Source organism: Mercurialis annua, linkage group LG2 (genome assembly GCF_937616625.2).
Source record: "Mercurialis annua linkage group LG2, ddMerAnnu1.2, whole genome shotgun sequence".
NCBI classification, from domain to species: domain Eukaryota; kingdom Viridiplantae; phylum Streptophyta; class Magnoliopsida; order Malpighiales; family Euphorbiaceae; genus Mercurialis; species Mercurialis annua.
This window is the reverse complement of record NC_065571.1, coordinates 26,253,417-26,397,595: the sequence shown is the minus strand read 5'-3', so window position 1 is coordinate 26,397,595 and position 144,179 is coordinate 26,253,417.

Here is a 144,179-nt window from a genome sequence, read left to right as displayed (position 1 = left end):
AGTTCCGTTTATTCCCCGTGATAGTAGACTCGCTCCTCTTCGATTCTACACTTTTCATTCGCCAAACGGTACGTAGATTATCTCGTTTTTAATCGTCGTCGTCTTATCGCTTTATGTTTGTTCTTAACTGTTAAGGTTTTAGTATGTCACTACCGAATTCATTCTTTTTGTTCTGGACTATGATTTTGGTTATAATCTCTAGGTTGTTATTTTTTTAAGCTCTTAGTAAGATTGTTAGAGCGTTTCAAGTTGTTCTTCGTCGTTCTCGAAACGATTAAAATCCGATGATGTTCATGAGTTGTTGATGACGTTGATGTCAAATCTTGTGTTGATTGTGTTGGTGTTAATTTCTGGATTGATGTTGTTGTTAGTATGAGCTAGAAAATCTTTGTTTCCATGTTTGGTTTTATGACTTAAGTTCCTGGTTGCTATTGATTAAGAATGGCGGGTGTAAATTGGAGTTTAGGATTTGAAAATTAAGAAGAGGGTGATGTGTCTATGTTTGATTGGCTTGGTTTAATTCTTATTGGTTTAAGGGTCTTTTAGGCCACTAGTTTTGTTGATGTTAATTTGTTTAATCCCTTAAAGTACCTTATTAACTGTTATATATTGATTTTAATATTAATCTACGAAATTGGTTTCGACTTATATTTTAGCAATTTACATAATATTATTATTTATAATTTGAAATTTACTTTGGGCATGAATATTTTAAATTTAAATTAATATTAAATTTATTATAGTTTATATATGATTTTATATGTGACTATACTAAATGAGAATTGGGGATTTCATTTAAATTTGAAAGTTGTTAAATTAGTTATATTATTTTTAAGACCTAAAAATAATATTTGTGTTATTTAAAAAAAAATTAATAATTATTAGTAATTATTATTTAATTGATAATTTGAATTTTTGGCTTAGAATGCCTTTGTGATTAAAGTTATATTTTACCTTTATTTGGTTATTTAAATATTCGAGATATTTTTGCCGATAATTATGATTACTTGGGTTTCAAGCTATTGAATTAATTTTGATATTTAATATATATTGTTTTATTAAATTATAATTATAAACTTGGTTTATAATTCTGGAATATCAATTGTGTCGGTTTTGACTTGGGTCACCGACATGTGGTTTTATCTTGGTCGTTTAATGAAACTCGACTAACCCACTATTTGAGGAATATATTTTATTTATTAATTAAATATTATTTAATTAATATTTTCAAAGTGGATCTTAAAAATATGAACTCAATAGGTTTGATTATTTTCGGCATTATAATTTATTTAAGAATTGTGTTTCTCTGTGATTTATCTGGTTATTTAATTGTGCTAGTCCTACGTAGTGTCTAGTAATCTTAGAGTTAGGGGTCGTTCGGATATTAACCTATTTATTATTTTAGACCCGTCGACTGCTCGTGTTTCGGAGTCTACGCATGGTTAGCTGTTTGCCAAGATCACGTGGATAAGCAAGCAGTGAGTTTGTAGTGCTATTTACCGCTTTATTAAGTACCGCATTATATTTTAATATTATATATGCTTTTGAACTGTTTTTACGGATTATGGATCTGGATTGAAACGAGCTGCTCAATTGGCTTGTATCGAGACTGTGTGCACCGGTAAGTACTCTGGGAAACGGCAGACTAATGTCTTGCATACGCTGGTATATATATATGACGAGGATTTGTTCCCGTCCGCTCTGTGTTTATCAGTATGCTATGTCATACTTACGCTGGGATCATTTCAATATTGTTTTCCATAATCATACTATATTAGTATAAACTGTTTTGATTTTAGGGTTTTAAACTTAATAAATGTAAATAGTATTGCGAACTCATCTCAGTATATCTGACCCCGTTGTTTTCCCAAATTTTCCTGGTTTATGATTTGAAAGCTGGTCCACTCCGATTCTTTTTGATTCCTCGGAGGTTTTTATGTTATTTAAACTAGTTACTGTTTTTGAACTCTTAGACCGCAGTAGAACTAGTTTATATATTACTTTTGTTATTACACTTTGAGATTGTCGATTTGATCGATCGTTTATTATTGGCATGTTTACTCTAAAATGTTTTATTATTATATTTAAGGCATGTTGTTGAGCATTTCAGATATTTAAGTTATTTATATTAGAACTGTAATATAAATTGCTACACTTAGGTTGGAGTCTCGGTTACCCCCGAGCAGTTTTCTGAAGGATTAAATATTTATTTGTTTTCCGCAAGGCTTGCTACGGGTTTTGGTACGACCATACCCATACCCTAGCGCCGGTCACGATTCATGAAATTGGGTCGTGACAAAGTTGGTATCAGAACTTTAGTTTCGAACTAACGCCAAAAGATGAAACACTTGGATTTATTTCGTAATGTTTGTAAACGTTTGGCTTAAATCACTAAAAAGGTGAAAAGTTTGCATTTGTTTCGTAATGTTTATAAACGTTTGGCGTAAATTTCTAAAAAGGTCAAACGCTTGGATTTGTTTCGTAACGTTTGTAAACGTTTGGCTTAATTTGCTAAAAAGATGAAACGCTTTGTTTTGTTTCATAACATTTGTAAAGGTTTGGCTTAAATTGCTAAAAATGTGAAACGTTTGGATTTGTTTCGTAACGTTTTAAACGTTTGGTTTTGTTTCATAACATTGTAAGCATTTGGCTTAAATCGCTAAACAGTGGAAACGTTTGGATTTGTTTTGTAACGTTTGGCTTAAATCGCTAAAAAGGTGAAACGTTTGGATTTGTTTCGTAACGTATGTAAACGTTTGGCTTAAATCGCTAAAAAGTTGAAACGTTTGGAATTGTTTCGTAATGTTTGTATACTTTTGGCTTAAATCGCTAAATATGTGAAACGTTTGAATTTGTTTTCTAACGTTTTAAACATTTGGCTGAAATCGCAAAAAAGGTAAAACGTTTGGATTTGTTTCGTAACGTTTATAAACGTTTGGCTTAAATTGCTATAAAGCTGACACGTTTGGATTTGTTTCATAACGTTTGTAAACGTTTGTCTTAAATCGCTAAAAAGGTGAAACGATTGGATTTGTTTCGTAACGTTTGCAAACGTTTTGCTTAAATCGATAAATAGGTGAAACATTTGGATTTGTTTTGTAACGTGTGTAAACGTTTGGCTTAAAGCGCTAAATAGGTGAAAGTGTTTGGATTTCTTTCATAACGTCTGCAAACGTTTGGCTTAAATCGCTAAAAAGGTGAAATAATTGGTTTTATTTCGTAACGTTTGTAAACGTTTTGCTTAAACCGCTAAAAAGGTGAAACTTTTGGATTTGTTTTTTAACGTTTGTAAACGTTTGTTTTAAACCGCTAAAAAGGTGAAATGTTTGGATTTGTTTCGTAATGTGTGTAAATGTTTGGCTTAAATCGCTAAAGAGGTGAAACATTTGGATTTAAATTGCTAAAAAGGTGAAACGCTTGGATTTGTTTCGTAGCGTTTGTAAAAATTTTGCTTAAATCACTAAAAAGGTGAAACATTTGGATTTGTTTCGTAACGTTTGTAAAGGTTCGGCTTAAATAGCTAAAAAGGTGAAACGTTTGGTTTTGTTTCGTAACGTTTGTAAATGTTAGACTTAAATTGCTAAAAAGGTGAAACGTTTGGATTTGTTTAATAGCGTTTGTAAAACGATTGGTTTTGTTTCGTAATATTTGCAAACCTTTGGCTTAAATCGCTAAAAATATGAAACATTTAAATTTGTTTTTTAACGTTTTAACATTTTGGTTTTGTTTCATAATGTTTGTAAGCGTTTGCCTTAAATCGCTAAAAAGGTGAAACGATTGGATTTGTTTCGTAACATTTGTAAACGTTTTGCTTAAATAGTAAATAGGTGAAACATTTGGATTTGTTTCGTAACCTTTGCAAACGTTTGGCTTCAATCGCTAAAAAGGTGAAACGTTTGGATTTTTTTCGTAACGTTTGTAAACGTTTGGCTTAAATCGCTAATAAGGTGAAACGCTTGGATTTGTTTTGTAGCGTTTGTAAACTTTTGGCTTAAATCGCTAAAAAGGTGAAACGTTTGGATTTGTTTCGTAACGTTTGTAAACGTTTGGCTTAAAGCGCTAAATAGGTGAAACGTTTGGATTTGTTTCGTAACGTCTGTAAACGTTTGGCTTAAAGCGCTAAAAAGTTAAAACGCTTGTATTTGTTTCGTAACGTTTGTAAACGTTTGGCTTAAATTGCTAAAAAGGTGAAATGCTTAGATTTGTTTCGTAACGTTTGTATACAATTGGCATAAATTGCTAAGAAGTTGAAACATTTGGATTTGTTTCATAACCTTTGTAAATGTTTGGCTTAAATCGCTAAAAAGGTAAAACTTTTGGATTTGTTTCGTAATGTTTGTAAACGTTTGTCTTAAATCCCTAAAATGGTTTGGCTTAAATTGGTAAAAAGGTGAAACGCTTGGATTTGTTTCGCAACGTTTGTAAACGTTTGGCTGAAATTGCTAAAAAGGGGAAACATTTGGTTTTGTTTCGTAACATTTGAAAATGTTTGGCTTATATCGCTAAATATGTGAAACGTTTGAATTTGTTTCCTAACGTTTTAGATGTTTGGCTGAAATCGCGAAAAAGGCGAAACGTCTTGGTTCTGTTTCATAATGTTTGTAAGGGTTTGCCTTAAATTGCTAAAAAGGTGAAACAATTGGATTTTTTTCATAACGTTTGTAAACGTTTTGCTTAAATTGCTAAAAAGGTGAAACATTTGGATTTGTTTCGTAACCTTTGTAAACGTTCGGCTTAAATCACTAAATAGGTGAAACGTTTGGATTTCTTTCGTAACGTTTGTAAACTTTTGGCTTAAATCGCTAAAAAGGTGAAACGTTTGGATTTCTTTCGTATCGTTTGTAAACATTTGGCTTCAATCGCTAAAAGGTGAAACGTTTGGATTTGGTACGAAACGTTTATACACGTTGGGCATAAATCGCAAAAAAGGTGAAATGTTTGGATTTATTTCGTAACGTTTTACACGTTTGGCTTAAATCACTAAAATGGGGAAACGTTTGGATTTGTTTCGTAACGTTTGTAAATGTTTCGCTTATATTGCTAGAAAGGTGAAATGTTTGGTTTTGTTTCATAACGTGTGTAAACGCTCGGCATAAATTGCTAAAGAGGTAAAACGTTTGGATTTCTTTCGTAACGTTTGTAAACGTTTGGCTTAAATTGCTAAAAAGGTGAAACGCTTGGATTTGTTTCGGAACGTTTGTAAACGTTCGGCTTAAATTACTCAAAAATGTGAAACGCTTGGATTTGTTTCGGAACGTTTATAAACGTTTGGCTTAAATTGCTAAAAAGGCGAAACGCTTGGATTTGTTTCGTAACATTTGTAAACGTTTGGCTTAAATTGCGAAAAAGATGAAATGCTTGGTTTTGTTTTGTAACGTTTGTAAAGGTTTGGCATAAATCGCTAAAAATGTGAAACGTTTGGATTTGTTTCGTAACGGTTTAATGTTTGGTTTTATTTCGTATCGTTTGTAAGCTTTTGGCATAAATCGCTAACAAGGTGAAACGTTGGATTTGTTTCGTAATGTTTGTAAACGTTTGGCTTAAATCTGTAAAAAGGCGGAATGTTATGATTTTTTTCGTAACGTTTGTACACGTTTGGATTAAATTGTTAAAAAGGTGAAAAGTTTGGATTTATTTCGTAATGTTTGTAAACGTTTGGCATAAATAGATAAAAAGGTGAAACATTTGGATTTGTTTCGTATTGTTTGTAAACGTTTGGCTTAGATCGCTAAAAAGGTGAAACGTTTAGATTTGTTTCGTAACCTTTGTAGACATTTGGCTTAAATTGCTAAAAAGGTGAAACGCTTCTATTTATTTTGTAGCGTTTATAAACGTTGGCTTATATTGCTAATAAGGAGAAACGCTTGCATTTGTTTCATAACATTTGTAAACGTTTGGTTTAAATTGCTAAAAAGGTGAAACTTTTGGATTTATTTCGTAGCGTTTATAAACGTTTGGCTTAAATCGATAAAAAGGAGAAACGTTTGGATTTGTTTTGGTAACCTTTGTAAACGTTTGGTTTAAATCACTAAAAAGGTGAAACCTTTGGATTTGTTTCGTAACGTTTGTAAACGTTTGGATTAAATTGCTAAAAAGGTGAAACGCTTGGATTTTTTTTGGAATTTTTATAAACGTTTGGCATAAATTGCTAAAAATGTGAAACGCTTGGATTTGTTTCGTAACGTTTGGCTTAAATTGCTAAAAAGGTGAAACGCTTGGTTTTGTTTCGTAACGTATGTAAAGGTTTGGAATAAATCGCTAAAAATGGGAAACGTTTGGATTTGTTTCGTAACGTTTGTAAAGGTTCGGCTTAAATCCCTAAAAATGTGAAACTTGGATTTGTTTCGTAACGTTTTAAATATTTGGTTTTATTTCGTAACATTTGTAAACGTTTGGCTTAAAGCGCTAAAATGGGAAAACGTTTGGATTTTTGTCGTAACGTTTGTAAACGTTTGGCTTAAATTGCTAAAAAGGTGAAACGCTTGGATTTCTTTAGTAACGTTTGTAAACATTTGGCTTAATTTACTAATAAGGTGAAACGCTTGGATTTGTTTCGTAACGTTTTAATAGTTTGGTTGATTTTGTAACGTTTGTAGACGTTTGGCTTATATCGCTAAAAAGGGGAAACGTTTGGATTTGTTTCATAATCTCTGTAAACGTTTGGCTTAAATTGCTAAAAAGGTGAAACACTTAGATTTGTTTGGTAACGTTTGTAAGCGTTTGGCTTAATTTACTATAAAGGTGAAACGCTTGGATTTGTTTCGTAACGTTTGTAAACGTTTGGCTTAAATTGCTAAAAAGGTAAAACGCTTGGATTTGTTTCGTAACGTTTGTAAACATTTGGCTTGAATTGCTAAAAAGGTGAAACCTTTGGATTTGTTACATAGCCTTTGTTAACGTTTGCCTTAAATCGCTAAAAAGGTGAAACATTTGGATTTTTTGCGTAAAGTTTGTAAACGTTTGGCTTCAATCGCTAATAAGGTCAAACATTTGGATTTGTTTCGTAACGTTTGTAAACATTTGGCAGAAATCGCTAAAAAGGTGAAATTTTTGGATTTGTTTGATAACGTTTTAAACATTTGGCTTAAATCGATAAAAAGAGGAAATGTTTGGGTTTCTTACGTAACGTTTGTAAACGTTTGGCATAAATTGCTAAAAAGGTGAAATGTTTGGTTTTGTTTCGTAACATTTGTAAACGTTCGTCTTAAATCGCTAAAAAGAATAACATTTGGATTTGTTTCGTAACGTTTGTAAACGTTTGGTTTAAATTGCTAAAAAGGTGAAACGCTTGAATTTGTTTCGTAACGTTTGTAAACGTTTGGTTTAAATTGCTAAAAAGGAGAAACGTTTGGATTTGTTTCGTAACGTTTGGCTTAAATTTCTAAAAAGGTGAAACGCTTGGATTTGTTTCGGAACGTTTGTTTGGCGTAAATTGCAAAAAAGATGAAACGTTTGGTTTTCGTTTCGTAACGTTTGTAAACATTTGGCTTAAATTGTTAAAAAGGTGAAACATTTGGATTTGTTTCATAACCTTTGTAAACTTTTGGCTTAAATCTCTAAAAAGGTGAACATTTTGGATTTGTTTTGTAACGTTTTAAACGTTTGGTTTTGTTTCGTAACGTTTGTAAAGATTTGGCTTAAATCGCTAAAATGTGAAACTTGGAGTTGTTTCGTAACGTTTTAAACATTTGGTTTTATTTCGTAGCATTTGTAAACGTTTGGCATAAATCACTAAAATGGGGAAACGTTTGGATTTGTGTCGTAACGTTTGTAAAAGTTTGGTTTAAATTGCTAAAAAGGTGAAACGTTTGGATTTGTTTAGTAACGTTTGTAAACGTTTGGCTTAATTTACTAATAAGGTGAAACGCTTGAATTTGTTTCGTAATGTTTTAATCGTTTGGTTTTATTTCGTAACGTTTGTAAACGTTTGGCTTAAATTGCTAAAAAGGTGAAACACTTGGATTTGTTTGGTAATGTTTGTAAGCGTTTGGCTTAATTTATTAAAAAGGTGAAACGCTTGGATTTGTTTCGTAACGTTTGTAAAGGTTTGGCTTAAATTGCTAAAAAGATGAAACCTTTGGATTTGTTTCTTAACCTTTGTAAATGTTTGCCTTATATCGCTTAAAAGGTGAAACGTTTGGATTTGTTTCGTAAAGTTTGTAAACGTTTGGCTTAAATCAACAAAAAGGTTAATCATTTGGATTTGTTTCGTAACGTTTGTAAATGTTTGGCAAAAATCGCTAAAAAGGTGAAATGTTTGGATTTGTTTGATAACGTTTTAAACGTTTGGTTGAAATCGATAAAATGGGGAAATGTTTGGATTTGTTACGTAACGTCTGTAAACGTTTGGTATAAATTGCTAAAAAGGTTAAATGTTTGGTTTTGTTTCGTAACGTTTGTAAACGTTCGACTTAAATTGCTAAAAAGGTGAAACGCTTGGATTTGTTTCGTAACGTTTGTAAACGTTCGGCTTAAATTACTCAAAAATGTGAAACGCTTGGATTTGTTTCGGAACGTTTATAAACGTTTGGCTTAAATTGCTAAAAAGGCGAAACGCTTGGATTTGTTTCGTAACATTTGTAAACGTTTGGCTTAAATTGCGAAAAAGATGAAATGGTTGGTTTTGTTTTGTAACGTTTGTAAAGGTTTGGCATATATCGCTAAAAATGTGAAACGTTTGGATTTGTTTCGTAACGGTTTAATGTTTGGTTTTATTTCGTATCGTTTGTAAGCTTTTGGCATAAATCGCTAACAAGGTGAAACGTTGGATTTGTTTCGTAATGTTTGTAAACGTTTGGCTTAAATCTGTAAAAAGGCGGAATGTTATGATTTTTTTCGTAACGTTTGTACACGTTTGGATTAAATTGTTAAAAAGGTGAAAAGTTTGGATTTATTTCGTAATGTTTGTAAACGTTTGGCATAAATAGATAAAAAGGTGAAACATTTGGATTTGTTTCGTATTGTTTGTAAACGTTTGGCTTAGATCGCTAAAAAGGTGAAACGTTTAGATTTGTTTCGTAACCTTTGTAGACATTTGGCTTAAATTGCTAAAAAGGTGAAACGCTTCTATTTGTTTTGTAGCGTTTATAAACGTTGGCTTATATTGCTAATAAGGAGAAACGCTTGCATTTGTTTCATAACATTTGTAAACGTTTGGTTTAAATTGCTAAAAAGGTGAAACTTTTGGATTTATTTCGTAGCGTTTATAAACGTTTGGCTTAAATCGATAAAAAGGAGAAACGTTTGGATTTGTTTTGGTAACCTTTGTAAACGTTTGGTTTAAATCACTAAAAAGGTGAAACCTTTGGATTTGTTTCGTAACGTTTGTAAACGTTTGGATTAAATTGCTAAAAAGGTGAAACGCTTGGATTTTTTTTGGAATTTTTATAAACGTTTGGCATAAATTGCTAAAAATGTGAAACGCTTGGATTTGTTTCGTAACGTTTGGCTTAAATTGCTAAAAAGGTGAAACGTTTGGTTTTGTTTCGTAACGTATGTAAAGGTTTGGCATAAATCGCTAAAAATGGGAAACGTTTGGATTTGTTTCGTAACGTTTGTAAAGGTTCGGCTTAAATCCCTAAAAATGTGAAACTTGGATTTGTTTCGTAACGTTTTAAATATTTGGTTTTATTTCGTAACATTTGTAAACGTTTGGCTTAAAGCGCTAAAATGGGAAAACGTTTGGATTTTTGTCGTAACGTTTGTAAACGTTTGGCTTAAATTGCTAAAAAGGTGAAACGCTTGGATTTCTTTAGTAACGTTTGTAAACATTTGGCTTAATTTACTAATAAGGTGAAACGCTTGGATTTGTTTCGTAACGTTTTAATAGTTTGGTTGATTTTGTAACGTTTGTAGACGTTTGGCTTATATCGCTAAAAAGGGGAAATGTTTGGATTTGTTTCATAATCTCTGTAAACGTTTGGCTTAAATTGCTAAAAAGGTGAAACACTTAGATTTGTTTGGTAACGTTTGTAAGCGTTTGGCTTAATTTACTATAAAGGTGAAACTCTTGGATTTGTTTCGTAACGTTTGTAAACGTTTGGCTTAAATTGCTAAAAAGGTAAAACGCTTGGATTTGTTTCGTAACGTTTGTAAACATTTGGCTTGAATTGCTAAAAAGGTGAAACCTTTGGATTTGTTACATAGCCTTTGTTAACGTTTGCCTTAAATCGCTAAAAAGGTGAAACATTTGGATTTTTTGCGTAAAGTTTGTAAACGTTTGGCTTCAATCGCTAATAAGGTGAAACATTTGGATTTGTTTCGTAACGTTTGTAAACATTTGGCAGAAATCGCTAAAAAGGTGAAATTTTTGGATTTGTTTGATAACGTTTTAAACATTTGGCTTAAATCGATAAAAAGAGGAAATGTTTGGGTTTGTTACGTAACGTTTGTAAACGTTTGGCATAAATTGCTAAAAAGGTGAAATGTTTGGTTTTGTTTCGTAACGTTTGTAAACGTTCGTCTTAAATCGCTAAAAAGAATAACATTTGGATTTGTTTCGTAACGTTTGTAAACGTTTGGTTTAAATTGCTAAAAAGGTGAAACGCTTGAATTTGTTTCGTAACGTTTGTAAACGTTTGGTTTAAATTGCTAAAAAGGAGAATCGTTTGGATTTGTTTCGTAACGTTTGTAAATGTTTGGCTTAAATTGCTAAAAAGGTGAAACGCTTGGATTTGTTTCAGAACGTTTGTTTGGCGTAAATTGCAAAAAAGATGAAACGTTTGGTTTTCGTTTCGTAACGTTTGTAAACATTTGGCTTAAATTGTTAAAAAGGTGAAACATTTGGATTTGTTTCATAACCTTTGTAAACTTTTGGCTTAAATCTCTAAAAAGGTGAACATTTTGGATTTGTTTTGTAACGTTTTAAACGTTTGGTTTTGTTTCGTAACGTTTGTAAAGATTTGGCTTAAATCGCTAAAATGTGAAACTTGGAGTTGTTTCGTAACGTTTTAAACATTTGGTTTTATTTCGTAGCATTTGTAAACGTTTGGCATACATCACTAAAATGGGGAAACATTTGGATTTGTGTCGTAACGTTTGTAAAAGTTTGGTTTAAATTGCTAAAAAGGTGAAACGTTTGGATTTGTTTAGTAACGTTTGTAAACGTTTGGCTTAATTTACTAATAAGGTGAAACGCTTGAATTTGTTTCGTAATGTTTTAATCGTTTGGTTTTATTTCGTAACGTTTGTAAACGTTTGGCTTAAATTGCTAAAAAGGTGAAACACTTGGATTTGTTTGGTAATGTTTGTAAGCGTTTGGCTTAATTTATTAAAAAGGTGAAACGCTTGGATTTGTTTCGTAACGTTTGTAAAGGTTTGGCTTAAATTGCTAAAAAGATGAAACCTTTGGATTTGTTTCTTAACCTTTGTAAATGTTTGCCTTATATCGCTAAAAAGGTGAAACGTTTGGATTTGTTTCGTAAAGTTTGTAAACGTTTGGCTTAAATCAACAAAAAGGTTAATCATTTGGATTTGTTTCGTAACGTTTGTAAATGTTTGGCAGAAATCGCTAAAAAGGTGAAATGTTTGGATTTGTTTGATAACGTTTTAAACGTTTGGTTGAAATCGATAAAATGGGGAAATGTTTGGATTTGTTACGTAACGTCTGTAAACGTTTGGTATAAATTGCTAAAAAGGTTAAATGTTTGGTTTTGTTTCGTAACGTTTGTAAACGTTCGACTTAAATTGCTAAAAAGGTGAAACGCTTGGATTTGTTTCATAAAGTTTGTAAACGTTTGGCTTAAATTGCTAAAAAGGTGAAACGCTTGGATTTGTTTTGTAACGTTTGTAAACGTTTGGCTTAAATTGCTAAAAAGGTGAAACGCTTGGATTTGTTTTGGAATGTTTGTTAACGTTTGGCGTAAATTGCAAAAAAGGTGAAACATTTGGTTTTGTTTCGTAAGTTTGTAAACATTTGGCTTAAATTGCTAAAAATGTGAAACGTTTAGATTTGACTCATAACCTTTGTAAACGTTTGGCTTAAATCTCTAAAAAGGTGAAAAGTTTGGATTTTTCATAACGTTTGTAAAGGTTTGGCTTAAATTGCTAAAGCGGTGAAACGCTTTCTTTTGTTTCGGAACGTTTGTAAACGTTTGTCTTAAATTGCTAAAAAGGTGAAACGCTTGATTGGTTTCGTAACGTTTGTAAACGTTTGGCTTAAATTGCTAAAAAGGGGAAATGCTTGGTTTTGTTTCGTAATGTTTGTAAAGGTTTGGCTTAAATTGCTAAAAAGGGGAAACGTTTGGATTTGTTTCGTAACATTTGTAAACGTATGGCTTAAGTCAGTATAAAGGCGAAACATTTGGATATATTTCGTATCGTTTGTAAACATTTGGCTTAAATCGCTAAAAAAGTGAAACGTTTGGATTTGCTTCTTAACATTTGTAAACATTTGGCATAAATCGCTAAAAAAGGTAAAACGTTTGGATTTATTTCGTATCGTTTGTAAAAATTTGGCTTAAATCGCTAAAAAGGTGAAACGTTTAGATTTGTTTCGTATTGTTTGTAAACGTTTGCTTTAAATCGCAAAAAGGGTGAAACATTGGATTTGTTTCGTAGCTTCTGTAAACGTTTGTCGTACATTGCTAATAAGGAGAAACACTTGGATTTGTTTCGTACCGTTTCTAAACTTTTGGCCTATATTTTTAAAATGGTGAAACGTTTTGATTTGTTTCGTAGCGTTTGGCTTAAATGGCTAAAAAAAGGTGAAACGTTTGGATTTTTTTGTAGCGTTTGTAAACGTTTTTCTTAAATCGCAAAAAAGGTGAAATATTTGGATTTGTTTCGTAGCATTTGTAAACGTTTGGCTTAAATTCCTAATAAGGGGAAACGCTTGGATTTGTTTCATAACGTTTGTAAACGTTTGGCTTAAATTTCCAAAAAGGTGAAACGTTTGGATTTGTTTCGTATCGTTTATAAACGTTTGGCTTAAATCGCTAAAAAGGAGAAACGTTTGGATTTGTTTCGTAATGTTTGTAAACATTTGGTTTAAATCGCTAAAAAGGGTAAACGTTTGGATTTGTTTCGTAACGTTTGTAAACGTTTGGCTTAAATTGCTAAAAAGGTGAAACACTTGGATTTCTTTCGGAACATTTGTAAACGTTTGGCTTAAATTGCTAAAAAAGTGAAACGCTTGGATTTGTTTCGTAACGCTTGTAAACGTTTGGCTTAAATTGCTAAAAAGGTGAAACACTTGGTTTTATTTCGTAACGTTTGTAAAGGTTTGGCACAAATTGCTAAAAATGCGAAACATTTTTATTTGTTTCGTAACGTTTGTAAAGGTTTGGCTTAAATCGCTAAAAATATTTAACTTGGATTATTTTCGTAATGTTTTAAACATTTGTTTTTATTTCGTAACATTTGTAAATGTTTGGCTTAAATCGCTAAAATGGGGAAACGTTTGGATTTGTGTCGTAACGTTTGTAAACGTTTGGCTTAAATTGCGAAAAAGGTGAAATGCTTGGATTTGTTTAGAAACGTTTGTAAATGTTTGGCTTAATTTACTAATAAGGTTAAACGCTTGGATTTGTTTCGTAACATTTTAATTGTTTTGTTTTATTTCGTAACGTTTGTAAATATTTGGCTTATATTGTTAAAAAGGGGAAACTTTTGGATTCGTTTCATAACCTTTGTAAACGTTTGGCTTAAATTGCTAAAAAGGTGAAACACTTGGATTTGTTTCGTAACGTTTGTAAACATTTCGCTTAATTTACTAAAAAGGTGAAACGCTTGGATTTGTTTCGTAACATTTGTAAATGTTTGACTTAAATTGAGAAAAAGGTAAAACGCTTGGATTTGTTTCGTAACGTTTGTAAACGTTTGGCTTAAATTGCTAAAAAGGTGAAATCTTTGGATTTGTTTCATAACCTTTGTAAACGTTCAGCTTAAATCGCTAATGTCACGACCAATTTTTATGAATCGTGACCGGCGCTAGGATATGGGTAATGTAGTACCAACACCCGTAGCAAGCCTTTCTTATATCATACAATTCGATTAAACTTGCAGAAAACCAATGCTTGGGGGCAACCGAGACTTCAGCCTAATTCTAACAGTTATTATATTCAACAGTTAATATAACATACTTATTCAATTCCGAGTCTAAAATAGATATAGCATAAACCAATGTAAATAATGTGTCATGCCAAAGCAATATATCCAGTCGAACAAATCCGACAAACAACTATAATAAACATAAAGACGTCTACTCAACTACTGCGGTCTAAGAATAAAATAGTTTGATAGTTCTACTAAAATAAATGGAACCTCCGTGGAAAAGTAAATGCGGAGATCACCAGACTCTCTCAGATCATAACCCTGGGAAAAATTGGGAAAACAACGGGGTCAAATATACTTAGATGAGTTTATACTACTATCTACATTTATTAAGCGGAAAACCTTTAAAACCTTTAAAACATTTAATAACGATATTAGGAATAATAGTTGGAACCCTAATCCACAATTCTAAATAAATAACATAATCCAATAGGTCTGGTCCCGAGAGCTGAGCTACACCGAGTTACCACTGACCACACTTTTTCCATATCCAGAGTCCCGAGAGCTGTGCTACACCGAGTTACTCTATTTGGTCCCGAGAGCAATGCTCACACCGAGTTACCACATTTCCATATATACATTATTACCGGTGCGCACGCAGTCCTAATGATGCCCATTAGGTAGCATGTTCCAACTAGAAGCCATAATATAAAAACGGTTCGCAATATACGTACAGTATACATATTTATTATTAAAATAACAATTTACTTAATAAAGCGGTAAATAGTAAGTACAAACTCATTGCTTGCTAATCCACGTGATAACCGGCAAGCAACTAATCCTGGTTCGCCTCTGTAGCACGAACAGTGGACGGATCTAGACAAATAAAATAATTATTAAAAACAGACCCTAACTCTAGAGAGTACTAGACACCACATAGGACTAGCACAAATAACACGTCGGAATAAAACAAGTCAGAACACACAAAAATGCCCAATAGGTAATAAAGCCCAATTAATAAAAGTTTATTGAGTTCTCGCTTAAAATCCGATTTACAAATATTATTTAATAATCTTTAAATAATAATTAATTTCCAAATAGTGGGTTAGCCGAGTTACCAATAACTACCAAGCTAACCTTACTTGTCGGGTGATCCAAGTCTAACCTGACTCAAAACGTTTATCAAATATAAACCCGAGTTTATATTTATAAAATAATTCGATAAAATAATAATCTATTTTAAAAGCAGAATTCAATAACTTCGATTGCAAGTAACCCAAGTTACAACCCAAAAACCTAACCATTTTAAGTTTATAAAAGTTTAGGGACTAAACTGTACTTTAGCCAATTAGGGACTAAACTGTACTTTAGCCAATTAGGGACTAAATTGTACTTTAGCCAATTTGATATTTGAAATCAAATTAATTACTTTTGTTTATAATTAAAACAAAATATAAAGTTACTAACCAAAAACTTAATTAAATAAGTTTTAAAACGTTTAAGAACTAAATTGTAATTTAGCCAATTTATACCAAATCGAAATTCGAAATTAAATATAATTACCCGAGTAATTATATTAGCTTAATTTATAAATAACTATCGTTTTAAATATTTTAATTATAAATCAAAATAAAATCCAAGTTATTAGTTAAAGTTTAACATTAAGGATTTATTTGATTTGAGCTAAACATTTAGGTGATCAAAATTAGCAATTAACCATCTTCTCTATTTCAAAACCCAACAACCCGCCTAACACAACAATTCACCAACCACCATTTTTGTTACTAAACCTAATCTTAAACAAAAACAACTTAAAATCACAAACCACTTAGAGCGTGATCATATGGCATAGATACAACCCATAAACTCAACTGAGGCAAACCACCAAACATTAAAAATGTTAACAGCAATAAGAATTTAGAATCGGCAATAACGAATCAAGGACCGGAACGATGGTACAAACTCAATCCGTAAGCTTTAGCTATTAACCACTACTCATACCAATGGATTCATAGCCATTAAACAAGAAACATCATGGACAAAAGAAAAAGAAATAATCGGCAGTAACTCAAAGAAACGAAACAGAGTATATATATCAACTCAAAACGATAACCATACGGCGATTGAAACGGGATCGATAGTGTACCGTTTAGCGTAAACGGGATAGGAGAAAGTAGGGAATTGGGTCTAGAACGTCTGAGATCAAGCGGAATCAATTTCCATCTAGAAACGAGAGAGAACGATCAAAAATACGGAATGCCGCTCAAAACCAAAACTGAAATCTGAATACAAACTTACCGATGATTTTCCTTGAACTTTGAGAGGGATTTTGATCAACGAATTCTCAGCGAAAACGGAAAAGAATGATTGCTATGGTTTCTTTGTTGAATGGAGAGTGAATTAGGGTTGTGATTTTGGTATTTAAGTAGGTCGATTAGGTTAAAAACGAAAAACAAAACTGCCCCCTCCCTCGGTGTATTAATTCTCGAACGAGACCAGCAAATTTGAGGTCGGGTCTCATACGAGACCTTGAAGTCTCGTACGAGACTTCACCATTTCGAATCAGGTCTCTTTTGAGACCTGATTCGAAAGGTGTGGTTCAACCCTTTTGGTTGAACCACAACCCGAACCGAAGTATCTTTAATTCAAAATAGTCACGAATCGAACCACAAAACCGGAAAAATTACCGGAAAGATTAAAAATAATAATTTAAAATTTTACGGGATATTACATAAAAAGGTGAAACGTTTGGATTTGTTTCGTAACGTTTGTAAACGTCTGGCTTCAATCGCTAAAAAGGTTAAACGTTTGGATTTGTTTGTAAACGTTTAGCAGAAATCGCTAAAAAGGTGAAATGTTTGGATTTGTTTGATAACGTTTTAAACGTTGGGCTTAAATCGATAACATGGAAAAATGTTTGGATTTGTTACGTAACGTTTGCAAATGTTTGGCATAAATTGCTAAAAAGGTGAAATGTTTTGTTTTATTTTGTAACGTCTGTAAACGTTTGGCTTAATTCGCTAAAAAGGAGAAACATTTTGATTTGTTTTGTAACGTTTGTAAACGTTTAACTTAAATTGTTAAAAAGGTGAAACACTTGGATTTGTTTCGTAACGTTTGTAAACGTTTGGCTTAAATTGCTAAAAAGGTGAAACGCTTGGATTTGTTTTGTAACGTTTGTAAACGTTTGGCTTAAATTGCTAAAAAGGGGAAACGCTTGGATTTGTTTTGGAACGTTTGTTAACGTTTGGCGTAAATTGCAAACAAGGTGAAACGTTTGGTTTGTTTCGTAACGTTTGTTAACATTTCGCCTAAATTGCTAAAAAAGGTGAAACGTTTGGATTTGTTTCATAACCTTTGTAAACCTTTGGCTTAAATCTCTAAAAAGGTGAAAAGTTTGGATTTTTTCATAACGTTTGTAAACGTTTGGCTTAAATTGCTAAAAAGGTGAAACGCTTGATTGGTTTCGCAACGTTTGTAAACGTTTGGCTTAAATTGCTAAAAAGGTGAAACGCTTGATTGGATTCGTAACGTTTGTAAACGTTTGGCTTAAACTGCTAAAAAGGGGAAATGCTTGGTTTTGTTTCGTAACGTTTGTAAAGGTTTGTCTTAAATCGCTAAAAAGGTGAAACGTTTGGATTTGTTTCGTAACGTTTTAAACATTTGGTTTTGTTTCGTAACGTTTGTAAACTTTTGGTTTAAATCGCTAAAAAGGGGAAACATTTGCATTTATTTTGTAACGTTTGTAAACGATTTGGATTTGTTTTGTTACTTTTGTAAACGTTTGGCTTAAATCGCTAAAAAGGGAAAACGTTTGGATTTGTTTCGTAATGTTTGTAAACGTTTGGCATAAATCGCTAAAAAGGGGAAACGTTTGGATTTGTTTCGTATCGTTTGGAAACTTTTGGCTTAAATCGCTAAAAATGCGAAACGTTTTGATTTGTTTCGTATCGTTTGTAAACGTTTGGCTTAGATCGCAAAAAAGGTAAACATTTGGATTTGTTTCGTAGCGTTTGTAAACGTTTGGCTTAAATTGCTAATAAGGAGAAACGATTGGATTTGTTTCATAACGTTTGTAAACGTTTGGCTTAAATTGCTAAAAAGGGAGAACGTTTAGATTTGTTTCGTAGCGTTTGTAAACGTTTGGCTTAAATGGCTAAAAAGATTAAACTTTTGGATTTGTTTTCTACTGTTTGTAAACGTTTGGCTTAAAACTCTAAAAAGGTGAAACATTTGGATTTGTTTCGTAACGTTTGTAAACGTTCTGCTTAAATTACTAAAAAGGTGAAACGCTTGGATTTGTTTTGGAATGTTTGTAAACGTTTGGCTTAAATTGGTAAAAAGGTGAAACGCTTGGATTTATTTCGTAATGTTTGTAAACATTTGGCTTATATAGCAAAAAAGGTGAAACGCTTTGTTTTGTTTCGTAACGTTTTTAAAGAATTGGCTTAAATAGCTAAAATGTGAAATGTTTGGATTTGTTTTGTAGCATTTTAAAAGTTTGGTGTTGTTTTGTAACATTTGCAAACGTTTGGCTTAAATCGCTAAAAAGGGGTAACGTTTGGATTTGTTTCGTAACGTTTGTAAACGTTTGGCTTTGTAATATCCCGTATAATTTTACATTTATTTTTCGATAATTTCCGACAATTTTCCGGTTGTTTTGAAGTAACTTTGATGATAGCGGTTTGATTCGAGTTGGTTCGGGATTGGGGTTGATCTAGGTTCAACCATTTTAATTTTTATTTTTAAAAAACAAAAAAAAATAATGGAAGACAAATTCTCGTTCGAAAATTTTATGATTCTCGAACGAAAATCTTGTTGGGGGCCTGGTCTCGAACTTGAACGGGAATCAGGCCTGAAAGGCTATTCCCGTTCGAAACTTCTTCCACCCTTGCGTGGGGGCAGTTTCGTCACTTATTCTAACCTACTCCGACCTACTTAAATACGTAACTTTTAACATAATCTCTTCTCCATTCTACAAACAAACCCTAGCCCCCATTCCCTTACTCATTCTCTGAAAAACGAAGCTGCAATCTTCATTCAAAGTGGCTGTCCCGGTAAGCTTCCATAACTCCATTAATTTCAGTTTTTGGTTTTGAGCGACATTCCGTATTTTTGATCGTTCTCTTTCGTTTCTAGATCGAAATTGATTCCGTTCGATCCCAGAGATTCTAGACTCGCGTACCTTCGATCCCCCACCTCGTTTTCGCAAAACGGTACGTGAACGATCTCTTTCTAATCGCCGTACGGTGTACCGTTTTAAGATGCTATACACTGTTCTTGAATAATCATGGTTGCTGCCGAATCATTTCCTCTTTTGCCATGTTTTGTTGATTGAGTTAAGGATATAATCTCTTAGTATGTTAGTCGTATATCGTTTCGAGCTATTGGTTGCGGTTTGAATCCGTTATTTCGGACCCATCAACATTTGGCTATTCTCGGTTTCGTTTGCTAATTACTGTGTTTGTAATGCTAGAGTATATGGATTTAATCTTGATTAATAATTGTTTGATAAGGGTTGTGAGGATTCAAATTGTAAGATTGGTGTTGCATGCTTCTAAGTTAATTTGAATCCTTGATTTGGAGTTCCTGCAAATTGGTTGAATGGCTTGGGCGGGGAGTGTTCATTGTTTTGAAATGGAGATGATGGTTAAATGTCCTTTTTGGTTACCTAATTGTTTTGTTTAAATCAAACAAATCCTTAATGTTAAACTTTAACTTATAGCTTGGAATTTATTTTGATTTAAAAATTAATTATTTAAAACGATAATTATTTATAAATTAAGCTAATATAATTACTCGAGTAATTATATTTAATTTCAAAATTCGATTTGGTATAAATTGGCTAAATTACAATTTAATCCCTAAACGTTTTAAAACTTAGTTAATTAAGTTTTTGATTAGTAACGTTATATTTTGTATTAATTATAAACAAAAGTAATTAATTTTTTTCTAAATATCAAAGATGGCTAAAGTACAGTTTAGACCCTAATTGGCTAAATTACAGTTTAGTCCCTAATTGGCTAAAGTATAATTTAGTCCCTAAACTTTTATAAGATTTATTTAATTAAATTTTTTGGGTTGTAACTTGGGTTACTTGAAATTGAAGTTATTGAGTTCCGCTTTTAAAATGGATTATTATTTATTGAATTGTTTTCTAAATATAAACTCGGATTTATATTGATAAATTTTTTGAGTCGGGTTAGACTTGGGTCACCCGACAAGTGAGGTTAGCTTGGTAGTTATTGGTAACTCGGCTAACCCACTATTTGAAAATTAATTATTATTTAAAGAATATTAAATAATATTTATTAATTGGATTTTAAAGCGAGAACTCAATAAACTTGTACTAATTGGGCGTATGTACCTGTTGGGTATTTTTGTGTTAATTTGGTTTATTTAATTCCGACGTGTTAATTGTGCTAGTCCTATGTGGTGTCTAGTACTCTCTAGAGTCAGGGTCTGTTTTTAATAATTATTTTATTTGTCTAGACCCGTCTATTGTTCGTGCTCCATAGACGAACCAGGATTAGTTGCTTAACGGTATTCACGTGGATTAGCAAGCAGTGAGTTTGTACTTACTATTTACCGTTTTATTAAGTAAATTGTTATTTTAATATTAAATATTTATACTGTACGTATATTTCGAACCGTTTTTATATTATGGCTTCTAGTTAGAACATGCTACCTAATGGGCATCATTAGGACTGCGTGCGCACCGGTAATGATATGGGTAAGGTAATTATGGTAATGTGGTAACTCGGTGTGAGCATAACTCTCGGGACCAAGTAGAGTAACTCGGTGTAGCTCAGCTCTCGGGACTCTGGTATAAGTGTGGTCAGTGGTAACTCGGTGTAGCTCAGCTCTCGGGACTCTAGTATAAGTGTGGTCAGTGGTAACTCGGTGTAGCTCAGCTCTCGGGACCCGACCTATTGGATTATGTTTATTATTTAGAATTGTGGATTAGGGTTCCAGCTATTATTCGTAATATCGTTATTAAATGTTTTAAACAGTTTTAAAGGTTTTCCACTTAATAAATGTAGATAGTGGTATAAACTCATCTCAGTATATCTGACCCCGTTGTTTTCCCAATTTTTCCCAGGGTTATGATCTGAGAGAGTCTGGTGATCTCCGCATTTACTTTTCCTCGGAGGTTCCATTTATTTTTGATAAACTGTCAAACTATTTTATTCTTAGACCGCAGTAGTTGACTAGACGTCTTTATTTTATTTTAGTTGTTGTCGGATTTGTCCGACTGGATTATTATTGCTTTGGCCTGTTATAATACTATTCAGAATTATTTATGTTAAACCGAATTAATATTATTATTGGAAAGCATGTTATTTTAATTGTTGAATATTATAACTGCTAGATTTAGGCTGAAGTCTCGGTTTCCCCTGAGCATTGGTTTTCTGCAGGTTTACGTCATTATATGTTAATTGAAAGGCTAGCTACGGGTTTTGGTACTACATTACCCATACCCTAGCGCCGGTCGCGATTCATGAAAATGGGTCGTGACAAACTTGGTATCATAGCTTTGGTTTCAAACCAAGGCCATTTGCTTGCTATGTGTTTACTCTGTTAAGTAAGGTTGTGTCTTAGGAACTACTGCAGATATAGGTTTCTGTCATGTCTTTAAAAACGTCATCTTTTGATTTTTAAAATATTCTGCCTACACCAATAGGATTGCGTCGAGTCAGTCATTATATGTTGATTTGATGTTGTTAAATGTTAATTTTATTTCACTTGGGTGAATGCTTTATTGCTGTTGATTTCTCGGGAAATCCTAATTTGTTACTTGTTTTGTTTCATACTTGGGTATGAATTACGTGTATCTAAATTGTTGTTGTTCAATCTTAGAATATGGACAACGTTGTTCGTACTCGTGCTCGTGCTGCGGCAGAGCAAGAAGCTGTGGCTGATGATGCGATTTCCATGGAAGCCGATTAGAACGTACCACCAGTTCCGGCCAATGCTGGACGTGGTAGAGGTAGAGGTGCTGGCAGAGGTAGAGGTAGAGGCAGAGGAGCTGGTGCTGGTAGAGGTGGAGCTAGAGGACGTGGTGCAGCAGGTGTTCAGGCACCGAATGTGCAGCAGGCACCAGGGGTGCAACATGCACCGAATATGCAAGCGTTCGACTTTACTACTTTCTTGGCTGGCATTGTCGAAATGCAGAACAACCAAGCTCTTCTGCAGAATCAGTGTACTGTACTGGGTCAGTTAGCGCAGCAACAACAACCTCAGGCTGGTGCTGTAGCTGGTATGGGTGGACTTGCTGGTGTTGGTCACATTCCGACAGACAAAGAGATGGTGATGACCTACACGAAGTTGAATCTGACTTCCTTTGATGGTACTGGGGATGCTCTTGACTTTTTGGAAGAGTTTGAGTACAATAGTCAGAAAATTCAAGCTACTGATCGTCAATCAGTGATGGTTGTCGAGATGTCGTTGAAGGGTCCAGCTAAGGACTGGTTTCGCGATAACATCAGGCCAGAGATGGCTACATTGTCTTGGGCTGGTTTTGTGACAAGGTTCAGAGGTTATTATCTACCCTTCTCTGTTACTGAGAATTTCAGAGAAAAGCTGCTAAGTTTGAAGAAAAGGGATAGATCAGTGACAGACTACACTACAGAGTTTGTCCGTTTGGGGCGGTTTGCTACAGATCTACAGGGTGATCGTGGGCGAGTGAACGACCGCTATATCAGTGGTTTAGGCTCGGAATTTCTTCCTTTGCTAATAGGGGCAGACATGGAGTTTGCTCGGGTAGTGGATAGTGCTCGACGGATGGAGAATTCGTTGATTCAGTTTGGGACGATCTCTGACCCTTTCCAGAATCAGAAGGGAAAGAGTGATACTCCTAGTGGGGGGCAACAAGCCCCAGTGCAGCATGGTAGTGGGAATTACTACAATGGCTCTTCTCAGGCCAATAAGGGGAGTCGTCGTACTCATAACAAAGCGAGGCATAGTGCTAGGAGTGCTCCGTACAGTTCTAGTAGCAGTGGGAGTAACCGTGGTTCAGGACGCGGGTACAGTGGTGGATCGAACATTCTGTTCTGCCAGAATTGCAGACCCAGGCACTATGGTCAGTGTCAGTTAGCTCCTGCATGTTGTTTCTCTTGTGGCCAGCCGGGTCATTTGTCCAGGGAGTGTCCGACATCTGCGCAGCAGATGTCTAACTCCAGTGTGGCGCAGTCGTCTTACCAGCAGCAGAGACCTGCGTTTACACAGCCTATAGGGTACTCTCAACCTGCAGCATTTTTGGTGGCCAGCGGGGCCGTTGTTCTGGTGGCAGAGGTTTTGGTGGCCGTGGTAACGGTGGTAGAGGTTCCAACAGATATGGTACTGGGCAGAGTTCGCAGCAGCAGCCGCAGGGTCAGGCCAGAGTGTTTGCTCTTACTCCTCAGGATGCGCGTGCATCAAATGCTGTGGTGCAAGGTACCATTCCAATTTCTTTTACTGATGCTTTGGTATTATTTGATGCGGGTGCAACCCATTCGTTTGTGTCTACATGTTTTGCTAGGAAATTGGGTATGGAACCATCTGTTTTGAGTGAACCTCTAGCTGTGTCTACACCTATGTCTGAAGGTGTAGTAGTGGATATCGTTTATCCTTCTTGTCCACTGGTTATTCAGGGTAGAGAATTATGTGCTGATTTGATTGTGCTTGACGTTCTTTCTTTTGATGTCATCTTGGGGATGGATTGGCTGTCGCGCCATTATGCTTCTATTGACTGTCGAGGGAAGTCAGTCGAGTTCGGGATTCCAGGTGATCTACCTTTCTCCTTTCAAGGAGAGAAGGCGGAGACACCTAAGAATCCGATTTCCGCCATCAAGGCGAAGCAGATGTTAGGAAAGGGTTGCCAGGGTTTTCTTGCTGTGGTTCGTGATTTGTAGACTAGTAGTGGTGATATGCATAGTGTTCCGATAGTGAATGAGTTCACTGATGTGTTTCCAGAGGAATTGCCTGGATTACCACCTGATCGTGATTTCGAGTTTTGCATTGATGTGGTTTCTGGTACAACTCCGATTTCGATACCGCCGTATCGAATGGCTCCTACAGAGCTGAAGGAGTTGAAGGACCAGTTACAAGAATTGTTGGATAGCGGGTTCATCAAACCGAGTACTTCTCCATGGGGTGCTCCAGTTCTGTTTGTGAAAAAGAAAGACGGTTCCTTTCGACTGTGTATCGACTACAGACAGTTGAACAAGGCTACTGTCAAGAACAGATATCCTCTTCCTCGCATCGATGATTTGTTTGACCAGTTGCAGGGTGCAAAGTGTTTTTCCAAGATTGATTTGAGGTCTGGGTATCATCAACTTCGGATCCGTGATGTAGATGTGCCTAAGACTGCTTTTCGGACTCGTTATGGACATTTTGAGTTTCTGGTTATGTCCTTTGGTCTGACTAACGCACCAGCAGCGTTAATAGATATGATGAACAGAGTGTTCAAGCCGTTTTTGGATCAATTTGTTATCGTCTTCATTGATGACATTTTGATCTATTCTCAGAGTGAGGAGGAGCATGCTTACCATTTGAGGACTATACTACAGACGTTGCGTGAGCATCAGTTGTATGCTAAGTTCTCAAAATGTGAGTTCTGGTTGAATCAGGTTACCTTTCTAGGACACGTGGTGTCGAAAGATGGGATCAAGGTTGATCCGAAGAAGATTGAGGCGGTTATGGATTGGCAGAGGCTGAGGTCAGTTACCGAGATCAGAAGTTTTCTGGGTTTAGCTGGCTACTATTGTCGGTTCGTGCAAGATTTCTCCAGAATATCTGCACCGTTGACTAAACTGACACAGAAGGGTGTTAAGTTTGAGTGGACTGACAAGTGCGAGGCGAGCTTTGAGAAGCTCAAGGAGATTTTAACTACAGCTTCGGTTTTGGCATTGTCTTCTGGCATTGATGGTTTCACAGTGTATTGTGATGCGTCTCAGATTGGTTTGGGCTGCGTTCTGATGCAACATGGACAGGTGATTGCCTATGCTTCCAGACAGTTGAAGAAGCATGAGGTGAATTACCCTACTCATGATTTGGAGTTGGCAGCTGTGGTTTTTGCGCTGCAAAATCTGGAGACATTATTTGTATGGTGCTACTTGTGAGATTTTCACTGATCACAAAAGTTTGAAGTATATCTTTGATCAGAGAGAGTTGAACTTGAGACAGAGGAGGTGGTTAGAGTTGGTGAAAGACTACGACTGTACTATTCAGTACCATCCTGGTAAGGCTAATGTGGTAGCCGATGCGTTGAGTCGCAAGTCTTCGGGCAACTTGGCTCATATTTCTGAGATTGGGCGTAGACCCATGGTTAGAGAGTGGCACAGTTTGATAGCTTCAGGCTATGGTTTTCAGGTTTCTCAGGCCGGTTGTTTGTTGGCACAGTTACAAGTGCAACCTGTTTTGATTGAACGGATCAAAGCTTTACAAGCTGAGGATCCACAGTTGAAACAGATTATTGAGGAGATTCAGCAGGACGGTAATTCTGAGTTTACTTTTGTGGATGGTGTTCTGAGACATGGTTCGAGATTGTGTGTTCCGGATTCAGATGGTTTGAGGGACCAGATTCTGAAAGAAGCGCACAAATCTGCTTATAGTGTTCATCCGGGTTCTAGTAAGATGTACCATGATCTTAAGGGTACCTACTGGTGGAGCGGGATGAAGAAGGATGTCGCGGAGTATGTTTCTAAGTGTCTGACGTGCCAGCAGTTGAAGCTGGAGCATCAGAGACCTTTTGGCTATCTGCAGCCACTACCTATTCCAGAGTGGAAGTGGGAGCGGATTGCCATGGATTTTGTGGTTGGTTTACCACGTACTCGACAGGGGTACGATTCCATCTGGGTTATAGTTGACCGTATGACCAAGTCAGCTCATTTCCTTCCGATTAAGGTTTCGTATACTGCTTCGAGGTTGGCTTAGTTGTACATCGACAGGATTGTCAGTTTGCATGGTGTACCGGTTTCTATTGTTTCAGACAGAGATTCTGTGTTTACTTCGAGGTTCTGGAAAGCGTTACAGGAATCCTTGGGTTCTCGGTTGGATTTCAGTACATCTTTTCATCCTCAAACTAACGGTCAGTCTGAGAGGACTATTCCGACGTTGGAGGATATGCTCAGGATGTGTGTTCTTGATTTTCAGGGTAGCTGGGATACTCATTTGCCGTTGATTGAGTTTTCTTATAACAACAGTTACCACGCGAGTATCGAGATGGCGCCGTATGAGGCTTTGTACGGGCGCAAGTGTAGATCTCCTATCTGTTGGGAGGAGGTTGGAGAGCGTAAATTCTCGGGAGCGGAGATTATTCAGATTACCTCAAAGAAGGTACCGTTGATCAAACGGAGGTTAGAGACTGCTTTTAGTCGGCATAAGAGTTATGCTGATCCGAAGAGGAAAGACATTGAGTTTCACGTTGGTGATTTCGTGTTTCTTCTGGTTTCGACTATGAAAGGCGTGGTTTTTTTTGGTGTCAAGGGAAAGTTGGCACCGAGGTATATTGGTCCTTATGAGATTTCAGAGAGGATTGGAGCTGTGGCTTATCGTCTGGTTTTTCCGCCAGACATGTCGTTAGTACATCCTGTGTTTCATGTTTCTATGTTGAGGAAGTGCATTTCTAATCCTTAGCACGTGATTGTGCCTCAGAGTGTTGAGATTGACCAAGAGCTGGCCTATGAGGAACAGCCAGTTGAGATTGTTGATGCGCAAGTGCGTAAATTGCGGAACAAGGAGATTCCGATGGTCAAAGTTCTCTGGCGCAATCATTCTGTAGAGGAGTGTACTTGGGAGACCGAGTCGGATATGCGGAATCGCTATCCTTTCCTTTTTCCGTGAGGTACGATATCTTGATTTTTGTGACTTTTATAATTTTTACTTGTGTTACGTGTTGTTCTGGTGGTAATTGCTTATCGTGTTAAATTCGAGGACGAATTTTTAATTAGTTGGGAATAATGTAATATCCCGTAAAATTTTACATTTATTTTTCGATAATTTCCGACAATTTTTCGGTCGTTTTGAAGTAACTTCGATGATAGCGGTTTGATTCGAGTTGTTTCGGGATTGGGGTTGATCTAGGTTCAACCATTTTAATTTTTATTTTAAAAAAACAAAAAAAAAATAATGGAAGACAAATTCCCGTTCGAGAATTTTATGATTCTCGAACGAGAATCTTGTTGGGGGCATGGTCTCGTTCGAGACCAGGCCATTTTCGAACGGGAATCAGGCCTGAAAGGCTATTCCCGTTCGAAACTTCTTCCACCCTTGCGTGGGGGTAGTTTCGTCACTTATTCTAACCTACTCCGACCTACTTAAATACGTAACTTTTAACATAATCTCTTCTCCATTCTACAAACAAACCCTAGCCCCCATTCCCTTACTCATTCTCTGAAAAACGAAGCTGCAATCTTCATTCAAAGTGGCTGTCCCGGTAAGCTTCCATAACTCCATTAATTTCAGTTTTTGGTTTTTAGCGACATTCCGTATTTTTGATCGCTCTATTTCGTTTTTAGATCGAAATTGATTCTGTTCGATCTCGGAAATTCTAGACTCGCGTACCTTCGATCCCCCACCTCGTTTTCATAAAACGGTACGTACACGATCTCTTTCTAATCGCCGTACGGTGTACCGTTTTAAGATGCTATACACTGTTCTTGAATAATCATGGTTGCTGCCGAATCATTTCCTCTTTTGCCATGTTTTGTTGATTGATTTAAGGATATAATCTCTTAGTATGTTAGTCGTATATCGTTTCGAGCTATTGATTGCGGTTTGAATCCATTATTTCGGACCCATCAACATTTGGCTATTCTCGGTTTCGTTTGCTAATTACTGTGTTTGTAATGCTAGAGTATATTGATTTAATCTTGATTAATAATGGTTTGATAAGGGTTGTGAGGATTCAAATTATAAGATAGGTGTTGCATGCTTCTAAGTTAATTTGAATCCTTGATTCGTAACGTTTTAAACGTTTTGTTTTGTTTCATAACGTTTGTAAACTTTTGGCTTAAAACCTAAAAAGGGGAAACGTTTGGATTTGTTTCGTAACGTTTGTACACGTTTGGCTTAAATCGGTATAAAGGCGAAACGTTTGGATATGTTTCGTACTGTTTGTAAACGTTTGGCTTAAATAGCTAAAAAGATGAAACGTTTGGATTTGTTTCGTAACGTTTGTAAACGTTGGGCATACATCGCTAAGAAGGGGAAACGTTTGGATTTGTTTCGTATCATTTGTAAACGTTTGGCCTAAATCGCTAAAAACGTGAAACGTTTGGATTTGTTTCGTATCGTTTGTAAATATTTGGCTTAAATCGCAAAAAAGGTGATCGTTTATAAACGTTTGGCTTAAATCGTAAAAAAGGTGAAACCTTTGGATTTGTTTCGTAGCGTTTGTAAACATTTGGCTTAAATTGATAATAAGGAGAAACGCTTGGATTTGTTTTGTAACGTTTGTAAACGTTTGGCTTAAATTGCTAAAAAGGCGAAACGTTTTGATTTGTTTCGTAGCGTTTATAAACGTTTGCCTTAAATGGCTAAAAAGGGGAAACGTTTGGATTTTCTTTGTACCGTTTGTAAACGTTTGGCTTATATCGCTAAAAAGGTGAAACGTTTGGATTTGTTTTGTAACGTTTGTAAAAGTTTGGCTTAAATTGCTAAAAGGTTGAAACGCTTGGATTTGTTTTGGAACGTTTGTAAACGTTTGACTTAAATTTGTAAAAAGGTGAAACGCTTGGATTTGTTTCGTAACGTTTGTAAACGTTTGGCTTATATTGCAAAAAAGGTGAATACCTTGGTTTTGTTTCGTAACATTTTTAAAGAATTGGCTTAAATAGCTAAAATGTGAAATGTTTGGATTTGTTTTGTAACGTCTGTAAACGTTTGGCCTAAATCGTTAAAAAGGGGTAACGTTTGGATTTGTTTCATAACGTTTGTATACGTTTGGCTTGAATCGTTAAAAAAGCAAAATGTTTGGATTTGTTTCGTAACGGTTGTAAGAGTTTAGCTTAAATCGCTAAAAAGGTGAAATATTTGGATTTGTTTCGTAACGGTTGTAAGCGTTTGACTTATATTCCTAAAAAAGGGGAAACGTTTGGATTTGTTTCGCAACGTTTTTAAATGTTTGGCTTAAATTGCTAAAAAGGAGAAACGCCTGGATTTGCTTCGTAACATTTGTAAACGTTTGGCTTAAATTGCAAAAAAGGAGAAACGTTTGAATTTGTTTCGTAATGTTTTTAAACGTTTGTCTTAAATTGCTAAAAAATGAAACGCTTGGATTTGTTTCGTAACGTTTGTAAACGTTTGTCTTAAATTGTAAAAAGGTGAAATGCTTGGTTTTGTTTCGTAAAGTTTGTAAAGATTTTGGCTTAAATAGGTAAAAATGTGGAATGTTTGGATTTGTTTCGTAACGTTTTAAACGTTTGGTTTTGTTTTGTAACGTTTGTAAACGTTTGGCTTAAATCGCTAAAAAGGTGAAACGTTTGGATTTGTTTCGTAACGGTTGTAAACGTTTAGCTTAAATCCTAAAAAGATGAAATGTTTGGATTTGTTTCGTGTCGTTTGTACACGTTTGGCTTGAATTGCTAAAAAGGTGAAACACTTTGATTTGTTTCATAACGTTTGTAAATGTTTGGCTTAAATTGCTTAATAGGGAAACGTTTGGATTAGTTTCGTATCGTTTGTAAGCGTTTGGCTTATATCGCTAAAAAGGGGAAACGCTTAGATTTGTTTCGTAACCTTTGTAAACATTTGGCTTAAATTGCTAAAAAGGTGAAATGCTTCTATTTCTTTCTAGCGTTTGTAAACGTTGGCTTAAATTGCTAATAAGAAAAAACGATTGGATTTGTTTCGTAAAGTTTGTAAACGTTTGGCTTAAATTGCTAAAAAGGTGAAACGTTTGGATTTGTTTCGTAGCGTTTATAAACGTTTGGCTTAAATCGCTAAAAAGGAGAAACATTTGGATTTGTTTCATAATGTTTGTAAATGTTTGGGTGAAATCGATAAAAAGGTGAAACGCTTGGATTTGTTTCGGAACGTTTGTAAACATTTAGCTTAAATTGCTAAAAAGGTGAAACGCTTGGATTTGTTTTGAAACGCTTGGATTTGTTTTGAAACGTTTGTAAACGTTTGGCTTAAATTGCTAAAAAGGTGAAACGCTTGATTTTGTTTCGCAACGTTTGTAAAGGTTTGGCATAAATCGCTAAAAATGTGAAACGTTTGGATTTAATTCGTAACGTTTTAAACGTTTGGTTTTTTTCGTAGCGTTTGTAAAGGTTTGACTTAAATCGCTACAAATGTGAAACTTGGATTTGTTTCGTAACGTTTTAAACATTTAGTTTTTTTTCGTAACATTTGTAAACGTTTGGCTCAAATCGCTAAAATGGGGAAACGGTTGGATTTGCGTCGTAACGTTTGTAAACGTTTGGCTTAAATTGCTAAAAAGGTGAAACGCTTGGATTTGTTTAGTAACATTTGTAAACGTTTGGCTTAATTTACTAATAAGGTGAAACGGTTGGAATCATTTTGTTTTATTTTGTAACGTTTGTAAACGTTTGGCTAATATCGCTAAAAAGGGGAAACGTTTGAATTTGTTTCATAACCTTTGTAAACGTTTGGCTTAAATTGCTAAAAAGGTGAAACACTTGGATTTGTTTGGTAACGTTTGTAAACGTTTCGCTTAATTTACAAAAAAGGTGAAATGCTTGGATTTGTTTCGTAATGTTTGTAAACGTTTGGTTTAAATTGCTAAAAAGGTAAAACACGTGGATTTGTTTCGTAACGTTTGTAAACGTTTGGCTTAAATTGCTAAAAAGGTGAAACCTTTGGATTTGTTTCATAACCTTCGTAAACGTTTGGCTTAAATCGCTAAAAAGGTGAAACGTTTGGATTTGTTTAGTAATATTTGTAAACATTTGGCTTCAATCACTAAAAAGGTTAAACATTCGGATTTGTTTCGTAACGTTTGTAAACGTTTGGCAGAAATCGCTAAAAAGGTGAAATGTTTTGATTTGTTTGATAATTTTTTAAAAGTTTGGCTTAAATCGATAAAATGGGGAAATGTTTGGGTTTGTTACGTAAGGTTTGTAAACGTTTGACATAAATTGCTAAAAAGGTGAAATGTTTGGTTTTGTTTTGTAACGTTTGTAAACGTTCGGTTTAAATTGCAAAAAAGGAGAAACGTTTGAATTTTTTTCGTAATGTTTTTAAACGTTTGTCTTAAATTGCTAAAAAATGAAACGCTTGGATTTGTTTCGTAACGTTTGTAAACGTTTGTCTTAAATTGTAAAAAGGTGAAATGCTTGGTTTTGTTTCGTAAAGTTTGTAAAGATTTTGGCTTAAATAGGTAAAAATGTGGAATGTTTGGATTTGTTTCGTAACGTTTTAAACGTTTGGTTTTGTTTTGTAACGTTTGTAAACGTTTGGCTTAAATCGCTAAAAGGCAAAACGTTTGGATTTGTTTCGTAACGTTTGTAAACGTTTGAATTAAGTCGCTAAAAAGGTGAAACGTTTGGATTTGTTTCGTAACGGTTGTAAACGTTTAGCTTAAATCCTAAAAAGATGAAATGTTTGGATTTGTTTCGTGTCGTTTGTACACGTTTGGCTTGAATTGCTAAAAAGGTGAAACACTTTGATTTGTTTCATAACGTTTGTAAATGTTTGGCTTAAATTGCTTAATAGGGAAACGTTTGGATTAGTTTCGTATCGTTTGTAAGCGTTTGGCTTATATCGCTAAAAAGGGGAAACGCTTAGATTTGTTTCGTAACCTTTGTAAACATTTGGCTTAAATTGCTAAAAAGGTGAAATGCTTCTATTTCTTTCTAGCGTTTGTAAACATTGGCTTAAATTGCTAATAAGAAAAAACGATTGGATTTGTTTCGTAAAGTTTGTAAACGTTTGGCTTAAATTGCTAAAAAGGTGAAACGTTTGGATTTGTTTCGTAGCGTTTATAAACGTTTGGCTTAAATCGCTAAAAAGGAGAAACATTTGGATTTGTTTCATAATGTTTGTAAATGTTTGGGTGAAATCGATAAAAAGGTGAAACGCTTGGATTTGTTTCGGAACGTTTGTAAACGTTAAGCTTAAATTGCTAAAAAGGTGAAACGCTTGGATTTGTTTTGAAACGCTTGGATTTGTTTTGAAACGTTTGTAAACATTTGGCTTAAATTGCTAAAAAGGTGAAACGCTTGATTTTGTTTCGCAACGTTTGTAAAGGTTTGGCATAAATCGCTAAAAATGTGAAACGTTTGGATTTAATTCGTAACGTTTTAAACGTTTGGTTTTTTTCGTAGCGTTTGTAAAGGTTTGACTTAAATCGCTACAAATGTGAAACTTGGATTTGTTTCGTAACGTTTTAAACATTTAGTTTTTTTTCGTAACATTTGTAAACGTTTGGCTCAAATCGCTAAAATGGGGAAACGGTTGGATTTGCGTCGTAACGTTTGTAAACGTTTGGCTTAAATTGCTAAAAAGGTGAAACGCTTGGATTTGTTTAGTAACATTTGTAAACGTTTGGCTTAATTTACTAATAAGGTGAAACGCTTGGAATCGTTTTGTTTTATTTTGTAACGTTTGTAAACGTTTGGCTAATATCGCTAAAAAGGGGAAACGTTTTAATTTGTTTCATAACCTTTGTAAACGTTTGGCTTAAATTGCTAAAAAGGTGAAACACTTGGATTTGTTTGGTAACGTTTGTAAACGTTTCGCTTAATTTACAAAAAAGGTGAAATGCTTGGATTTGTTTCGTAATGTTTGTAAACGTTTGGTTTAAATTGCTAAAAAGGTAAAACACGTGGATTTGTTTCGTAACGTTTGTAAGCGTTTGGCTTAAATTGCTAAAAAGGTGAAACCTTTGGATTTGTTTCATAACCTTCGTAAACGTTTGGCTTAAATCGCTAAAAAGGTGAAACGTTTGGATTTGTTTAGTAATATTTGTAAACATTTGGCTTCAATCACTAAAAAGGTTAAACATTCGGATTTGTTTCGTAACGTTTGTAAACGTTTGGCAGAAATCGCTAAAAAGGTGAAATGTTTTGATTTGTTTGATAATTTTTTAAAAGTTCGGCTTAAATCGATAAAATGGGGAAATGTTTGGGTTTGTTACGTAAGGTTTGTAAACGTTTGACATAAATTGCTAAAAAGGTGAAATGTTTGGTTTTGTTTTGTAACGTTTGTAAACGTTCGGTTTAAATCGCTAAAAAGGTGAAACATTTGGATCTGTTTTGTAAAGTTTGTAAACGTTTGGTTTAAATTGCTAAAAAGGTGAAACGCTTGGATTTGTTTCGTAACGTTTGTATACGTTTGGCTTAAATTGCTAAAAAGGTGAAACGCTTGGATTTGTTTCGTAACGTTTGGAAACGTTTGGCTTAAGTTGCTAAAAAGGTGAAACACTTGGATTTGTTTCGCACCGTTTTCTAACGTTTGGCGTAAATTGCTAAAAAGGTGAAACGCTTGGATTTGTTTTGTAACGTTTGTAAACGTTCGGCTTAAATTGCTAAAAAGGTGAAACACTTGGATTTGTTTCGCAACGTTTGCTAACGTTTGGCGTAAATTGTAAAAAAGGTGAAACGTTAGGTTTTGTTTCGTAACGTTTGTAAACATTTTGCTTAAATTTCTAAAAAGGTGAAATATTTGAATTTGTTTCATAACCTTTGTAAACGTTTGGCTTATATCTCTAAAAAGGTGAAAAGTTTGGATTTTTTTCGTAACGTTTGTAAACGTTTGGCTTAAATTGCTAAAGCGGTGAAACGCTTGCATTTGTTTCAGAACATTTGTAAACGTTGGGCTTAAATTGCTAAAAAGGTGAAACGCTTGGATTAGTTTAATAACGTTTGCAAACGTTTGGCTTAAGTTGCTAAAAAGGTGAAATGCTTGGTTTTGTTTCGTAACGTTTGTAAAGGTTTGGCTTAAATCGCTAAAAATGTGAAACGTTTGTATTTGTTTCGTAACGTTTTAAACTTTTTGTTTTGTTTCAAAACATTTATAAACTTTTGGCTTAAATCGCTAAAAAGGGGACACGTTTGGATTTGCTTCGTGACGTTTGTAAACGTTTGGTTTGAATCGGTATAAAGGCGAAACGTTTGGATATGTTTCGTAATGTTTGTAAACGTTTGTCTTAAATCGCTAAAAAGGTGAAACGTTTGGATTTGTTTCGTAACATTCGTAAACGTTTGGCATAAATCGCTAAGAAGGAGAAACATTTGGATTTTGTTTCGTATCATTTGTAAACGTTTGGCTTAAATCGCTAAAAACGTGAAACGTTTTGATTTGTTTCGTATGGTTTGTTAACGTTTGGCTTAAATCGCAAAAAAGGTGATCGTTTGTTAACGTTTGGCTTAAATCGCAAAAAAGGTGAAACCTTTGGATTTGTTTCGTAGCGTTTGTAAACGTTTGGCTTAAATTGCTAATAAGGAGAAACGCTTGGATTTTTTTTGTAACGTTTGTAAACGTTTGGCTAAAATTGCTAAAAAGGCGAAAAGTTTTGATTTTTTCGTAGCGTTTATAAACGTTTGGCTTAAATAGCTAAAAAGGGGAAACGTTTGGATTTGCTTTGTACCGTTTGTAAACGTTTGGCTTAAATCGCTAAAAAGGTGAAACGTTTGGATTTGTTTTGTAACGTTTGTAAAAGTTTGGCTTAAATTGCTAAAAAGGTGAAACGCTTGGATTTGTTCTGGAACGTTTGTAAACGTTTGGCTTAAATTGCTAAAAAGGTGAAACAGTTTTATTTGTTTCGTAACGTTTGTAAACGTTTGGCTTCAATTGCTATAAAGGAGAAACGGTTGGATTTGTTTCGTAACGTTTCTAAACGTTTGGCTTAAATTGCTAAAAAGGAGAAACAGTTGGATTTGTTTGTAATGTTTTTAAAAGTTTGGCTTAAATTGCTAAAAAAGTGAAACGGTTGGATTTGTTTCGTAACGTTTGTATACGTTTGGCTTAAATAGTAAAAAAGGTGAAACGCTTGGTTTTGTTTTGTAACATTTGTAAAGATTTGTCTTAAATAGCTAAAAATGTGAAATGTTTGGATTTGTTTCGTAACGTTTTAAACGTTTGGTTTTTTTGTGTAACGTTTGTAAACGGTTGGCTTAATTCGCTAAAAAGACAAAACGTTTGGATTTGTTTCGTAACGTTTGTAAATGTTTGGCTTAAATCGCTAAAAAGGGGAAACGTTTAAATTTGTTTCGTAACGGTTGTAAACGTTTGGCTTAAATCCTAAAAAGGTTAAATGTTTGGATTTGTTTCGTGTCGTTTGTAAACGTTTGGCTTATATTGCTAGAAAGGTGAACCGCTTTGATTTGTTTTGTAACGTTTGTAAACGTTTAGCTTAAATTGCTAAAGAGGTGAAACGTTTGGATTTGTTTCGTAGCATTTATAAACGTTTGGCTTAAATCGCTAAAAAGGGGAAACATTTGGATTTGTTTCGTACAATTTGTAAACGTTTGGCTTAAATCGCTAAAAAGGTGAAATATTTGGATTTGTTTCGTAATGATTTTAAATGTTTGGCTTAAATCGCTAAAAAGGGGAAACACTTGGATTTGTTTCGTAACGTTTGTAAACATTTGGCTTAAATTTCTAAAAAGGTGAAAAGCTTAGATTTGTTTCATTACGTTTGTAAACGTTTGGCTTAAATTGCTATAAAGGAGAAAAGCTTGGATTTGTTTCGTATCGTTTGTAAATGTTTGGCTTAAATTGCTAAAAAGGTGAAATGTTTGGATTTGTTTCGTGTCGTTTGTAAACGTTTGGCTTAAATTGTTAAAAAGGTGAAACACTTTGATTTGTTTTGTAACTTTTGTAAATGTTTGGGTTAAATTGCTAAAGAGGTCAAACGTTTGGATTTGTTTCGTAGCATTTATAAATGTTTGGCTTAAATCGCTAAAAAGGGGAAACATTTGGATTTGTTTCGTACAATTTGTAAATGTTTGGCTTAAATCGCTAAAAAGGTGAAATATTTGTTTCGTATCGTTTGTAAACGTTTGGCTTAAATTGCTAAAAAGGAGAAACGTTTGGATTTGTTTCGTAATGTTTTTAAACGTTTGGCTTAAATTGCTAAAAAAGTGAAAATCTTGGATTTGTTTCGTAACGTTTGTAAACGTTTGGCTTAAATTGTAAAAAAGGTGAAACGTTTGATTTTGTTTTGTAACATTTGTAAAGATTTGGCTTAAATAGCTAAAAATGTGAAATGTTTGGATTTGTTTGATAACGTTTTAAACGTTTGGTTTTGTTTTGTAACGTATGTAAACGTTTGGCTTAAATCGCTAAAAAGACAAAACGTTTGGATTTGTTTCGTAACGTTTGTAAATGTTTGGCTTAAATCGCTAAAAAGGGGAAACGTTTAAATTTGTTTCGTAATGGTTGTAAACGTTTGGCTTAAATCCTAAAAAGGTGAAATGTTTGGATTTGTTTTGTGTCGTTTGTAAACGTTTGGCTTAAATTGCTAAAAGGGTGAAATGCTTTGATTTGTTTCGTAACGTTTGTAAACGTTTGGCTTAAATTGATAAAGAGGTGAAACGTTTGGATTTGTTTCGTAGCATTTATAAATGTTTGGCTTAAATCGCTAAAAAGGGGAAACACTTGGATTTGTTTCGTAACGTTTGTAAACATTTGGCTTAAATTTCTAAAAAGGTGAAAAGCTTGGATTTGTTTCATTACGTTTGTAAACGTTTGGCTTGAATTGCTAAAAAGGTGAAACACTTGGTTTTGTTTCGTAACGTTTGTAAAGGTTTGGCTTAAATCCCTTAAAATGTGAAACGTTTGGATTAGTTTCGTAACTTTTGTAAACGTTTGGCTTCAATCGCTAAAAAGGTGAAACATTTGGATTTGTTTCGTAACGTTTGTAAACATTTGGCCTAAATCGCTAAAATGGAGAAACGTTTGGATTTGTTTCGTAACGTTTATAAACGTTTGGCTGAAATAGCTAAAAAGGTGAAACATTTGAATTTATTTCGTTACGTTTGTAAATGTTTTGCTGAAATCGCTAAAAAGGTGAAACATTTGAATTCATTTCATAACGTTTGTAAACGTTTTGCTTAAATCGCTAAAAAGTTGAAACGTTTGGATTTGTTTCATAACTTTTTTAAACGTTCTACTTAAATTACTAAAAAGTTGAAACACTTGGATTTTTTTCGTAACGTTTTTAACGTTTGGCTTAAATTGCTAAAAAGGTGAAACACTTGGATTTGTTTTGTAATGTTTGTAAACGTTTGACTTAAATTGCTAAAAAGGTGATACGTTTGGATTTGTTACGTAACGTTTGGAAACGTTTGGCTTAAATTGCTAAAAAGGTGAAACATTTGGATTTGTTTCATAGAATTTGTAATAGTTTAGCTTAAATCGCTTAAACGGTGAAACGTCTGGATTTGTTTCATAACGTTTATAAAGTTTGGCTTAAATTGCTAAAAAGTTATACGCTTGGATTTATTTCGTAATGTTTGTAAACGTTTGGTTTATTTTTGTAACGTTTGTAAACGTTCGGCTTAAATCGCTGAAAAGGTGAAACGTTAGATTTTGTTTCGTATCGTTTGTGAACGTTTGGCCTAAATTGCTAAAAAGGGGAAACGTTTGGTTTTGTTTCGTAACGTTTGTAAAGTTTAGCTTAAATCGCTAAAAAGGTGAAACGTTTGGTTTTATTTCGTAACGTTTGTAAATGTTTGGCTTAAATTGCTAAAAAGGTGAACCTTTTGTTTTTGTTTCGTAACGTTTGTAAATGTTTGGCTTGAATTACTAAAAATATGAAACGTTTGGTTTTGTTCCGTAAAGTTTGTAAATGTTTGGCTTAAATTGCTAAAAAGGTTAAACGCTTTGATTTTTTTCGTAACGCTTGTAAACGTTTGGTTTTGTGTAACGTTTGTAATCGTTTGGCTTAAATATCTAAAAAGGTGACACGTTTGGTTTTGTTTCGTAACGTTTGTAAACGTTTGGCTTGAATCGCTAAAAAGGTGAAATATTTGGATTTGTTTCGTATCGTTTGTAAACATATGTCATAAATTGTTAAACAGGTGAAACGCTTGGATTTATTTCGCAACGTTTGTAAACGTTTGGCTTATATCGCTAAAAAAGTGTAATGTTTGGATTTGTTTCGAAACGTTTGTAAATGTTTGGCTTAAATCGCTAAAAAGGTGAAACGTTTGGTTTTATTTCGTAACGTTTATTAACATTTGGCTTAAATCGCTAAAATTGTGAAACGTTTGTTTTTTGTTCCGTTTACAAACATATAGAAAACAAAACCAAACGTTACGAAAGACTCAAAGATAAGCGAAACAAATCCAAACGTTTGGATTTGTTTCGTAACATTTGAAACGTTTGGTTTGTTTCGTAAATTAGTAAATATTTGGCCTAAATCGCTATAAAGGTAAACGTTTGGCTTCAATTTACATGTTTGGCTTAAATTGCTAAAAAGGTAAAACAGTTGGATTTGTTTCGTAACGTGTGTAAACGTTTGACTTAAATCGCTAAAATGGTGAAACGTTTGGATTGGTTTCGTAACGTTTGTAAACATTTGATTTCAATAGCTACAAAGGTGAAGCATTTGGATTTGTTTCATAACGTTTGTAAACGTTTTGCTTAAATCGCTAAAAAGTTGAAACGTTTGGATTTGTTTCGTAACTTTTTTAAACGTTCTACTTAAATTGCTAAAAAGTTGAAACACTTGGATTTGTTTCGTAACGTTTTTAACGTTTGGCTTAAATTGCTAAAAAGGTGAAACACTTGGATTTGTTTTGTAATGTTTGTAAATGTTTGACTTAAATTGCTAAAAAGGTGATACGTTTGGATTTGTTACGTAACGTTTGGAAACGTTTGGCTTAAATTGCTAAAAAGGTGAAACATTTGGATTTGTTTCATAGAATTTGTAATAGTTTAGCTTAAATCGCTTAAACGGTGAAACGTCTGGATTTGTTTCGTAACGTTTATAAAAGTTTGGCTTAAATTTCTAAAAAGTTATACGCTTGGATTTATTTCGTAATGTTTGTAAACGTTTGGTTTATTTTTGTAACGTTTGTAAACGTTCGGCTTAAATCGCTGAAAAGGTGAAACGTTAGATTTTGTTTCGTATCGTTTGTGAACGTTTGGCCTAAATTGCTAAAAAGGGGAAACGTTTGGTTTTGTTCCGTAACGTTTGTAAAGTTTAGCTTAAATCGCTAAAAAGGTGAAACGTTTGGTTTTATTTCGTAACGTTTGTAAATGTTTGGCTTAAATTGCTAAAAAGGTGAACCTTTTGTTTTTGTTTCGTAACGTTTGTAAATGTTTGGCTTGAATTGCTAAAAATATGAAACGTTTGGTTTTGTTCCGTAAAGTTTGTAAATGTTTGGCTTAAATTGCTAAAAAGGTTAAACACTTTGATTTTTTTCGTAACGCTTTTAAACGTTTGGTTTTGTGTAACGTTTGTAATCGTTTGGCTTAAATATCTAAAAAGGTGACACGTTTGGTTTTGTTTCGTAATGTTTGTAAACGTTTGGCTTGAATCGTTAAAAAGGTGACACGTTTGGTTTTGTTTCGTAACGTTTGTAAGCGTTTGGCTTGAATCGCTAAAAAGGTGAAATATTTGGATTTGTTTCGTATCGTTTGTAAACATATGTCATAAATTGTTAAACAGGTGAAACGCTTGGATTTATTTCGTAACGTTTGTAAACGTTTGGCTTATATCGCTAAAAAAGTGTAATGTTTGGATTTGTTTCGAAACGTTTGGCTTAAATCGCTAAAAAGGTGAAACGTTTGGTTTTGTTTCGTAGCGTTTATTAACATTTGGCTTAAATCGCTAAAATTGTGAAACGTTTGTTTTTGTTCCGTTTACAAACATATAGAAAAAAAACCAAACGTTACGAAAGACTCAAAGATTAGCGAAACAAATCCAAACGTTTGGATTTGTTTCGTAACATTTGAAACGTTTGGTTTGTTTCGTAAATTAGTAAATATTTGGCTTAAATCGCTATAAAGGTAAACGTTTGGCTTCAATTTACATGTTTGGCTTAAATTGCTAAAAAGGTAAAACAGTTGGATTTGTTTCGTAACGTGTGTAAAAGTTTGACTTAAATCGCTAAAATGGTGAAACGTTTGGATTGGTTTCGTAACGTTTGTAAACATTTGATTTCAATAGCTACAAAGGTGAAGCATTTGGATTTGTTTCATAACGTTTGTAAACGTTTGGCTTGGATTTGTTTCGTAACGTTTGTAAACGTTTGGCTTAAATCGCTAAGAAGGAAAAACGTTTGGATTTGTTTCGTAACGTTTTAAACGTTTGGCTTAAATCGCTAAAATGGAGAAACTTATTAGATTTGTTTCGTAACGTTTGTAAACAATTGGCTTAAATCGCTAAAAAGGTGAAATGTTTGGTTTTCTTTCGTAACGTTTGTAAAGGTTTGGATTTGTTTCATAACGTTTGTAAACGTTTGGCTTCAATCACCAGAAAGGGGAAACGTTTGGATTTGTTTCGTAATGTTTATGAACTTTTGGCTTAAATTTTTAAAAAGGGGAAACGCTTGGATTTGTTTCGTAACCTTTGTAAACGTTTGGCTTAAATTGCTAAAAAGGAGAAACGTTTGGATTTGTTTCGTAATGTTTATAAACATTTGGTTTTGTTTCTTAACGTTTGTAAACGTTTCGAAATAAATCCAAGCGTTTCACCTTTTAAGCAATTGAATTTGAATGTTTAATAAATGTTACAAAACAAATCCAAACGTTTCACATTTTTGGCGATTTAAGCCAAACAAACACGTTACGAAAAAAATCCAAACGTTTCCCCATTTTAGCGATTTAAGCCAAACGTTTACAAAGGTTATGAAACAAAACAAAACATTCCCCCTGTTTAGCGATTTAAGCCAAACGTTTACAAACATTACGATACAAAACCAAACGTTTCACATTTTTAGCGATTTAAGCCAAACGTTTCAAAACGTTACGAAACAAATCCGAATGTTTCACCTTTTTAGCGATTTAAGCCAAACATTTACAAACTTTACGAAACAAATCCAAACGTTTTACCTTTTTAGAGATTTCAGCCAAACGTATACAAACGTTACGAAACAAATCCAAACGTTTCACCTTTTTAGCGATTGAAGCCAAACGTTTACAAACGTTAGGAAACAAATCCGAACGTTTCTCCTTTTTGGCAATTGATGCCAAACGTTTCCAAACGTTACGAAAGAAATCGAAACGTTTTGTCTTTTTAGCAATTTAAGCAAAACGTTTAGAAACGTTACAAAACAAATCTAAATGTTTCCCATTTTTAGCGATTCAAGCCAAACATTTAAAATGTTTCACATTTTTAGCGATTTAGATTAATTTAGTTTATTTTAGTTTAGTTAATTTTAATAACTAGTTAATTATAATTAATTTACGTTTACGAAAAGGTGAATCAAAACCAAACGTTTCACATTTTTAGCGATTTAAGCCAAACATTTACAAACGTTAGGAAACAAATCCAAACGTTTCACCTTTTTAGCGATTTAAGCCAAACGTTTACAAACGTTATGAAATAAATTTACGAAACAAATCCAAACGTTTCACCTTTTTACCAATTTAAGCCAAGTGTTTTCAAACGTTACGAAACAAATTCAAATGTTTTACCTTTATAGAGATTTATGTCAAACGTTTACAAACATTACGTTACAAATCGAAACGTTTCACCTTTTTAGTGATTGAAGCCAAGCGTTTCACCGTTTTAGCTATTTAAGTCAAACACGTTTACAAAAGTTTCGAAACAAATCCAAACGTTTCACCTTTTTAGCGATTTAAGCCAAACGTTTACAAACGTTACAAAACAAAACCAAATGTATACAAACGTTACGAAACAAATCCAAGTGTTTCACCTTTTTAGCGATTTATGCCAAACATTTATAAACGTTACGAAACAAATCCAAACTTTTCACCTTTTTTGTGATTTAAGCCAAACATTTAAAAACATTACGAAACAAAACCAAACGTTTATCCTTTTTAGCGATTTAAGGCAAACGTTTACAAACGTTACAAAACAAATCCAAACATTTCCCTTTTTTAGCAATTTAAGCCAAACATTTTCCCTTTTTAGCGATTTAAGCCAAACGTTTACAAATGTTACGAAACAAATCCAAATGTTTATAACGTTATGAAACAAATCCAATCGTTTCACCTTTTTAGTAATATAAGCCAAACGTTTACAAACGTTACGAAACAAATCGAAACGTTTCACATTTTTATCGATTTAAGCCAAAAGTTTACAAACGTAATGAAACAAAACCAAACGTTTCACCTTTTTAGCGATATAAGCCTAACATTTGGTTTTGTTTCTTAACGTTTGTAAACGTTCGACATAAATCGCTAAAAAGGTGAAACTTTTGGATTTGTTTGGTAATGTTTGTAAACGTTTGGCTTAAATCGCTAAAAAGGTGAAACGTTTGGATTTTTTTCGTAATGTTTGTAAACGTTTTGCGTAAATCGATTTAAGCCAAACATTTACAAACGTTTGGATTTGTTTCATAACAGTTGTAAACGTTTGGCTTAAATCGCTAAAAAGGTGAAACGTTTGGATTTGTTTCGTATCGTTTGTAAACGTTTGGCTTATATCGCTAAAAACGTTTGGATTTGTTTCGTAACGTTTTTAAACGTTTGGCTTAAATTGCTAAAAAGGAAAACAGTTTAATTTGTTCTGTAACGTTTGTAAACGTTTTGCTTAAATTGCTAAAAAGGAGAAACGCTTGGATTTGTTTCCTTACGTTTGTAAATGTTTGGCATAAATTGCTAAAAAGGTGAAACGCTTGGTTTTGTTTCGTAATATTTGTAAAGGTTTGGCTTAAATCGCTAAAAATGTGAAACGTTTGGATTTGTTTCGTAACTTTTGTAAACGTTTGGCTTCAATCGCTAAAAAGGTGAAACATTTGGATTTGTTTCGTAACGTTTGCAAACGTTTGGATTAAATCGCTAGAATGGGGAAACGTTTGGATTTATTTCGTAACGTTTGTAAATGTTTGGCTGAAATCGCTAAAAAGGTGAAACATTTGGATTTATTTCGTAAAGTTTGTAAACGTTTTGCTTAAATCGCTAAAAAGGTGAAACGTTTGGATTTGTTTCATAACTTTTTAAAACGTTTGGCTTAAATTTTTAAAAAGGTGAAACACTTGGATTTGTTTCGTAACGTTTGTAAACGTTTGGCTTAAATTGCTAAAAAGGTGAAACACTTTGATTTGTTTTGTAACGTTTGTAAACGTTTGACTTAAATTGCTAAAAAGGTGAAACGTTTGGAATTGTTTCGAAACGTTTGGAAACGTTTGTCTTAAATTGCTAAAAAGAAAAAACATTTGGATTTTTTTCGTAGCGTTTGTAAACGTTTGATTTAAACCGCTAAAAAGGTGAAACGTTTGGATTTGTTTCGTAATGATTGTAAACGTTTGGCCTAAATTGCTAAAAAGGTTAAACGCTTTGATTTCTTTCGTAACGTTTGTAAACGTTTGGCTTAAATTGCTAAAAAGGTAAAACGTTTGGATTTGTTTCGTATCATTTATAAATGTTTAGCTTAAATCGCTAAAATGGGGACACATTTGGATTTTTTTCGTACAATTTGTAAACGATTGGCTTAAATCACTAAATAAGTGAAATATTTTGATTTGTTTCGTAATGTTTTTAAACGTTTGGCTGAAATTTCTAAAAAGGTGAAACACTTGGATTTGTTTCGTAACGTTTGTATACGTATGGCTTAAATTGCTAAAAAGGTGAAAAGCTTGGATTTGTTTCCTTACGTTTGCAAACGTTTGGCATTAATTGCTAAAAAGGTGAAACGCTTGGTTTTGTTTCGTAAAGTTTGTAAAGGTTTGGCTTAAATCGCTAAAAATGTGAAACGTTTGGATTTGTTTCGTAACTTTTGTAAACGTTTGGCTTCAATCGCTAAAAAGGTGAAACATTTGGATTTGTTTCGTAACGTTTGTAAACGTTTGGCTTAAATCGCTAAAATGGGGAAACGTTTGGATTTATTTCGTAACGTTTGTAAACGTTTGGCTGAAATCGCTAAAAAGGTGAAACATTTGGATTTATTTCGTAACGTTTGTAAACGTTTTGCTTAAATCGCTAAAAAGGTGAAACGTTTGGATTTGTTTCGTAACTTTTTAAAACGTTTGGCTTAAATTTTAAAAAAGGTGAAACACTTGCATTTGTTTCATAATGTTTGGCTTAAATTGCTAAAAAGGTGAAACACTTTGATTTGTTTTGTAACGTTTGTAAACGTTTGACTTAAATTGCTAAAAAGGTGAAACGTTTGGATTTGTTTCGTAACGTTTGGAAACGTTTGGCTTAAATTGCTAAAAAGGAAAAACGTTAGGATTTGTTTCGTAGCGTTTGTAAACGTTTGGCTTAAATCGCTAAAAAGGCGAAACGTTTCGATTTGTTTCGTAACGATTGTAAACGTTTGGCTTAAATAGTTAAAAAGGGGAAACGTTTGGATTTGTTTCGTATCGTTTTTAAACGTTTAGCTTATATCGCTAAAAAGGTGAAACATATGGATTTGTTTCGTAACGTTTTTAAACGTTTGGCTTAAATTGCTAAAAAGGTGAAACATTTTTATTTTTTTCATAACGTTTGTAAACATTTGGCTTAAATTGCTAAAAAGGAGAAAGGCTTGGATTTGCTTCGTATCGTTTGTAAACGTTTGGCTTAAATTGCTAAAAAGAAGAAACGTTTGGATTTGTTTCGTAACATTTTAAACGTTTGGATTTGTTTGTAAACGTTTGGCATAAATTGCTAAAAAAGTGAAACTCTTGGTTTTGATTCGTAATGTTTGTAAACGTTTGGCTTAAATTGTAAAAAATATGAAACGCTTGGTTTTGTTTCGTAACATTTGTAAAGATTTGGCTTAAATAGCTAAAAATGTGAAATGTTTGGATTTATTTCGTAACATTTTAAACGTTTGGTTTTATTTTGAAATGTTTGTAAACGTTTGGCTTAAATCACTAAAAAGACAAAACGTTTGGATTTGTTTCGTAACTTTTATAAACATTTGGCTTAAATCGCTAAAAAGGGGAAACGTTTGGATTTGTTTCGTAACGGTTGTAAACGTTTGGCTTAAATCCTAAAAAGGTAAAATGTTTGGATTTGTTTCGTGTTGTTTGTAAACATTTCGCTTAAATTGCTAAAAAAAGTGAAACGCTTTGATTTGTTTCGTAACGTTTGTAAACGTTTGGCTTAAATTGCTAAAAAGGGGAAACATTTGGATTTATTTCGTAACATTTATAAACGTTTTGCTTAAATCGCTAAAAAGGTGAAACATTTGGATTTGTTTCATAACTTTTTTAAACGTTTGGGTTAAATTTTTAAAAAGGTGAAACACTTGGATTTGTTTTGTAACGTTTGTAAACATTTGGCTTAAATTGCTAAAAAGGTGAAACATTTGGATTTGTTTTGTAAAGTTTGTAACCGTTTGACTTAAATTGCTAAAAATATGAAACATTTGGATTTGTTTTGAAACGTTTGGAAACGTTTAGCTTAAATTGCTAAAAAGGTGAAATGTTTGGATTTGTTTCGTAAAGTTTGTAAGCGTTTGGCTTAAATCGCTAAAAGGGTTAAACGCTTGGATTTTTTTCGTAACGTTTGTATACGTTTGGTTTTGTTTTGTTACATTTGTAAACGTTTGGCTTAAATATCTAAATAGGTGACATATTTGGTTTTGCTTCGTAACGTTTGTAAACGTTAGGTGAAATGTTTGGATTTGTTTCGTAACGTTTGTAAACGTTTGCCTTATATTGCTAAAAAGGCGAAACGTTTGTCTTTGTTTCTTAACGTTCGTAAATGTTTGGCTTAAATCGCTAAAAAGGAGAAACGTTTGGATTTGTTTCGTAACGTCTGTAAACGTTTGGCTTAAATCAATAAAAATGTGAAACGATTGGATTTTTTCCGTAACGTTTGTAAAAGTTTGGTCTTGTTTTGTAATGTTTGTAAACATTTGCCTTAATTCGCTAAAAAAGTGAAACGTTTGGTTTTTTTCGTAACGTTTTAAACGTTTTGTTTTATTTCGTAACGTTTGTAAACGTTCGGCTTAAATCGTTAAAAAGGTTAAACGTTTGGATTTGTTTTGTAACGTTTGTAAACGCTTGGCTTAAATCGCTAAAAAGGTGAAACGTTTGGATTTGTTTCATAACGTTTGTAAACATTTGGCTTAAATCGCTAAAAAGATGAAACGTTTGGTTTTGTTTCGTAACATTTGTAAACGTTTCGCTTAAATCGCTCGCTTAATAGGTGAAACATTTGGATTTTCTTTTGTAACGTTTTTAAACGTTTGGCTTAAATCACTAAAAACGTAAAACTTTTGAATTTGTTTCGCAACGTTTGGCTTAAATTGCTAAAATGGCAAAACGCTTTGATTTTTTTCGTAACGTTTATAAACGTTTGGTTTTATTTTGAAACTTTTGTTAACGATTGGCTTAAATCGCTAAAAAGGTGAACCGTTTGGTTTTGTTTCGTAACGTTTGTAAGCATTTGGCTTAAATCTTGAAAATTGTGAAACATCTGGATTTGTTTTGTAACGTTTGTAAACGTTTGGCTTAAATCGCTAAAAAGGTGAAATGTTTGGATTTGTTTCGTATTGTTTGTAACGTTTGGCTTAAATTGCTAAAAAGGTGAAACATTTGAATTCGTTTCGTAACGTGTGTAAACGTTTGGCTTAAATCGCTAAAAAGGTGAAACGTTATGATTTGTTTCGTAACGTCTGTAATCATTTGGCTTAAATTGCTAAAAATGTGAAATAATTGGATTTATTTCGTAACGTTTGTAAACATTTGGCTTAAATTGCTAAAAAGGTCAAACGTTTGGATTTGTTTCGTATCGTTTGTAGACGTTTGGCTTAAATTGCTAAAAAGATGAAACGTTTGAATTTGTTTCGTAACGTTTGTAAATGTTTAACTTAAATTGCTAAAAAGGTTAAATGTTTGGTCTTGTTTTGTAATTTTTGTAAACGTTTGGCTTAAATCGCTAAAAAGGTGAAACGTTTATTTTTTTATATTAACGTTTTAAACGTTTGGTTTTGTTTTGTAACGTTTTAAACAGTTGTTTTTGTTTCGGATTGTTTGTAAACATTTGGTTTTGTTTCGTAACGTTTGTAGACGTTTGGCTTAAATTGCTTAAAAGGTGAAATGTTTGGTTTTGTTTCGTAACGTTTGGCTTAAATTGCTAAAAAGATGAAACATTTTGATTTGTTTCGTAGCGTTTGTTAATGTTTAGATATTCATAAATATTTGTAAACGTTTGACTTAAATTACTTAAAAGGTGAAACGTTTGGTTTTATTTCGTAACGTTTGTAAACGTTTGGCTTAAATCGCTAAAAAGATGAAACACTTGGCTTCAATCGCTAAAAAGGTAAAATGTTTGGATTTTTTCCGTAACATTTGTAAACGTTTGGCTTAAATTGCTAAAAAGATGAAACGTTTGGATTTCTAACGTAATATTTGTAAACGTTTGACTTAAATCGCTATAAAGGTGAAACATTAGGATTTTTTTCGTAACGTTTATAAATGTTTGGCTTAAATTGCTAAGAAGGTGAAATGTTTGGTTTTGTTTCGTAAAGTTTGTAAACATTTGGCTTAAATTGCTAAAAAGATGAAACGTTTGGATTGGTTTCGTAATTTTGTAAATGTTTGGCTTAAATTGCTAAAAAGGTGAAACATTTGGATTTGTTTCGTAATGTTTGCAAACGTTTGGCTTAAATTTCTAAAATGGTGAAACATTTGGATTTGTTTCGTAGCGTTTGTAAACATTTGGCTTAAATTACTAAAAAGGTGAAACGTTTGGTTTTGTTTCGTAGCGCTTGTAAATGTTCGGCTTAAATCACAAAAAACGTTACGAAACAAAACCAAACATAATGAAAGACTCAAAGATAAGCAAAACAAATCCAAACGTTTGGATTTGTTTCGTAACGTTTGAAACGTTTGGTTTTGTTTCATAAATTTGTAAAAGTTTGGCTTAAATCGCTATAAAGGTAAACGTTTGGCTTCAATTTAAACGTTTGGCTTAAATTTCTAAAAAAGGTGAAATGTTTGGATTTATTTCGGTACGTTTGTAAATGTTTGGCTTTAATAGCTAAAATGGTGAAACGTTTGGATTGGTTTCATATCGTTTATAAACGTTTGGCTTCAATCGCTAAAAGGGTGAAACGTTTGGATTTGTTTCGTAACGTTTGTAAACGTCTGGCTTGGATTTAATCGTAAAGTTTGTAAACTGCCACGACCCAAATTCCACCCTAATCCATGTCACGACCGGCGCTAGGGAATGGGGAATGGTTGTTCCAAAACCCGCAGCAAGCCTAGAACATCTAGAAATTTTTCGCAAATATTATTAAAAGATTGCACCTCGCGTACGATCCGTTTTCGGAAAATACCGTTAAAAAGTTTCTATTTTAACGCAAACACATTTCCTAAAACACACATATAAGCGAAATCTGGTTTTCACAAGTACTGGTTGGATAACCACGTTATCTTAACCCTCACTTCCTTCTGAAAACCTAGCGTGGTAGGTACTAGAAACCAGGGACTTAAAACCCGCTTACCTTAACATGTAGGCATCCCCGTTCCAAACCACACGCCACAGTTAATATGTTTAATAAAATAAGGCGGACACCAATGCATCACGCAAAGATGGTATTGAACATATTAAAATACACAGCAGACCGGTTACACATAGTCGGCGTATATAAAACATACTGTTTTTGACCCTCTCAAAAACACACGAGGCTAACTCAGTAACTATATACAATATGCCACTAAGAAGCCACCCAAAGGTACACACATGCACTAGATCCTATCAGAGAATCTAAACAAAGTATTAATGGCATGGCTCCTGGCATATTACTTATACTATTACAGCATTGTAAGAGTACAAGACTTATGTACAATACCCAAGAACAAGAGCTCCCCTGAATTAGGAACGTGGAAGCTCGAATGACATCAAAACTCATTTACAGATAAATATTTCTGAGTGAGTACAAAGTTTACAGATAAATACAAAAATCGCATAATATATATAAAACAGTTATATATATATATATATAATATGACCAATCTGTCGATCCATATGAAACCCTAATTCACAACTATCCTAACACACATACTCTTATCACGAGCTTATAGATAACATAATAAGGATCGTGAACTGAATCACTGCCGTCTAATTCTGTATCCTTGGTACCTGGACCGTAATCATTAAACTGCCATCGCGGTTTATCCTGCGACCGTAAATGTATTACTCCCGTCTCAGGGTTTATCCGTGAAGTCAGGGCATTTACTTTCCCAATGACTTAACACGACAGACATACCTCTATTCCTCGACAGAAGTATATATAGAAATCGGTGTTGGTGATCACGCAACCCTATTACCGCCCAATAGGTAGCTCGTTCCAATGGATCTTCCTTGGCTAGTTTATACTATTGCGATTATGGGTTTAAAACAGTTGAATAGTAATATTCAAAATTAAACATGTAAACTTATAGTACTGCTAAGTCACTACTTAGCACCGCCGTATGTATGATAGACTCTTTGGAGTCCTGGTCTGACTGCTAGACAGCTAGTCGAATCAAATATATAAAATACATAAAACAAACACATCAATTCCTATTTCTGATATAAACTTCTAGGTCCCGAAACTTAGGTTTAGCCTAACATGTAACACATAACATGTATGGTCATTTTCTTATTAAAAACCATTTGCATCACGTTCATCTCGAGAAAACGTTTAGACTTTACTCTTGAACTCCTTTTAGGTATAGCAATACCTAAATAAAATCATTTACTAGTATCGACTTGATTGCCAAAACAATTCACAGTCGAATACTAATTATTTAACAACATCGTTTGCTCAATCTTTTAAACCGGTTAAACGTCGACTTTAACGCTTTTAAAGTCCTTTTTAAACGTTTAACTTTACATTTAAAATCTCATTTTAAAAGTCTTTAGCTTAGCTTTAAAAACTCTTTTCACTTTCATTCAAAAGAAGTTATCGTTTTTAAACGTTTTTCTTCTACGAAACTACGTCAAACGGAGAGGGCAAAAAGCCTCATAAGAATCACCCCTCCTTCGGTGTCAGACTGGTTCACTTTCGTGCACCTTGGGTGCACGTTCGTGCACCTCTGGCTAGTGCACGATGGTGCACCATTTTCCACGGTCATGCACCCTGGATGGTGCACATTCGTGCACCCTGGATGGTGCATGTTCGTGCACCCTATGTGCACGTCCGTGCACCAACATGCACAGCCCCTGGGAAACTCAATTCCCAGTGCATTCCGACGTGTTCCAACCTCGTTTTTCCGCTCCTAACACGTATACACAATCTAATATATCAAAATTCACATTCGAAACGTACAAAAAATACGTATATGTTCGATTCGATACAGTAACCGTTTATAAACGAATATATATATTCGAAATATATTAAAATAAACGTTTAATATAGGTTTAATAGCTCGATTACTTGAGTAATCATCGAAGAAACGGAGTTAGAATCGAAAAACAGACGAATCGCCGCGAAACCTAATTTGTCGTCGCTGCAGAGAGCTAAGCAGCTCTAACTCATTTGCTTAAATAAGCAAATGAGTTTCTGCGTCATAAATCTCACCCTAAATAACATATATATATATATATATATATATATATATATATATATATATAAATGGGCAAAGTGTGTTTTAGTACTAGCTCAATCATGCACTTTAAACCAACTTCTAAACTAGTCCTCCGTAGCCCCAACGAAAACGACTTTCACATTTCGTGAAAATTTATCCAAAAATCAAGTAAAATCTAAAAAGAACATCCGACTTATATTTTATTGGCAGAAGGTACAAAAAGGCCCTCGAGTTTTTCTGTAATAAGCAAATGAGTTTCTGGGTCATAAATCTCACCCTGAATAACATATATATATATATATATATATATATATATATATATATATATATATATATATATATATATATATATATATATATTAAACTAGTCGTCCGTAGCCCAAATGGAAACGACTTTCAAATTTCGTGAAAATGTACCCAAAAATCAAATAAAATATAAAAAGAATAAAAATATAATTTTTATTCTCATCCGACTTATATTTTATTTATAATAAATCATTTTCGATTTATTAGGCCTATATTGGCCGCGCTTGATAAAATTTCTACTCCCAACTTTTATCAAATTTTCATGATAACATTTTTAAATTATTTCGCTAATATTAACACCAAAAATATTCGCACAGGACTTATGACTTATTCTGCACCCAATTCATAAGTTTATATTATCCCCGTTAACTATAAAAATTACCAAATTTAATTTTCTAAAATTTAAATTTGAAATCATATTGACACAATATACTTTTTGGGATGCTTATAAAGTAAGTTTATTTTTAAATTTAATTGACCTACTCCCGTCTAATAAAATATTAGACACGTGGCAATATTTTATCCCTTAAAATTACGGGATATTACATTCTCTCCCCCTTATATTAATTCGTCCTCGAATTTACTTATACTTCTTCTTTTACTTATATAACCAAAGAATACTCTTTCTAAATCATTTTTGATGCTTTCATAGCACAAACATTACCGCTGTTTTCTGTTGCACAGCATAAACATTACTGCTGTCATTTATGGAATAACTGTTGTCATCTATGGTACAGTTGTACACAACTTACTGACTACCTTTCGTCTATCAACTTTTATACTTCTGCTTTACTTGTCCTTATAGACAGTATACTTTCCTTTACCAATGTACGAATGCTTATATTAGCATCTTGCAGTTCTCCTCTAAATGTGTCTTATATCTCTCAATCACTTTTTATCTCATCCAACTACACTTTCACTTATAGGTTCTCAACCTATGACCTTGACTTCTGTTATCATAAATCTTGGTGCTCCTTTACCTCGGGTTATTCACTTATGTTACTTCTCTCCGAGCCTACTTCGGCTATCCGGATCGCTTATCCCGAAGCGTCCGTTTACCAAATAAATTTGGTATTCTGATAGTCGGCAATGCGTTGTACAACTTCCGTTTAGACTTCGAGTTGAGGTTCTATCTCGAAGGTATTGAAAATCGACCTCAAAATTGCCTCTTCGAGCTAATTTTGGAAGACTGCGAAACTGCCGTCATAGCTGTTTTCAAAGCCAATGAACCAAGCATTTAAAGCAGTTTTTTTCCAAATATTATTTCATATTCTTATATTTTGACATCCAATCTACAACTTCCGTGAAAAGTCGAACTCAATCCGACCTCTTTTTTGTTTCTAAAATCATCGTTGAAGTTGGATGCTAGCCATACTTGTATTCTTTACGGACAATACAAACTTTGAACTCATATCTGGGATATCAACTTATTACTAAGTCTTATGATATCACCTTTGAATTCACTTTTATTTTGCTCCTTGAACTTTCTAGTTCAATGTTTATTATTGGTTGTACCTTTTATAATTAAGAATTTTTTTTAATCTTATTATAAATTTTTTATATCTTTTAATCGTTTTAGGGTAATATTGGTTAAGTATTTTAATCTTCGACCTTACCCTCTTCATCTATTTGAATTTCTTGTTCACTAACAGACTACTCATCCTTCACCTTCAACATGAATCTTTACCTTGTATAGAATGTCTGTTACTCCTTATCAATCTGTAGTAACTTCATGTTACAGATTGAATTACTGGTTTCCTCTACACTAATGGTGTTGTCGTAGAGGTGTAGGTGTAGGTGTAGGTTATAACCTAATTATCTCACCGTGAAACACCTTCTCACTTACTCCACAATCACCACAAAACTATACTTCCGACACTAGTTTTCGGTACCTCCAAGGTTAATTATAATCCTTTTCACACACACATACTCTCCTTGTTCACAGCTAATCGCTATCATAACTGTACTATAGCTGTTACTATCATATTTAATTAACTGACTACCAACTCTAGCTCCATTTTCAAAACATTTCACTTTGAAAACAAAATGTTCATTAAACATTTTCCACTTTTGGCCAGCCATACTTTACACATTTCTGGCCTGACATTTAAAATACATGTACACTACATGTATATTCCGTTACCAACCAGCCAAGACCCCACAGTCATAAGACTCGGTTCTCGAATTTGCATCATTTGAAACTACTGTCTTAACAAAGTTTTTAAATTCATTTATATACATATATGGAGCTTATGTTGATAATTCCAAGTTAATCAAAGTTTACACTTCTTATCGTTGTCACTTGCACTTTTGGCTTACTGCCAAAATTCAAGCAAGTTCACAACAATACCTTCATCATCGAGCATCTTCTAACGCTCCGTTCGACGATCGAAAAGGATAAATCTTAGATAACCGTCTTGAGACTATCATATCCCAATATCAAACCGATCTAACGGTTCAATCACAAGTTATTAGTGTTTTACTATACCCTGTCAGTTTACAGACAACATGTAAAACTCACTTGTCCAATTCACTATGTCCATCTGCGTTACACCTTGATAACATTTTCATCTAATGTTGGTTCAAGGTTTGATATACTTTTTAAGTATATTATTTATTTGTTTTATGATTTGTTAATCATTTTATTAATGAATATCTGTTAACACGACTTAACCTACTCGGTTCTGAGAAAACTCACACATCTTTCACCATCTTTCTTTTAGATGTTTCATTGTTGTTTATCATTTGAGTGCTGAGGTTTACACCTCTCAGACTTATGAATTTTGGTTTATCTAACAACTCGTGTGGACTTAAGAGATATGTCCAAAATTGACATCTGCTCTGTCTGTAAGACTGATCTCCAATCCATTTAATTAAACACGTATGTATGACATTGTTCACATATAGTTACTTGAAGTCAAACAAACTGAGTCGTGTTTAATTAGATCCTACTCTCTTATCTTAATCGCGACAATTTATATTATCTACTCTCGAACTTTAATTCACTATAAAAGTTCATCACTAGACTTATATCAATATATACCTGAGTAAGAATATAGATTCTCACTTCCTCTACTCTTCCCATGCTTTCATTAATCTCTAATGTCTCGGTATGAAACGTTAGAATTTGGGTCTTTATTATTTATTCTAATGATACCTATTATTCTTTATTCCTTTTTCTCATCTACCTTGTCACTATCGCAGAGTTTTCATTTGAACAAATACAGTTTTGTCTTGCGTACACTTACGCTTAACAATACAAATCAGTTTGTCATACAAATACAATTTATCTTATCTAAGACAATTATAATTTGTCTTGCCTACAGGCCTTTTTAATAACACTTTTCAAACAAATTGTGAATTCACAATTCACGGTTCAAAATATTCTTTGTACAATTGTGCTTCAGGGTGATGACATCTTTCATCCCAAAGGAGTTGCTATTTCAATTAACTTTTCTTTGATATACTGATATATCAAGATATAAGATGCATGCTCTAGTAAAAATCAGTTTATGTATATATATGTAATATATATAAAATTCAGGTATGCTTCTTCTATAGTGATTTTCGCAACATGAACCTTTGATGCATTTGAGCACAATTATATGTTCAAACTGTAAAACAAAACTTTAACAAATTTCTTTTCAAACTACTTCTCTGTGTCATTTCAAAATTTTCCTAATCCTCACATTAGGATTTGTTGTTCTTTATTTATCATTTATATTATTATTCATCGTCAGGCTGTTTATGAACAGTTATTGTTCATTAGTATGTGTGTTCTTGTTTAAGGATATATTCTTTATTTGTACTTTATGCTTTCTAGTTTTAGTATCTCATACTAAAACATAAACGTACCTACTTAAACGTAAGACACATATCTAAATGATACCTGAGGATGATTGTCGAGGCAGTAGTGCCTCTCGAATCATCAGACCTTTTTCTTGTTTGCATCGGAGTTTAACTATCCCTTTATGGATACTTCTCATATGGTTCACCTCTCCTAAAAACTGCTCCAGCCCGAACCCTGTATAAGTTGATGCAACAGTAGATTCAGACACTGAATCATAACTATCGTAAATAACATCTATGTCTCCCATTGATCTCTCCAGATCCTCTAATCTGATAACATCAATCTAATTATCCATGTCATAAACAAAAGCAGACTCTCCAGCTTCTAATGGATTAGGCAAGCCAGGAATAACTGGCTGATCGGGCAACCATGTGGATCAGGCGCAACACGTAGCTGAGCTCAACTAGGCTGAAACATGCTAAAACACATGTCGCCATAATGCGAGTACCCATTATAACTGTTATAGAAAACACAGTTTCATATAACACACAACACCTTATTAACACATATAGACAAAACACATAGCAACCACACACATAGTTCAGAGAAAATCTAACTATTTTCTCGAATAAACGATTCTTCTAGAATCTTTGCCTCATTCTGTATTCGAACATAATCAACTTCTTTGAATACTGTTCAATTGATCTGACCACTGTGTACTACTCTAATAGTGCGTCTCGAAGACAGAACATCTCACATGTTCCCTCGTTAGTGACGTGTTTCAAACACAAGAACATCTCATATGTTCCTGATCAAACATCACATATACAACAGAGGTATACAGATTGTTACTTATAGTTGATTGATTTCAACAACTGAAAACTAATCAAGACATGACTCGAATCCTATGCTGCTGTGATAGTCTACTAGAAATCCTCGCAATTCTTAACACAACTTACTTAACAGTATCAGCAACAGTACTTCGAATGGTCAGTACTTAAAACGTTGCTCTGATACTAACTTTGTCACAACCCGAATTCCGCCCTAATCCAAGTCACAACCGGCGCTAGGGAATGTGAATGGTTGTTCTGAAACTCGTAGCAAGCCTAGAACCTCTAGAAATGTTTTGCAAATATTATTAAAAGATCGCACCTCGCGTACGATCCGTTTTCAGAAAATACCGTTAAAATGTTTCTCTATTAACGCAAACACATTCTGAAAACACACATATAAGCAAAATCTGATTTTCAGAAGTACTGGTTGGATAACCACGTTTTCTTAGCCCTCGCTTCGTTATGAAAACCTGGCGTGGTAGGTACTGGAAATAAAGGACTTATAACCCGCTTGCCTTAACACATAGGAAGCCCCGTTTCGAACCACACGCCACTGTTAATATGTTTGATAAAAGAAGGCGGACACCTTTGCGTCTCGCAATGGTGGTATTAAACATATTGAAATTCACAGCGGACCGGTTACAGATAGCCGGCGTATATAAAACATACTGTTTTTAATCCTCTAAAAAACACACGAGACCGACTCGGTAACTATATACAATATGCCACTAAGCAGCCACCCAAAGGTACACGCATGCACTAGATCCTATCAGAGTATCTAAACAAAGAATGAATGGCACGGCTGCTGACATATTACTTATACTATTACAGCATTCTAAGAGTACAAGACTTATGTACAATAACCAAGAAGAAGATCTCCCCTGAATTAGGAACATGGAAGCTCGACTAACCTCAAAGCTCATTGCCTGAAAATGGAAAACAACAACGGTGTCAGAAATATAAATATTTCTGAGTGAGTAGACAATTTACAGATAAATACCAAAATCGCATAATATATATAAAACAGTTATATATATAACATATGACCAATTTGTCGATCCGTATGAAACCCTAATTCAAAACTGTCCTAACAGACATACTCTTATCACGAGCTTATAGATAACAGAATAAGGACCGTGAACTAAATAACTGCTGTCCAATTCTGTATCCTCGGTACCTGGATCGTAATCATGAAACTGCCATCGCTGTTTATCACGCGACCGTAAATGTATTACTGCCGTCTCAGGGTTTACCCGTGAAGTCAGGGCATTTACTTTCCCAATGACTTAACACGACAGACATACCTCTATTCCTCGATAGAAGTACATCTAGAAATCGTTATTGGTGATCACACAACCCTATTGCCACCCAATAGGTAGCTCGTTCAAATGGATCTCCCTTGGCTAGTTTATACTATTGCGATTATGGGTTTAAAACAATTGAATACTGATATTCAAAAGTAAACATGTAAACTCACAGTACTGCTAAGTCACTACTTAGCACCGCCGTATGTATGACAGACTCTCTGGTATAAACACATCAATAGCTAGTCGAATCAAACATACAAAATACACAAAACAAACACATCAATACCTATTTCTGATATAAACATTTAGGTCCCGAAATCTAGGTTTAGCCAAACATGTAACACATAACACGTATAGTCTTTTTCTTATAAAAAACCATTTGCATCGTTTTCCTCTCGAGAAAACGTTAAGACTTTGCTCTAGAAGTCCTTTTAGGTATAACAATACCTAAATAAAATCATTTACTAGTATCGACTTGATTGTCAAAACAATTCACAGTCGAATATTAATTATTTAGCAACATCGTTTGATAAATCTTTTAACCGGTTAAACGTCGACTTTCAATCTTTTAAAGTCCATTTTAAACGTTTAACTTTACTTTCAAAATCTCTTTTTAAAAGTCTTTAGCTTAGGTTTAAGAACTCTTTTCACTTTCTTTCAAAAGAAGTTATCGTTTTTAAACATTTTTGTTCGACGAAACTACGTAATACGGATAGGGCAAAAAGCCCCAAATGAATCCCCCCTCCTTCGTTGTCGGGCTGGTGCACGTTCGTGCACCCCTGGCTAGTGCACGATTGTTTTTTTTCTCCTAACACGTATACACAATCCAATCTATTCAAATTCACATTCGAAACAAAATGTATACGTTCGATTCGATATGGTCACCGTTTATAAACGAATATATATTCGAAATATATCAAAATATATTAAAATAAACGTTTAATACGGGTTTAATACCTCGATTACTTGAGTAATCGTTGAAGAAACAGAGTTAGAATCGAGAAACGGACGAATCGCCACGAAACCTAATTTCGCCGTCGCTGCAGAGAGCTAAGCAGCTCTAACTCATTTGCTTAAATAAGCAAATAAGTTTCTAGGTCATAAATCTCACCCTAAAAAACATATATATATAAATGGCCAAAGTGCGTTTTAGTACTAGTTCAATAATACACTTTAAACCAACTTCTAAACTAGTCCTTCGTAGCCCCAATGAAAACGACTTTCAATTTTAGTGAAAATTTATCCAAAAATCAAGTAAAATCTAAAAAGAATAAAAATATAATTTTAATTCTCATCCGACTTATATTTTATTGGCAGAAGGTACAAAAAAGCCCTCGAATTTTTCTTAAATAAGCAAATGAGTTTCTGGGTCATAAATCTCACCCTAAATAACACACACACACACACACACACATATATATATATATTTATATATATATATATATATATATATATATATATATATATATATATATATATATATATATATATAAAAACGGTCAAAGTGCGTTTCAGTACTAGCTCAATCATGCATTAAACCAACTTCTAAACTAGTCGTTCGTAGCCCAAACGGAAACGACTTTCAAATTTCGTGAAAATGTACCCAAAAATCAAATGAAATATAAAAAAAATTATTCTCATGACTTATATTTTATTTATACTAAATCATTTTCGATTTATTAGGCCTATATTGGCCGCACTTGATAAAATTTATACTCTCAAATTTTATCAAATTTTCATGATAACCTTTTAAAATTATTTCGCGAATATTGACACTAAAAATATTCGCACGGGACTTATGAATTATTCTGCACCCAATTCATAAGTTTATATTATCCCCGTTAACTATATAAATAACCAAATTTAATTTTCTAAAATTTAAATTTGAAATCCTATTGCCACAATATACTTTAAGGGATGCTTATAAAGTAAATTTATCTTTAAATTTAATTTACCTACTCCCGTCTAATAAAATATTAGATACGTGGCAATATTTTATCCCTTAAAATTACGGGATATTACATAAACGTTTGGCTTAAATCGCTAAGAAGGTGAAACGTTTGGATTTGTTTCGTAACATTTCAAACGTTTGGCTTTATTCGCTAAAATAGAGAAACGTTTGTATTTCTTTCGTAAAGTTTGACTAAAATCATTAAAAAGGCGAAACGTTTGGTTTGGTTTCCCAGCGTTTGTAAACGTTTGGCTTAAATCACTAAAAATGTGAAATGTTTGGATTTGTTTCGTAACATTTGTAAACGTTTAGATTTGTTTCGTAACGTTTGTAAACGTTTGACTTCAATCACTAAAAAGGTGAAACGTTTGGATTTATTTCGTAGCGTTTATAAACGTTTGGCTTAAATTACTAAAAAGGTGAAACGCTTGGATTTGTTTCGTAGCCTTTGTAAACGTTTGCCTTAAATCGCTAAAAAGGTGAAACATTTGGATTTGTTTCATAACGTTTGTAAACGTTTGGTTTTTATTTTATAACGTTCGTAAACGTTACGAAACAAATCCAAGCGTTTCACCTTTTTAGCAATTTACAAATGTTACGAAACAAATACAAACGTTTCACCTTTTTCACTATTTATGCCAAACAAACACGTTACGAAACAAATGCAAATGTTTCCCCATTTTAGCGATTTAAGCCAAACATAAAGGTTAGGAAACAAAACCAAACGTTTCTCCTTTTTAGCGATTTAAGCCAAAGGTTGACAAATGTTATGAAACAAAACCAAACGTTTTACATTTTTAGCGGTTTAAGCGAAATGATTAAAATGTTACGAAACAAATCCTAACGTTTCACCTTTTTAGCTATTTAAGCCAAACGTTTACAAATATTACGAAATAAATTCAAACGTTTTACCTTTTTAGACATTCAAGCGAAACGTTTACAAATATTACGAAACAAATCCAAATGTTTCACCTTTTTAGCGATTTAAGCCAAACGTTTACAAACATTACGAAACAAATCCAAACGTTTCCCCTTTTTATTGATTTAAGCCAAACATTTACTAATGTTACAAAACAAATCCAAATGTTTACCATTTTTAGCGATTTAAGACAAACGTTTAAAACATTCCACCTTTTTCGCGATTTAGATTAATTTAGTTTAATAAATATTAATAACTAGTTAATTATAATAGTCTACGTTTACGAAATGGTGAAACAAAACCAAACGTTTCACATTTTTAGCGATTTAAGCCAAACGTTTACAAAAGTTACGAAACAAATCCAAATGTTTCACCTTTTTAACAATTTAAGCCAAACGTTTACAAACGTTACGAAACAAAATTACAAAACAAGTGCACATGTTTCACCTTTTTAGCAATTTAAGCCAAACGTTTACAAACATTACAAAACAAATCCAAACGTTTCCCCATTTTAGCGCTTTAAGCCAAACGTTTACAAACGTTATGAAACTAATCCAAATGTTTCACCTTTATAGTGATTTAAGCCAAACATTTACAAACAATACGTTACAAATCCAAACGTTTTACCTTTATAGTAATTTAAGCCAACTGTTTTCAAACATTACGAAACAAATTCAAATGTATCACCATTTTAGTGATTTTGAACCAAACGTTTACAAACGTTATGAAAGAAAACCAAACGTTTCACCTTTTTAGCGATTTTAGCCAAACGTTTACAAACGTTACGAAACCAATCCAAACGCTTAAAACGTTACGAAACAAATCCAAACATTTCACCTTTTTACTAATTTAAGCCAAACGTTTACAAACGTTCCGACACAAATCCAAATGTTTTACCTTTTTAGCGACTGAAGGCAAGCGTTTCACCTTTTTAGCGATTTAAGCCGAACACGTTTACAAACGTTTCGTTTTGTTTTGTAATGTTTGTAAACGTTTGGCTTAAATCGCAAAAAAGGTGAAACGTTTGGTTTTGTTTTGTAACGTTTGTAAACGTTTGGCTTAAATCGCTAAAAAGGAGAAACATTTGGATTTGTTTCGTAATGTTTGTAAACGTTTGGCTTAAATTGCTAAAAAGGTGAAACGCTTGAATTTGTTTCGTAACATTTGCAAACGTTTGGCTTAAATCGCTAAAAAGGGGAAACGTTTAGATTTGTTTCTTAACGTTTTAAACGTTTGGCTTAACGCTAAAAATGGAAACATTTGGTTTTGTTTTGTAACGTGAGTAAACGTTTGGTTTAAATTGCTAAAAATGGGAAACGTTTTGATTTGTTTCGTAACGTTTGTAAACGTTTGGCTTAAATTGCTAAAAAGATAAAACGTTTGGATTTGTTTCGTAACTTTTGTAAGCGTTTGGCTTAAATTTCGAAAAAGGTGAAACGTTTGGATTTGTTTCGTAACGTTTGTAAACGTTTGACTTAAATTGCTAAAAATGTTAAACGCTCTGATTTGTTTCGTAAACTTTGTAAACGTTTGGTCTTGTTTCGTAATATTTGTAAACGTTTGGCTTAAATTGCAAAAAATGCGAAACGTTTGGTTTTAGTTCATAACCATTGTAAACGTTTGACTTAAATCGCTAAAAAGGTGAAACGTTTCGTTTTGATTCGTAACGTTTTATACGTTTGGTTTTGTTTCGTAACGTTTGTAAACGTTTGGCTTAAATCGCTAGAAAGGTGAAACGTTTGGATTTGTTTCTTAACGTTTGTTAACGTTCGACCATTTATCAACGTTTGTAAACGTTTAGAATAAATTGCTAAAAAGGTGAAACATTTGGTTTTGTTTCGTAACGTTTGTAAACGTTTGACTTAAATCGCTAAAAAGGTGAAACGCTTGGCTTCAATCGCTAAAAAGGTGAAACGTTTGGATTTATTTCAAAACGTCTGTAAACGTTTGGCATAAATTGCGAAAAAGGGGAAACGTTTGGTTAGTAACGTAACATTTGTAAACGTTTGGCTTAAATCGCTATAAATTGAAACGTTAGGTTTTGTTTCGTAACATTTGTAAATGTTTGGCTTAAATTGCTAAAAAAATGAAACATTTGGATTTGTTTCGTAATTTTGTTTGTAACGTTTGTAAACGTTTGGCTAAAATGCTAAAAAGGTGTAATGTTGGATTTGTTTCGTTACGTTTGTAAACGTTTGGCTTAAATTGCTAAAAAGGTGAAATGTTTGGATTTGTTTTCTAACGTTTATAAACGTTTGGCTTAAATCGCTAAAAAGGGGACACGTTTGGTTTTGTTTCGTAATGTTTGTAAACGTTCGGCTTAAATCGCTAAAAATGTGAAACGTTTGTTTTTGTTTCGTTTACAAACGTTAGGAAACAAAACCAAACGTCACGAATGACTCAAAGATAAGCCAAACAAATCCAAACGTTTGGATTTGTTTCGTGACGTTGGAAATGTTTTGATTTTGTTTCGTAAATTTTTAAACGTTTGGCTTAAATCGCAAAAAAGGTAAACTTTTGGCTTCAATTTAAACGTTTGGGTTGAATTGCTAAAAAGGTGAAATGTTTGGATTCAGTTAGTAACATTTGTAAGCGTTTGGTTTAAATTGCTGAAATGGTGAAACTATTGGAATCGTTTCATAACGTTTGTAAATGTTTGGCTTAAAATCGCTAAAATGGTGAAACGTTTGGATTGGTTTCGTAACGTTTGTAAACGTTTGGATTTGTTTCGTAACGTTTGTAAACGTTTGGCTTGGATTTATTTCGTAACGTTTGTCAACGTTTGGCTTAAATCGCTAAGAAGGTGAAATGTTTGGATTTGTTTCGTATCGTTTTAAACGTTTGGCTTAAATCGCTAAAATAGAGAAACGTTTGGATTTGTTTCGTAGCGTTTGTAAACATTTGGCTTAAATTGCTAAAAAGGGGAAATGTTGACTTAAATCGCTAAAAATCTGAAACGTTTGGATTTGTTTCGTAACGTTGGTAAACGTTTGGATTTGTTTCGTAACGTTTGTAAACGTTTGTCTTCAATCACTAAAAAGGTGAAATGTTTGGATTTGTTTCGTAACGTTAACAAACGTTTGTCTTAAATTGTTAAAAAGGTGAAACGCTTGGTTTTGTTTCGTAACCTTTGTAAACGTTTAGCTTAAATCGCTAAAAAGGTGAAACTTTTAGATTTGTTTTGTAACGTTTGTAAACTTTTGGTTTTGTTCGTAATGTATGTAAACGTTACGAAACAAATCCAAGTGTTTCACCTTTTTAGAAATTTAATCTGAACGTTTACAAATGTTACGAAAAAAATCCAACCGTTTTACGTTTTTAGCAATTTAAGCCACACAACGTTTACAAAGGTTATGAAACAAAACCAAACGTTTCCGCTTTTAAGCAATTTACGACAAAATTTACAAACATCACGAAACAAAACCAAACGTTTCATATTTTTAGCGATTTAAGCAAAGCGTTTAAAAACGTTTCCCCTTTTTAGCGATTTAATCCAAAAGTTTACAAACGTTACGAAACAAATCAAAACGTTTTACCCTTTTAGCGATTTAAGCCAAACGTTTACAAATGTTACGAAACAAATCCAAATGTTTCACCTTTTTATCGATTTAAGGCAAACGTTTGGCGATTAAAGCCAAATGTTTACAAACGTTACGAAACAAATTCAAAGGTTTCATCTTTTTAGCGATTTAAGCCAAACGTTTACAAACGTTATGAAACAAAATTATGAAACAAATCCAAAACGTTTCCCCTTATTAGCAATTTAAGCCAAACGTTTACAAACGTTATGAAACAAATCCAAACGTTTCCCCATTTTAGCGATTTAAGCCAAATGTTTCCAAACGTTACGAGACAAATCCAAATGTTTCACCAATATAGCGATTTAAGCCAAACGTTTACAACGTTACGTTACAAATCCAAACGTTTCACTTTTTTAGCAATTTAAGCCAGACGTTTACAAACGCTATGAAGCAAAATCCAAACGTTTCACCTTTTTAGCGATTGAAGCCAAGCGTTTCACCTTTTTAACGATTTAAGCCAAACGTTTACAAACGTCATGAATCAAATCCAAACGTCTCACCTTTTTAGCAATTTAAGCCAAATGTTTACAAACATTACGAAGCAAAACCAAACGTTTAAAACGTTACGAAACAAAACCAAACGTTTCACCTTTTTAGCGATTTAAGCCAAACGTTTACAAACGTTGCAAAATAAAACAGATTGTTTACAAACGTTATGAAACAAATCCAAGCGTTTAACCTTTTTAGCGATTTAAGCCAAACGTTTATAAATTTTACGAAACGAATCCAAACGTTTCCCCTTTTTAGCGATTTAAGCCAAACGTTTACAAACGTTACGCAACAAAACCAAACGTTTCTCCTTTTTAGCAATTTAAGCCAAACGTTTACAAACGTTACGAAATAAATCCAAACGTTTCATCTTTTTAGCAATTTAAGCCAAACGTTTACAAACGTTACGAAACAAAACCAAATGTTTCAACTTTTTCGCGATTGAAGCCAAATATTACGAAACAAATCCAAACGTTTCACCTTTTTAGCGATTGAAGCCAAACGTTTACAAAAGTTACAAAACAAAACCAAACGTTCAGATTAAATTGCAAAACAGATGAAACGCTTGAATTTGTTTTGTAACGTTTGTAAACGTTTGGCTTAAATTTCTAAAAAGGTGAAATGTTTGGTTTTGTTTCATTAGTTTGTAAATGTTTCTAAACATTTGGATTTGTTTTGTAACGTTTGTAAACATTTGGATTTGTTCGTAAACAAGGTTAAATGCTTGGATTTGTTTTGTAACGTTTGTAAACGTTTGGCTTAAATTCCTAAAAATGTGAAACGCTTGGATTTGTTTCGGAGTGTTTGTAAACGTTTGGCTTAGATCGCTAAAAAGGTGAAACGCTTGTATTTGTTTCGTAATGTTTGTAAACGTTTGGCTTAAATTGCTAAAAAGGTGAAACGCTTGGACTTGTTTCGTAACGTTTGTAAACGTTTGGCTTAAATCGCTAAAAAGGTGAAATGCTTGGATTTGTTTTCGTAACGTTTGTAAACGTTTGGCTTAAATCTAAAAAAGGGAAACATTTGGATTTGTTTTGTAACGTTTGTAAACGTTTGGCTTAAATTGCTAAAAAGGTGAAACGCTTGGATTTGTTTCGGAACGTTTGTAAACGTTTGGCTTAAATTGCTAAAAAGGTGAAACGATTGGATTTGTTTCGGAACGGTTGTAAACTTTTGGCTTAAATCTAAAAAAGTGAAACGTTTGGATTTGTTTGGTAACGTCTGTAAACGTTTGGCTTAAATCGCTAAAAAGGGGAAACGTTTGGATTAGTTTCGTAGCGTTTGTAAACGTTTGGCTTAAATAGCTAAAATTGAGAAACGTTTGGATTTAGTTTGTAAACGTTTACAAAGGTTAAGAAACAAATCAAAATGTTTCCCCATTTTAGCAATTTAAGCCAAACGTTTATAAACGTAATGAAACAAAACCAAACGTTTACATACATTACAAAACAAATACAAATGTATACAAACGTTTCCCCATTTTAGAGATTTAAGGCAAACGATTACAAACGTTAAGAAACAAATCCAAACGTTTCACCTTTTTTGCGATTGAAGCCAAACGTTTACAAACATTACGAAACAAATCCAAACGTTTCCCCTTTTTAGCGATTTAAGCCAAACGTTTACAAACGTTACGAAACAAATCCAAGTGTTTCGCCCTTTTTAGCAATATAAGCCTAACGTTTACAAGCGGTACGAAACAATTCCAAACGTTTACCCTTGTTAGCGATTTAAGTCAAACGTTTGCAAACGTTACAAAACAAATCCAAATGTTTCCCCATTTTAGCGATTTAAACTAAACGTTTAAAACGTTTCGAAACAAATCCAAATGTTTCCCCTTTTAGCGATTAAAGCCAAACATTTACAAACGTTGCGAAACAAATCCAAACGTTTCACCTTTTTAGCGATTAAAGTCAAACGTTTACAAACGTTACGAAACAAATCCAAACGTTTCACTTTTTTAGCAATTTATGACAAACGTATACAAACGTTACGAAACAAATCCAAACGTTTCCCCTTTTTAGCGATTTAAGCCAAACGTTTACAAACGTTACTAAACAAAACCAAACATTTCAACTTTTTAGTGATTGAAGCCAAATGTTATGAAACAAATCCAAACGTTTCACCTTTTTAGCGATTGAAGCCAAACTTTTACAAAAGTTACGAAACAAAACCAAACGTTCGGATTAAATTGCAAAACAGGTGAAACACTTGAATTTTTTTTGTAACGTTTGTAAATGTTTTTCTTAAATTTCTAAAAAGGTGAAATGTTTGGTTTTGTTTCATTAGTTTGTAAATGTTTCTAAACATTTGGATTTTTTTTGTAACGTTTGTAAACATTTGGATTTGTTCGTAAACAAGGTTAAACGCTTGTATTTGTTTTGTAATATTTGTAAACGTTTGGCTTAAATTCCTAAAAATGTGAAACGCTTGGATTTGTTTCGGAGTGTTTGTAAACGTTTGGCTTAGATCGCTAAAAAGGTGAAACGCTTGGATTTGTTTCGTAATGTTTGTAAACGTTTGGCCTAAATTGCTAAAAAGGTGAAACGCTTGGACTTGTTTCGTAACGTTTGTAAACGTTTGGCTTATATTGCTAAAACGGTGAAATGCTAGGATTTGTTTTCGTAACGTTTGTAAACGTTTGGCTTACATCTAAAAAAGGGAAATGTTTGGATTTGTTTTGTAACGTTTGTAAACGTTTGCTTAAATTGCTAAAAAGGTGAAATACTTGGATTTGTTTCGGAACGTTTGTAAACGTTTGGCTTAGATCGCTAAAAAGGTGAAATGATTGGATTTTTTTCGTAACGTTTGTAAACTTTTTGCTTAAATCTAAAAAAGTGAAACGTTTGGATTTGTTTGGTAACTTTTGTAAACGTTTGGCTTAAATCGCTAAAAAGGGGAAACGTTTGGATTTGTTTCGTAACGTTTGTAAACGTTTGGCTAAAATAGCTAAAATGGAGAAACGTTTGGATTTAGTTTGTATACGTTTACAAACGTTAAGAAACAAATCAAAATGTTTCCCCATTTTAGCAATTTAAGCCAAACGTTTATAAACGTTATGAAACAAAACCAAACGTTTACATATGTTACAAAAAAAATACAAATGTATACAAACGTTACGAAACAAATCCAAACGTTTTCCCATTTTAGAGATTTAAGCCAAACGTTTACAAACGTTAAGAAACAAATCCAAACGTTTCACCTTTGTTGCGATTGCAGCCAAACGTTTATAAACATTACGAAACAAATCCAAACGTTTTCCCATTTTAGCGATTTAAGCCAAACGTTTACAAACGTTACGAAACAAATCCAAGTGTTTCGCCTTTTTAGCAATATAAGCCTAACGTTTACAAGCGGTACGAAACAATTCCAAACGTTTCCCCTTGTTAGCGATTTAAGTCAAACTTTTACCAACGTTACGAAACAAATCCAAATGTTTCCCCATTTTAGCGATTTAAGCCAAACGTTTAAAACGTTTCGAAACATATCCAAATGTTTCCCCTTTTTAGTGATTAAAGCCAAACATTTACAAACATTGCGAAACAAATCCAAACGTTTCACCTTTTTAGCGATTAAAGTCAAACGTTTACAAATGTTACGAAACAAATCCAAACGTTTCACTTTTTTAGCAATTTATGCCAAACGTATACAAACGTTACAAAACAAATCCAAACGTTTTCCCATTTTAGAGATTTAAGCCAAACGTTTACAAACGTTAAGAAACAAATCCAAACGTTTCACCTTTTTTGCGATTGAAGCCAAACGTTAATAAACATTACGAAACAAATCCAAACGTTTCCCCTTTTTAGCGATTTAAGCCAAACGTTTACAAACGTTACGAAACAAATCCAAGTGTTTCGCCTTTTTAGCAATACAAGCCTAACGTTTACAAGCGGTACGGAACAATTCCAAACGTTTCCCCTTGTTAGCGATTTAAGTCAAACGTTTACAAACGTTACGAAACAAATCCAAATGTTTCCCCATTTTAGCGATTTAAGCCAAACGTTTAAAACGTTTTGAAACATATCCAAATGTTTCCCATTTTTAGTGATTAAAGCCAAACATTTACAAACGTTGCGAAACAAATCCAAACGTTTCACCTTTTTAGCGGTTAAAGTCAAACGTTTACAAATATTACGAAACAAATCCAAACGTTTCACTTTTTTAGCAATTTATGCCAAACGTATACAAACGTTACGAAACAAATCCAAACGTTTCCCCTTTTTAGCGATTTAAGACAAACGTTTACAAACGTTACTAAACAAAACCAAACATTTCAACTTTTTAGTGATTGAAGCCAAATATTATTAAACAAATCCAAACGTTTCACCTTTTTAGCGATTGAAGCCAAACTTTTACAAAAGTTACGAAACAAAACCAAACGTTCGGATTAAATTGCAAAACAGGTGAAATGCTTGAATTTGTTTTGTAACGTTTGTAAATGTTTGGCTTAAATTTCTAAAAAGGTGAAATGTTTGGTTTTGTTTCATTAGTTTGTAAATGTTTCTAAACATTTGGATTTTTTTAGTAACGTTTATAAACATTTGGATTTGTTCGTAAACAAGGTTAAACGCTTGTATTTATTTTATAATGTTTGTAAACGTTTGGCTTAAATTCCTAAAAATGTGAAACGCTTGAATTTGTTTCGGAGTGTTTGTAAACGTTTGGCTTAGATCGCTAAAAAGGTGAAACGTTTGGCTTAAATTGCTAAAAAGGTGAAACGCTTGGACTTGTTTGGTAACGTTTGTAAACGTTTGGCTTATCTTGCTAAAAAGGTGAAATGCTTGGATTTGTTTTCGTAACGTTTGTAAACGTTTGGCTTAAATCTAAAAAAGGGAAACGTTTGGATTTGTTTTGTAACGTTTGTAAACGTTTGCTTAAATTGCTAAAAAGGTGAAACGCTTGGATTTGTTTCGGAACGTTTGTAAACGTTTGGCTTAAATTGCTAAAAAGGTGAAATGATTGGATTTTTTTCGTAACGTTTGTAAACGTTTTGCTTAAATCTAAAAAAGTGAAACGTTTGGATTTGTTTGGTAACTTTTGTAAACGTTTGGCTTAAATCGCTAAAAAGGGGAAACGTTTGGATTTGTTTCGTAATGTTTGTAAACGTTTGGCTTAAATAGCTAAAATGGAGAAACGTTTGGATTTAGTTTGTATACGTTTACAAATGTTAAGAAACAAATCCAAATGTTTCCCCATTTTAGCAATTTAAGCCAAACGTTTATAAACGTTATGAAACAATACCAAACGTTTACATACGTTACAAAACAAATACAAATGTATACAAACGTTACGAAACAAATCCAAATGTTTTCCCATTTTAGAGATTTAAGCCAAACGTTTACAAACATTAAGAAACAAATCCAAACGTTTCACCTTTTTTGCGATTGAAGCCAAATGTTTACAAACATTACAAAACAAATCCAAACGTTTCCCCTTTTTAGCGATTTAAGCCAAACGTTTACAAACGTTACAAAACAAATCCAAGTGTTTCGCCTTTTTAGCAATATAAGCCTAACGTTTACAAGCGGTATGAAACAATTCCAAACGTTTCCCCTTGTTAGCGATTTAAGTCAAACGTTTACAAACGTTACGAAACAAATCCAAATGTTTCCCCATTTTAGCGATTTAAGCCAAACGTTTAATACGTTTCGAAACATATCCAAATGTTTCCCCTTTTTAGCGATTAAAGCCAAACATTTACAAACCGTTGCGAAACAAATCCAAACGTTTCACCTTTTTAGCGATTAAAGTCAAACGTTTACAAAGGTTACGAAACAAATCCAATAGTTTCACTTTTTTAGCAATTTATGCCAAACGTATACAAACGTTACGAAACAAATCCAAACGTTTCCCCTTTTTAGCGATTTAAGCCAAACGTTTACAAACGTTACTAAACAAAACCAAACATTTCAACTTTTTAGTGATTGAAGCCAAATGTTATGAAACAAATCCAAACGTTTCACCTTTTTAGCGATTGAAGCCAAACTTTTACAAAAGTTACGAAACAAAACCAAACGTTCGGATTAAATTGCAAAACAGGTGAAACGCTTGAATTTGTTTTGTAACATTTGTAAATGTTTGGCTTAAATTTCTAAAAAGGTGAAATGTTTGGTTTTGTTTCATTAGTTTGTAAATGTTTCTAAACATTTGGATTTTTTTTGTAACGTTTGTAAACATTTGGATTTGTTCGTAAACAAGGTTAAACGCTTGTATTTGTTTTGTAATGTTTGTAAACATTTGGCTTAAATTCCTAAAAATGTGAAACGCTTGGATTTGTTTCGGAGTGTTTGTAAACGTTTGGCTTAGATCGGTAAAAAGGTGAAACGCTTGGATTTGTTTCGTAATGTTTGTAAACGTTTGGCTTAAATTGCTAAAAAGGTGAAACGCTTGGACTTGTTTTGTAACGTTTGTAAACGTTTGGCTTATATTGCTAAAAAGGTGAAATGCTTGGATTTGTTTTCGTAACGTTTGTAAATGTTTGGCTTAAATCTAAAAAAGGGAAACGTTTGGATTTGTTTTGTAACGTTTGTAAACGTTTGCTTAAATTGCTAAAAATGTGGAACGCTTGAATTTGTTTTGGAACGTTTGTAAACGTTTGGCTTAAATTGCTAAAAAGGTGAAATGATTGGATTTTTTTCGTAACGTTTGTAAACTTTTTGCTTAAATCTAAAAAGGTGAAACGTTTGGATTTGTTTGGTAACTTTTGTAAACGTTTGGCTTAAATCGCTAAAAAGGGGAAACGTTTGGATTTGTTTCGTAATGTTTGTAAACGTTTGGCTTAAATAGCTAAAATGGAGAAACGTTTGGATTTAGTTTGTATACGTTTACAAATGTTAAGAAACAAATCCAAATGTTTCCCCATTTTAGCAATTTAAGCCAAACGTTTATAAACGTTATGAAACAATACCAAACGTTTACATACGTTACAAAACAAATACAAATGTATACAAACGTTACGAAACAAATCCAAATGTTTTCCCATTTTAGAGATTTAAGCCAAACGTTTACAAACGTTAAGAAACAAATCCAAACGTTTCACCTTTTTTGCGATTGAAGCCAAACGTTTACAAACATTACGAAACAAATCCAAACGTTTTCCCTTTTTAGCGATTTAAGCCAAACGTTTACAAACGTTACGAAACAAATCCAAGTGTTTCGCCTTTTTAGCAATATAAGCCTAACGTTTACAAGCGGTATGAAACAATTCCAAACGTTTCCCCTTGTTAGCGATTTAAGTCAAACGTTTACAAACGTTACGAAACAAATCCAAATGTTTCCCCATTTTAGCGATTTAAGCCAAACGTTTAATACGTTTCGAAACAAATCCAAATGTTTCCCCTTTTTAGCGATTAAAGCCAAACATTTACAAACCGTTGCGAAACAAATCCAAACGTTTCACCTTTTTAGCGATTAAAGTCAAACGTTTACAAATGTTACGAAACAAATCCAAACGTTTCACTTTTTTAGCAATTTATGCCAAACGTATACAAACGTTACGAAACAAATCCAAACGTTTCCCCTTTTTAGCGATTTAAGCCAAACGTTTACAAACGTTACTAAACAAAACCAAACATTTCAACTTTTTAGTGATTAAAGCCAAATGTTATGAATCAAATCCAAACGTTTCACCTTTTTAGCGATTGAAGCCAAACTTTTACAAAAGTTACGAAACAAAACCAAACGTTCGGATTAAATTGCAAAACAGGTGAAACGCTTGAATTTGTTTTGTTACGTTTGTAGATGTTTGGCTTAAATTTCTAAAAATGTGAAATGTTTGGTTTTGTTTCATTAGTTTGTAAATGTTTCTAAACATTTGGATTTTTTTTTAACGTTTGTAAACATTTGGATTTGTTCTTAAACAAGGTTAAACGCTTGTATTTGTTTTGTAATGTTTGTAAACGTTTGGCTTAAATTCCTAAAAATGTCAAAAGCTTGGATTTGTTTCGGAGTGTTTGTAAACGTTTGGCTTAGATCGCTAAAAATGTGAGACGCTTGGATTTGTTTCGTAATGTTTGTAAACGTTTGGCCTAAATTGCTAAAAAGGTGAAACGCTTGGACTTGTTTCGTAACGTTTGTAAACGTTTGGCTTATATTGCTAAAAAGGTGAAATGCTTGGATTTGTTTTCGTAACGTTTGTAAATGTTTGGCTTAAATCTAAAAAAGGGAAACGTTTGGATTTGTTTTGTAACGTTTGTAAACGTTTGCTTAAATTGCTAAAAATGTGGAACGCTTGAATTTGTTTTGGAACGTTTGTAAACGTTTGGCTTAAATTGCTAAAAAGGTGAAATGATTGGATTTTTTTCGTAACGTTTGTAAACTTTTTGCTTAAATCTAAAAAAGTGAAACGTTTGGATTTGTTTGGTAACTTTTGTAAACGTTTGGCTTAAATCGCTAAAAAGGGGAAACGTTTGGATTTGTTTCGTAATGTTTGTAAACGTTTGGCTTAAATAGCTAAAATGGAGAAACGTTTGGATTTAGTTTGTATACGTTTACAAATGTTAAGAAACAAATCCAAATGTTTCCCCATTTTAGCAATTTAAGCCAAACGTTTATAAACGTTATGAAACAATACCAAACGTTTACATACGTTACAAAACAAATACAAATGTATACAAACGTTACGAAACAAATCCAAATGTTTTCCCATTTTAGAGATTTAAGCCAAACGTTTACAAACGTTAAGAAACAAATCCAAACGTTTCACCTTTTTTGCGATTGAAGCCAAACGTTTACAAACATTACGAAACAAATCCAAACGTTTCCCCTTTTTAGCGATTTAAGCCAAACGTTTACAAACGTTACGAAACAAATCCAAGTGTTTCGCCTTTTTAGCAATATAAGCCTAACGTTTACAAGCGGTATGAAACAATTCCAAACGTTTCCCCTTGTTAGCGATTTAAGTCAAACGTTTACAAACGTTACGAAACAAATCCAAATGTTTCCCCATTTTAGCGATTTAAGCCAAACGTTTAATACGTTTCGAAACAAATCCAAATGTTTCCCCTTTTTAGCGATTAAAGCCAAACATTTACAAACCGTTGCGAAACAAATCCAAACGTTTCACCTTTTTAGCGATTAAAGTCAAACGTTTACAAATGTTACGAAACAAATCCAAACGTTTCACTTTTTTAGCAATTTATGCCAAACGTATACAAACGTTACGAAACAAATCCAAACGTTTCCCCTTTTTAGCGATTTAAGCCAAACGTTTACAAACGTTACTAAACAAAACCAAACATTTCAACTTTTTAGTGATTAAAGCCAAATGTTATGAATCAAATCCAAACGTTTCACCTTTTTAGCGATTGAAGCCAAACTTTTACAAAAGTTACGAAACAAAACCAAACGTTCGGATTAAATTGCAAAACAGGTGAAACGCTTGAATTTGTTTTGTTACGTTTGTAGATGTTTGGCTTAAATTTCTAAAAATGTGAAATGTTTGGTTTTGTTTCATTAGTTTGTAAATGTTTCTAAACATTTGGATTTTTTTTTAACGTTTGTAAACATTTGGATTTGTTCTTAAACAAGGTTAAACGCTTGTATTTGTTTTGTAATGTTTGTAAACGTTTGGCTTAAATTCCTAAAAATGTCAAAAGCTTGGATTTGTTTCGGAGTGTTTGTAAACGTTTGGCTTAGATCGCTAAAAATGTGAGACGCTTGGATTTGTTTCGTAATGTTTGTAAACGTTTGGCCTAAATTGCTAAAAAGGTGAAACGCTTGGACTTGTTTCGTAACGTTTGTAAACGTTTGGCTTATATTGCTAAAACGGTGAAATGCTTGGATTTGTTTTCGTAACGTTTGTAAACGTTTAGCTTACATCTAAAAAAGGGAAATGTTTGGATTTGTTTTGTAACGTTTGTAAACGTTTGCTTAAATTGCTGAAAAGGTGAAATGCTTGGATTTGTTTCGGAACGTTTGTAAACGTTTGGCTTAGATCGCTAAAAAGGTGAAATGATTGGATTTTTTTCGTAACGTTTGTAAACTTTTTGCTTAAATCTAAAAAATTGAAACGTTTGGATTTGTTTGGTAACTTTTGTAAACGTTTGGCTTAAATCGCTAAAAAGGGGAAACGTTTGGATTTGTTTCGTAACGTTTGTAAACGTTTGACTTAAATAGCTAAAATTGAGAAACGTTTGGATTTAGTTTGTATACGTTTACAAACGTTAAGAAACCAATCCAAATGTTTCCCCATTTTAGCAATTTAAGCCAAACGTTTATAAACTTTATGAAACAAAACCAAACGTTTACATACGTTACAAAACAAATACAAATGTATACAAACGTTACGAAAGAAATCCAAACGTTTTCCCATTTTAGAGATTTAAGCAAACGTTTAAAAACGTTAAGAAACAAATCCAAACGTTTCACCTTTTTTGCGATTGAAGCCAAACGTTTATAAACAATACGAAACAAATCCAAACGTTTCCCTTTTTTAGCGATTTAAGCCAAACGTTTACAAACGTTACGAAACAAATCCAAGTGTTTCGCCTTTTTAGCAATATAAGCCTAACGTTTACAAGCGGTACGAAACAATTCCAAACGTTTCCCCTTGTTAGCGATTTAAGTCAAACGTTTACAAACGATACGAAACAAATCCAAATGTTTCCCCATTTTAGCGATTTAAGCCAAACGTTTAAAACGTTTCGAAACAAATCCAAATGTTTCCCCTTTTTAGCGATTAAAGCCAAACATTTACAAACGTTGCAAAACAAATCCAAACGTTTCACCTTTTTAGCGATTAAAGTCAAACGTTTATAAATGTTACGAAACAAATCCAAACGTTTCACTTTTTTAGCAATTTATGCCAAACGTATACAAATGTTACGAAACAAATCCAAACGTTTCCCCTTTTTAGCGATTTAAGCCAAACGTTTACAAACGTTACTAAACAAAACCAAACATTTCAACTTTTTAGTGATTGAAGCCAAATGTTATGAAACAAATCCAAACGTTTGACCTTTTTAGCGATTGAAGCCAAACTTTTACAAAAGTTACGAAACAAAACCAAACGTTCGGATTAAATTGCAAAACAGGTGAAACGCTTGAATTTGTTTTGTAACGTTTGTAAATGTTTGGCTTAAATTTCTAAAAAGGTGAAATGTTTGGTTTTGTTTCATTAGTTTGTAAATGTTTCTAAACATTTGGATTTTTTTTGTAACGTTTGTAAACATTTGGATTTGTTCGTAAACAAGGTTAAACGCTTGTATTTGTTTTGTAATGTTTGTAAACGTTTGGCCTAAATTCCTAAAAATGTGAAACGCTTGGATTTGCTTCGGAGTGTTTGTAAACGTTTGGCTTAGATCGCTAAAAAGGTGAAACGCTTGGATTTGTTTCGTAATGTTTGTAAATGTTCGGCTTGAATTGCTAAAAAGGTGAAACGCTTGGACTTGTTTCGTAACGTTTGTAAACGTTTGGCTTATATTGCTAAAAAGGTGAAATGCTTGGATTTGTTTTCGTAACGTTTGTAAACGTTTGGCTTAAATCTAAAAAAGGGAAACGTTTGGATTTGTTTTGTAACGTTTGTAAACGTTTGCTTAAATTGCTGAAAAGGTGAAATGCTTGGATTTGTTTCGGAACGTTTGTAAACGTTTGGCTTAGATCGCTAAAAAGGTGAAATGATTGGATTTTTTTCGTAACGTTTGTAAACTTTTTGCTTAAATCTAAAAAAGTGAAACGTTTGGATTTGTTTGGTAACTTTTGTAAACGTTTGGCTTAAATCGCTAAAAAGGGGAAACGTTTGGATTTGTTTCGCAACGTTTGTAAACGTTTGGCTTAAATAGCTAAAATGGAGAAACGTTTGGATTTAGTTTGTATACGTTTACAAACGTTAAGAAACAAATCCAAATGTTTCCCCATTTTAGCAATTTAAGCCAAACGTTTATAAACTTTATGAAACAAAACCAAACGTTTACATACGTTACAAAACAAATACAAATGTATACAAACGTTACGAAAGAAATCCAAATGTTTTCCCATTTTAGAGATTTAAGCCAAACGTTTACAAACGTTAAGAAACAAATCCAAACGTTTCACCTTTTTTGCGATTGAAGCCAAACGTTTATAAACATTACGAAACAAATCCAAACGTTTCCCTTTTTTAGCGATTTAAGCCAAACGTTTACAAATGTTACGAAACAAATCCAAGTGTTTCGCCTTTTTAGCAATATAAGCCTAACGTTTACAAGCGGTACGAAACAATTCCAAACGTTTCCCCTTGTCAGCGATTTAAGTCAAACGTTTACAAACGTTACGAAACAAATCCAAATGTTTCCCCATTTTAGCGATTTAAGCCAAACGTTTAAAACGTTTCGAAACAAATCCAAATGTTTCCCCTTTTTAGCGATTAAAGCCAAACATTTACAAACGTTGCGAAACAAATCCAAACGTTTCACCTTTTTAGCCATTAAAGTCAAACGTTTACAAATGTTACGAAACAAATCCAAACGTTTCACTTTTTTAGCAATTTATGCCAAACGTATACAAAAGTTACGAAACAAATCCAAACGTTTCCCCTTTTTAGCGATTTATGCCAAACGTTTACAAACGTTACTAAACAAAACCAAACATTTCAACTTTTTAGTGATTGAAGCCAAATGTTATGAAACAAATCCAAACGTTTGACCTTTTTAGCGATTGAAGCCAAATTTTTACAAAAGTTACGAAACAAAACCAAACGTTCGGATTAAATTGCAAAACAGGTGAAACGCTTGAATTTGTTTTGTAACGTTTGTAGATGTTTGGCTTAAATTTCTAAAAATGTGAAATGTTTGGTTTTGTTTCATTAGTTTGTAAATGTTTCTAAACATTTAGGATTTTTTTTGTAACGTTTGTAAACATTTGGATTTGTTCGTAAACAAGGTTAAACGCTTGTATTTGTTTTGTAATGTTTGTAAACGTTTGGCCTAAATTCCTAAAAATGTGAAACGGTTGGATTTGCTTCGGAGTGTTTGTAAATGTTTGGCTTAGATCGCTAAAAAGGTGAAACGCTTGGATTTGTTTCGTAATGTTTGTAAACGTTTGGCTTAAATTGCTAAAAAGGTGAAACGCTTAGACTTGTTTTGTAACGTTTGTAAACGTTTGGCTTATATTGCTAAAAAGGTGAAATGCTTGGATTTGTTTTCGTAACTTTTGTAAACGTTTGGCTTAAATCTAAAAAAGGGAAACGTTTGGATTTGTTTTGTAACGTTTGTAAACGTTTGCTTAAATTGCTAAAAAGGTGAAACGCTTGGATTTGTTTCGGAATGTTTGTAAACGTTTGGCTTAAATTGCTAAAAAGGTGAAATGATTGGATTTTTTTCGTAACGTTTGTAAACTTTTTGCTTAAATCTAAAAAAGTGAAACGTTTGGATTTGTTTGGTAACTTTTGTAAACATTTGGCTTAAATCGCTAAAAAGGGGAAACGTTTGGATTTGTTTCTAAACGTTTGTAAACGTTTGGCTTAAATAGCTAAAGTGAAGAAACGTTTGGATTTAGTTTGTATACGTTTACAAACGTTAAGAAACAAATCCAAATGTTTCCCCATTTTAGCAATTTAAGCCAAACGTTTATAAACGTTATAAAATAAAACCAAACGTTTACATACGTTACAAAATAAATACAAATGTATACAAACGTTACGAAAAAAATCCAAACGTTTTCCCATTTTAGAGATTTAAGCCAAACGTTTATAAACGTTAAGAAACAAATCCAAATGTTTCACCTTTTTCGCGATTGAAGCCAAACGTTTATAAACATTACGAAACAAATCCAAACGTTTCCCCTTTTTAGCGATTTAAGCCAAACGTTTACAAACGTTATGAAACAAATCCAAGTGTTTCTCCTTTTTAGCAATATAAGCCTAACGTTTACAAGCGGTACGAAACAATTCCAAACGTTTCCCCTTGTTAACGATTTAAGTCAAACGTTTACAAACGTTACGAAACAAATCCAAATGTTTCCCCATTTTAGCGATTTAAGCCAAACGTTTAAAACGTTTCGAAACAAATCCAAACGTTTCCCCTTTTTAGCGATTAATGCCAAACATTTACAAACGTTGCGAAACAAATCCAAACGTTTCACCTTTTTAGAGATTAAAGTCAAACGTTTACAAATGTTACGAAACAAATCCAAACGTTTCACTTTTTTAGCAATTTATGCCAAACGTATACAAACGTTACGAAACAAATCCAAACGTTTCCGCTTTTTAGCGATTTAAGCCAAACGTTTACAAACGTTACTAAACAAAACCAAACATTTCAACTTTTTAGTGATTGAAGCCAAATGTTATGAAACAAATCCAAACGTTTGACCTTTTTAGCGATTGAAGCCAAACTTTTACAAAAGTTACGAAACAAAACCAAATGTCCGGATTAAATTGCAAAACAGGTGAAACGCTTGAATTTGTTTTGTAAAGTTTATAAATGTTTGGCTTAAATTTCTAAAAAGGTGAAATGTTTGGTTTTGTTTCATTAGTTTGTAAATGTTTCTAAACATTTGGATTTTTTTGCAACGTTTGTAAACATTTGGATTTGTTCGTAAACAAGGTTAAACGCTTGTATTTGTTTTGTAGTGTTTGTAAACGTTTGGCCTAAATTCCTAAAAATGTGAAACGCTTGGATTTGCTTCGGAGTGTTTGTAAACGTTTGGCTTAGATCGCTAAAAAGGTGAAACGCTTGGATTTGTTTCGTAATGTTTGTAAACGTTTGGCTTAAATTGCTAAAAAGGTGAAACGTTTTGATTTGTTTCGTAACGTTTGTAAACGTTTGGCTTATATTGCTAAAAAGGTGAAATGCTTGGATTTGTTTTCGTAACGTTTGTAAACGTTTGGCTTAAATCTAAAAAAGGGAAACGTTTGGATTTGTTTTGTAACGTTTGTAAGCGTTTGCTTAAATTGCTAAAAAGGTGAAACGCTTGGATTTGTTTCGGAATGTTTGTAAACGTTTGGCTTAAATTGCTAAAAAGGTGAAATGATTGGATTTTTTTCGTAACGTTTGTAAACTTTTTGCTTAAATCTAAAAAAGTGAAACGTTTGGATTTGTTTGGTAACTTTTGTAAACATTTGGCTTAAATCGCTAAAAAGGGGAAACGTTTGGATTTGTTTCGTAACGTTTGTAAACGTTTGGCTTAAATAGCTAAAGTGAAGAAACGTTTGGATTTAGTTTGTATACGTTTACAAACGTTAAGAAACAAATCCAAATGTTTCCCCATTTTAGCAATTTAAGCCAAACGTTTATAAACGTTATAAAATAAAACCAAACGTTTACATACGTTACAAAATAAATACAAATGTATACAAACGTTACGAAACAAATCCAAACGTTTTCCCATTTTAGAGATTTAAGCCAAACGTTTACAAACGTTAAGAAACAAATCCAAACGTTTCACCTTTTTTGCGATTGAAGCCAAACGTTTATAAACATTACGAAACAAATCCAAACGTTTCCCCTTTTTAGCGATTTAAGCCAAACGTTTACAAACGTTATGAAACAAAATCCAAGTGTTTCGCCTTTTTAGCAATATAAGCCTAACGTTTACAAGCGGTACGAAACAATTCCAAACGTTTTCCCTTGTTAGCGATTTAAGTCAAACGTTTACAAACGTTACGAAACAAATCCAAATGTTTCCCCATTTAAGCGATTTAAGCCAAACGTTTAAAACGTTTCGAAACAAATCCAAATGTTTCCCCTTTTTAGCGATTAATGCCAAACATTTACAAACGTTGCGAAACAAATCCAAACGTTTCACCTTTTTAGAGATTAAAGTCAAACGTTTACAAATGTTACGAAACAAATCCAAACGTTTCACTTTTTTAGCAATTTATGCCAAACGTATACAAACGTTACGAAACAAATCCAAACGTTTCCGCTTTTTAGCGATTTAAGCCAAACGTTTACAAACGTTACTAAACAAAACCAAACATTTCAACTTTTTAGTGATTGAAGCCAAATGTTATGAAACAAATCCAAACGTTTGACCTTTTTAGCGATTGAAGCCAAACTTTTACAAAAGTTACGAAACAAAACCAAATGTCCGGATTAAATTGCAAAACAGGTGAAACGCTTGAATTTGTTTTGTAAAGTTTATAAATGTTTGGCTTAAATTTCTAAAAAGGTGAAATGTTTGGTTTTGTTTCATTAGTTTGTAAATGTTTCTAAACATTTGGATTTTTTTGCAACGTTTGTAAACATTTGGATTTGTTCGTAAACAAGGTTAAACGCTTGTATTTGTTTTGTAGTGTTTGTAAACGTTTGGCCTAAATTCCTAAAAATGTGAAACGCTTGGATTTGCTTCGGAGTGTTTGTAAATGTTTGGCTTAGATCGCTAAAAAGGTGAAACGCTTGGATTTGTTTCGTAATGTTTGTAAACGTTTGGCTTAAATTGCTAAAAAGGTGAAACGCTTAGACTTGTTTCGTAACGTTTGTAAACGTTTGGCTTATATTGCTAAAAAGGTGAAATGCTTGGATTTGTTTTCGTAACGTTTGTAAACGTTTGGCTTAAATTGCTAAAAAAGTGAAACGCTTGGATTTGTTTTGTAACGTTTGGTTTAAATTGCTAAAAAGGTGAAACGCTTGGATTTGTTTCGGAATGTTTGTAAACGTTTGGCTTAAATTGCTAAAAAGGTGAAATGATTGGATTTTTTTCGTAACGTTTGTAAACTTTTTGCTTAAATCTAAAAAAGTGAAACGTTTGGATTTGTTTGGTAACTTTTGTAAACATTTGGCTTAAATCGCTAAAAAGGGGGAAACGTTTGGATTTGTTTCTAAACGTTTGTAAACGTTTGGCTTAAATAGCTAAAGTGAAGAAACGTTTGGATTTAGTTTGTATACGTTTACAAACGTTAAGAAACAAATCCAAATGTTTCCCCATTTTAGCAATTTAAGCCAAACGTTTATAAACGTTATAAAATAAAACCAAACGTTTACATACGTTACAAAATAAATACAAATGTATACAAACGTTACGAAAAAAATCCAAACGTTTTCCCATTTTAGAGATTTAAGCCAAACGTTTACAAACGTTAAGAAACAAATCCAAATGTTTCACCTTTTTCGCGATTGAAGCCAAACGTTTATAAACATTACGAAACAAATCCAAACGTTTTCCCTTTTTAGCGATTTAAGCCAAACGTTTACAAACGTTATGAAACAAATCCAAGTGTTTCTCCTTTTTAGCAATATAAGCCTAACGTTTACAAGCGGTACGAAACAATTCCAAACGTTTCCCCTTGTTAGCGATTTAAGTCAAACGTTTACAAACGTTACGAAACAAATCCAAATGTTTCCCCATTTTAGCGATTTAAGCCAAACGTTTAAAACGTTTCGAAACAAATCCAAATGTTTCCCCTTTTTAGCGATTAAAGCCAAACATTTACAAACGTTGCGAAACAAATCCAAACGTTTCACCTTTTTAGCGATTAAAGTCAAACGTTTACAAATGTTACGAAACAAATCCAAACGTTTCACTTTTTTAGCAATTTATGCCAAACGTATACAAAAGTTACGAAACAAATCCTAATGTTTCCCCTTTTTAGCGATTTAAGCCAAACGTTTACAAACGTTACTAAACAAAACCAAACATTTCAACTTTTTAGTGATTGAAGCCAAATGTTATGAAACAAATCCAAACGTTTGACCTTTTTAGCGATTGAAGCCAAACTTTTACAAAAGTTACGAAACAAAACCAAACGTTCGGATTAAATTGCAAAACAGGTGAAACGCTTGAATTTGTTTTGTAACGTTTGTAAATGTTTGGCTTAAATTTCTAAAAATGTGAAATGTTTGGTTTTGTTTCATTAGTTTGTAAATGTTTCTAAACATTTGGATTTTTTTTGTAACGTTTGTAAACATTTGGATTTGTTCGTAAACAAGGTTAAACGCTTGTATTTGTTTTGTAGTGTTTGTAAACGTTTGGCCTAAATTCCTAAAAATGTGAAACGCTTGGATTTGCTTCGGAGTGTTTGTAAATGTTTGGCTTAGATCGCTAAAAAGGTGAAACGCTTGGATTTGTTTCGTAATGTTTGTAAACGTTTGGCTTAAATTGCTAAAAAGGTGAAACGCTTAGACTTGTTTCGTAACGTTTGTAAACGTTTGGCTTATATTGCTAAAAAGGTGAAATGCTTGGATTTGTTTTCGTAACGTTTGTAAACGTTTGGCTTAAATCTAAAAAAGGGAAACGTTTGGATTTGTTTTGTAACGTTTGTAAACGTTTGCTTAAATTGCTAAAAAGGTGAAACGCTTGGATTTGTTTCGGAATGTTTGTAAACGTTTGGCTTAAATTGCTAAAAAGGTGAAATGATTGGATTTTTTTCGTAACGTTTGTAAACTTTTTGCTTAAATCTAAAAAAGTGAAACGTTTGGATTTGTTTGGTAACTTTTGTAAACGTTTGGCTTAAATCGCTAAAAAGGGGAAACGTTTGGATTTGTTTCGTAACGTTTGTAAACGTTTGGCTTAAATAGCTAAAGTGAAGAAACGTTTGGATTTAGTTTGTATACGTTTACAAACGTTAAGAAACAAATCCAAATGTTTCCCCATTTTAGCAATTTAAGCCAAACGTTTATAAACGTTATGAAACAAAACCAAACGTTTACATACGTTACAAAACAAATACAAATGTATACAAACGTTACGAAACAAATCCAAACGTTTTCCCATTTTAGAGATTTAAGCCAAACGTTTACAAACGTTAAGAAACAAATCCAAACGTTTCACCTTTTTTGCGATTGAAGCCAAACGTTTATAAACATTACGAAACAAATCCAAACGTTTCCCCTTTTTAGCGATTTAAGCCAAACGTTTACAAACGTTATGAAACAAAATCCAAGTGTTTCGCCTTTTTAGCAATATAAGCCTAACGTTTACAAGCGGTACGAAACAATTCCAAACGTTTCCCCTTGTTAGCGATTTAAGTCAAACGTTTACAAACGTTACGAAACAAATCCAAATGTTTCCCCATTTAAGCGATTTAAGCCAAACGTTTAAAACGTTTCGAAACAAATCCAAGTGTTTCCCCTTTTTAGCGATTAATGCCAAACATTTACAAACGTTGCGAAACAAATCCAAACGTTTCACCTTTTTAGAGATTAAAGTCAAACGTTTACAAATGTTACGAAACAAATCCAAACGTTTCACTTTTTTAGCAATTTATGCCAAACGTATACAAACGTTACGAAACAAATCCAAACGTTTCCGCTTTTTAGCGATTTAAGCCAAACGTTTACAAACGTTACTAAACAAAACCAAACATTTCAACTTTTTAGTGATTGAAGCCAAATGTTATGAAACAAATCCAAACGTTTGACCTTTTTAGCGATTGAAGCCAAACTTTTACAAAAGTTACGAAACAAAACCAAATGTCCGGATTAAATTGCAAAACAGGTGAAACGCTTGAATTTGTTTTGTAAAGTTTATAAATGTTTGGCTTAAATTTCTAAAAAGGTGAAATGTTTGGTTTTGTTTCATTAGTTTGTAAATGTTTCTAAACATTTGGATTTTTTTGTAACGTTTGTAAACATTTGGATTTGTTCGTAAACAAGGTTAAACGCTTGTATTTGTTTTGTAATGTTTGTAAACGTTTGGCTTAAATTCCTAAAAATGTGAAACGCTTGGATTTGTTTCAGAGTGTTTGTAAACGTTTGGCTTATATTGCTAAAAAGGTGAAATGCTTGGATTTGTTTTCGTAACGTTTGTAAACGTTTGGCTTAAATCGCTAAAAATGTGAAACGTTTGGATTTGTTTTGTAACGTTTGTAAACGATTGGCTTAAATTGCTAAAAACATGAAACGCTTGGATTTGTTTCGGAATGTTTGTAAACGTTTGGCTTAAATTGCTAAAAAGGTGAAATGATTGGATTTTTTTCGTAACGTTTGTAAACTTTTTGCTTAAATCTAAAAAAGTGAAACGTTTGGATTTGTTTGGTAACTTTTGTAAACGTTTGGCTTAAATCGCTAAAAAGGGGAAACGTTTGGATTTGTTTCGTAACGTTTGTAAACGTTTGGCTTAAATAGCTAAAGTGAAGAAACGTTTGGATTTAGTTTGTATACGTTTACAAACGTTAAGAAACAAATCCAAATGTTTCCCCATTTTAGCAATTTAAGCCAAACGTTTATAAACGTTATGAAACAAAACCAAACGTTTACATACGTTACAAAACAAATACAAATGTATACAAACGTTACGAAACAAATCCAAACGTTTTCCCATTTTAGAGATTTAAGCCAAACGTTTACAAACGTTAAGAAACAAATCCAAACGTTTCACCTTTTTTGCGATTGAAGCCAAACGTTTATAAACATTACGAAACAAATCCAAACGTTTCCCCTTTTAGCGATTTAAGCCAAACGTTTACAAACGTTACGAAACAAAATCCAAGTGTTTCGCCTTTTTAGCAATATAAGCCTAACGTTTACAAGCGGTACGAAACAATTCCAAACGTTTCCCCTTGTTAGCGATTTAAGTCAAACGTTTACAAACGTTACGAAACAAATCCAAATGTTTCCCCATTTTAGCGATTTAAGCCAAACGTTTAAAACGTTTCGAAACAAATCCAAATGTTTCCCCTTTTTAGCGATTAATGCCAAACATTTACAAACGTTGCGAAACAAATCCAAACGTTTCACCTTTTTAGAGATTAAAGTCAAACGTTTACAAATGTTACGAAACAAATCCAAACGTTTCACTTTTTTAGCAATTTATGCCAAACGTATACAAACGTTACGAAACAAATCCAAACGTTTCCCCTTTTTAGCGATTTAAGCCAAACGTTTACAAACGTTACTAAACAAAACCAAACATTTCAACTTTTTAGTGATTGAAGCCAAATGTTATGAAACAAATCCAAACGTTTGACCTTTTTAGCGATTGAAGCCAAACTTTTACAAAAGTTACGAAACAAAACCAAACATTCGGATTAAATTGCAAAACAGGTGAAACGCTTGAATTTGTTTTGTAAAGTTTGTAAATGTTTGGCTTAAATTTCTAAAAAGGTGAAATGTTTGGTTTTGTTTCATTAGTTTGTAAATGTTTCTAAACATTTGGATTTTTTTTGTAACGTTTGTAAACATTTGGATTTGTTCGTAAACAAGGTTAAACGCTTGTATTTGTTTTGTAATGTTTGTAAACGTTTGGCTTAAATTCCTAAAAATGTGAAACGCTTGGATTTGTTTCAGAGTGTTTGTAAACGTTTGGCTTAGATCGCTAAAAAGGTGAAACGCTTGGATTTGTTTCGTAATGTTTGTAAACGTTTGGCATAAATTGCTAAAAAGGGAAAACGCTTGGACTTGTTTCATAACGTTTGTAAACGTTTGGCTTATATTGCTAAAAAGGTGAAATGCTTGGATTTGTTTTCGTAACGTTTGTAAACGTTTGGCTTAAATCTAAAAAAGGGAAACGTTTGGATTTGTTTTGTAACGTTTGTAAACGTTTGCTTAAATTGCTAAAAAGGTGAAACGCTTGGATTTGTTTCGGAATGTTTGTAAACGTTTGGCTTAAATTGCTAAAAAGGTGAAATGATTGGATTTTTTTCGTAACGTTTGTAAACTTTTTGCTTAAATCTAAAAAAGTGAAACGTTTGGATTTGTTTGGTAACTTTTGTAAACATTTGGCTTAAATCGCTAAAAAGGGGAAACGTTTGGATTTGTTTCTAAACGTTTGTAAACGTTTGGCTTAAATAGCTAAAGTGAAGAAACGTTTGGATTTAGTTTGTATACGTTTACAAACGTTAAGAAACAAATCCAAATGTTTCCCCATTTTAGCAATTTAAGCCAAACGTTTATAAACGTTATGAAACAAAACCAAACGTTTACATACGTTACAAAACAAATACAAATGTATACAAACGTTACGAAACAAATCCAAACGTTTTCCCATTTTAGAGATTTAAGCCAAACGTTTACAAACGTTAAGAAACAAATCCAAACGTTTCACCTTTTTTGCGATTGAAGCCAAACGTTTATAAACATTACGAAACAAATCCAAACGTTTCCCCTTTTTAGCGATTTAAGCCAAACGTTTACAAACGTTATGAAACAAAATCCAAGTGTTTCGCCTTTTTAGCAATATAAGCCTAACGTTTACAAGCGGTACGAAACAATTCCAAACGTTTCCCCTTGTTAGCGATTTAAGTCAAACGTTTACAAACATTACGAAACAAATCCAAATGTTTCCCCATTTAAGCGATTTAAGCCAAACGTTTAAAACGTTTCGAAACAAATCCAAATGTTTCCCCTTTTTAGCGATTAATGCCAAACATTTACAAACGTTGCGAAACAAATCCAAACGTTTCACCTTTTTAGAGATTAAAGTCAAACGTTTACAAATGTTACGAAACAAATCCAAACGTTTCACTTTTTTAGCAATTTATGCCAAACGTATACAAACGTTACGAAATAAATCCAAACGTTTCCGCTTTTTAGCGATTTAAGCCAAACGTTTACAAACGTTACTAAACAAAACCAAACATTTCAACTTTTTAGTGATTGAAGCCAAATGTTATGAAACAAATCCAAACGTTTGACCTTTTTAGCGATTGAAGCCAAACTTTTACAAAAGTTACGAAACAAAACCAAATGTCCGGATTAAATTGCAAAACAGGTGAAACGCTTGAATTTGTTTTGTAAAGTTTATAAATGTTTGGCTTAAATTTCTAAAAAGGTGAAATGTTTGGTTTTGTTTCATTAGTTTGTAAATGTTTCTAAACATTTGGATTTTTTTTGTAACGTTTGTAAACATTTGGATTTGTTCGTAAACAAGGTTAAACGCTTGTATTTGTTTTGTAATGTTTGTAAACGTTTGGCTTAAATTCCTAAAAATGTGAAACGCTTGGATTTGTTTCAGAGTGTTTGTAAACGTTTGGCTTATATTGCTAAAAAGGTGAAATGCTTGGATTTGTTTTCGTAACGTTTGTAAACGTTTGGCTTAAATCTAAAAAAGGGAAACGTTTGGATTTGTTTTGTAACGTTTGTAAACGTTTGCTTAAATTGCTAAAAAGGTGAAACGCTTGGATTTGTTTCGGAATGTTTGTAAACGTTTGGCTTAAATTGCTAAAAAGGTGAAATGATTGGATTTTTTTCGTAACGTTTGTAAACTTTTTGCTTAAATCTAAAAAAGTGAAACGTTTGGATTTGTTTGGTAACTTTTGTAAACGTTTGGCTTAAATCGCTAAAAAGGGGAAACGTTTGGATTTGTTTCGTAACGTTTGTAAACGTTTGGCTTAAATAGCTAAAGTGAAGAAACGTTTGGATTTAGTTTGTATACGTTTACAAACGTTAAGAAACAAATCCAAATGTTTCCCCATTTTAGCAATTTAAGCCAAACGTTTATAAACGTTATGAAACAAAACCAAACGTTTACAAACGTTACAAAACAAATACAAATGTATACAAACGTTACGAAACAAATCCAAACGTTTTCCCATTTTAGAGATTTAAGCCAAACGTTTACAAACGTTAAGAAACAAATCCAAACGTTTCACCTTTTTTGCGATTGAAGCCAAACGTTTATAAACATTACGAAACAAATCCAAACGTTTCCCCTTTTAGCGATTTAAGCCAAACGTTTACAAACGTTACGAAACAAAATCCAAGTGTTTCGCCTTTTTAGCAATATAAGCCTAACGTTTTCAAGCGGTACGAAACAATTCCAAACGTTTCCCCTTGTTAGCGATTTAAGTCAAACGTTTACAAACGTTACGAAACAAATCCAAATGTTTCCCCATTTTAGCGATTTAAGCCAAACGTTTAAAACGTTTCGAAACAAATCCAAATGTTTCCCCTTTTTAGCGATTAATGCCAAACATTTACAAACGTTGCGAAACAAATCCAAACGTTTCACCTTTTTAGCGATTAAAGTCAAACGTTTACAAATGTTACGAAACAAATCCAAACGTTTCACTTTTTTAGCAATTTATGCCAAACGTATACAAACGTTACGAAACAAATCCAAACGTTTCCGCTTTTTAGCGATTTAAGCCAAACGTTTACAAACGTTACTAAACAAAACCAAACATTTCAACTTTTTAGTGATTGAAGCCAAATGTTATGAAACAAATCCAAATGTTTGACCTTTTTAGCGATTGAAGCCAAACTTTTACAAAAGTTACGAAACAAAACCAAACGTCCGGATTAAATTGCAAAACAGGTGAAACGCTTGAATTTGTTTTGTAAAGTTTGTAAATGTTTGGCTTAAATTTCTAAAAAGGTGAAATGTTTGGTTTTGTTTCATTAGTTCGTAAATGTTTCTAAACATTTGGATTTTTTTTGTAACGTTTGTAAACATTTGGATTTGTTCGTAAACAAGGTTAAACGCTTGTATTTGTTTTGTAATGTTTGTAAACGTTTGGCTTAAATTCCTAAAAATGTGAAACGCTTGGATTTGTTTCAGAGTGTTTGTAAACGTTTGGCTTAGATCGCTAAAAAGGTGAAACGCTTGGATTTGTTTCGTAAAGTTTGTAAACGTTTGGCATAAATTGCTAAAAAGGGAAAACGCTTGGACTTGTTTCATAACGTTTGTAAACGTTTGGCTTATATTGCTAAAAAGGTGAAATGCTTGGATTTGTTTTCGTAACGTTTGTAAACGTTTGGCTTAAATCTAAAAAAGGAAAATGTTTGGATTTATTTTGTAACATTTGTAAACTTTTGCTTAAATTGCTAAAAAGGTGAAACGCTTGGATTTGTTTCGGGACGTTTGTAACCGTTTGGCTTAAATTGCTAAAAAGGTGAAATGATTGGATTTTTTTCGTAACGTTTGTAAACTTTTTGCTTAAATCTAAAAAAGTGAAATGTTTGGATTTGTTTGGTAACTTTTGTAAACGTTTGGCTTAAATCACTAAAAAGGGGAAACGTTTGGATTTGTTTCGTAATGTTTGTAAACGTTTGGCTTAAATAGCTAAAATGGAGAAACGTTTGGATTTAGTTTGTATACGTTTACAAACGTTACGAAACAAATCCAAATGTTTTCCCATTTTAGAGATTTAAGCCAAACGTTTACAAACATTAAGAAACAAATCCAAACATTTCACCTTTTTTGCGATTGAAGCCAAACGTTTACAAACATTACGAAATAAATCCAAACGTTTCCCCTTTTTAGCGATTTAAGCCAAACGTTACGAAACAAATCCAAGTGTTTCGCCTTTTTAGCAATATAAGCCTAACGTTTACAAGCGGTATGAAACAATTCCAAACGTTTCCCCTTGTTAGCGATTTAAGTCAAACGTTTACAAATGATACGAAACAAATCCAAATGTTTCCCCATTTTAGCGATTTAAGCCAAACGTTTAATACGTTTCGAAACAAATCCAAATGTTTCCCCTTTTTAGCGATTAAAGCCAAACATTTACAAACCGTTGCGAAACAAATCCAAACGTTTCACCTTTTTAGCGATTAAAGTCAAACATTTACAAATGTTACGAAACAAATCCAAACGTTTCACTTTTTTAGCAATTTATGCCAAACGTATACAAACGTTATGAAACAAATCCAAATGTTTCCCGTTTTTAGCGATTTAAGCCAAACGTTTACAAACGTTACTAAACAAAACCAAACATTTAAAACGTTACGAAACAAATCAAAATGTTTCACATTTTTAGCGATTTAAGCCAAACGTTTACAAATATTACGAAACAAAACCAATCGTTTATAAACGTTATGAAACAAATCTAAACATTTCACCTTTTTAGCAATTTCAGCCAAACGTTTACAAACGTTACGAAACAAATCCAAACGTTTCCCCTTTTTAGCGATTTAAGCCGAACGTTTACAAACGTTACGAAATAAAACCAAACGTTTCACCTTTTTATCTCTTTAAGCTAAACGTTTTCAAATGTTACGAAACAAAACCAAACGTTTCACTTTTTTAGCGATTTAAGCCAAACATTTATAACCGTTGCGAAACAAATCCAAACAATTCACCTTTTTAGCGATTAAAGCCAAACGTTTACAAATGTTACGAAACAAATCCAAACGTTTCCCCTTTTTAGCAATTTATGCCAAACGTATACAAACATTACGAAACAAATCCAAACGTTTCCACTTTTTAGCAATTTAAGCCAAACATTTACAAACGTTACTAAACAAAACCAAACATAAAACGTTACGAAACAAATAAAAATGTTTCACATTTTTAGCGATTTAAGCCAAACGTTTACAAACATTACGAAACAAAACCAATCGTTTACTAACGTTATGAAACAAATCTAAACATTTCACCTTTTAAGCAATTTAAGCCAAACGTTTACAAATGTTACGAAACAAATCCAAACGTTTCCCCTTTTTAGCGATTTAAGCTGAACGTTTACAAACGTTACGAAATAAAACCAAACGTTTCACCTTTTTATCTCTTTAAGCCAAACGTTTTCAAATGTTACGAAACAAAACCAAACGTTTCACCTTTTTAGCGATTTAAGCGAAACGTTATAACCGTTGCGAAACAAATCCAAACGTTTCACCTTTTAGCGATTTAAGCCAAAAAATTTACAAATGTTACGAAAAAATTCCAAACGTTTCACCTTTTTGGCGATTTAAGCCAAACATTTACAAAGGTTATGAAACAAATCCAAATGTTTCACTTTTTTAGCAATATAAGCCAAACGTTTACAAACGTTACGAAACAAATCCAAGCGTCACACCTTTTTAAAGATTTAAGCCAAACGTTTACAAATGTTACGAAATAAATCTAAACGTTTCACCTTATTAGCAATTTAAAACCAAACATTTCACCTTTTTAGCGATTTAAGCCAAACGTTTACAAACGTTACGAAACAAATCCAAACGTTTCACCTTTATAGTGATTTAAGCCAAACGTATACAAACGTTACGAAACAAATCCAAATGTTTAACCTTTTTACCGATTTAAGGCAAACGTTTACAAACATTACGAAACAAATCCAAAAGTTTAAAACGTTACGAAGCACTTTTTAGTTAAGCCAAACGTTTACAAACGTTACGAAAGACATCCAAGCGTTTCACCTTTTTAGCAATATAAGCAAAACATTTTCAAACGTTACAAAGCAAATCCAAACGTTTCACCTTTTCAGCGATTTTAGTCGAACGTTTACAAACGTTACGAAACAAAACCAAATTTTCACCTTTATAGCGATTTAAGCCAAACGTTTACATACGTTACGAAACAAATCCAAACATTTCCCCATTTTAGCAATGTAAGCCAAACGTTTAAAACGTTACGAAACAAATCAAAATGTTTCACTTTTTTAGCAATTTAAGCCAAACGTTTACAAACATTACGAAAAAAATCCAAACGTTTCTCCTTTTTAGCGATTTAAGCCAAACGTTTACAAACATTACGAAACTAATCCAAACGTTTAAAACGTTACGAAACCCTTTTTAGCAATTTAAGCCACACTTTTACAAACGTTACGAAACAAATCCAAACGTTTCACCTTTTCAACGATTTAAAACAAACGTTTGCAAACTTTACGAAACAAATCCAAACGTTTCACCTTTTTAGCGATTTAAGCCAACCGTTTACAAATTTTACGAAACAAAACCAAACGTTTCACCTTTTTAGCGACTTAAGGAAAACAATTAGAGACGTTACGAAACAAATCATAACGTTTTACCTTCTTAACGATTTAAGCTAAACGATTACAAACGTTACGAAACAAATCCAAACGTTTCACCTTTTTAGCGATTTAAGCCAAATGTTTACAAACGTTACGAAACAAATCCAAACATTTCACCTTTTTAATGATTTAAGCCAAATGTTTACAAACGTTACGAAACTAATCCAAACGTTACGAAACAAAACTAAACGTTTGAAAACGTTACGAAACACATCAAAGCGTTTCACGTTTTTAGCAATTTAAGAAAAACGTTTACAAACATTACGAAACAAATCCAAACGTTTCACCTTTTTAGCGATTTAAGCCTAACGTTTACAAACGTTACGAAACCAAAACCAAATTTTCACCTTTTTAGAGATTTAAACCAAACGTTTACATACGTTACGAAACATATCCTAACGTTTCCCCATTTTTAGCAATTTAAGCCAAACGTTTAAAACGTTACGAAACAAATCCAAACGTTTCCCCTATTTAGCGATTTTAGCCAAACGTTTACAAATTTTACGAAACAAATCAAAATGTTTCCCCATTTTAGGTATTTAAGACAAACGCTTACAAATGTTACGAAGCAAATCCAAACGTTTCCCCTTTTTAGTGATTTAAGCCAAACGTTTACAAACGTTACGAAACAAAACCAAATTTTCACCTTTTTAGCGATTTAAGCCAAACGTTTACATACGTTATGAAACAAATCCAAACATTTCCCCATTTTAGCAATGTAAGCCAAACGTTTAAAACGTTACGAAACAAATCAAAATGTTTCACTTTTTTTAGCAATTTAAGCCAAACGTTTACAAACGTTACGAAAAAAATTCAAACGTTTCTCCTTTTTAGCGATTTAAGCCAAACGTTTACAAACATTACGAAACTAATCCAAACGTTTAAAACGTTACGAAACCCTTTTTAGCAATTTAAACCACACGTTTACAAACGTTACGAAACAAATCCAAACGTTTCACCTTTTCAACGATTTAAAACAAACGTTTGCAAACTTTACGAAACAAATCCAAACGTTTCACCTTTTTAGCGATTTAAGCCAAACGTTTCCAAATTTTACGAAACAAAACCAAACGTTTCACCTTTTTAGCGATTTAAGCAAAACAATTAGAGACGTTACGAAAAAAATCATAACGTTTTACCTTTTTAACAATTTAAGCTAAACGATTACAAACGTTACAAAACAAATCCAAATGTTTCACCTTTTTAGCGATTTAAGCCAAGTGTTTACAAACGTTACGAAACAAATCCAAACATTTCACCTTTTTAGCGATTTAAGCCAAATGTTTACAAACGTTACGAAACTAATCCAAACGTTACGAATCAAAATTAAACGTTTGCAAACGTTACGAAACACATCCAAGTGTTTCACGTGTTTAGCAATTTAAGAAAAACGTTTACAAACGTTACGAAACAAATCCAAACGTTTCACCTTTTTAGCGATTTAAGCCTAACGTTTACAAACGTTACGAAACAAAACAAAATTTTCACCTTTTTAGTGATTTAAGCCAAACATTTACATACGTTATGAAACATATCCAAACGTTTCCCCATTTTTAGCAATTTAAGCCAAACGTTTAAAACGTTACGAAACAAATCCAAACGTTTCCCCTATTTAGCGATTTAAGCCAAACGTTTACAAATTTTACGAAACAAATCAAAATGTTTCCCCATTTTAGGTATTTAAGACAAATGCTTACAAATGTTACGAAACAAATCCAAACGTTTCCCCTTTTTAGTGATTTAAGCCAAACGTTTACAAACGTTACGAAACAAAACCAAATTTTCACCTTTTTAGCTATTTAAGCCAAACGTTTACATACGTTACGAAACAAATCCAAACATTTCTCCATTTTTGCAATGTAAGCCAAACGTTGAAAACGTTACGAAACAAATCAAAATGTTTCACTTTTTAGCAATTTATGCCAAACGTTTACAAACGTTACGAAAAAAATCCAAACGTTTCTCCTTTTTCACGATTTAAGCCAAACGTTTACAAACATTACGAAACTAATCCAACGTTTAAAACGTTACGAAACCCTTTTTAGCAATTTAAGCGACACGTTTACAAACGTTACGAAACAAATCCAAACGTTTCACCTTTTCAACGATTTAAAAAAAACGTTTGCGAACTTTACGAAACAAATCCAAACGTTTCACCTTTTTAGCGATTTAAGCCAAACGTTTACAAATTTTACGAAACAAAACCAAACGTTTCACCTTTTTAGCGATTTAAGCAAAACAATTATAGACGTTACGAAACAAATCATAACGTTTTACCTTTTTAACGATTTAAGCTAAACTATTACAAACGTTACGAAACAAATCCAAACGTTTCACCTTTTTAGCGATTTAAGCCAAATGTTTACAAACGTTACGAAACAAATCCAAACATTTCACCTTTTTAGAGATTTAAGCCAAATGTTTACAAACGTTACGAAACTAATCCAAACGTTACGAAACAAAACTAAACGTTTGCAAACGTTACGAAACACATCCAAGCGTTTCACCTTTTTAGCAATTTAAGAAAAACTTTTACAAACGTTACGTAACAAATCCAAACGTTTCAACTTTTTAGCGATTTAAGCCTAACGTTTACGAACGTTACGAAACAAAACCAAATTTTCACCTTTTTAGTGATTTAAGCCAAACGTTTACATACGTTATGAAACATATCCAAACGTTTCCCCATTTTTAGCAATTTAAGCCAAACGTTTAAAACGTTATGAAACAAATCCAAATGTTTCCCCTATTTAGTGATTTAAGCCAAACGTTTACAAATTTTACGAAACAAATCAAAATGTTTCCCCATTTTAGGTATTTAAGACAAACGCTTACAAATGTTACGAAACAAATCCAAACGTTTCCCCTTTTTAGTGATTTAAGCCAAACGTTTACAAACGTTACGAAACAAATCCAAATGTTTCACCTTTTTAGCGATTTAAGTCAAACGTTTACAAACGTTACGAAACAAATCCAAACATTACAAAATAAAACCAAACGTTTACAAACGTTACGAAACAAATACAAGTGTTTCACCTTTTTACCAATTTAAGCGAAACCATTACAAACGTTACGAAACAAATCCAAGCATTTCACCTTTTAAGCAATTTAAGCAAAACATTTACAAACGTTAAGAAACAAATCCAAACATTTCACCTTTTTATCGTTTAAGCCGAACGTTTATAAACATTACGGAACAAAAACAAACTTTTCACATTTTTAGCAATTTAAGCCAAACGTTTACAAACGTTACGAAACAAATCCAAACTTTTTACCTTTTTAGCGATTGAAGCCAAACGTTTACAAGCGTTAAGAAACAAATCCAAACGTTTCCTCATTTTATCGATTTAAGCCAAATGTTTATGAACGTTGCGAAACAAAACCAAACGTTTATATAAGTTACAAAACAAATCCAAATGTTTAAAAACGTTACGAAACATATCCAAACGTTTCCCCATTTTAGAGATTTAAGCCAAACATTTACAAACGTTATGAAACAAATCCAAACATTTCACCTTTTTAGCGATTTGAGCTAAACGTTTACATAAGTTACAAAACAAATCCAAATGTTTAAAAACGTTATGAAACATATCCAAACTTTTCCCCATTTTAACGATTTAAGACAAACGTTACGAAACAAATCCAAACGTTTCACCTTTTTTGCGATTGAAGCCAAACGTTTACAAACATTACTAAACAAATCAAAAGGTTTCCCCTTTTTAGCAATTGAAGCCAAACGTTTAAAAACGTTACGAAACAAAACCAAGCATTTTTCCTTTTTAGCAATATAAGCCAAACGTTTACAAGCGGTAAAAAACAAATCCAAACGTTTCTCCTTTTTAGCGATTTAAGCCAAACGTTAATAAACGTTACGAAATCAATCCAAATGTTTCACCTTTTTACCAATTTAAAACCAAACGTTTCTCCTTTGTAGTGATTTAAGCCAAACGTTTACAAACGTTACGAAACAAATCCAAACGTTTCACATTTTCGGCGATTTAAGCCAAACTTTTCACCTTTTTAGCGATTTAGGCCAAACGTTTACAGGTTACGAAAAAAATACAAACGTTTCCTCTTTTTAGCGATTTACGCCAAACGTTTACAAACGTTACGAAAGAAATCCAAACGTTTCACCTTTTTAGCGATTTAAGCCAAACGTTTACAAATGTTACCAAACTAATCCAAATGTTTAAAAGGTTATGAAACACTTTTTAACAATTTAAGCCAAACGTTTACAAATGTTACGAACGAAATCCAAACGTTTCACCTTTTCAATGCTTTAAAACAAACGTTTGCAAACGTTACGAAACAAATCCAAACGTTTCAACTTTTTAGCGATTTAAGCAAAACGTTTACAAACGTTACAAAACAAAACCAAACGTTTCACCTTTTTTGCGATTTAAGCAAAACAATTACAGACGTTACGAAACAAATCAAAACGTCTTACCTTTTTAACAATTTAAGCCAAATGTTACGAAACATATCCAAACGTTTCACTGTATTAGCGAGTTAAGCCAAATGTTTAAAAACGTTACGAAACAAATCCAGGCATTTCTCCTTTTTAGCGATTTAATCAAAACGTTTAAAAACGTTACGAAACAAATCCAAACATTTCACCTTTTTCGCGATTTATGTCAATTGTTTACAAACATTATGAAAAAATCGAAACGTTTCACCTTTTTGGCTATTTAAGCCAAACGTTACGAAACCAAACAGGACATCTCACCTTTTTTGCGATTTAAGCCAAACATTTACAAACATTACGAAACAAAACCAAACGTTTAAAACGTTCCGAAACAAATCCAAGTGTTTCACCTTATTAGCAATTTTAGCCAAACGTTTAGAAACGTTGTGAAACAACTCCAAACATTTCCCCTTTTTAGCAATTTAAGCCAAACGTTTACAAACGTTACGAAACAAATCCAAACATTTCAACTATTTAGCGATTTCAGCCAAATGTTGACAAACGTTATGAAAACAATCCAAACGTTACGAAACAAAACCAAGCGTTTACAAACGTTACAGAACAAATCCAAACGTTTCCCCTTTTTAGCAATTTAAGCCAAACGTTTACAAAGTTACGAAACACATCCATGCGTTTCACCTTTTTAGCTATTTAAGCAAAACGTTTACAAATGATACGAAACAAATCCAAACGTTACACCTTTTTATAGATTTAAGCCGAAAGTTTACAAATGTTACGAAACAAAACAAAATTTTCACCTTTTTAATGATTTAAGCCAAACATTTACATACGTTACGAAACAAATCCAAAGGTTTTCCCATTTTAGCAATTTAAGCCAAACGATTAAAACGTTACGAAACAAATTTGAATGTTTCATCTTTTTAGCGATTTAAGCCAAACGTTTGCAAATGTTACGAAACAAATCAAATTGTTTCCCCACTATAGCTATTTAAGACAAACGTTTAGAAATGTTACAAAATAAATCCAAATGTTTCACCCTTTTACCGATTTAAGCCAAACGTTTACAAACATTACGGAACAAATCCAAATGTTTCACCTTTTTACCGATTTAAGTCAAACGTTTACAAACGTTACGAAACAAATCCAAACGTTACAAAACAAAACCAAACGTTACGAAACAAATCCAAGCGTTTCACCTTTTTACAAATTTAAGCAAAACGTTTACAAACGTTACGAAACAAATCCAAGCGTTTCACCTTTTTAGCATTTTAAGCAAAACGTTGATAATCGTTAAAAAAACAAGTCCAAACATTTCACCTTTTTAGCGATTAAGTCGAACGTTTACAAACGATACGAAACAAAACCAAACGTTTCACCTTTTTAGTGATTTAAGCCAAACGTTTATATACGTGACGAAACAAATCCAAACGTTTCCCCATTTTAGCAATTTAAGCCAAACGTTTAAAACGTTACGAAACAAATCCAAACGTTTCACCTTTTTATTGATATAAGCCAAACGTTTACAAATGTAACGAAACAAATCAAAACGGTTCCCCATTTTAGCAATTTAAGACAAACGTTTACACACGTTACAAAAGAAATCCAAACATTTCACCTTTTTAGCGATTTAAGCCAATCATTTACAAACGTTTACAAACGTTACGAAAGAAATCCAAACGTTTACAAACATTACGGAACAAAAACAAACTTTTCACATTTTTAGCAATTTAAGAAAATCGTTTACAAACGTTTCGAAACAAATCCAAACGTTTCACCTTTTTAACGATTAAGTCGAACGTTACAAACGTTACGAAACAAAACCAAACGTTTCACCTTTATTGCGATTGAAGCCAGACGTTTACATACGTTACGAAACAAATCCTAATGTTTTCCCATTTTAGCAATTTAAGCCAAACGTTTGAAACGTTACGAAACAAATCCAAACGTTTCACCTTTTTAGCGATTTAAGCCAAACGTTTACAAATGTTACGAAACAAATCAAAACGGTTCCCCATTTTAGCGATTTAAGACAAACATTTACAAACTTTACGAAACAAAACCAAACATTTCACCTTTTTAGCGATTTAAGCCAAACGCATACAAACGTTACGAAACAATTCCAAATGTTTCTCCCTTTTAGCGATTTAAGCCAAACGTTTACAAACGTTACAAAACAAATCCAAACGTTTCACCTTTTTAGCGATTTAAGCCAAACGTTTACAAACGTTACGAAACAAATCCAAACATTTACAAACATTACGGAACAAAAACAAACTTTTCACATTTTTAGCAATTTAAGCCAAACGTTTACAAACGTTACGAAACAAATCCAAACGTTTCACCTTTTTAGTGATTGAAGCCAAACGTTTAGAAGCGTTAAGAAACAAATCCAAACGTTTCCCCATTTTGTCGATTTAAGCCAAATGTTTATGAACGTTACGAAACAAAACCAAACGTTTACATAGGTTACAAAACAAATCCAAACGTTTACAAACTTTACAAAACATATCCAAAAGTTTCCCCATTTTAGAGATTTAAGTTAAACATTTACAAACGTTACGAAACAAATCCAAATATTTCACCTTTTTAGCGATTTAAGCTAAACGTTTACAAACGTTACGAAAAAAATCCAAACGTTTCTCCTTTTTCACGATTTAAGCCAAACGTTTACAAACATTACGAAACTAATCCAACGTTTAAAACGTTACGAAACCCTTTTTAGCAATTTAAGCGACACGTTTACAAACGTTACGAAACAAATCCAAACGTTTCACCTTTTCAACGATTTAAAAAAAACGTTTGCAAACTTTACGAAACAAATCCAAACGTTTCACCTTTTTAGCGATTGAAGCCAAACGTTTACAAATTTTACGAAACAAAACCAAACGTTTCACCTTTTTAGCGATTTAAGCAAAACAATTATAGACGTTACGAAACAAATCATAACGTTTTACCTTTTTAACGATTTAAGCTAAACTATTACAAACGTTACGAAACAAATCCAAACGTTTCACCTTTTTAGCGATTTAAGCCAAATGTTTACAAACGTTACGAAACAAATCCAAACATTTCACCTTTTTAGAGATTTAAGCCAAATGTTTACAAACGTTACGAAACTAATCCAAACGTTACGAAACAAAACTAAACGTTTGCAAACGTTACGAAACACATCCAAGCGTTTCACCTTTTTAGCAATTTAAGAAAAACTTTTACAAACGTTACGTAACAAATCCAAACGTTTCACCTTTTTAGCGATTTAAGCCTAACGTTTACGAACGTTACGAAACAAAACCAAATTTTCACCTTTTTAGTGATTTAAGCCAAACGTTTACATACGTTATGAAACATATCCAAACGTTTCCCCATTTTTAGCAATTTAAGCCAAACGTTTAAAACGTTATGAAACAAATCCAAATGTTTCCCCTATTTAGTGATTTAAGCCAAACGTTTACAAATTTTACGAAACAAATCAAAATGTTTCCCCATTTTAGGTATTTAAGACAAACGCTTACAAATGTTACGAAACAAATCCAAACGTTTCCCCTTTTTAGTGATTTAAGCCAAACGTTTACAAACGTTACGAAACAAATCCAAATGTTTCACCTTTTTAGCGATTTAAGTCAAACGTTTACAAACGTTACGAAACAAATCCAAACATTACAAAATAAAACCAAACGTTTACAAACGTTACGAAACAAATACAAGTGTTTCACCTTTTTACCAATTTAAGCGAAACCATTACAAACGTTACGAAACAAATCCAAGCATTTCACCTTTTAAGCAATTTAAGCAAAACATTTACAAACGTTAAGAAACAAATCCAAACATTTCACCTTTTTATCGTTTAAGCCGAACGTTTATAAACATTACGGAATAAAAACAAACTTTTCACATTTTTAGCAATTTAAGCCAAACGTTTACAAACGTTACGAAACAAATCCAAACTTTTTACCTTTTTAGCGATTGAAGCCAAACGTTTACAAGCGTTAAGAAACAAATCCAAACGTTTCCTCATTTTATCGATTTAAGCCAAATGTTTATGAACGTTGCGAAACAAAACCAAACGTTTATATAAGTTACAAAACAAATCCAAATGTTTAAAAACGTTACGAAACATATCCAAACGTTTCCCCATTTTAGAGATTTAAGCCAAACATTTACAAACGTTATGAAACAAATCCAAACATTTCACCTTTTTAGCGATTTGAGCTAAACGTTTACATAAGTTACAAAACAAATCCAAATGTTTAAAAACGTTATGAAACATATCCAAACTTTTCCCCATTTTAACGATTTAAGACAAACGTTACGAAACAAATCCAAACGTTTCACCTTTTTTGCGATTGAAGCCAAACGTTTACAAACATTACTAAACAAATCAAAAGGTTTCCCCTTTTTAGCAATTGAAGCCAAACGTTTAAAAACGTTACGAAACAAAACCAAGCATTTTTCCTTTTTAGCAATATAAGCCAAACGTTTACAAGCGGTAAAAAACAAATCCAAACGTTTCTCCTTTTTAGCGATTTAAGCCAAACGTTAATAAACGTTACGAAATCAATCCAAATGTTTCACCTTTTTACCAATTTAAAACCAAACGTTTCTCCTTTGTAGTGATTTAAGCCAAACGTTTACAAACGTTACGAAACAAATCCAAATGTTTCACATTTTCGGCGATTTAAGCCAAACTTTTCACCTTTTTAGCGATTTAGGCCAAACGTTTACAGGTTACGAAAAAAATACAAACGTTTCCTCTTTTTAGCGATTTACGCCAAACGTTTACAAACGTTACGAAAGAAATCCAAACGTTTCACCTTTTTAGCGATTTAAGCGAAACGTTTACAAATGTTACCAAACTAATCCAAATGTTTAAAAGGTTATGAAACACTTTTTAACAATTTAAGCCAAACGTTTACAAATGTTACGAACGAAATCCAAACGTTTCACCTTTTCAATGCTTTAAAACAAACGTTTGCAAACGTTACGAAACAAATCCAAACGTTTCAACTTTTTAGCGATTTAAGCAAAACGTTTACAAACGTTACAAAACAAAACCAAACGTTTCACCTTTTTTGCGATTTAAGCAAAACAATTACAGACGTTACGAAACAAATCAAAACGTCTTACCTTTTTAACAATTTAAGCCAAATGTTACGAAACATATCCAAACGTTTCACTGTATTAGCGAGTTAAGCCAAATGTTTAAAAACGTTACGAAACAAATCCAGGCATTTCTCCTTTTTAGCGATTTAATCAAAACGTTTAAAAACGTTACAAAACAAATCCAAACATTTCACCTTTTTCGCGATTTACGTCAATTGTTTACAAACATTATGAAAAAATCGAAACGTTTCACCTTTTTGGCGATTTAAGCCAAACGTTACGAAACCAAACAGGACATCTCACCTTTTTTGCGATTTAAGCCAAACATTTACAAACATTACGAAACAAAACCAAACGTTTAAAACGTTCCGAAACAAATCCAAGTGTTTCATCTTATTAGCAATTTTAGCCAAACGTTTAGAAACGTTGTGAAACAACTCCAAACATTTCCCCTTTTTAGCAATTTAAGCCAAACGTTTACAAACGTTACGAAACAAATCCAAACATTTCAACTATTTAGCGATTTCAGCCAAATGTTCACAAACGTTATGAAAACAATCCAAACGTTACGAAACAAAACCAAGCGTTTACAAACGTTACAGAACAAATCCAAACGTTTCCCCTTTTTAGCAATTTAAGCCAAACGTTTACAAAGTTACGAAACACATCCATGCGTTTCACCTTTTTAGCTATTTAAGCAAAACGTTTACAAATGATACGAAACAAATCCAAACGTTACACCTTTTTATAGATTTAAGCCGAAAGTTTACAAACGTTACGAAACAAAACAAAATTTTCACCTTTTTAATGATTTAAGCCAAACATTTACATACGTTACGAAACAAATCCAAAGGTTTTCCCATTTTAGCAATTTAAGCCAAACGATTAAAACGTTACGAAACAAATTTGAATGTTTCATCTTTTTAGCGATTTAAGCCAAACGTTTGCAAATGTTACGAAACAAATCAAATTGTTTCCCCACTATAGCTATTTAAGACAAACGTTTAGAAATGTTACAAAATAAATCCAAATGTTTCACCCTTTTACCGATTTAAGCCAAACGTTTACAAACGTTACGGAATAAATCCAAATGTTTCACCTTTTTACAAAATAAATCCAAATGTTTCACCCTTTTACCGAAAAAAATCCAAACGTTACAAAACAAAACCAAACGTTACGAAACAAATCCAAGCGTTTCACCTTTTTACAAATTTAAGCAAAACGTTTACAAACGTTACGAAACAAATCCAAGCGTTTCACCTTTTTAGCATTTTAAGCAAAACGTTGATAATCGTTAAAAAAACAAGTCCAAACATTTCACCTTTTTAGCGATTAAGCCGAACGTTTACAAACGATACGAAACAAAACCAAACGTTTCACGTTTTTAGTGATTTAAGCCAAACGTTTATATACGTGACGAAACAAATCCAAACGTTTCCCCATTTTAGCAATTTAAGCCAAACGTTTAAAACGTTACGAAACAAATCCAAACGTTTCACCTTTTTATTGATATAAGCCAAACGTTTACAAATGTAACGAAACAAATCAAAACGGTTCCCCATTTTAGCAATTTAAGACAAACGTTTACACACGTTACAAAAGAAATCCAAACATTTCACCTTTATAGCGATTTAAGCCAATCATTTACAAACGTTTACAAACGTTACGAAAGAAATCCAAACGTTTACAAACATTACGGAACAAAAACAAACTTTTCACATTTTTAGCAATTTAAGAAAATCGTTTACAAACGTTTCGAAACAAATCCAAACGTTTCACCTTTTTAACGATTAAGTCGAACGTTACAAACGTTACGAAACAAAACCAAACGTTTCACCTTTATTGCGATTGAAGCCAGACGTTTACATACGTTACGAAACAAATCCTAATGTTTTCCCATTTTAGCAATTTAAGCCAAACGTTTGAAACGTTACGAAACAAATCCAAACGTTTCACCTTTTTAGCGATTTAAGCCAAACGTTTACAAATGTTACGAAACAAATCAAAACGGTTCCCCATTTTAGCGATTTAAGACAAACATTTACAAACTTTACGAAACAAAACCAAACATTTCACCTTTTTAGCGATTTAAGCCAAACGCATACAAACGTTACGAAACAATTCCAAATGTTTCTCCCTTTTAGCGATTTAAGCCAAACGTTTACAAACGTTACAAAACAAATCCAAACGTTTCACCTTTTTAGCGATTTAAGCCAAACGTTTACAAACGTTACGAAACAAATCCAAACATTTACAAACATTACGGAACAAAAACAAACTTTTCACATTTTTTGCAATTTAAGCCAAACGTTTACAAACGTTACGAAACAAATCCAAACGTTTCACCTTTTTAGTGATTGAAGCCAAACGTTTAGAAGCGTTAAGAAACAAATCCAAACGTTTCCCCATTTTGTCGATTTAAGCCAAATGTTTATGAACGTTACGAAACAAAACCAAACGTTTACATAGGTTACAAAACAAATCCAAACGTTTACAAACTTTACAAAACATATCCAAAAGTTTCCCCATTTTAGAGATTTAAGTTAAACATTTACAAACGTTACGAAACAAATCCAAATATTTCACCTTTTTAGCGATTTAAGCTAAACGTTTACAAACGTTACGAAACAAATCCAAACGTTTCCCCATTTAATCGATTTAAGACAAACGTTACGAAACAAATCCAAACGTTTCACTTTTTTTGTGATTGAAGCCAAACGTTTACAAACATTACAAAACAAATCAAAACGTTTCACCTTTTTAGCAATTCAAGCCAAACGTTTATAAACGTTACGAAACAAAACCAAGCATTTTTCCTTTTTAGCAATATATGCCAAACGTTTACAAGCGGTACAAAACAAATCCAAACGTTTCGCCTTTTCAGTGATTTAAGCCAAACGTTTACAAACGTTACGAAATCAATCCAAGCGTTTCACCTTTTTAGCAATTTAGATCCAAATGTTTCTCCTTTTTAGTGATTTAAGCCAAACGTTTACAAACGTTACTAAACAAATCCAAAGGTTTCACACTTTCAGCGATTTAAGCCAAACGTTTCACCTTTTTAGCGATTTAAGACAAACATTTACAAGTTACGAAAAAAATACAAACGTTTCCCCTTTTTAGCGATTTACGCCAAACGTTTACAAACGTTACGAAAGAAATCCAAACGTTTCACCTTTTTAGCGATTTAAGCCAAACGTTTACAAACGTTACCAAACTAATCTGAACGTTTAAAACGTTATGAAACCCTTTTTAGCAATTTAAGCCAAACGTTTACAAACGTTACGAACGAAATCCAAACGTTTCACATTTTTAACGATTTAAAACAAACATTTGCAAATGTTACGAAACAAATCCAAACGTTTCAACTTTTTAGCGATTTAAGCCAAACGTCTACAAACATTACGAAACAAAACCAAACGTTTCACCTTTTTAGCGATTTAAGCAAAACAATTACAGACGTTACGAAACAAATTAAAACGTTTTACTTTTTTAACGATTTAAGCCAAACGATTACAAACGTTGCGAAACATATCCAAACGTTTCACCGTTTTAGCGATTTAAGCCAAATGTTTAAAAATGTTACGAAACAAATCCAGGCATTTCACCTTTTTAGCGATTAAATCAAAACGTTTAAAACGTTACGAAACAAATCTAAACATTTCACCTTTTTCGCGATTTATGTTAAACGTTTACAGACGTTAGGAAAAAAGCGAAACGTTTCACCTTTTTGGCGATTTAAGCCAAACGTTACGAAACCAAACAGAAAATTTCACCAGTTTTGCGAATTAAGCCAAACATTTACAAACATTACGAAACAAAACCAAACGTTTAAAACGTTACGAAACGAATCCAAGCGTTTCACCTTATTAGCAATTTTAGCCAAACATTTAGAAACGTTACGAAACAAATCCAAACATTTCACCTTTTTAGCAATTTAAGCAAAACGTTTACAAACGTTACGAAACAAATCCAAACGTTTCACCTTTTTAGCGATTTAAGCCAAATGTTTACAAACGTTATGAAGCAAATCCAAACGTTACGAAACAAAACCAAACGTTTACAAACGTTACAAAACAAATACAAACGTTTCCTCTTTTAGCAATTTAAGCCAAACGTTTAAAAACGTTACTAAACACATCCGAGCATTTCACCTTTTTAGCAATTTAAGCAAAACGTTTACTAATGTTACGAAAGAAATCCAAACGTTTCACCTTTTTAGAGATTTAAGCCGAACATTTACAAACGTTACGAAACAAAACCAAATTTTCACCTTTTTAGTGATTTAAGCCAAACGTTTACATACGTTACGAAACAAATCCAAACGTTTTCCCATTTTAGCAATTTAAGCCAAACGTTTAAAACGTTACGAAACATATCCAAACGCTTCCCCTTTTTAGGCGATTTAAGCCAAACGTTTACAAATGTTACGAAAAAAATCAAATTGTTTCCCCATTTTAGCTATTTAAGACAAACATTTACAAACGTTACGAAACAAATCCAAACGTTTCACCTTTTTAGCGATTTAAGCCAAACGTTTACAAATGTTACGAAATAAATCCAATCGTTTCACCTTTTTAGCGATTTAAGTCAAACGTTTACAAACGTTACAAAACAAATCCAAACTTTTACAAACGTTACGAAACAAATCCAAGCTTTTCAACTTTTTACCAATATAAGCCAAACGTTTACAAACGTTACGAAACAAATCCAAGCGTTTCACCTTTTTAGCAATTTCAGCAAAACGTTGACAACCGTTAAAAAACAAATCCAAACATTTCACCTTTTTACCGATTAAGCCGAACGTTTACAAACGTTACAAAACAAAACCAAACGTTTCACCTTTTTAGCGATTTATGCCAAACGTTTATATATGTGACAAAACAAATCCAAACATTTCCCCATTTTAGAAATTTAAGCCAAACGTTTAAAACGTTACGAAACAAATCCAAACGTTTCACCTTTTTAGCGATTTAAGCCAAATGTTTACAAATGTAACGAAACAAATCAAAACGGTTCCCCATTTTAGCGATTTAAGACAAACTTTTAGAAACGTTACGAAACAAATCGAAACATTTCACCTTTTTAGCAATTTAAGCCAAACGTTTACAAATCTTACGTAACAAATCCAAACGTTTCCCCATTTTAGCGATTTAAGACAAACGTTTACAAACGTTACGAAACAAATCGAAACGTTTTACCTTTTTTGCGATAGAAGCCAAACGTTTATTAACATTACGAAAAAATCAAAACGTTTCACCTTTTTAGCAATTTAAGCCAAACATTTACAAATGTTACGAAACAAAACCAAACGTTTTACCTTTTTAGCAATATAAGCCAAACGTTTACAAGCGGTACGAAACAAATCCAAACGTTTCACCTTTTTAGCGATTTAAGTCAAACGTTTACAAATGTTACGAAACAAATCCAAACGTTTCACCTTTTTGGCAATTTATGCCAAACATTTACAATGGTTACGAAACAAATTTAAACGTTTCCCCTTTTTAGCAATTTAAGCCAAACGTTTACAAACGTTACTAATCAAAACCAAATGTTTAAAACGTTAAGAAACAAATCGAAACGCTTCACATTTTTAGTGATTTAAGCCAAACGTTTACAAACATTACGAAACAAAACCAATCATTTACAAAAGTTACAAAAGAAATCCAAAATATTAACCTTTTTTGCAATTTTAGCCAAACGTTTACAAACGTTACCAAAATAATCCAAAAGTTTCCCCTTTTTAGTGATTTAAGTCGAACGTTTACAAACGTTACGAAACAAAACCAAACGTTTTACCTTTTTGGATATTTAAGCCATACGTTTTCAAACGTTACAAAACAAAACCAAACGTTTCACCTTTTTAGCGATTTAAGCCGAAAATTTACTTACGTTACGAAACAAATCCAAGCTTTTCACCTTTTTAGCAATTTAAACCAAACGTTTACAAACGTTACGAAACAAATCCAAACTCTTCACCTTTTTAGCAATTTAAATCCAAACATTTACCCTTTATAGAGATTTAAGCCAAACGTTTACAAACAATACGAAACAAATCCAAATGTTTCACCTTTTTAGCGATGTAAGCCAAACGTATACAAACGTTACGAAACAAATCCAAACGTTTCACCTTTTTATCGATTTAAGCCAAACGTTTACTAACGTTACGAAACTAATTCAAACCTTTAAAACATTACGAAACCCCTTTAGCAATTTAAGATAAACGTTTACAAACATTACGAAACAAATCCAACTGTTTCACCTTTTTAGAGATTTAAAACAAACGTTTACAAACGTTACGAAACAAATCTAAACGTTTCACCTTTTTAGCGATTTAAGCCAAACGTTTACAAACTTTACGAAACAAAACCAAACGTTTGATCTTTTTAGAGATTTAAGTAAAACAATTACAGACGTTACGAAATAAATTCAAACGTTTCACCTTTTTAAGGATTTAAGCAAAACGTTTACAAATGTTACGAAACAAATCCAAGCATTTTCCCCTTTTTAGCGATTTAAGCGAAACAATTACAAACGTTACGAAACAAATCCAAACGTTTCACCTTTTTAGCGATTTAATCCAAACATTTACAAATGTTATGAAACAAATCCAAACGTTTCCCCTTTTTAGCGATTTACGCCAAACGTTTACAAATGTTACGAAACAAAACCAAACGTTTCCCTTTTTTAGTGATTTAAGCCAAACGTTTGCAAAGGTTACGAAACAAAACATGACGTTTCACCTTTTTTGCAATTTAAGCCAAATGTTTACAAACATTACGAAACAAAACCAAACGTTTAAAACACTACGAAACAAATCCAAGCAATTCACGTTTTTAGCAATTTTAGCCAAGAGTTTAATAACGTTGCGAAACAAATCCAAATGTTTCACGTTTTTAGCGATTTCAGCCAAACTTTTACAAACGTTATGAAAGAAATCCAAACGTTACACCTTTTTAGCAATTTAAGCCAAACGTTTACAAACGTTAAGAAACAAATCCAAACGTTACGAAACAAAACCAAACATTTACAAACATTACGAAACAAATCCAAGCGTTTCATCTTTTTAGCAATTTATTCCAAACGTTTACAAACGTTACGAAACAAATCCAAGCATTTCATCTTTTTAGCAATTTAAGCAAATCGTTTACAAACGTTACGAAACAAAACCAAACGTTTACAAACGTTATGAAACAAATCCAAGCGTTTCACCTTTTTAGCAATTTAAGCCAAACGTTTAGAAACGTTATGAAACAAATCCAATCATTTCACCTTTTTAGAAATTTAAGCAAAACGTTTACAAAAATTACGAAACAATTCCAAACGTTTCACCTTTTTAGCGATTTAAGCCGAACGTTTACAAACGTTACGAAATAAAGCCAAATGTTTCACCTTTTTAGCGCTATAAGACAAATGTTTACATACGTTACGAAAAAATCCAAACGTTTCCCCATTTTAGCGATTTAAGCCAAACGTTTAAAACGTTACGAAACAAATTCAAACGTTTCACCTTTTTAGCGATTTAAGCCAAACGTTTACAAACGTTACGAAACAATCAAAACGTTTCACCATTTTAGCGATTTAAGCCAAACGTTTACAAACGTTATGAAACAATCAAAACGTTTCCCCATTTTAACAATTTAAGGCAAATGTTTACAAACGTTACGAAGCAAACCCAAACGTTTCACATTTTTAGCGATTTAAGCCAAACGTTTACAAATGTTACGAAACAAATCCAAATGTTTCCTCCTTTAAGCGATTTAATCCAAACGTTTACAAAGGTTACGAAACAAATCCAAACATTTCACCTATTTAGCGATTTAAGCTAAATGTTTACAAACGTTACAAAACAAATCCAAACGTTTCACCGTTTTAGCGATTTAAGCCAAACGTTTACAAACGTTACGAAACAAATCCAAACATTTACAAACATTACGGAACAAAAACAAACTTTTCACATTTTTTGCAATTTAAGCCAAACGTTTACAAACGTTACGAAACAAATCCAAACGTTTCACCTTTTTAGTGATTGAAGCCAAACGTTTAGAAGCGTTAAGAAACAAATCCAAACGTTTCCCCATTTTGTCGATTTAAGCCAAATGTTTATGAACGTTACGAAACAAAACCAAACGTTTACATAGGTTACAAAACAAATCCAAACGTTTACAAACTTTACAAAACATATCCAAAAGTTTCCCCATTTTAGAGATTTAAGTTAAACATTTACAAACGTTACGAAACAAATCCAAATATTTCACCTTTTTAGCGATTTAAGCTAAACGTTTACAAACGTTACGAAACAAATCCAAACGTTTCCCCATTTAATCGATTTAAGACAAACGTTACGAAACAAATCCAAACGTTTCACTTTTTTTGTGATTGAAGCCAAACGTTTACAAACATTACAAAACAAATCAAAACGTTTCACCTTTTTAGCAATTCAAGCCAAACGTTTATAAACGTTACGAAACAAAACCAAGCATTTTTCCTTTTTAGCAATATATGCCAAACGTTTACAAGCGGTACAAAACAAATCCAAACGTTTCGCCTTTTCAGTGATTTAAGCCAAACGTTTACAAACGTTACGAAATCAATCCAAGCGTTTCACCTTTTTAGCAATTTAGATCCAAATGTTTCTCCTTTTTAGTGATTTAAGCCAAATGCTTACAAACGCTACGAAACAAATCCAAAGGTTTCACACTTTCAGCGATTTAAGCCAAACGTTTCACCTTTTTAGCGATTTAAGACAAACATTTACAAGTTACGAAAAAAATACAAACGTTTCCCCTTTTTAGCGATTTACGCCAAACGTTTACAAACGTTACGAAAGAAATCCAAACGTTTCACCTTTTTAGCGATTTAAGCCAAACGTTTACAAACGTTACCAAACTAATCTGAACGTTTAAAACGTTATGAAACCCTTTTTAGCAATTTAAGCCAAACGTTTACAAACGTTACGAACGAAATCCAAACGTTTCACATTTTTAACGATTTAAAACAAACATTTGCAAATGTTACGAAACAAATCCAAACGTTTCAACTTTTTAGCGATTTAAGCCAAACGTCTACAAACATTACGAAACAAAACCAAACGTTTCACCTTTTTAGCGATTTAAGCAAAACAATTACAGACGTTACGAAACAAATTAAAACGTTTTACTTTTTTAACGATTTAAGCCAAACGATTACAAACGTTGCGAAACATATCCAAACGTTTCACCGTTTTAGCGATTTAAGCCAAATGTTTAAAAATGTTACGAAACAAATCCAGGCATTTCACCTTTTTAGCGATTAAATCAAAACGTTTAAAACGTTACGAAACAAATCTAAACATTTCACCTTTTTCGCGATTTATGTTAAACGTTTACAGACGTTTGGAAAAAAGCGAAACGTTTCACCTTTTTGGCGATTTAAGCCAAACGTTACGAAACCAAACAGAAAATTTCACCAGTTTTGCGAATTAAGCCAAACATTTACAAACATTACGAAACAAAACCAAACGTTTGAAACGTTACGAAACGAATCCAAGCGTTTCACCTTATTAGCAATTTTAGCCAAACATTTAGAAACGTTACGAAACAAATCCAAACATTTCACCTTTTTAGCAATTTAAGCAAAACGTTTACAAACGTTACGAAACAAATCCAAACGTTTCACCTTTTTAGCGATTTAAGCCAAATGTTTACAAACGTTATGAAGCAAATCCAAACGTTACGAAACAAAACCAAACGTTTACAAACGTTACAAAACAAATACAAACGTTTCCTCTTTTAGCAATTTAAGCCAAACGTTTAAAAACGTTACTAAACACATCCGAGCATTTCACCTTTTTAGCAATTTAAGCAAAACGTTTACTAATGTTACGAAAGAAATCCAAACGTTTCACCTTTTTAGAGATTTAAGCCGAATATTTACAAACGTTACGAAACAAAACCAAATTTTCACCTTTTTAGTGATTTAAGCCAAACGTTTACATACGTTACGAAACAAATCCAAACGTTTTCCCATTTTAGCAATTTAAGCCAAACGTTTAAAACGTTACGAAACATATCCAAACGCTTCCCCTTTTTAGGCGATTTAAGCCAAACGTTTACAAATGTTACGAAAAAAATCAAATTGTTTCCCCATTTTAGCTATTTAAGACAAACATTTACAAACGTTACGAAACAAATCCAAACGTTTCACCTTTTTAGCGATTTAAGCCAAACGTTTACAAATGTTACGAAATAAATCCAATCGTTTCACCTTTTTAGCGATTTAAGTCAAACGTTTACAAACGTTACAAAACAAATCCAAACTTTTACAAACGTTACGAAACAAATCCAAGCTTTTCAACTTTTTACCAATATAAGCCAAACGTTTACAAACGTTACGAAACAAATCCAAGCGTTTCACCTTTTTAGCAATTTCAGCAAAACGTTGACAACCGTTAAAAAACAAATCCAAACATTTCACCTTTTTACCGATTAAGCCGAACGTTTACAAACGTTACAAAACAAAACCAAACGTTTCACCTTTTTAGCGATTTATGCCAAACGTTTATATATGTGACAAAACAAATCCAAACATTTCCCCATTTTAGAAATTTAAGCCAAACGTTTAAAACGTTACGAAACAAATCCAAACGTTTCACCTTTTTAGCGATTTAAGCCAAATGTTTACAAATGTAACGAAACAAATCAAAACGGTTCCCCATTTTAGCGATTTAAGACAAACTTTTAGAAACGTTACGAAACAAATCGAAACATTTCACCTTTTTAGCAATTTAAGCCAAACGTTTACAAATCTTACGTAACAAATCCAAACGTTTCCCCATTTTAGCGATTTAAGACAAACGTTTACAAACGTTATGAAACAAATCGAAACGTTTTACCTTTTTTGCGATAGAAGCCAAACGTTTATTAACATTACGAAAAAATCAAAACGTTTCACCTTTTTAGCAATTTAAGCCAAACATTTACAAATGTTACGAAACAAAACCAAACGTTTTACCTTTTTAGCAATATAAGCCAAACGTTTACAAGTGGTACGAAACAAATCCAAACGTTTCACCTTTTTAGCGATTTAAGTCAAACGTTTACAAATGTTACGAAACAAATCCAAACGTTTCACCTTTTTGGCAATTTATGCCAAACATTTACAATGGTTACGAAACAAATTTAAACGTTTCCCCTTTTTAGCAATTTAAGCCAAACGTTTACAAACGTTACTAATCAAAACCAAATGTTTAAAACGTTAAGAAACAAATCGAAACGCTTCACATTTTTAGTGATTTAAGCCAAACGTTTACAAACATTACGAAACAAAACCAATCATTTACAAAAGTTACAAAAGAAATCCAAAATATTAACCTTTTTTGCAATTTTAGCCAAACGTTTACAAACGTTACCAAAATAATCCAAAACTTTCCCCTTTTTAGTGATTTAAGTCGAACGTTTACAAACATTACGAAACAAAACCAAACGTTTGAACTTTTTGGATATTTAAGCCATACGTTTTCAAACGTTACAAAACAAAACCAAACGTTTCACCTTTTTAGCGATTTAAGCCGAAAATTTACTTACGTTACCAAACAAATCCAAGCTTTTCACCTTTTTAGCAATTTAAACCAAACGTTTACAAACGTTACGAAACAAATCCAAACTCTTCACCTTTTTAGCAATTTAAATCCAAACATTTACCCTTTATAGAGATTTAAGCCAAACGTTTACAAACAATACGAAACAAATCCAAATGTTTCACCTTTTTAGCGATGTAAGCCAAACATATACAAACGTTACGAAAGAAATCCAAACGTTTCACCTTTTTATCGATTTAAGCCAAACGTTTACTAACGTTACGAAACTAATTCAAACCTTTAAAACATTACGAAACCCCTTTAGCAATTTAAGATAAACGTTTACAAACATTACGAAACAAATCCAACTGTTTCACCTTTTTAGAGATTTAAAACAAACGTTTACAAACGTTACGAAACAAATCTAAACGTTTCACCTTTTTAGCGATTTAAGCCAAACGTTTACAAACTTTACGAAACAAAACCAAACGTTTGATCTTTTTAGAGATTTAAGTAAAACAATTACAGACGTTACGAAATAAATTCAAACGTTTCACCTTTTTAAGGATTTAAGCAAAACGTTTACAAATGTTACGAAACAAATCCAAGCATTTTCCCCTTTTTAGCGATTTAAGCGAAACAATTACAAACGTTACGAAACAAATCCAAACGTTTCACCTTTTTAGCGATTTAATCCAAACATTTACAAATGTTATGAAACAAATCCAAACGTTTCCCCTTTTTAGCGATTTACGCCAAACGTTTACAAATGTTACGAAACAAAACCAAACGTTTCCCTTTTTTAGTGATTTAAGCCAAACGTTTGCAAAGGTTACGAAACAAAACATGACGTTTCACCTTTTTTGCAATTTAAGCCAAATGTTTACAAACATTACGAAACAAAACCAAACGTTTAAAACACTACGAAACAAATCCAAGCAATTCACGTTTTTAGCAATTTTAGCCAAGAGTTTAATAACGTTGCGAAACAAATCCAAATGTTTCACGTTTTTAGCGATTTCAGCCAAACTTTTACAAACGTTATGAAAGAAATCCAAACGTTACACCTTTTTAGCAATTTAAGCAAAATGTTTACAAACGTTAAGAAACAAATCCAAACGTTAAGAAACAAAACCAAACATTTACAAACATTACGAAACAAATCCAAGCGTTTCATCTTTTTAGCAATTTATTCCAAACGTTTACAAACGTTACGAAACAAATCCAAGCATTTCAACTTTTTAGCAATTTAAGCAAATCGTTTACAAACGTTACGAAACAAAACCAAACGTTTACAAACGTTATGAAACAAATCCAAGCGTTTCACCTTTTTAGCAATTTAAGCCAAACGTTTAGAAACGTTATGAAACAAATCCAATCATTTTACCTTTTTAGAAATTTAAGCAAAACGTTTACAAAAATTACGAAACAATTCCAAACGTTTCACCTTTTTAGCGATTTAAGCCGAACGTTTACAAACGTTACGAAATAAAGCCAAATGTTTCACCTTTTTAGCGTTTTAAGACAAATGTTTACATACGTTACGAAAAAATCCAAACGTTTCCCCATTTTAGCGATTTAAGCCAAACGTTTAAAACGTTACGAAACAAATTCAAACGTTTCACCTTTTTAGCGATTTAATCCAAACGTTTACAAACGTTACGAAACAATCAAAACGTTTCACCATTTTAGCGATTTAAGCCAAACGTTTACAAACGTTATGAAACAATCAAAACGTTTCCCCATTTTAACAATTTAAGGCAAATGTTTACAAACGTTACGAAGCAAACCCAAACGTTTCACATTTTTAGCGATTTAAGCCAAACGTTTACAAATGTTACGAAACAAATCCAAATGTTTCCTCCTTTAAGCGATTTAATCCAAACGTTTACAAAGGTTACGAAACAAATCCAAACATTTCACCTATTTAGCGATTTAAGCTAAATGTTTACAAACGTTACAAAACAAATCCAATCGTTTCCCCATTTTAGCGATTTAAGACAAACGTTTACAAACGTTACGAAACAAATCCAAACGTTTTGCCTTTTTTGTGATTGAAGCCAAGCATTTACAAACATTATGAAACAAATCAAAACGTTTCCCCTTTTTAGCGATTTAAGCCAAACGTTTACAAACGTTACAAAAAAAAACCAAGCGTGTCACCTTTCTAGCAATATAAGCCAAGTGTTTACAAGCGGTACGAAACAAATCCAATTGTTTCACCTTATTAGCGATTTAAGGAAAACGTTTATAAATATTATGAAACAAATCCTAACATTTCCCTATTTTTAGCGATTTAAGCCAAACATTTAAGATGTTATGAAACAAATCCAAACGTTTCATCTTTTTAGCAATATAAGCCAAATGTTTACAAACGTTACGAAACAAATCCAAGCGTATCACTTTTTTAGCGATTAAAGCCAAACGTTTACAAATATTACGAAACCAATTAAAAGTTTCACCTTTTTAGCAATTCATGTCAACCGTTTACAATAATTACAAAACAAATTTAAACGTTTCCCCTTTTTAGTGATTTAAGCCTTACAAACGTTTGTAAACAAAACAAAACGTTTAAAACGTTACGAAACAAATCCAAACTTTCACATTTTTAGCGATTTAAGTCAAACGTTTATAAACATTACGAAACAAAATTAATCGTTTACAAATATTATGAAACAAATCCAAACGTTTCACCTCTTTTGTAATCTAAGCCAAATGTTTGCAAACATTAAAAAAAATCCAAATGTATCCCCTTTTTAGCGATTTAAGCCGAACGTTTAGAAACATTACAAACAAAACCAAACGTTTCACCTTTTTAGCTATTTAAACCAAACGTTTTCAAACGTTACGAAACAAAACAAAACTTTTCATATTTTTAGCGATTTAAGCCGAAAGTTTAATTACGTTACGAAACAAATCCAAATGTTTCACCTTTTTAACGATTTAAGCCAAATATGACAAACTCTACGAAACAAATCCAAGTGTTTCACCTTTTTAGAAATTTAAACCAAATATTTTCAAATGTTACGAAACAAATCCAAACGTTTCACCTTTTTCGCAATTTAAATCCAAACGTAGCGATTTAAGCCAAATGTTTACAAACGTTACGAAACAAATCCAAACGTTGCACCTTTTTAGCGATTTAAACTAAACGTATATAAACGTTATGAAACAAATCTAAACTTTTAACGATTTAAGCCAAACGTTTAAAATGTTACGAAACAAATCCAAACATTTCACCTTTTTAGCAATTTAAGCCAAACGTTTACAAACGTTATGAAACAAATCCAAACGTTTCACCTTTTTAGCTATTAAAGCCAAACGTTTACAAATGTTACGAAATAAATCCAAACGTTTCACCTATTTAGCAATTAATGCCAAACGTTTACAATAGTTATGAAAAAAATTTAAACGTTTCCCCTTTTTAGCGATTTAAGCTAACCGTTTACAAACATTACTAAGCAAAACCAAACGTTTAAAACGTTACGAAATAAATCTAAACGCTTCAGATTTTTAGTGATTTAAGCCAAACGTTTACAAACATTACGAAACAAAACCAATCGTTTACAAACGTTACGAAACAAATCCAAACGTTTCACCTATTTTCAATTTTAGCCAAATATTTAAAAACGTTTCTAAAAAATCCAAATGTTTGCCCTTTTTTGCAATTTAAGCCGAACGTTTACAAACTTTACGAAATAAAACCAAAAATTTCACCTTTTTAGCAATTTAAGTCAAACGTTTTCAAACGTTACCAAACAAAACCAAACGTTTCACCATATAAGTGATTTAAGCCGAAAGTTTACTTACGTTACGAAACAAATCCAAACGTTTCATCTTTTTAGCGATTTAAGCCAAATATTCCAAACACTACGAAACAAATCAAAGTGCTTCACCTTTTTAACAATTTCAACCAAACCTTTACAAATTTTACGAAACAAATCCAAACGTTTCACCTTTTTAGCAATTTAAATCCAAACGTTTCCCCTTTGTAGAGATTTAAGCCAAACGTTAACAAACGGTACGAAACAAATCCAAACGTTTTCCCTTTTTAGCGATTTAAGCCAAATGTATACAAACTTTACGAAACAAATCCAAACGTTTCACCTTTTTAGCGATTTAAGCCAAACGTTTACAAACGTTACAAAACTAATTCAAACCTTTAAAACATTACGAAACCCTTTTTAGCAATTTAAGATAAACATTTACGAACGTTACGAAACAAATCCAACCGTTTCACCCTTTTAGCGATTTAAAACAAACGTTTACAAACGTTACGAAACAAATCCAAACGTTTCACCTTTTTATCGATTTAAGCCAAACGTTTACAAACTTTACGAAATAAAACCAAACGTTTGACCTTTTTAGCTATTTAAGTAAAACAATTACAGACGTTACGAAACAAATTCAAATGTTTCACCTTTTTAAGAATTTAAGCCAAACGTTTACAAATGTTACGAAACAAATCCAAGCGTTTCCCCTTTTTAGCGATTTAAGCAAAACAATTACAATCGTTACGAAACAAATCCAAACGTTTCACCTATTTAGCGATTTATGCCAAACGTATACAAATGATATGAAACAAATCCAAGCGTTTCACCTTTTTAGCGATTTATGGCAAACGTTTAAAAATGTTGCGAAACAAATCCAAACGTTTCCCCTTTTTAGCTATATATGCCAAACGTTTACAAACGTTACGAAACAAAACAAAACGTTTCCCTTTTTTCAGCGATTTAAGCCAATGCAAAGGTTACGAAACAAAACATGACGTTTCACCTTTTTTGCGATTTAAGCAGAACGTTTACAAAAATTACGAAACAAATCCAAACGTTACGAAACAAAACCAAACATTTACAAACATTACGAAATAAATCCAAACGTTTCATCTTTTTAGCAATTTATTCCAAATGTTTACAAACGTTACTAAACAAATCCAAGCATTTCATCTTTTTAGCAATTTAAGTAAATCGTTTACAAAGGTTACGAAACAAATCCAAACGTTACGAAATAAAACCAAACGTTTACAAACGTTACGAAACAAATCCAAGCGCTTCACCTTTTTAGCAATTTAAGCCTAACGTTTAGAAACGTTACGAAACAAATCCAAGCGTTTCATCTTTTTAGCCATTAAAGCAAAACATTTACAAACGTTACGAAACAAATCCAAACGTTTCACCTTTTTAGCGATTTAAGCCGAACGTTTACAAACGTTACGAAACAAAGCCAAATATTTCGCCTTTTTAGAGATATAAGACAAATGTTTACATACATTACAAAAAAAATCCAAACATTTCCCCATTTTAGCGATTTAAGCCAAACGTTTAAAACGTTACGAAACAATTCAAACGTTTCATCTTTTTAGCGATTTAAGCCAAACGTTTACAAACGTTACGAAACAAATCAAAATGTTTCCCCATTTTAACAATTTAAGGCAAATGTTTACGAACGTTACGAAACAAACCTAAACGTTTCACATTTTTAGCGATTTAAGCCAAAGGTTTACAAAGGTTGCGAAACAAATCCAAACATTTCACCTATTTAGCGATTTAAGCTAAATGTTTACAAACGTTACAAAACTAATCCAAACGTTTCCCCATTTTCGCGATTTATGACAAACGTTGACAAAAGTTACGAAACAAATCCAAACGTTTCACCTTTTTTGCGATTGAAGCCAAACGTTTACAAACATTACGAAACAAATCAAAACGTTTCACCTTATTAGCGATTTAAGGCAAACGTTTATAAATGTTACAAAACAAATCCTAACGTTTCCCTATTTTTAGCAATTTAAGCCAAACATTTAAAATGTTATGAAACAAATCCAAACATTTCATCTTTTTAGCAATATAAGCCAAATGTTTACAAACGTTACAAAACAAAAACAAGTGTATCACCTTTTTAGCGAGTAAAGCCAAACGTTTATAAATATAACGAAACAAATCAAAATGTTTCACCTTTTTAGAAATTTATGTCAAACGTTTACAATAGTTACGAAACAAATTTAAACGTTTCCCCTTTTAGCGATTTAAGCCAAACGTTTTCAAACGTTTGTAAAAAAATATATTTAAAACGTTTCGTAACAAATCCAAACGTTTACAAACATTACGAAACAAAACCAATCGTTTACAAATGTTATGAAAAAAATCCAAACGTTTCACCTTTTTTGCAATTTAAGCCAAACTTTCACAAACTTTACAAAAAAATCCAAATGTATACCCTTTTCAGCGATTTAAGCCGAACGTTTACAAACATTACGAAACAAAACCAAACGTTTCACCTTTTTAGCTATTTAAACCAAACGTTTTCAAACGTTACGAAACAAAACCAAACTTTTCACATTTTTAGCGATTTAAGACGAAAGTTTACTTACGTTACGAAACAAATCCAAACGTTTCACCTTTTTAGCGATTTAAGCCAAATATGACAAACACTACGAAACAAATCCAAGTGTTTCACCTTTTTAGAAATTTAAACCAAACGTTTCACCTTTTTAGCAATTTAAATCCAAACGTTTCCCCTGTATAGCGCTTTAAGCCAAACATTTACAAACGTTATGAAACAAATCCAAACGTTGCACCTTTTCAGCGATTTAAACTAAATGTATACAAACATTACGAAACAAATCCAAAAGTTTAACCATTTTAGCGATTTAAGGCAAACATTTAAAATGTTACGAAACAAATCCAAACGTTTCACCTTTTTAGCAATTTAAGTCAAACGTTTACAAATGTTAGGAAACAACTCCAAACGTTTCCCCTTTTTAGCGATTAAAGCCAAACATTTACAAATGTTACGAAACAAATCCAAATGTTTCACCTATTTAGCAATTTATGCCAAACGTTTACAATAGTTACGAAACAAATTTAAACGTTTCCCTTTTTAGCGATTTAAGCTAACCGTTTACAAACATTACTAAGCAAAACAAAACGTTTAAAACGTTACGAAACAAATCCAAACGCTTCACATTTTTAGTGATTTAAGCCAAACGTTTACAAACATTACAAAACAAAACCAATCGTTTACAAACATTACGAAACAAATCCAAACATTTCCCCTTTTTGCAATTTTAGTCAAACGTTTACAAACGTTACGAAAGAATCCAAACTTGTGCCCTTTTTTGCAATTTAAGCCGAACGTTTAAAAACGTTATAAAAAAAACCAAACGTTTCACCTTTTTAACTATTTAAGCCAAACGTTCTCAAACGTTACGAAACAAAACAGAACGTTTCACCTTTTTTGCGATTTAAGCCAAACATTTAAAACGTTACGAAACAAATTCAAACATTTAAAATGTTACGAAAAAAACCCAAGCGTTTAACCTTTTTAGAAATTTTAGCCAAACATTTACAAACGTCGCGAAACAAATCCAAAGGTTGCACCTTTTTAGCTATTCAAGCCAAACGTTTACAAAAGTTACGAAACAAATCCAAACGTTTCCCCTTTTTAGAGATTTAAGCGAAATGTTTACAAACGTTACGAAACAAATCCAAACGTTACGAAACAAAAGCAAACGTTGACAAACGTTACGAAACAAATCCAAGCGTTTCACCTTTTTAGCAATTTAAGCCAAACGTTTAGAAACGTTACGAAACAAATCCAAGCGTTTCACCTTTTTAGCAATTTAAGCAAAACGTTTACAAATGTTACGAAACAAATCCAAACGTTTCACCTTTTTAGTGATTTCAGCCGAACGTTTACAAACGTTACGAAACAAATCAAAACGTTACGAAACAAAACCAAAACGTTTACAAACGTTACGAAACAAATCGAAGCGTTTCACCTTTTTAGCAATTTAAGCCAAACGTCTATAAACGTTACGAAATAAATTCAAGCGTTTCACCTTTATAGCAATTTAAGCCAAACATTTACAAATGTTACGAAACAAATCCAAATGTTTCAACCTTTTAGCAATATAAGCCAAAAGTTTACATACATTACGAAACAAATCCTAACGTTTCCCTATTTTAGCGATTTAAGTTAAGCGTTTAAAACGTTAAGAAACAAATTCAAATGTTTCACCTTTTTAGCGATTTAAGCCAAATGTTTACAAACAACGAAACAAATCAAAACGTTTCCCCATTTTAGCGATTTAAGACAAACATTTACAAACGTTACGAAACAAATCCAAATGTTTCACATTTTTAGCGATTTAAGCCAAACGTTTACAAACGATATAAAATAAATCCAAATGTTTCCCCATTTTAGCGATTTAAGCCAAACGTTTACAAACGTTAGGAAACAAATCCAAACCTTTCACCTTTTTAGCAATTTAAACTAAACGTTTACAAATGTTACGAAACAAATCCAAACGTTTCCCCATTTTGGCGATTTAAGACAAACGTTACGAAAAAAATCCAAACTTTTCACCTTTTTTGCGATTGAAGCCAAACGTTTACAAACATTACGAAACAAATCAAAGTGTTTCACCTTTTTAGCGAATTAAGCCAAACGTTTACAAACGTTACGAAACAAAACCATGCGTTTCACCTTTATAGCAATATAAGCCAAACGTTTACAAGCGGTACGAAACAAATCCAAACGTTTCGCTTTATTAGCGATTTAAGTCAAACGTTTATAAAAGTTACGAAACAAATCCTAACGTTTCCCCATTTTAGCGATTTAAGCCAAACGTTTAAAATGTTACGAAATAAATTCAAATGTTTCACCTTTTTAAGGATTTAAGCCAAACGTTTACAAATGTTACGAAATAAATCCAAGCGTTTCCCCTTTTTAGCGATTTAAGCAAAACAATTACGTACGAAATAAATCAAAACGTTTCACCTATTTAGCGATTTAAGCCAAACGGTTTACAAATGTTACGAAACAAATCCAAATGTTTCCTCCTTTAAGCGATTTAATCCAAACGTTTACAAAGGTTGCGAAACAAATCCAAACATTTCACCTATTTAGCCATTTAAGCTAAATGTTTACAAACGTTACGGAACTAATCTAAACGTTTCCCCATTTTCGCGATTTAAGACAAACGTTTACAAACGTTACGAAACAAATCTAAACGTTTCACCTTTTTTGCGATTGAAGCCAAACGTTTACAAACATTACGAAACAAATCAAAACGTTTCACCTTATTAGCGATTTAAGGCAAACGTTTATAAATGTTACAAAACAAATCCTAATGTTTCCCTATTTTTAGCGATTTAAGCCAAACATTTAAAATGTTATGAAACAAATCCAAACATTTCATCTTTTTAGCAATATAAGCCAAATGTTTACAAACATTACGAAACAAATCCAAGTGTATCACCTTTTTAGCGATTAAAGCCAAACGTTTACAAATATTACGAAACAAATGAAAATGTTTCACCTTTTTAGAAATTTATGTCAAACGTTTACAATAGTTACGAAACAAATTTAAATGTTTCCCCTTATTAGCGATTTAAGCCAAACGTTTGTAAAAAAAATATTTAAAACGTTTCGAAACAAATCCAAACATTTCGCATTTTTAGCGATTTAAGTAAAACGTTTACAAACATTACGAAACAAAACCAATCGTTTACAAATGTTATGAAACTGTCACGACCCAAAACTATTGAGCCGCAACCGGCGCTAGGGAACGGGAGTGGTAGCTCCGGAACCCGTAGCAAGCCTAAATCACAATTACATTTTTCGCAAATCATAAACAAATAACAAACAACGGAAGCAAAGGTACATATATAAAACATATAATCATACATTTACACTAACTGTTTCAAAACCTCGCGGGCTCTAGTTACCGTACCCTGTACGAACTGGCCTCGCGGTACTATACACATCAGTTAGTGTCTCAAACCATCACACCGGCATCTGGGGCCGTGGATTATATACAAAACACGTAGCCTATCAAAAGCATATAAAACAATAACAGCACTGAATATATACAATAAAATAAACTGCTGTCTAGGCTACCGTTCTATCGACACAGGACCACTACTGCAGCATTCACAGAAGTCATAAACTAACATATACAAATGACTTCTGCACTCCAAAATTGGCCTCTAGCTAGGTCCACAAGCTAAGAACCTGAAAGACATCAAAGGTGAGGGGTCAGTATTTGGGGAAATACTGAGTGAGTTGACATTTACTAACAGTATTAATATAAAAACATAGCATCGCATCTCAAGAAAATATTAATATAAAACATATAAACATGTATTTGATCCGTACGAAACTAATATCCTAGCATGTGACACATCTCCCGAATAAACATATATTATTCAACCCAATCGTAAATATCAATTGCGAGTCCAACTCGCTGGTGGCCCAGCCACTAGATACGGGGACTTCCAGGCTACACCGTAGCCGAGTTCACTCTGCGTATCGAAATCATATACCCAATCGTAAGTTTCATATTCATCAACAGCTCCCAGCTGTGTCAAGTCATTTCTCAATGCAATCATACTAGACTGACTCGATACTGGTGATCACACAGCCTATTGACACCCAATAGGTAGCTAGTTTCTTCGGATCGCATACTAGTTCTCATATATAGAAATTAATAAAGCATATAACATTTCAATCAATTATATATAATGCGATGTGTGTAAACGGTATATATATAAAATAGTTTTAATACATGAAAGTAAAAGTACAACTCACAGTGACCGCAATCCAAGAAATGATATGATCGATCTGATGGTATGCCCTCGCTAGTCCGCTTCTACTGACTCCACTATTCACTGACACGTCTGATAAATTGTTTATGATTAGACGTGCACTTCATACTTTAATACGTATAATATTTTCATAATTTAAATATTGGTTTCATTCTTGGTATTACTCTCGTATTCAGAAACTCTTAGTCGTGTCCACGACGTATTAAATACTACTCCTTGTATCCGAGAGTTATATAATTCTCTTAATACTTTACATTATCGTTACTTGCATAAAACGTCGAGCTAAGTCTATTTTAGTCCCTCGGACAAAAAGTCCGTTCTAGTCCCTCATAGAATACGCGTCTGCACAAGGTGGTGTGCGTTCGCACACTGTGGAGGTGTGCGTTCGCACACCTTCACTGGTGTGCGTTCGCACACCACTGGTGTGCGTTCGCACACCATCACAGGTGTGCGTTCGCACACCACGGGTGTGCGATCGCACACCACGTGCGATCTGCACGCAGTCCCCGGAAACATCGTTTCTGGGCTTCCCGTCATGCTATCATTTGCCATACACACCAAACACTTCGTTACCGACAAAACCCGTAACTTTGTTTCTCCAAAAACGTTAAAAATCGAATTTAAATCAATCATCCCAATTCCTAAGCTAAAACAGCCTAAACTTGCTTTTAGCACCAAAAATCCGAAACTTTACCTTGAAATGAAGCTCAAGATCAGTAGAGGATTGAATTCCGAAGAGATTGCCGCAAAAATCACGTGAATCGGACGTCGTACGGAGAAACGGCGGCGAAACGACGGAAATCAATCGACTGAAGCTTCTGGACTCTGATTCTTCTTCTTCATTCATAATTCCTTAATTATATATGATTTGGTTAAAAGCTCACTTGAGTCCTTGTTCTTTTTGTTTCTTATCATTTATCCTTTAAACTTTTCAATCATACGATTTAGTCCATAACTAAATCGTTAATCTCTTTTATTACGAATTATACGTATTGTTTATATCTGATGATTAATACAAAACTCGATATTAATACTTTCTCGTCAAACTTATAAATTTACATTTTTGAGACGTAGTGGCTAAGTTACCACTTTAGTCCCTGAACCTCATTTTGGGCTTTCCTTTACATTTTTCCTTTTAATTCCAATTCTAACTTTAAAATTGAAATATAACTTTGATTTCCGCATAACTAATTTCCCAAAACCGACCTATTTGAAACTTATTTATCTTAATTTTATCGGATAACTTTCCGATGTCGCCACTCTGGCGACTCAAAATTGGACACGTGGTCCAATTAGCTAATTAATTATTTTGGGGTATTACATTCTTCCCCCCTTATAAAAATTCGTCCTCGAATTTTCATAAAACTTGTTGGGATCTTAAAATCGTCCTTAAACTTTCCTTGACGTCCATTACTACGTGTCAGACGTAGTTTCTTCTTTTACTTTAAATCTTAGCTCTTACTAATAGTTATGACTTCGTACTTAATGTTAATCGATTATCTATCTTGTTCATAGTAGCTTCCTGCTGTTGCATAGTTGAGAATCTTCTCATTGCTACTTTCGTTTCATTTGTTGTCTTCCTCGAAATAGAATAGCCTTGGACGTATCCTTGATGTCGTAGTCCTTGCGTCATTGCTATCTGATTGTTACTAATCATTGTCTAGCATTTTCTCGTTCCATCATTTCATTCCCAGTAGCCATGGGGTTGTTACTCATCTTCTTTATACTTGAATGGTCACAACGTGTTGACTCCATCTTTAATAACGTACTTACTTTATTTATACTCCTATGAGTATTTTCCTTTCGTAATCACAATCTACGACTTTTAGTCTTACTATCATCTAACGATATCATCCTTCTTCCTTACTGATTATCGTCGTTGCTTACTTCTTTTCTACCGTTATCTGACATCTCACTCCTGATTAACTAATTTCTTTCAACTTGTACCCTGTCTAGCACAGTTACTATCTCTTAACATAGCTAAACTTGATACATCCTTCATTATCTCCCACTTCTTATTCTTTCGCTTCTTTAAGCTATCGTAAACTTTACGTCGTTCTATTGGTCGTGATCCTTTGTTCTTTACCATTGTCTTAGATACGTAATTTACGTTACTTCTGATCGTATGGCTTGTATAGTCTCCCTTATGCACTAATATTACTTTTATTCTTATCCCCTTCACTTTCACCTAATTGCTCTTTGAAAGTTTACCTTGAATCTCTTATTGACTTTTCATTCAATAATGTTTTTCCTTTACGTCATAGTTCCTTATTCAAGATGACCTCATAATAATCCTACATGCTTCTTTAGCATTTAACTATTTCGAGAACGTTTCTCGTTAATCAGCTTTCGCTTAACTTCTTTCTTATCTTTAACCTTTAACTAACTTCATCTTTAACTTTCATCCTCAACAGATTCATTAGATCCTTAATAACTTATTTATTTTCTTAATCGTCATTCTTTCTTATTGTATAATCAGCTTTCTTTCTATTTTACACTTCTACTTCTTACTGTCAATTCTTTATTTTCACTTTTTACAATACAATCTTAATACTGATTGTAATCGTTCCTTAACTTATTCTTATTCTATCTCTCGTCTATTTTTGAAGGGTTTTCCGATTGTTCTTAACATTTATATTGTATTACTTTGTAATTTCCAAAGTCAGGGAACAATTTCATTTCACTGTCGTCCTATTCGCTTTAGGCTTCCTTAGCACTTATATCTTGATTCTAATTGTCTTTAAATAACTTTATCTCTTTGTACTAGTATCGACTCTTGTCTTGTCTTTTACTTGTTATATTTGTTACATCTTTCCTTCGTTTATAGCAGTTCTATTGCTGTTACTCTATTCTGACAATTCTTATGACGTATTTCTAGAACTTTCACTTCTCTAGTCATCTTACTAAATTTTGAGGGTATTTGAGTTTTACCCTTACACTTTTCTTCATATCATCCACCATTCTTACATTTACTGATACGTATGTCTATACGTGTACCTTTCTCCTTTCTGTTAACGCAACTTATAATTCTTAGTACTGATATTAGTAACTTTACTTGATATCAGTTATATAGCATCATCATCTCTTTCGATCCATCAAGTTTTCAGCTTCCATGTCTTACAAGATCATCTCCTTTGTCATTTCATCCTTTATTCTGTTATAAGGATAAATACTATATCCTTAAAATATTCCTTAATGTTCATTGTTCATATTACCATCTTCTCGTCCTTCATACTTTTAATCTTTTTCCTCCAATTATAACTTTCGATTGCTACTTCGTTTATCTTAATCATAAGAGTAATCACACATCATCCTTATGTATATGTTACGTTTCTTTCGTCTTGCACGACTCCCTGTCGTTCCATCCTTTACTCTTGTATAAAGATAAATTCTGTATCCTTAAACATTGCCAGTGCATCGCAGCTTATCTGCGTATGCTTCCCGATGATCACTCCTTATCTTCCTTAGGCTAACTGCAATAATTGTTAACATGGCTTTATTCTTTTATTGGAGTTTCTTTCACAATTTTATTCTTATTTAATAAGAATCTTTTATTCTTTGTCGCAGGGCCTTATATCCGAGTTTACTTACTGAACAAAACGACTTTAAAACTTCTTTTGGCTGCGCAGCTCTTTCTAAACCACTTTTCATAAATCATTTAAAATCGTTAGTACAATTGCTGCTCAGAGTGATGACATCTCTCATTACCAAGGAGTTTCTCAAAATCACATTTTCTTTATCATTGTAAAGATATGATGCATGATCTACATTTTGAAAATCAGTTTCTTATGCATTCCTATCGTGATTATGCAATGTTATATGCGATGTCTGAGCACAACTGTACTTTGAAAAATCATAAAAACTTTCAAAATTTTCATAAAATCGTAAGTCATACTCTAGATCATACGCTCTGCGACTATTAATGGCTTTCTTTATACTTATTGGGTACATTTCAAATTTTTGTATTGCTGTCACCTTCTGTCATTTTCTGACTATTCTCCTATCACATCAATTCTTTCTCCATATCTCCGATAACTTAATTTAATTCAACATTTTCTACTGCTGTAATCACCACAACCACTTCTTTAACACTCTGTACCATGTCATGTCCTATACAAACGCAGGTACCGATGTTTCACATCGATTCCCTGTTGGTAATCCATCTCTTTTTCTTCAATTCAAAAACGTAATATAGGAATTACGTTTGCGATAATTATATGATGTGATGTTTATCATGTTATTGTTTCTGTAAGTTATATTTATATATATTTTCTTAGGCACATATTTAATAACAACGCTTCCAATAGGTTCTCACTTTCTGAGGTATTATCCTAAAGGCAATACCTATTACTGATATTCTACTATGCAATGCAGCAATTATATAAACACAATAATGCAAACACATAAACACAATTACTTAAAGCACGTAAATCACTAATACCTGGAGGTGCCTGGTGTGGAACGTTAGGTTCCCTAATAACTACGCCAGTATGTCGGCCCCTAACTGTTCTACCTGAGTTTCGTCCACCTCTCTGCACAAAATAAGGGTTGGTTGTAGTTCTGGAGGACGTACTGACGTAATCCGGGTGGTACTCACGTCTAAAGTAATAAGGTCGTATCGGATCACCCGACCATTCATGCTCTGTTTCAATCCTACGGGCCATTGTAGTAAGCGTGCTGAAATGTTCGTCCACATGCTCATACAGCTCATCAAACTGAGGTCCTAAACCCCTGACATATCTACGATTAATGATCCTGTTGCTTTCGTTCAGATTAGGGACTCCCTCTGCCATCCGCAGAAAATCAGTAGAGTACGCTCCTACAGTTAACATCCCTCTAGAAAAAGAACGCATCTGCCTCCTAACCTGATTTAGGGCTATCTGCGCCTGACCGTTAGCTATGTCCGCATCTTCCCTCAAATTGCGGTATCTCCACACACTTGACCAGAAATAGTCACCTCTGTATTCCTTGACAAATACTCCCTGCCATCAAGCAATCAGACAACTCTAGCAGTGGTAACTGGACCAACCTGCTCTCAAACAAGCATTGAAACAACCTTGTAGTGGTAACTGGACCAACCAGGCTCCGATACCAACATTGTCACGACCCAAAACTATTGAGCCGCAACCGGCGCTAGGGAACGGGAGTGGTAGCTCCGGAACCCGTAGCAAGCCTAAATCACAATTACATTTTTCGCAAATCATAAACAAATAACAAACAACGGAAGCAAATGTACATATATAAAACATATAATCATACATTTACACTAACTGTTTCAAAAACATCGCGGGCTCTAGTTACCGTACCCTGTACGAACTGGCCTCGCGGTACTATACACATCAGTTAGTGTCTCAAACCATCACACCGGCATCTGGGGCCGTGGATCATATACAAAACACGTAGCCTATCAAAAGCATATAAAACAATAACAGCACTGAATATATACAATAAAATAAACTGCTGTCTAGGCTACTGTTCTATCGACACAGGACCACTACTGCAGCATTCACAGAAGTCATAAACTAACATATACAGATGACTTCTGCACTCCAAAATTGACCTCTAGCTAGGTCCACAAGCTAAGCACCTGAAAGACATCAAAGGTGAGGGGTCAGTATTTGGGGAAATACTGAGCGAGTTGACATTTACTAACAGTATTAATATAAAAACATAGCATCGCATCTCAAGAAAATATTAATATAAAACATATAAACATGTATTTGATCCGTACGAAACTAATATCCTAGCATGCGACACATCTCCCGAATAAACATATATTATTCAACCCAATCGTAAATATCAATTGCGAGTCCAACTCGCTGGTGGCCCAGCCACTAGATACGGGGACTTCTAGGCTACACCGTAGCCGAGTTCACTCTGCGTATCGAAATCATATACCCAATCATAAGTTTCATATTCATCAACAGCTCCCAGCTGTGTCAAGTCATTTCTCAATGCAATCATACTAGACTGACTCGATACTGGTGATCACACAGCCTATTGACACCCAATAGGTAGCTAGTTTCTTCGGATCGCATACTAGTTCTCATATATAGAAATTAATAAAGCATATAACATTTCAATCAATTATATATAATGCGATGTGTGTAAACAGTATATATATAAAATAGTTTTAATACATGAAAGTAAAAGTACAACTCACAGTGACCGCAATCCAAGAAATGATATGATCGATCTGATGGTATGCCCTCGCTAGTCCGCTTCTACTGACTCCACTATTCACTGACACGTCTGATAAATTGTTTATGATTAGACGTGCACTTCATACTTTAATACGTATAATATTTTCATAATTTAAATATTGGTTTCATTCTTGGTATTACTCTCGTATTCAGAAACTCTTAGTCGTGTCCACGACGTATTAAATACTACTCCTTGTATCCGAGAGTTATATAATTCTCTTAATACTTTACATTATCGTTACTTGCATAAAACGTCGAGCTAAGTCTATTTTAGTCCCTCGGACAAAAAGTCCGTTCTAGTCCCTCATAGAATACGCGTCTGCACAAGGTGGTGTGCGTTCGCACACTGTGGAGGTGTGCGTTCGCACACCACTGGTGTGCGTTCGCACACCATCACAGGTGTGCGTTCGCACACCACGGGTGTGCGATCGCACACCACGTGCGATCTACACGCAGTCCCCAGAAACATCGTTTTCGGGCTTCCCGTCGTGCTATCATTTGCCATACACACCAAACACTTCGTTACCGACAAAACCCGTAACTTTGTTTCTCCAAAAACGTTAAAAATCGAATTTAAATCAATCATCCCAATTCCTAAGCTAAAACAGCCTAAACTTGCTTTTAGCACCAAAAATCCGAAACTTTACCTTGAAATGAAGCTCAAGATCAGTAGAGGATTGAATTCCGAAGAGATTGCCGCGAAAATCACGTGAATCGGACGTCGTACGGAGAAACGACGGCGAAACGACAGAAATCAATCGACTGAAGCTTCTGGACTCTGATTCTTCTTCTTCATTCATAATTCCTTAATTATATATGATTTGGTTAAAAGCTCACTTGAGTCCTTGTTCTTTTTGTTTCTTATCATTTATCCTTTAAACTTTTCAATCATACGATTTAGTCCATAACTAAATCGTTAATCTCTTTTATTACGAATTATACGTATTGTTTATATCTGATGATTAATACAAAACTCGATATTAATACTTTCTCGTCAAACTTATAAATTTCCATTTTTGAGACGTAGTGGCTAAGTTACCACATTAGTCCCTGAACCTCATTTTGGGCTTTCCTTTACATTTTTCCTTTTAATTCCAATTCTAACTTTAAAATTGAAATATAACTTTGATTTCCGCATAACTAATTTCCCAAAACCGACCTATTTGAAACTTATTTATCTTAATTTTATCGGATAACTTTCCGATGTCGCCACTCTGGCGACTCAAAATTGGACACGTGGTCCAATTAGCTAATTAATTATTTTGGGGTATTACAGAAACAAATCCAAACGTTTCACCTTTTTTGCAATTTAAGCCAAACGTTCACAAACGTTACAAAAAAATCCAAATGTATACCCTTTTTAGCGATTTAAGCCGAACGTTTACAAACGTTACGAAACAAAACCAAACATTTCACCTTTTTAGCTATTTAAACCAAACGTTTTCAAACGTTACGAAACAAAACCAAACTTTTCACATTTTTAGCGATTTAAGCCGAAAGTTTACTTACGTTACGAAACAAATCCAAAGGTTTCACCTTTTTAGCGATTTAAGCCAAATATGACAAACACTACGAAACAAATCCAAGTGTTTCACCTTTTTAGAAATTTAAACCAAACGTTTACAAACGTTACGAAACAAATCCAAACGTTTCACCTTTTTAGCAATTTAAATCCAAACGTTTCCCCTGTATAGCGCTTAAAGCAAAACATTTACAAACATTACGAAACAAATCCAAACGTTGCACCTTTTCAGCGATTTAAACTAAACGTATACAAGCATTACGAAACAAATCCAAACGTTTAACCATTTTAGCGATTTAAGGCAAACATTTAAAATATTACGAAATAAATCCAAACGTTTCACCTTTTTAGCAATTTTAGTCAAACGTTTACAAACGTTAGGAAACAAATCCAAACATTTCCCTTTTTTAGCGATTAAAGCCAAACATTTACAAATGTTACGAAACAAATCCAAATGTTTCACCTATTTAGCAGTTTATGCCAAACGTTTACAATAGTTACGAAACAAATTTAAACGTTTCCCTTTTTAGCGATTTAAGCTAACCGTTTACAAACATTACTAAGCAAAACAAAACGTTTAAAACGTTACGAAACAAATCCAAACGCTTCACATTTTTAGTGATTTAAGCCAAACGTTTACAAACATTACAAAACAAAACCAATCGTTTACAAACGTTACGAAACAAATCCAATCGTTTCCCCTTTTTGCAATATTAACCAAAGGTTTACAAACGTTACGAAAAAATCCAAACTTGTGCCCTTTTTTGCAATTTAAGCCGAACGTTTAAAAACGTTATAAAAAAAACCAAACGTTTCACCTTTTTAACTATTTAAGCCAAACGTTCTCAAACGTTACGAAACAAAACAGGACGTTTCACCTTTTTTGCGATTTAAGCCAAACATTTAAAACGTTACGAAACAAATTCAAACATTTAAAATGTTACGAAAAAAACCCAAGCGTTTAACCTTTTTAGAAATTTTAGCCAAACATTTATAAACGTTGCGAAACAAATCCAAACGTTGCACCTTTTTAGCTATTTAAGCCAAACGTTTACAAAAGTTACGAAACAAATCCAAACGTTTCCCCTTTTTAGAGATTTAAGCCAAATGTTTACAAACGTTACGAAACAAATCCAAACGTTACGAAACAAAACCAAAAACAAAAGCAAACGTTGACAAACGTTACGAAAAAAATCCAAGCGTTTCACCATTTTAGCAATTTAAGCCAAACGTTTAGAAACGTTACGAAACAAATCCAAGCGTTTCACCTTTTTAGCAATTTAAGCAAAACGTTTACAAATGTTACGAAACAAATCCAAACGTTTCACCTTTTTAGCCATTTCAGCCGAACGTTTACAAACGTTGCGAAACAGATCAAAACGTTACGAAACAAAACCAAAACGTTTACAAACGTTACGAAACAAATCCAAGCGTTTCACCTTTTTAGCAATTTAAGCCAAACGTTTATAAACGTTACGAAATAAATTCAAGCGTTTCACCTTTATAGCAATTTAAGTCAAACGTTTACAAATGTTACGAAACAAATCCAAATGTTTCAACTTTTTAGCAATATAAGCCAAAAGTTTACATACGTTACGAAACAAATCCTAACGTTTCCCTATTTTAGCGATTTAAGCCAAGCGTTTAAAACGTTACGAAACAAATTCAAATGTTTCACCTTTTTAGCGATTTAAGCCAAATGTTTACAAACGTTACGAAACAAATCAAACGTTTCCCCATTTTAGCGATTTAAGACAATCATTTACAAACGTTACGAAACAAATCCAAATGTTTCACATTTTTAGCGATTTAAGCCAAACGTTTACAAACGATACAAAATAAATCCAAATGTTTCCCCATTTTAGCGATTTAAGGCAAACGTTTACAAACGTTAGGAAACAAATCCAAACATTTCACCTTTTTAGCGATTTAAGCTAAACGTTTACAAACGTTACGAAACAAATCCAAACGTTTCCCCATTTTGGCGATTTAAGACAAACGTTACGATACAAATCCAAACTTTTCACCTTTTTTGCGATTGAAGCCAAACGTTTACAAACATTACGAAACAAATCAAAATGTTTCACCTTTTTAGTGAATTAAGCCAAACGTTTACAAACGTTACGAAACAAAACCAAGCGTTTCACCTTTATAGCAATATAAGCCAAACATTTACAAGCGGTACGAAACAAATACAAACGTTTCGCTTTATTAGCGATTTAAGTCAAACGTTTATAAAAGTTACGAAACAAATCCTAACGTTTCCCCATTTTAGCGATTTAAGCCAAACGTTTAAAATGTTACGAAACAAATTCAAATGTTTCACCTTTTTAAGGATTTAAGCCAAACGTTTACAAATGTTATGAAATAAATCCAAGTGTTTCCCCTTTTTAGCGATTTAAGCAAAACAATTACAATAATTACGAAATAAATCAAAACGTTTCACCTATTTAGCGATTTAAGCCAAACGGATACAAATGTTATGAAACAAATCCAAGCGTTTCACCTTTTTAGCGATTTATGGCAAACTTTTAAAAATGTTGCGAAACAAATCCAAACGTTTCCCCTTTTTAGATATTTATGCCAAACGTTTACAAACGTTAAGAAACAAAACCAAACGTTTCCCTTTTTTCAGCGATTTAAGCCAATGCAAAGGTTACGAAACAAAACATGACGTTTCACCTTTTTTGCGATTTAAGCAGAACGTTTACAAAAATTATGAAACAAAACCAAACGTTTAAAACGTTACGAAACAAATCCAAGCAATTCACCTTTTTAGCAATTTTAGCCAAACGTTTATAAACGTTGCGAAACAAATCCAAACGTTTCCCCTTTTTAGCGATTTCAGCCAAACGTTTACAAACGTTACGAAAGAAATCCAAATGTTACACCTTTTTAGCAATTTAAGCCAAACGTTTACAAACATTACGAAACAAATCCAAACGTTATGAAACAAAACCAAACATTTACAAACATTACGAAATAAATCCAAACGTTTCATCTTTTTAGCAATTTATTCCAAACGTTTACAAACGTTACAAAACAAATCCAAGCATTTCATCTTTTTAGCAAATTAAGTAAATCGTTTACAAAGGTTACGAAACAAATCCAAACGTTACGAAACAAAACCAAACGTTTACAAACGTTACGAAACAAATCCAAGCGTTTCACCTTTTTAGTAATTTAAGCCTAACGTTTAGAAACGTTACGAAACAAATCCAAGCGTTTCACCTTTTTAGCAATTAAAGTAAAACGTTTACAAACGTTACGAAACAAATCCAAACGTTTCCCCATTTTAGCGATTTAAGCCAAATGTTTAAAACGTTACGAAACAAATTCAAACTTTTCACCTTTTTAGCGATTTAAGCCAAACGTTTACAAATGTTACGAAACAAATCAAAATGTTTCCCCATTTTAACGATTTAAGGCAAATGTTTACGAACGTTACGAAACGAACCCAAACGTTTCACATTTTTAGCGATTTAAGCCAAAGGTTTACAAATATTACGAAACAAATCCAAATGTTTCCTCCTTTAAGCGATTTAATCCAAACGTTTACAAAGGTTGCGAAACAAATCCAAACATTTCACCTATTTAGCGATTTAAGCTAAATGTTTACAAACGTTACGGAACTAATCCAAACGTTTCCCCATTTTCGCGATTTAAGACAAACGTTTACAAATGTTACGAAAGAAATACAAACGTTTCACCCATTTTGCGATTGAAGCCAAACGTTTACAGACATTACGAAACAAATCAAAACCTTTCACCTTATTAGCTATTTAAGGCAAATGTTTATAAATGTTACAAAACAAATCCTAATGTTTCCCTATTTTTAGCGATTTAAGCCAAACATTTAAAATGTTATGAAACAAATACAAACATTTCATCTTTTTAGCAATATAAGCCAAATGTTTACAAACGTTACGACACAAATCCAAGTGTATCATCTTTTTAGCGATTAAAGCCAAACGTTTACAAATATTACGAAACAAATCAAAATGTTTCACCTTTTTAGAAATTTATGTCAAACGTTTACAATAGTTACGAAACAAATTTAAACGTTTCCCCTTTTTAGCGATTTAAGCCAAACGTTTTCAAACGTTTGAAAAAAAACGTTTAAAACGTTTCGAATCAAATCCAAACGTTTCGCATTTTTAGCGATTTAAGTCAAACGTTTACAAACATTACGAAACAAATCGTTTACAAATGTTATGAAACAAATCCAAACGTTTCACCTTTTTTGCAATTTAAGCCAAACGTTCACGAACGTTACAAAAAAATCCAAATGTATACCCTTTTTAGCGATTTAAGCCGAACGTTTACAAACGTTACGAAACAAAACCAAACGTTTCACCTTTTTAGCTATTTAAACCAAACGTTTTCAAACGTTACGAAACAAAACCAAACTTTTCACATTTTTAAACGATTTAAGCCGAAAGTTTACTTACGTTACGAAACAAATCTAAACGTTTCACCTTTTTAGCGATTTAAGCCAAATATGACAAACACTACGAAACAAATCCAAGTGTTTCACCTTTTTAGAAATTTAAACCAAACGTTTACAAACGTTACGAAACAACTCCAAACGTTTCACCTTTTTAGCAATTTAAATCCAAACGTTTCCCCTGTATAGCGCTTTAAGCCAAACATTTACAAACGTTACGAAACAAATCCAAACGTTGCACCTTTTTAGCGATTTAAACTAAACGTATTCAAACATTACGAAACAAATCCAAACGTTTAACCATTTTAGCGATTTAAGGCAAACATTTAAAATGTTACGAAACAAATCCAAACGTTTCACCTTTTTAGCAATTTAAGTCAAACATTTACAAACGTTAGGAAACAAATCCAAACGTTTCACCTTTTTAGCGATTAAAGCCAAACGTTTACAAACGTTAGGAAACAACTCCAAACGTTTCCCCTTTTTAGCGATTAAAGCCAAACATTTACAAATGTTACGAAACAAATCCAAATGTTTCACCTATTTAGCAATTTATGCCAACCGTTTACAAACATTACTAAGCAAAACAAAACGTTTAAAACGTTATGAAACAAATCCAAACGCTTCACATTTTTAGTGATTTAAGCCAAACATTTACAAACATTACAAAACAAAACCAATCGTTTGCAAACGTTACGAAACAAATACAAACGTTACGAAAAAATCCAAACTTGTGCCCTTTTTTGCGATTTAAGCCGAACGTTTAAAAACGTTATAAAACAAAACCAAACGTTTCACCTTTTTAACTATTTAAGTCAAACGTTCTCAAACGTTACGAAACAAAACAGGACGTTTCCCCTTTTTTGCGATTTAAGCCAAACATTTAAAACGTTACGAAACAAATTCAAACATTTAAAATGTTATGAAAAAAATCCAAGCGTTTAACCTTTTTAGAAATTTTAGCCAAACATTTATAAACGTTGCGAAACAAATCCAAACGTTTCACCTTTTTAGCGATTTAAGCCAAACGTTTACAAAAGTTACGAAACAAATCCAAACGTTTCACCTTTTTAGAGATTTAAGCCAAATGTTTTCAAACATTACGAAACAAATCCAAAAGTTACGAAACAAAACCAAAAACAAAACCAAACGTTTACAAACGTTACGAAACAAATCCAAGCGTTTCACCTTTTTAGCAATTTAAGCCAAACGTTTATAAATGTTACGAAACAAATCCAAGAGTTTCACCTTTTTAGCAATTTAAGCAAAACGTTTATAAATGTAACGAAACAAATCCAAACGTTTCACCTTTTTAGCGATTTCACCCGAACGTTTACAAACGTTACGAAACAAATCCAAACGTTTCACCTTTTTAGCAATTTAAGCCAAACGTTTATAAACGTTACGAAATAAATTCAAGAGTTTCACCTTTATTGCAATTTAAGCCAAACGTTTACAAACGTTACGAAACAAATCCAAATGTTTCACCTTTTTAGCAATATAAGCCAAACGTTTACATACTTTACAAAACAAATCCTAACGTTTCCCTATTTTAGAGATTTAAGCCAAGCGTTTAAAACGTTACGAAACAAATTCAAATGTTTCACCTTTTTAGCGATTTAAGCCAAACGTTTATAAACGTTACAAAACAAATCAAAACGTTTCCCCATTTTAGCGATTTAAGACAAACATTTACAAACTTTACAAAACAAATCCAAAATGTTTCACATTTTTAGCGATTTAATCCAAACGTTTACAAACGATACAAAATAAATCCAAATGTTTCCCCATTTTAGCGATTTAAGCCAGACGTTTACAAACGTTAGGAAACAAATCCAAACATTTCACCTTTTTAGCGATTTAAGCTAAACGTTTACAAACGTTACGAAACAAATCCAAACGTTTACCCATTTTGGCAATTTAAGACAAACGTTACGAAACAAATCCGAACTTTTCATCTTTTTTGCGATTGAAGCCAAACGTTTACAAACATTACGAAACAAATCAAAATGTTTCACCTTTTTAGCGAATTAAGCCAAACGTTTACAAACATTACGAAACAAAACCAAGCGTTTCACCTTTATAGCAATATAAGCCAAACGTTTACAAGCGGTACGAAACAAATCCAAACGTTTCGCTTTATTAGCGATTTAAGTCAAACGTTTATAAAAGTTACGAAACAAATCCTAACGTTTCCCCATATTAGCGAATTAAGCCAAACGTTTAAAATGTTACGAAACAAATCCAAAAACGTTTCCCCTTTTTAAAAATTTAAGCCAAACGTTTATAAACGTTATGAAACAAATCCAAGTGTTTCACCTTTTTAGCGATTAAAGCCAAACATTTACAATTGTTACGAAACAAATCCAAACATTTCCCCTTTTTAGCAATTTATGCCAAACGTTTACAATAGCTATGAAACAAATTTAAACATTTCTCATTTTTAGAGATTTAAGCCAAACGTTTGCAAACGTTACTAAACAAAACCAAACGTTTAACATTTTTAGTGATTTAAACCAAACGTTTACAAACATTACGAATCAAAATCAATCGTTTACAAACGTTACGAAACAAATCCAAACGTTTCACATTTTTAGCGATTTAAGCCAAACGTTTACTAACATTACGAAACAAAACCAATCGTATACAAACGTTACGAAACAAATCCAAACGTTTCACCTTTTTTTACAATTTAAGTCAAACGTTTGCAAATGTTACGAAAAAAATCCAAACGTGTCCCCTTTTTAGCGATTTAAGCCGAACGTTTACAAACGTGACGAAACAAAATCAAACGTTTCATCTTTTTAGCTATTTAAGACAAACGTTTTCAAACGTTACAAAACAAAACCAAACGTTTCACCTTTTTAGCGATTTAATCCGAAAGATTACTTACGTTACGAAACAAATCCAAACGTTTCACATTTTTAGCGATTTAAGCCGAATATTACAAACGCTACAAAACAAATCCAAGTGTTTCACCTTTTTAGAAATTTAAACCAAATGTTTACAAACGTTACAAAAAAAATCCAAACGCTTCGCATTTTTAGCAATTTAAATCCAATCGTATCCCCTTTATAGCGATTTAATCCAAACGTTTACAAACGTTACGAAACAACTCCAGACGTTTCAGCTTTTTAGCGATTTAAGCCAAACGTATACAAACATTACGAAACAAATCCACATGTTTCACCTTTTTAGCGATTTAAGCCAAACGTTTACAAACGTTAGTAAACAAATCCAAACATTTCACCTTTTTAGCGATTTAAGCAAAACGTTTACAAAAGTTATGAAACAAATCCAAACGTTTAACCTTTTTATCGATTAAAAACAAACGTTTACAAAAGTTACGAAACAAATCCAAACATTTCACCTTTTTAGCGATTAAAGCCAAACGTTTAAAAACTTTACGAAACAAAACCGAACGTTTCACCTTTTTAGCGATTTACGCAAAACAATTACAGACGTTTCAAAACAAATCCAAACGTTACGAAACAAATCCAAACGTTTCACCTTATTAACGATTTAAGCCAAAGGTTTACAAATGTTACGAAACAAATCCAAGCGTTTCACCTTTTAGGGATTTAAGCAAAACAATTACAGACGTTACGAAACAAATCCAAACGTTTTACCTTTTTAGTGATTTAAGCCAAACGTTTACAAATGCTACGAAACAAATCCAAGCGTTTCACCTTTTTAGCGATTTATGTCAAACATTTAAAAACGTTACGAAACAAATCTAAACTTTTCCCCTTTTTAGCGTTATGCCAAACGTTTACAAACGTTACGAAACAAAACCAAACGTTTCCTCTTTTTAGCGATTTAAGCCAAACATTTACAAAGGTTACGAAACAAAACAGGACGTTTCACCTTTTTTGCGATTTAAGCCAAACATTTACAAACATTACGAAACAAAAATAAACGTTTAAAATGTTACGAAACAAATCCAAGCGTTTCACCTTTTTAGCAATTTTAGCCAAACGATTAGAAACGTTGCAAAACAAATCCAAACGTTTCACCATTTTAGCGATATAAGCCAAACGTTTACAAACGTTACGAAACAAATCCAAATGTTTAACCTTTTTAGCAATTTAAGCCAAACGTTTATAAAGGTTACGAAACAAATCCAAACGTTACCAAACAAAACCAAACGTTTACAAACCTTACGAAACAAATCCAAGCGTTTCACCTTTTTAGCAATTTAAGCAAAACGTTTACAAACTATATGAAACAAAACCAAACGTTTCACCTTTTTAGCTATTTAAGCCGAACGTTTACAAACGTTACGAAACAAAACCAAATGTTTCACCATTATAGCGATATAAGCCAAACGTTTACATACGTTACAAAACAAATCCAAACGTTTTCCCATTTTAGCGATTTAAGTCAAACCCTTAAAACGTTAAGAAACAAATCAAAACGTTTCACCATTTTAGCGATTTAAGCCAAATTTTTACAAATATTACGAAACAAATCAAAACGATTCTCCATTTTAGCGATTTAAGACAAACGTTTACAAACGTTACGAAACAAATCCAAACGTTACGAAACAAAACCAAACGTTTTCAGACATTACGAAACAAATCCAAGCGTTTTGCCTTTTTAGCAATTTAAGCCAAACGTTTACAAACGTTACGAAACAAATCTAAGCGTTTCACCTTTTTACCGATTTCAGCCGAACGTTTACAAACGTTAAGAAACAAATCAAAACGGTACAAAACAAAACCAAACATTTACAAACGTTACGAAACAAATCCAAGCATTTCACCTTTTTAGAAATTTAAGCCGAATGTTTACAAACGTTACGAATCAAATTGAAGCGTTTCACCTTTTTAGCAATTTAAGCCAAACGTTACGAAACAAATCCAAGCGCTTCACCTTTTTAGAAATTTAAGCAAAAAGTTTACAAACGTTACGAAACAAATCCAAACGTTTCACCTTTTTAGCAATTTAAGCAAAACGTTTATAGACATTACGAAACAAAACCAGATGGTTCACCATTTTATTGATATAAGCCAAACGTTTATATACGTTACGAAATAAATCCAAACGTTTTCCCATTTTAGCGATTTAAGCCAAACGTTTAAAACATTACGAAACAAATTCAAATATTTCACCTTTTTAGCGATTTAAGCCAAACGTTTACAAACATTACGTAACAAATCAAAACTTTTTCCCATTTTAGCGATATAGGACAAACATTTACAAACGTTGCGAAACAAATCGAAATGTTTCACATTTTTAGCGATTTAAGCCAAGCGTTTACAAAAGTTACGAAATAAATCCAAATGTTCCCCCATTTTAGCGATTTAAACCAAACGTTTACAAAGGTTAGGAGACAAATCCGAACATTTCACCTATTTAGCGATTTAGGCTAAACGTTTACAAACGTTACGAAACAAATCCAAACGTGTCCCCATTTTAGCGATTTAAGACAAACGTTACGAAACAAATCCAAACGTTTCACATTTTTCGCGATTGAAGCCAAATGTTTACAAACATTACGAAACAAATAAAAACATTTCACCTTTTTAAAGATTTAAGCCAAACGTTTACAAACGTTACGAAACTAAACCAAGCATTTCACCTTTTTAGCAATTTAAGCCAAACGTTTACAAGCGGCACGAAACAAATCCAAATGTTTCACCTTATTAGCGATTTAAGTCAAACGTTTACAAAAGTTACGAAACAAATCCTAACGTTTCCCCATTTTAGCGATTTAAGCCAAACTTTTAAAATGTTACAAAACAAATTCAAACGTTTCCCCTTTTTAGCAATTTAAGCCAAACGTTACGAAACAAATCCAAATGTTTAACCTTTTTAGCAATAAAAGCCAAACGTTTACAAATGTTACTAAACAAATCTAAACGTTTCACCTTTTTAGCATTTTATGCCAAATGTTTACAATAGTTACGAAACAAATTTAAACGTTTCTCCTTTTTAGCGATTTAAGCCAAACGTTTACAAACGTTACTAAAGAAAATCAAATGTTTAAAAAGTTATGAAACAAATCCAAAAGTTTCCCATTTTTAGCGATTTAAGCCAAACGTTTACAAACATTACGAAATAAAACCAATCGTTTACAAACGTTACGAAACAAATCCAAACGTTTCTCCTTTTTTTTACAATTTAAGCTAAACGTTTACAAACTTTATGAAAAAAAATCCAAACGTTTCCCATTTTTAGCGGTTTAAGCCGAACGTTTACAAACGTGACGAAACAAAACGAAAGTTTCACCTTTTAAACTATTTAAGCCAAACCTGTTCAAACGTTACGAAACAAAACCAAACGTTTCACCTTTTTAGCGATTTAAGCCGAAAGTTTACGTACGTTACGAAACAAATCCAAACGTTTCACCTTTTTAGCGATTTTAGCCAAATATTACAAACGCTACGAAACAAATCCAAGTGTTTCACCTTTTTAGCAATTTAAACCAAATGTTTACTAATGTTACTAATGCTGACTTGGTCATACGGTCAACTATCACTCAGATGGAATCGTACCCCTGTCGAGTACGTGGTAAACTAACCACAAAACCCATGGAAATCCGCTCCCACTTCCACTCTGGAATAGGTAGTGACTGCAGATAGCCAAAAGGTCTCTGATGCTCCAGCTTCACCTGTTGGCAAGTCAGACACTTAGAAACATACTCAGCGACATCCTTCTACATCCCGCTCCACCAGTAGGTACCCTTAAGATCATGGTATATCTTAGTAGAACCCGGATGAACACTATAAGCAGACTTGTGAGCTTCTTCCAGAATCTGGTCCCTCAAACCATCTGAATCTGGAACACACAATAATTCATCTCAACTGTGGATCCTCAGCTTGTAAAGCTTTGATCCGATCAATCAAAACAGGTTGCACTTGCAACTGTGCCAACAAGCTACCAGCCTGAGAAACCTGATAACCATAGCCTTAAGCTATCAAACTGTGCCACCCTCTAACCATGGTTCTACGCCCAATCTTACAAATATGAGCCAAACTGCACGAAGACTTGCGACTCAACGCATCGGCTACCACATTAGCCTTACCAGGATGGTATTGAATAGTACAGTCGTAGTCTTTCAGCAACTCTCACCACCTCCTCTGTCTCAAGTTCAACTCTTTCTGACCAAAGATATACTTCAGACTCTTGTGATCAGTGAAAATATCACAAGTAGCACATACAAGTAATGCCTCCAAATCTTCAGCGCAAAAACCATAGCTGTAAACTATAAGTCATGAGTAGGGTAATTCACCTAATGCTTCTTCAACTGTCTGGAAGCATAGGCAATCACCTGTCCATGTTGCATCAGCACGCAACCCAAACCAATCCGAGACGCATCACAATACACTGTGAAACCGTCAATGCTAGAAGGCAATGCCAAAACCGGAGCTGTAGTCAAAATCTCCTTGAGCTTCTCAAAGCTCGTCTCGTACTTGTCAGTCCACTCAAACTTAACACCCTTCTGTGTCAGTTTAGTCAACGGTGCAGATATCTTGGAGAAATCTTGCACGAACTGACGATAGTAGCCAGCTAAACCCAGAAAACTTCTGATCTCGGTAATTGACCTCGGCCTCTGCCAATCCATAACCGCCTCTATCTTCTTCGGATCAACCTTGATCCCATCTTTCGACACCACGTGTCCTAGAAAGGTAACCTGATCCAGCCAGAACTCACATTTTGAGAACTTAGCATACAATTGATGCTCACGCAATATCTATAGTATTGTCCTCAAATGGTAAGCATGCTCCTCCTCACTCCGAGAATAGATCAAAATGTCATCAATGAAAACGATAACGAATTGATCTAAAAACGGCTTGAACACTCTGTTCATCATATCCATATACACTGCTGGTGCGTTTGTCAGACCAAAGGACTTAACTAGAAACTCAAAATGTCCATACCGCGTCCGAAAAGTAGTCTTAGGCACATCTACATCACGGATCCGAAGTTGATGATACCCAGACCTAAAGTCAATCTTGGAGAAACACTTCGCACCTTGCAACTGAGCAAACAAATCATCGATGCGAGGAAAAGGATATCTGTTCTTGACAGTAGCCTTATTCAACTGTTTGTAGTCGATACACAGTCAAAAGGAACCGTCTTTCTTCTTCACAAACAGAACTGGAGCACCCCATGGAGAAGTACTCGGTTTGATGAACCCACTATCCAACAACTCTGGTAACTGGTCCTTCAACTCCTTCAGAAACCACATCAATGCAAAACTCAATATCACGATCACGTGGCAATCCAGGCAATTCCTCTGAAAATACATCCGTGAACTCACTCACAATCGGCACCCTATGCATATCACTAACTTCCTCTTCCACATCTCGAACCACAGTAAGAAAACCCTGGCAACCCTTGCCTAACATCCACTTCACCTTGATGGCGGAAATCAGATTCTTAGGTGTCTCTGCCTTTTCTCCCTGAAAGGAAAAAGGTAGATCACCTGGAATCCTAAACTCGACTGACTTCCCTCGACAGTCAATAGAAGCAAAGTGGTGTGACAACCAATCCATCCCCAAGATGACATCAAAAGAAAGCACGTCAAGCACAATCAAATCAGCACATAGTTCTCTACCCTGAATAACCACTGGACAAGAAGGATAAACGACATCCACTACTACACCTTCAAACATAGGTGTAGACACAGCTAGAGGTTCACTCAAAATAGATGGTGCAATACCCAATTTTCCAGCAAAGCATGTAGACACAAACGAATGGGTTGCACCCGCATCAAATAACACCAAAGCATCTATAAAAGAAATCGGAATGGTACCTTACACCGCGGCATTTGATGCACGCGCATCCTGAGGAGTAAGAGCGAACACTCTGGCCTGACCCTGCGGGGCTGCTGAGAACTCTGCCCAGTAGCATAACTGTTGGAACCTCTGCCACCGTTACCACGGCTACCAAAACCTCTGCCACCAAAACCACGGCCCCGCTGGCCACCAAAAGATGCTGCAGGTTGGGAGTACCCTACAGACTGTGTAAACGCAGGTTTCTGCTGCTGGTAAGACGACTGCGCAACACTGGAGTTAGATATCTGCTGCCCGGATGTCGGACACTCCC